Here is a 144,179-nt window from a genome sequence, read left to right as displayed (position 1 = left end):
ACGGTACAAATTTCAGAATAATAAAAAAGGTAAGCATCTGTAAGGTATTGCAAAAGTCGCTGCAGATAAAGTAGATAACTTTCGGAAGGTTATATGCACGAGATTTACACACACTTTTTTATCGTTTTCATAAACATGAAATTATATATTGGCTTGTATAAAATATAGGAAACAGTTACAACGACGATCTGAGTCAACTTAGCATATTCGTTTGTCTTTTGTAGGCAAAACAGTCAATTAATTTCTAAGTCATTTATATCAAAGAGGATAAATATGATAAGAGACGTCACTCGTTACTTTGTACCCATTTGCTTGATGTTTTCTATGAGGTAGTCGCTGTTGTTTTTTTTTGGGCGAGATGTGCATAAATGCCTTCTATACATTTTCGTGGGGTATTTGAGTTTACATTTCCGACTGTATTTAATTAATTAATTATTTATCTTTCCAAAAATCACATTTGCTTAAAGTGCCTACAACGCATGGATAAATGGGAGACAACTCAAAAAGTTCCCTCATAGAAAACATTCGGCCTCAATTTTTTTATTTCCAGCGAGTTACTCGCCACTCGTAGCAGACTGGTGGCTCTTATTATATTTAACCACTTTACTTGTATGCTAAGAATGGTATTGTGACGACTGTTAGCATTTTCGTTACGTCACTATGCCGCTGAAAGAAAAACCAACCACACATGGATAACGTTTAAAATTTTTACGAAAGAGTATCTTTCAAGACATGTATGCATTCTGCAACATTAACACGCATAAAGCTGATATGAAATGAAAATATATATGTACATACATACATTCATACATATCCATAAATGCAAGAAGTTAAACAACGCTACCAACTGCTGGCTCTTTCATTTCATCTAATTCAACATGTTTATATGAGACGCATAATGTGATGTGGTGAAAGTCCCACTGAAAGCAAGTATGCTCGTACAGTTCACAGCGAACAACCACAGGAACTGTTACATCTTAAAATTTCATCACGATCATAATTTTTTCATAACGCGGCTTAAGAAGTTTAAACTTCGGAAATTGCTTTAAGAATGTTTTTATGCGTTAAGTAACCATAACGAATTTAGAGTATCTTAAGTCCAAAAGTATTCACCAAACCTTGGTTTTGAAAATTTGAAAATATCTGACTCGGTATCTTCTGTATGGGCTTCATGTAACTAAAAGCTAATAGCGGTCGCCATGTGTCCGAGTCCGCTAACACTCTAAGTGGGAGCGGATTTCTTACACAGTAAAGGCAGATTAATATATGTACGAATGAGACACAATTTTTTGAAAGAAAGAAATAGCTTGAATACAGCATTCACTTTAAAGCTGGAGACATTGTTGCTTTATCGGTAACCGTATCGGTAACCGTATCGGTAACCTTTTAACAGCTGATTCGACCAACCTTATTAGAATCAATGCAATCGATTATTGGTGCCGCTAAGGTCGTAACCGTATCGTAGCCAACCAATTGGGTTTTGGTTTACCGTTGTAACGATAAACAGCTGATTACGTTAGGGATACGGATACAGCGATACGACATATGGCACCAATGACACCGGCTAAATTTATATACATCAACTTGAGCCGCACTTCCAAATTAAAATTTTTCTTAGTAAAATAAATGTCCGTAGCCGTATTACTAATAAGAAACAGCATAGACTAAATCTATTACGGACTTAAAAATTGTAAATAATTGTGATTTCGGGACTTGGATGTTAAATATTGAAATGCGCTGTGCCGCCCATCTCTATAACACGCATACAGATGTAATTGCAAATAAGTATAAGTATATGTGTACATATCTAAGCCGTTTTTTTGTTGTTGTTTGCTATATATAGTTGTGCATAAGTATATTAAAGCATTTGATTAGTGCGTGTAACCGCATTGTTAATATTTATGTGCATCGCGTTGTGCAAAACCGTGTCAACTTAGGTTGGGGACAGAAACTTCCTTCCGGTTGTCTATTAGTTATGTGCAAGCGTTAATTGGTAATGCAAGTTAATTGCCTTGCGTTAACGTAATTAAATATCTGCTAATGCAATTTTCGTTTGAGAAATTAGTTTAGCGATAGCGCAAAGTTGTGGCAGTTTTTTAAATTAATAATTTTCTTAATAACTTAAATAAAATAAAACAATACAAGCAAAAAATTTAAATAATAAATGTTGTTGTGTTTGGAAAACCGCAGCTGATGCATGAGGCTGGACCAAGCTTTGGAAACAATAGGTCAACTCCAAACAAAGTTATGTACAATTTAAAATTGGTAGCCGTATGTGTTGTCGTGGCTGCCAAGATGCAAGTTCTTCTTCCTTTTTCTTTCCTTTTGTACCATTAGCGTACGACGGTAACTACACGCTCTTATAAGATATTGTTCTTCTGTTCAAACAATCTTCTCCAACATTAAAAAAGATCATACTACAAGAGGTCGCCTCGTCTGGACTTCGAGTGGTTTGAAGATGTTCTTCCCAGTGCTTTAGCAGCTTGTGATATTGCTCAGCATAATTTGGTAAAGCTGTTTTAACTTTGCCGCGAACTTAAACTCAAGCACAGCAGCGCCGAGGAAACTGATTTTTGCGCTCGCGAAAGCTGCTTTACATTTGATAATGATATCTTTTATGTGGTAAGATTCGCAGACCGAACTGGTAAGGCCCTATAAGTTTGTCTACGTTGGGTGTGTGTTTTTCGCGAAAAACGTTTGATAAGTATATTAATTAGATTTTCCCCGATATTTTGGTTTTAACTCCTGTAAAGTTGACCAGAGTCTGACGTTTAGCATCATCCTCCATCTAATTTTCTTACAAAATTTTTGAAAAATATGTTTTAAAAGCTAGCATTCTATCATTGTTGCAACTTATTACAATTCCTCTTCTCTATCGATGGATCAGATATGCGACATTGTGGGAATATTGGCGGAACTCTTTTCTTAGAGAACAGATGCCCAAAATAATCGAAAAGTGCATACACCGAAAATTTTTCCTCAGCAACATTAGATTTATGGAGCAATATGCCAGATATGTTGTTATTCGAGATTGGTTGTAGAACTCGTTCCCCGTTAGTCTTATTAAAAAAGCTTTAGTTCCTCCATGGTGCGCGGATCATTGTTGTCAACCGAGTTTTGTCGCAGCTAATTTTAATATATTGTGGCGAATATTAGCATCACTTAGCTATTAGTAAATAATCACAATAAAAAAAAACAGCAAGCAGCCACACTTATATACATGTACACATTAAAGCAAGCAGCCACACTTATGTACAAGACAACGAAGTATATTCCATATGCATAACTAGCAGCTTGAAGCAGATAGTATAAAAGTAGCGCAAGTTGAGGATTCAGTGATCGGTTTGATTTAAACACGCTATTAGTGATGTATAATTGTGATTGTGAAGTACTACTCCCAAAGTAGACTAAATAAAGACGATTTTGCAATACTAAATATTAGAGTTATTTATTCGATTGTTTTTGTTTTTATCGGCCTATTGATAAATCATTCAAGGTTCGAATCGACCTCAAGGCCAGAACAATAATTTAATTCGATTTAATGGTGTCACCAAATGCAAGTTTTAATAACAACAGAAACGACAAAGTATAACACAACAAACAAATACTTGAAAACTGCAAAATTACAAAATAAATAAATTAACTAACTTTACTGTGAAAAGTGGGATCAAAATCGACGACTGTGCCAGTTTATTGCACCAGTAATGCAAATGTGGCAGCGCAAGTAATGGCTAAAGTAAAGCGGCGACAAGTGGCGAGCCAACGTTTGCCAAAAATGTTATAAATGCAGGGAATGGCGTAAGTGAGTAAGCACATAAAATTTATAAATAAATATTTGTATGCACACATACAGGTACTCGTATTTATTTATGAAAGCATGAGTGGCAACATAAAAGTAGGGAAAACAAAGTGACAAAAATAACCTTGCCGTATTTTATTGTGTATGTGTGTATAATATTGTGGATATGTGAGACAGTTGGCATATTTGCATTAATTTTAATATTTGCCGTTGCAATTCGCATGCAACATATTGTCATACTAACAGCAACAACAACAATTGTTAACACTGGTTTTTGTAAGTCATGGACAAGTGTAAACGAAAATGTATTTTGCCATCGCGTTCACCTACATTAAAAAATTTAATTTAAAGTTACGGTTATGCGTTGAGCACAAATACATACATATATATTTATGTAGAAATTTAAATTTTGTAATTATTGCACGAATACCAGTAGGGAAATCCATCTTGGATTATATCCTTTGTTCTTACTAGAAACACCATTTTTGAATAAATATCTATAAAACGCCACTGACACTTGCCTTATTTCGACCATTCCGTTTCCTTTGCCTGCCGATGTCCTCGCGAAAGCAAAACGTGACATCGTCGCCATTAAAGAAATGCCACGGACAAAGCACGGCAAAAATATGACCACAAAACAAAAAAAAAAAACGTTTTCCAAACTGTTAAAGATTTTTCGCCATGGGAATTTCTTGCTTAAACAAAGAAATTTTCTTAAAGCAAGGAAACCTGTCTTGTAAGCAGGGAGATTTCTTTCATTAATAAAGTTTTCCTACCCTAAATTGAAAAAAAAAAAATGAATATGCTGGAAAATCAGTCCCATTTTTCGTGTTCTGAGGAAGTTTTATTTTAAGTGCATGCAAATAAGCGCAGTTTCAGTGATAGCTTCATAGTGGGAGGGTTACATCGGCGCCAAGTACTGCCGTCCACGCATTTGAACGAATGGCTCGCCGCTTTTCGATTAAAGGTGAAATCCTCTATCACCCAATTCTTCTGTGCGTCTGCTTTAAGATGCACTGTACGCACACCTTTCAGGTCCTAGTTCTGGCTCCGTCATGATATAGAAGTCGTGTTTGGCGACTTCAACGCCAAGTTAAAGTTTGCCTTCACATCGAAACTTCACCAGGTAAATATATTGTTGCTGGACGACTTCATTGGTGCCCGAAACATAAAAAATAAATGTAAGGCGCGATAACCTCCGAAGAGATTTTAGGCCGAGCTTCTCTTCCAATTTGCGTCGTGCTCCTATTTAATTTTTCCTACAAATTGGCGGGACGGGACCTACTTGTTTAATGCCGACTCCGAACGGCATCAGCGAGGCAGATGAGTTTTCACTGAGCTTTTCATGACAGAAATACACTCGGAGTGCTTGCCAAACACTGCCGAGGGGCGACCCCGCTTAGTAAAATTGTCTTCGAATTAAAAAACCTTATTTCTAAAATTTTGATGTTGCTGTGTCCGGGGCGTGAACCCAGGGCATTCTGTGTGGTAGGCGGATCACGCTACCATCACACCACGCTGGCTGAAACATGGTCATACCAAATACCACGTTTAAACGTAAACACATCAATAAATATCAATCTTGTGGGCTGTCCTCCGGTCTGTCCGATCTACAGTCAGATCGACCACTTCGCAAAAGACGAGCGGTATTTTAAACGCGCGCACACTTCAATACAGCGCACAGCTTAAAGCAAGGATTGATTTCACAACTGCTTTCTGAGAGCACAAGTTATCCCGACGGAATGTACGAACGCTACCACTATTTGAAAAGAGAGCCGAGACACCTTAACACAAAGAAAAACGTAGATGCAAAAAGGCGTAAGTGCTAAGAACTTGAGCTGCTAGCCAGAGAAGGAATAACGACCTCAAAATATTCGGCGATAGAGAAAAGGTTTAAAGACCGGTTAAATCTGCTGTAAGAACTCAAACGTGTCGGTGACCTATCTGTAGAGGGCACTTAGAACTCTCCAAACCATTCGACGGTTTCAGGCACCAACATTTGAAATTGGTAACGGACTTCGTTCATGCTCTAAAAGGCGTTGTCGTACCTGTCCATCGGAAGAGGCCGTTCGACCCAAAAATTATTTGAAAGATTTACAGATCTCTGCGCGTAGGCGACGGCGAGTTCCGAAGAATATTTAAAAATGTTCAGGGAATTTAAACGTAGGCTAATCTAGCTTGCGTATGAAAGATGATGCTCTAGCATAGAAGGCATTCTTGTTGGAAGCTGCCCGGGGAAGCAGAGGAGGAGGGTGAGACCTACTCCGCTGGAAGAACCAGGAAGGTTGGAGGGCCAAGGGAGTAAATTTTGACGAAACAAAGTAGTGTTAGATGTAGTTTGAATGCAGTTTAAGACTAGTTAAAAAAAATATAACTTGAAACTGTGTCGAATTAACAAAACTTTGTAGAAGAAAATAGATTAATAAGCTGATAAACTCCATGAGGGTAGTTGAACCCTTAGCATAAGTAAGCGTATGCTGGTTTGGTATTACCATTACCGATTACCCTATTGGTAATTTTTTACTTTAGCTCCTAACTGCTAAAACGCGTCCAAAAGTATCAGGTGAGGCGTCAAAAGACGCGCTTTGGATCAGGACCACGAATCCGACAGCGGAAATTTACAATTTTTTTCTTTACAGAGATGCTTGTAAACCTCCTTTGAAGGTTTTCATACCCACAAAAAAAACTGTCGGTAAAGTGTTTTGCGCTGTTATAACTTTGGGCCCCAAACCGGTGTTGGACCCACCCAGGGTAATTTGTTATAAGCGCGGCCGAAGGCCACCAATGCCGAAAGGTGTTCTGCGCAAAAATACTATGGATCCCACCGCCGGTTTCGGAGTGCTTCGGGCCATTTTTCGGTTTTTTGGAAATATCTTTTACCAAGAAGCTACCTAATGTAACGAAACTGAAGAAGATGTTTTGGCTCTGGAAGTATTCCTCTCTATATCCGTATTGAAAATAAGCAGTAGGAGAGACCTCCATTTGGTTAAAACTGACAATTGGAGGAAGACTTGATCACCTTGGTCTTCTCAATTAGCCTCAGCTTCCGGAAAATTTGGAAATGTTATGCAATAGCCATAATCGCCTAAGCGGTTTAGCGTCAATTTATTGAATGAATTAGCTCAGATATTCCTCACTGGGCACGTATGCTTGTATATACGTTTCACTTTAATTTCAATATTCTTTATCATATTGTAAAATATCGCTGGAAAAGCATTGAAAGCAAGTAACATCATAAAAGGAGGACACATGCAGAGCTTTTAGTATATTCTTGCATACTAACATTTGCATATGTGCATTGTAAACATATTCAGTGCTGTATTTTGTTTAGTATAGATATTGTTTCATATGCAAGAATTCAGAGTTCGAAGCCTACTTTTTACCATTAACGTCAATTAGAGGTTTTTCAAACAGTGGTAGATCATTCTTCAAAATAAATCAAGGCTTGGCAAGCTTAGTGGAAGAAGGCAACCGTTGCCATCGTAAAAGACGTTTTGGAATAGCTAATATTGCTATAAAATTTAAGGAACAATTTGAAATAGCTTCCACATTAGAGAAGCTCGGCCTTATGCTCTTTGCAGTTGAATTGCAGCAAATAATTTATTTTTTTTGAACACTCAGGAAAATGTGCTCCATTACTTTACAACGTTGCCAATTTCGCTGTCAATTTTCGCAAATTAAAGTTGTGGTTTTCGCTGTGGTCACACGACGTACGTATGTATGCGTAACTACGTACCTAACTTGTTTTCATGAAATGTGGAAGAGATCACGCGGAGTGCGGTACATGAGCATTGTTAATTGGCACATGCACGCAGTGATATTGCACATATTGACGGTTCTACGCCTGAAGGTATGCAACTTAAATTTTATAATAATGGTGTGTTTTAAAACTCCCGTAGCAGATTTGCATAAAAATAACATTAAATGCGCACACATAAGTACATTCTCTTAGAGGTTTGGTGATGTAACCGTTTCTAGTTATGTACAATAGGGCGGACTGGGTAGTAGGAATGTTTAACTTTGTGAAAAATATTCGCACGACCTTGCAAATCTGGACTTAAGCATTCCTTATCAGACCTTTCAGATTTTGGCCAAACTAAAGCAAAACTACCTTTCGGCTGGTCTCTTTTTTAATAAGGTAGAAAAGACTATGTACGTTGTCCCATACAAGGTGAGATAAAATTTTATTTTCGAATTACATTTAAAAGAGTCAACTTATACAAAATTTATTTAATGACGTTTTATCTTCTGGAAAAAATGTTATCCTCTTAAACTCTAAATTTTGAAGTAGGTCACCTGGCGCTATGCAAAATGGCTCTAATTGTAGATGATAAGACCACTTTTCATATTCGGTGGATAATTTTTTGTGAAAGGAATAAACAAACACGCGAGAGAGAGGCAAAGAAATAGGAAGGCGGCATTATTTCAGAAAAAAACGAGTCGAGTAGAGTCCGCCGTGGTGAGTGGTCGTGCGGTTTTTATATCGCGACTATCACATATTTTTTTTTGTGACGACATAAGACCCTTCTTGTAGATCGTTCCATTTTCTATAAGAACATGTATTGCTAGTGATTTGGGTACTCTACGTTCAAGCTCGTGTATACTTCTAAAAAAAAATCATAAAATCTCTATAAAATTTCTGTGAGAAAATGAAAATCGCAATGAGGCCACCTCTTAAAATGAAAGTAAAAGTTGAAATTCTCAAAGGAATTTTTGTCTATGTTCCGAACAATACTTTCCCTATACCGAAAGATTTTTTTTTAATTCCTGCACCCTAATGTACTGACTTATGTAGCTATACGAATTATAGTGCATTTGGCGAATCTTTTCAAATCATTTGAGTATCACCCCACCAAATAAGTAGTCTGACCAGCCTAATTATGAGATATTATTTTATTGAGTATTAATTTGAGTAGTGGGGTTAGTGCAATCCACACAGAGTGTATGTGCACTTAAATCTACAATCCTTGTAAAATTAAGTCGTAAAATGGTTTGAAAACGATTTTTTTGCATTTCAAACCGTGGCTCTTTGAGATGGTTAATCTTGATATAAGGTAAATGAATTTAAAATAGTGACGTAGCAAATCACTAAAATGAGGTAAAAAGAAAATATTGTAGTTCACACAGCAACAGATCAACAACGAATAACTCGATTGAAATATTTCTTATTAGCAAAACTACTTTGAAAATATTCACTTTCGTTTTATTTAAAAAAAAAAAATCAAATTCAAATATCAGAAATATTGTTAAAAAAATTACATTAACAATAACAGTTTGTGTGTGTGTTCGCTGCCAACCATGCATTCAAACAAGCCTTCAGCGAGAGCATTCCACCATATCAGATGTTGAGTTAGATGAAATCTCGAACAAGACCAGCTGGCTAAAGCGTGTATATACATATGTAAGTAAAAATACATCTACATTTCTTATCGTTTGATTTCGGTGTCACGTACACATTTAAGCAACAAAACCCGATACAGCCGCATAAATCTTTTGAAAAATGCTCTTCTGTTAAAACTTTTGAACGATTGATAAAAATAAAAACACGAACACATCTAATTTCTGAAGCGATTTTATGTAATTCACCAGCTTTAGGAGGGAAGGAAGGAAAGATAAGATAAGAAAGAGATATTGTTAGACGAAGATATAAAGATATAGATAGAAGGAATGGAGAAGGGAAGAAGATAAGAAGGCAGAGATATGATGACAGAGGGAGAGCAGGGTTTGGGAAAAAATCGAATAAGGAGAAAGAGACGCAGAGAGATAGAAAGGGAGAGGGGAGAGCGAATAAAAGAAAGAGGAAAAGAGTACGCCACTGTCCCTGAGATTAAAATTTTCTAACAATCACTCAAATGAACCAAACATCCAAAAGTGGGCAGCACATCGTCTGTGGTTGTTAGTTTTAAATAAACTAATATGTAAATCAGCTTTGGTATTCTAAATTGTATTTAAAATACGAAGGAAATAAATCATACAAAGTATTCATTTGGAGATAAATCGAACATTATTTTATAAGGTTCCAGTTCACTCTGCAGAAAACAAAATTAAATTCTTATTATTTACCGAGCTTAGTTTACCTAATTTTACCAACTCTTTGGCATCGCCAGCCTTTCTCTGGTAGCATTGTAAAGTCCTCCCAATTTGGCTGGCATGACATTATTTATAATGCCATTTGGTAAAACATAATTCTTCTCTGAAGGACATTAGAAGCAACATAATGCGTCATAGTACAACAAAAAGACATCCCCGCCAGATCCGCTAGGGCTTTCTCATTTTGTAGGGTGGCGTTCCATACATCTATTATTTTAAGAGCTTTCTGTTGTTCGTACTTTCAGGTCCCTCTGTTTGAGTGTGGTTTCTAGGAACTTGTTGATTTGTTGCTACACTTAGATTATTTGTCATTCACAGATCAGTAGGTTTGCTGCAATATTATCGACGGTAACTTCCCCAAGTTTTCCCCCGAGCATTTGGAGTGGGCATGCTCTCCACCGCTCTCGTACGCATCGTGGAAGAAGCAATCGGGATTTTTGTTCTTTTTTTTCTATACAATATTTTTTGGAGAACCCACGTCCAGAGAGTATGTGGACTGCGCAATTATTTACCTCACCTAAGCTTCGGGTTCTGTTCATTTTCCTAGCGTTCTTCCTATAGTCTCACCCGCCCTCTTCTCTTTTCATGCTCTCTTGGTCTCTCTGTTTTTTTGGTTTCTGTCATCTTATTTTTTGAAGCGCTAAAACCTCGAATGGGATTGTTCCGGTGATCAGCAATGCGACTAGTCCTGATACAGTGCAGTAATTGTTTGCTGAGTTTGCTGTAAAGATTTTAAGAGATTACACGGGATATTTTTCTTTGCCTTGAGCACGGAGCCATACAGTCACGTGATTAGGGTAATAGCCGTCAGCAGCTCCGTTTTGCTTTCTGTCCATCCTCCAATATTTGCTGCACTTATAAAGATGCTTTCTCAGTTGCATGTTGAATTTGCGCTCGGCCGGGAATCTAACCTTATGCCTAAATAGTTGAATTGTTTGAGGTTATATTTCCAAAGAAGATTTCAAAGCCAAATCCCTGCAGCGAATCGTATTGGATTTCAGCAAGCACAGAACTATTGCATTAAAAGACGGTACTAGTTCTAATTCTTTTCCCTCGCAGTGCTTTTAATTTACACTTTAAACTTTGATGTGTCTTACCAAAAGCCAATTGCTTCCATTTGCAAGCCTTTTGAATGCGTTCTTAACGGGTTCATTCGTAGGTGGTTCTGTAATAGTCGGAGCCTTTGATTAATTAATGTAAATGTAGCTAGGACTTAAGCGCGGTTTGTACAAGTGAGATTACCTCCTTTGCATCCGATTACAATCAGTTTGGAGTTAGTCTAGTAACTTTTAGTCAGGCCCGACGAGAGGGGGGGGGGGGAATGGGGGATTCCCCCGGCCCGGGGTTTCTCAGGTGGCCCGTGATTTAGAGGTACAAAGACATTTTTTTTTTTGAATTCAGGAGAGTCTTTAGTAGTTCCATGTGCAAATTTTAAGCCGAATTTCAAAAGCAACGAATATTGATAATGATTTTTTGCCTGGGCCTGAGGAGACAACACATGAATTACATGGAACCGAAATCGTAAAGTTTTCGTGTGACACTGATGAAGGTTCATCTTCAAAAAGTCTTCCAACAATATCACCAACTCTGTGTCAAAGTCCAGATTATTTAAAAGACTTCGATATCGGTACCATGAATAATGAGTTTCTGCGATATGAAGAAGTCAACGAAATAATTCGTCGAGGTCGTCAAAAATGCCCTGTTATTTTTCCACGTGATTGTCATGACGAAGCATTTCCTACCTCGTTGTTAAACAGAATCTTTCCCAATAGAGAAAAAGTGGAGCGTGACTGGTTAGTGTGGAGTGCCAGTAGCAATGCTTTTTATTGCCTACCATGTCGTCTGTTAAGAACCAATACTTTAAATCGACCTAAAATGTGTTGTCCTGGCAGATATGCGAAATTCCAGGTATGGAAGAAGCTATACGATAAACTGACATCACACGAAAATACTCAAGATCAAATTAAATGTTATATTCAATGGCGATCTTTACAATTCAAAAGGAGGCTACAATTGATACACTTATCAATGAACAGCTAATCACCGAAACTCAAAAGTGGAAAGAAATTTTATATAGAATCTTGGACACTATTTTATTTTTGGGTGAAAGAGGCCTAGCTTTCAAAGGCGAAAGTATATATCTTGGTGAACGAATCAGTGGACATTTTTGGGCATCTAAGGTCTCATAAGCCATTATGATCCGATACTTAGAGATTATTTAGAGAAAGTTAGGATTTCAAAACAGCAGCACAAACGTTTACAAGTTCACTATCTTTCCCCAGACATTCAGAACGAGTTTATAGAAATTTGTGCAAAACACGTGAGGGAAACTATATTAGATCAAGGCAAGAAAGCCAAGTATTTTGCTATTATCGTTGATGTTACGCCTGATGCTAGTCACGTTGAACAGACTACGTTCATTTTGCCCTACCTCCATTTAAATTCGAAATCAGCAAATTTTATAATTCAAGAACGGTTTTTGTCTTTCGTGAATTGTAACCAAAAAACTGGTCAGAAAATCGCTGATCTAATTTGCCATACTATAGGTAAACATGAAATCCCATTAAAAGATTGTCGTGACAAGGGTACGATAAAGCGCCAATATGAAATGAGCTTACAACGAAGCACTATGTCACATTCTCGACAAAAACTTGATTACTCGCCTTGTGCAACCCACAGTATCAATTTATGTGGTGTTGATGCTGCAGAATGTTGTACGGCTGCAATTACTTTCTTCTTGTTTTACTATTTTCAGCAGCACTCCACAACAATGGGACATCCTAAAAAAAAAAATGTACCGAGCTCTCTTCATAGTCTTTCAGCCAAAAGCCAAATTTGACTGCGCAAGCATACGGCGATGTTATCGGCATTCTCAAGTACATCAACAAGTTCGAATGTATCTTGATGTCCTCAATTTGGTTCAAAATACTGACAATCATTAATGAAAGAAACGAGGTCCTCCAAGCTAGAGACGTCACTATAGATGTTGAGATCCGACATCTAGATGCCTTATTAGCTGATTTGAAGTTGATCGGGAACCAATGGGAAACAATTTTATACGAATGAAAAACAGTTGCTATTCCACTGAACATGTAGCCAAAGTTTCCGGACATTCGAAAGAGAAAGCCCAAAAGACGTTCTGAAGATAATTCAAATTAGATGATTACCGATGATTCAGAGTCTGATTTTAAAAACAATACATTCCTGGTGATCGTTGAGTCGGTAATCACCGCCTTTAGTGAACGATTTGTAGCTAGGAGAAATTTGAGCCAGACGCGTTCTTTTTTGTGGCAATTTGAAGACATGGATGAAACTGCGGTTCGGGCGAGTGCAGCAAAATTTGTCGAAAAATACAAGTCGGACATTTCTCAAAGCTTAGAATGCGAAATAATTCACTTGAAACACATTTACGAAGCAAATTTTGATAAAGGTCTGTCACCATTGGAATTACCAAATGCCATCTACATATGTTCAAAATCTGTATACGGTTTTCCCCAACATTTGTGTTGCTTTACGTATCTTTTGCACTATACCTGTCACTGTAGCTAGTGCAGAATGTTCCTTCAGCGTCCTTTCAAGAATCAAAAACTTTCATAGATCGTGCTCATCTCAAGAGCGAGTTTCAGAACTTGTCACGCTTTGTGTTGAATCCGTTTCGGCAAGATAGTTAAATTTTGATATTAAAAAGCAAGTAAAGCCACTCTTTGATATCCGAACTTTCTACAGTGAATAATTAAAATTTATAATCATCATTAAATTTATCAGAAATGTATTGAAATGTATTAAAATATTACCAATTAACTAGAACAGATTATTTGAAACAATATGTGGCTGTTAAAAGAGAAATTTGTTTCTACGTTACAATAAAATAGTATAAATAGCAAATATTCTGTATTAATTTTATTGTCAGCTCTTAGTCCAAAAATCATTTAGTTGATGTGGCAAACATTTTTTTTGATGTAATCCATCAATAATGATTCATAAATGAGACGTCATTATTTCAAGTTAATCAAATGTATAAGTGGATTTTTTATAGGGGCCCCTTAAAGTGTTTAGTCCCGGGCCCGGATTTTCTCTCTACGGCCCTGCTTTTAGTGCAAAACTTTACTGTCTCCTATACTCGCTGCAGGGCTTCCAGAGTAGAGTTATGTGATATTTTGTTTGTTGGTCCCTATACTTTGTGCGCTTTCTGTGTGCTTCGTTTGTGATTGGGGCTTAATTGATTGCGGCAATATCCGATCAGAATGAACCAGCTGAAAATTGAAGACTGAAAATTCCATCGTTGCTGATGTTGCACAGGTCAGGACTGTGAACTTATTTATCTTAAGTAGGATGGGCTTGAAATCACTGTTGAAGACGGTTTCTGACATCTAAGGTTGCAAGGAGGATAACTGGCTTTATCTTCCTGTGCTACATATTTCTATGCTAGTCAGGATGCTTTGGAATTCGCCTAAGGTTCATTTTTTAGGCCTGAGGCCATGTTGCCTGGGTCATAGTCATAGCGGCCCGTATGCGAAGGGCGAATTTGGGCCCACTGACTTTTGCAAATTAGCCTAGCTGCTACTTTTTCCATGTTTTGGCGCCAATTTTTCAAGTATATGCAGTACATTTTCGGGTAGGAAAGTTGTTCTGAGATTGCTAGTACTCATATATATGTGCAATTTCCATTGTAGGTGTATAAACATACATATTATGTCACAACCAATAATTAAAGTTAAATACAACAAAATTAAATTCTCCCCAGCGTAAGATTTTAGACGATTTGAAAAGTAAAAGAGGATGAATGACGTTGTTTGGTTTAATTACAGCACACAAAACACTCAAACACACGTAAGCACAAATAATAATATTTACTGAGTATATAGGTAATAATAATAATATTAGATGTAAACAGAGGAACAGAGAAAATCATTTAAGCGCAACATTGTCTGTAAAATGTGATGCAAAACTAATGACAGCAACAACAATTGCATAACTTTGAATTAGTCAATGATTTTGCGGGTAAGAGGACAGGTGTATGAATATAACGCCTAATTGTGCAACGGCACGCCCATTACCAAGCCCAACGGTCATATTACTTTTAATTTCCGTAGGTGTCACATGACAGACCCTAAGGTGTACAGCTTGAAATTGTAATTTTGCACAAAATATACATTTGTACATATGTTATTATCTATCGGCGTTTATATGTATGTTTATACATAAACAAAAGTAAATAAATTGGTTGATTTAATGTATACATTTGATGGTAGGAGAGGAATGCATTTAAGATAGTCATTTGACAACTGAATAACACTCATACGACATGCTGCTCTCTCCTGTGCTTTAACGTAAATGTACATTAGGGTGTTTATATCAATATATATTTCTGCTGTACGTGTGGTTATCACTGAACCCCTCCTAAGCAACTGGAACGATTTTGATGAAATTTTGTGTGTGTGTTCAAGGAGTCAAACCCACTGCTTTTGATTTGCAATTTGGTCCAGGAAATTTACCAGGGGTCGACCTATTCCAAATAATCATTTTTATTATGGCACGATTCGCTTGAAACTGGGTGTATGGGTATTTCGTGACCAGCTCACTATTTGGAAAACTTTTCTTCCCAGCAAGTGGACCACGGGCCGACCTGTTCTTAAAAATCTTATTTAAGATGAGATTCACTTTAATTCGGTACGAGGTGCCACGTTGACAAAGACACTTAATATTTGAGACACTTTTCATTCCATCAAATGGACCAGGGACCGACCTATTCTAAATAAAGCAGTTTATAGTGCGATTTGCTTCAAACTTGGTATAGGCATATTTCGTGGATAGCTCAATTTTTGAGAAACTTTCTTTCAGGGAAGTGGACTAGGGACTGACCTATTCCAAAAAATTTAACTTATGGTGAGATTCTTGAAATTTGGTACAAAAATTGACAAAAATAATAATAGACCAACCTTTTCTAAATAATTCCAAATAAAATGGTGTAAGGCGCGATTTGCTTGCAATTTGGTATAGAGGTACTTCCGTGATCAGCTTATTATTTTAGAAATTTTTCTTTCCGTAAAATGGACCAGGCTTGACCTATTGTAATAAATCATATTTATTGTGCGATTTGTTGGAAATTTAGTACACCCTTTTTTTACGGAAAGTGGACGAAGGATCTACCCATTGTAGGAATTTAGGGATACCTCTTTGTCTAGCTTAATATTTGAGAAATTCTTCCGGGAATTGAACCAGTGACCTACCTATTTATACTGTATATGGTGCGATTTGCTTGAAATTTAGTACAGGAGTTCCTTTTCGATTAACCTATACTTCCGGCATATGGACCAGGAGCCCACCTATTACAAAAAATCGTATTTTTGGTGTAATTAGTTTGAAATATATTGTTTAGGTAGCCTTTCGAGAAGGGAAAGTAAAAGATCGGTGAGCGAATTGAAGAGGGGAAGAAATGGAAGGGAGGACTAGGGAGAAGAAAAAATTGTGAGTAGAAAGAGGAGATAAAATTGAAGAAAGTGAGAGGGGAAGATGGGAAGGAGAGGAAGCATGTGCAAGAAAAAGGTGAAGGGGCGCAGAGAAAGGTTGAGGGAGAGGAAAAAAAGTGGGAGTAGAAGAGAAAAAAAATCGAGAATGTAAAAGGGAAAGGATACGGAGGGGAGACAGGGATCAAATTTCTAGAGAAGGAGGGAGAGTCAAGAAGTTTATAGCATCGCAGAGAGGAATATTGTCGGGCAGGGGAACGGGTCATTTATCAGTCAATATCCCATATATAAAAATTGCGTTTGTTTCATATAGTTTCGTAACGGTTTATACAAACTAAGATATTGGAGTCGGTCCGCCAGGTGAAGCAGGTTTTCGCTCTTTGGTATAGAGATTCCATATATGAGCAAGTTAGATGAGGGAAGAAGAGGTAAGGGGAGTGAGACTAGAACTGGAAGTGAGAATGGGAATGTGAAGTTTAGCGGATGTATGAGTGGGTGTGCCAGTAGGAATGGGACTGGAGTGGAGGTGAGAATGGGGAGAGAGAGTATTAGCGGGAGGGAGACAAATGGAATAAAGGCTGGGCAAGAGTTATAAGAAAAATTGAAGATAGAGTAGATGAGAATGGGATAGATAGTGGAGAGGGAAATTGAGGGCTCTGTTTTTAAATGCAGACAAAAACATTTTTGAGCAAAGCAAAGTCTGCGGGGTACTCCAGTTTTTGTATAAATATTTAATAAAAAATTCTTTAAAATCGCGACGTAGCATCTCTTAACACTAAAATTAAAATCTGAAACTTACAGATTAACTTTACCGATGTTCGGAACCTCATACCCTTCATGAATGAAGCTGAACAATAATCTGATGAATTCATCAAATTTGTGCAATCAGTTATGTGGGATATATTTTCTATAAGACCTACCTTATCCAGACAAACACCTATTCCATATATGTATGCAACCAATGTTAAGTTTATGCTTCTAGCTGTTAAAATGAAAAAAATAAAATAAAATAAATTAGGAAAAATCCCTTAACGGAAAAATCGGTTGTATGGTATATTTATATATGCCATACCTATCCTGACGATTTTTACGTGCAACAATACATGTCGGATATGCAAGCATCCTTTCAAACTTCTAGTGGCTAACATAGCAAAGAAATTACAGAAAAACTCTTTCCCAAAAATGGGTTGTATAGGATAAGTATAGCAACTGGTCTGATAGGGTCGGTTGCAACAACTTTCTAGCCCTAAATCCAAATATACTCGCTTACCAAATTTCATCAAGACATCTCAAAGACTTCAAGTAAGCGAAAGAAATGAGATGATACCCCATAATTTTTTAAGGCAGAAATCCATGCAACAGAAGTTTGTGGTAGAGAATGTCTACGAAGAAACTTATCCTCAAGAAGTTTTCTCATTGTGTCTTACGTGCCTTACAGTCTTATACATTTTTTGAGCTAGTGTATCAATACATTGAAGCTCTAAGTGGGATGGGAGCTAAACACAAGGCGCTATGTATCTGACTAAAATACAAACTTATACCTTGTTTGCAACCAGGCGATAATTTATCAATAAATCGGTAATACTTCCCCTGATAACAATCAAATTGACAATTTTTCGATCAATCATCGATCACAAATAATTTATTTTGTCAATAAATCGTCTTTACCTTGATTATTCGTCTGTTTATCGTCTATAATTTGTCGCAAATAAATTGCTAACACTCATGTTGATAACACTCAAATCGACAACTTTTCGACCAAAAATCGATATTTTTTCGATAAATATTCGATAACAAATCGATAAATCATCGATCGGTCGTCAATAAAAAATCGATTATTCATCTTCATCTTGTCGATAACAAAACGATAAAATATGGACAACAAACAAATAGCTCGTCAAAACAAATGTATAACACACCCTTAACGAGTCTGAGTGTACTATATACTATCTTGTCGATAGCGGTTGTTATGAATAACAATTTTTTGACATTTCGATGACAAACCAATAACCGATTTTAAATTCTCCTTATCTCTCACTTATTTTTTCTTTTCGTTTCTTTTCTTTTCTTTTTTTTCTTTTCTTTTCTTTTCTTTTCTTTTCTTTTCTTTTCTTTTCTTTTCTTTTCTTTTCTTTTCTTTTCTTTTCTTTTATTTTCTTTTATTTTCTTTTCTCTTCTTTCTTTCTTTTCTTTTCCTGTCCATTCCTTTCCTTTCCTTTCCTTTCCTTTCCTTTTCTTTTCTTTTCTTTTCTTTTCTTTTCTTTCCTTTCCTTTCCTATCCTTTCCTTTCCTTTCCTTTCCTTTCCTCTCCTTTCCTTTCTTTCCTTTCTCTTTATTTTCCTCTCCTTTCCTTTTATTGTCTTCCTTCTCATTTACTCTCGTTTATTTGGCTCACCCTAGTGTTCATACATTGTAATGTGTTGGTCACAATTTTCTATGTTAAACACACAACTCCTGTTCAAATATTTGCGATACATGATAATTTTCACAATTTTACGTCAATGCTCACACGCCCACTGCAACTAATAAGCGCGACCACAAATACGCACACACACCTTCTCATTTACTAGAATGTGTTAATTTCTTATGTTTTCCATAGGCCTATCGCCTTGTATTACAAATGAGCGACAAGAATAAATAGCATTGTTAGATTGTTTGAGGTTCATTGTGGACTCATCAGAGTGGAAGGTTATAATTATCATCATTGTCAATTTATGTAGATTATTAAGAATACATATAGGCTCTATTAAATATATCCCTATAATCGTGGATAGTAACGTAGTTTGTGTGGTGCTGGCGCACTAACACCAGTGCGCAAAGCCCAACACAATGTCTTTACCTGGCGGGGTTGACTGTTGCCATGTCATATAGCCTTTGATAACTCTTCAGCTAAGAACACACTGAAATGCACTACACTGCGCTGCAAAATATTATTTGCATGTATTCTTATGGATTAATTCACATCTAGCGACAGCGACACTGCGCGGCGATGGTGATCAAATAGGCAAAAAAGTGAAGCGTCGCTGCAGCTACATGTCGCGCCGCTTAGTGTGCACGCAGTTTTAGTGTCATCATTTGGGGTTGTGTATTTGGCGCACTTGCAGAACGGTAAATTATTTTTTTTAACTCAGTATTAACCTGATATGAGGGGTTAAAGTCATAATTTTGTGACACATTTTTTAAATTAACTCTGCGTTAAAAAGATAACTTGTCGTTCTATAAGTGGGATGCTAAATGTGAAGCTATGTGTGGCTTTCATTTTACATTGTGAACAATGAAATATTTTTCATCAAACTGCCCTGTTTCTCTAACACTATTGACACATTCAGTCTATGTGATGCCTTTACTGACTTTTGGGTACGGTGTTGACGCATTTTCTCAGCTCTGCGCATTGTTACTCTTGCTTATTATCTAATAGTTGCATGTAAGCATGCTTGTATGAGTTTCAACTTATCCGTTTTACATATATTCTATCGTATTCTTACATATTATATAAATTATTAATGATTGTATGAATGTATGCTGCAGTGCGGAAAATGCCCAGGTGAAATCCTTACTAAATGGGTGGCGAGTAATTTTTGCACACTATATTCGCATTGAAAATTAAACTTAATAGAATTTTGATCCATTTACATAAGTGCTCAACCCTGAGTTAGTTTAAAATGTGTCAATTTTATATTTTTTATATGAATTGAGTCATGAGTCATGAGAAGCAAACTCTGAGTTGAAAAGATAACATAAATAAAAAAAAAATAAATGTAAGGCGCGATAACCTCCGAAGAGATCTAAGGCCGAGCTTCTCTTCCAACTTGCGTCGTGCTCCTCTTGATTTTCCCTACAAATTGGCCGGACGGGACCTACATGTTTTATGCCGACTCCGAACGGCATCTGCAAGGCAGATGAGTTTTCACTGAGAGCTTTTCATGGCAGAAATACACCCGGAGCGCTTGCAAAGCACTGCCGAGGGGCGAATCCGCTTAGAAAAATTTTGTTCTAATTAAAAAGCCTTATTTCTAAAATTTTGATGTTGCTTGTGAAAGTGGGACTTACCGAAACATCAATAGAAAATCTCTTAGTTTAGATAATGTTTGTTCTTACTTAGGTACCAGAAAGCTCCATTCATCAAAACTGCTTTCCAATTTGTCGGTAAGGACTAACCATAAGAATACGACCTGAAAATCGGAACCACTCGGATTGACATCAAACAATTTCTTCAACACAAAAAGTCGGTGGGTATCTACAGGGCTACGTTTCAGACAAAACAAATGTAAAACAAGGCTGCAACTTTTGTAGGAGACGGGACAGCTTTCACCAAAATACTTAACACAATTTTCCAACACGGCGTCGGCCCTTGATGGTAGGTTAGCAAGACCTCCGAGTGCATGTGTGCCATGAAAAATTAGCAGTAAATTCATCTGCCTAACCAGAAGCGTTCGGAATCGGTATAAAACACGAAGGTCTACCAATTTGTAGGATAAATTAAAGACAGCACCTCAAAAACTGGAACAAAGTTGCGGCCTTAACTTCCTCAGCTTAATGAAGCAAATATTTTTCTGCATTATTCTGCTGCTTTTTCCGGGAAACGAGCTCAGGATCGCTATGGTGGGCGAACATGCCGTCACCAAAACATGTCGGATGCCCAATACTAGTGACTCCTATGTTCAAGAAAATGTCCCTGTAAGACATTTATAAGTTTTATGTAGCTAAGCCACTCATACATACACATAATCGGTTTAAGGCCTAGCCGGGGGAGATCTCATCGGCAGCGTCTGTACACCTCTAGGTGCGGCTGCAAGCGGGCGTCTGTCTTGGAGCAAGCGGCTCGCTATATAAACGTGCAAGTAATATTTTCACCACCGCTTAGCGGTTTGTGCGCTGGGCATGGGACCTGCCACGTAAAACCATACCCCAATGAAATATAACAACAAGTCTCGGATAAATACACTCTCCATTGATGACGACCACGGCAAACGTGTGAAGGACAATGAATTGAGGGCACGCACCTGGAACGTCCGCCCCCTGAATGGGACTGGTGCAGATGCCCGGCTGGTTGATGTCTCCGTCAAAGCAAAATTTGACATCACCGCCATCCAAAAAATGCGTTGGACGAAGAAAGGAAGAAAGAAGATCAAAAATTGTGACATCTATTGGAGTGGCCATACGAATAAGCGCAGTTTCGGCGTCGGATTCGTGGTGGGAGAGAGACTTTGTCGCCAAGTTCTGGCGTTCACGCCTGTGGACGAGCGTCTCGCCGCTATCCGAATAAAAGCAAAATTTTTTAATATATCATTCATCTGCGCCCATGCGCCGACAGAGGAGAAAGACGATGAGGTGAAAGACACATTTTATGAACAATTAGAACGCACATACGAGCGCTGCCCCCATCATGATATAAAAGTCGTGCTTGACGACTTTAACGCCAGGGTGGCAAAGAAGGTGTTTTTGGCCCTACAGTCGGAAAGTTCAGCTTGCTTGAAACATGGTCATATCCAGCACGAGGTTCATGCATAAAAAGATACATCAAGCTACATGGCTGTCTCCTGATAGAATTACTTGCAATAAGATAGATGGCGTTGTGATAGACGGACGGCACGCCTCCAGTGTTTTAGATGTGCACACGATCCGAGGACCTAACATCGACTCGGACCATTGTATCGTTGCAGCCAAAATACGCACCCGCCTCAGCGCGGCTAAAACCAAGGAACAAAAAACACAAGGAAAGCTAGACGTCGAAAAGCTTCAATCACAACAGACTGCCAATGGTTTCGCAACTCGAATCTCACATCGGCTCCCTGAGAGCGCAACTCATCCCGAAGGAATACACGAGCAGTGAGAGCATATCTCCAAAGCACTTCGTACTGCCGCCGAGGAAAAAATTGGTTACCGGCGGCCACGAAAAAACAACTGGTACTATGAAGAATGTCGCGTGCCAACCGAAAGAAAAGGCGCTGCCTACAGAGCTACGTTAAAAGCGAGCGCGACAAGAGGAGTGTGTAAACGCTATCGTGAGTTGAAAAGGGAAGCGAGACGCCTTTTCAGGAAGAAAAAAGCAGAAGCAGAAAGGCTTGAGTGCGAGGAGCTTGAACTGCTAGCCACCAGGAATAATGCCCGAAAATTTTACCAAAAAATACGCCGACAGACGGAAGGTTTTAAGGTCAGGGCAAACTCCTGTAGGAACGAAAACGGAGACCTTGTAACTGATGTCCAGAGAGTGCTTAGATTATGGAGGGAACACTTCTCTGCTCTCCTAAATGGAGGCAGCAATTCATCGCGCAGAGATGAAGAACCCGATCCCGCAATCGATTAGGATGGAATATATGTCCCCCCGCCCGATTATGACGAAGTTAGAATAGCAATAACCAGAATGAAAAACAACAAGGCCGTGGTCGCTGATGGATTGCCTGCGGAGCTATTCAAGTACGGCGGCGAGGAGTTGGTAAGGCGCATGCAGCAGCTTCTTAGCAAAATATGGGCGAACGAGTGCATGCCCGACGGTTGGAATCTAAGTGTTCTTTGCCCAGTCCACAAGAAGTGAGATACTGCAAAATGCACCAACTATCGTGGAATCAGCCTTCTTAATATCGCATATAAGGTCCCTTCAAGTGTATTGTGCGAAAGATTGAAGCCCACTGTGAACCGGCTGATTGGACCTTATCAGTGCGGCTTCAGACCTGGTAAATCTACCATCGACCAGATTTTCCCAATGCGCCAAATATTGGAAAAACCCGTGAAAATAGAATCGACACACATCACCTCTTCGTCGACTTTAAAGCCGCCTTCGACAGCACGAAAAGGAGCTGCCTATATGCGCTATGTCTGAATTTGGTTTCCCCGCAAAATTTATACGGCTGTGCAAAATGACGTTGAGCAACACCATCAGCTCAGTCAGAATTGGGAAGGGCCTCTCCGAGCCATTCGAAACTAAACAAGGTTTCAGACAGGGTGACCCCCTATCGTGCGATTTCTTTAATTTGATGCTGGGGAAAATTATACCAGCTGCAGAACTTAACCGCACTGGAACAATATACTGTAAAAGCGTGCAATTACTGACATATGCTGATGACATTGATATCATCGGCCTAAACACCCGCGCTGTTAGCTCTGCTTACTCCAAACTGGAAAAAGAAGCGGTAAAGATGGGTTTGATGGTGAATGAGGACAAAACGAAGTACCTGCTGTCATCGAGCAAAGAGTCAGCGCATATGCGCCTTGGCAACCACGCTACTGTTGGCAGCCATAATTTCGAAAGAGTAAAAGACTTCGTTTATTTGGGAACCAGCATCAACACTAGCAACAACATCAGTACTGAAATCCAGCGAAGAATCAATCTTGCCAATAAATGCTACTTTGGACTAGGTAGGCAATTGAAAAGTAAAGTCCTCTCTCGGCGAACGAAAATCATACTCTACAAGTCACTTATCGTACCCGTCCTGCTATATGGGGCAGAAGCATGGACCATGACATCAACAGATGAAGCGGCTTTGAGAGTGTTCGAGAGAAAAGTTCTTCGAAAGATTTATGAACCTCTACGCGTTGGCCATGGCGAGTACCGAAAAAGATTTAATGATGAGCTGTAGGAACTTTACGCAGACATCAACATAGTCGAGCGAATTAAAACGCAGCGGCTGCGCTGGCTAGGCCATGTTATGCGAATGAAAGATGATGCTACGGCCACGAAAGTGTTTCTATCGGAACACGCCTATAGAAGCAGAGGTAAAGGGCGGCCCCCACTACGTTGGAAGGACCAGGTGGAAAACGATTTAAACTCCCTTGGTGTGACCAATTGGAGCCGGTTGGCGGAGCGAAGGAGCGACTGGGGCGCCTTGTTGGACGGCCATAACCGTTTAGACGGTTAAGCGCCAGTTAAATAAGTAAGTAATGTAGCAAAGTATGTAAAAGTATTGGAAGGAGCAGGGTCTGCGCTATACCGCCCAGATTAGAAATAAACAAATCCTATAAGTTGCCAGATCACTGTGGCGTTTTTCAGGCGTTGGTAGTATCCGTATACAAAGAAGTATAAACACTGAAGGAAAATAACTTATACTGTAGCCGCGTAAATTTTTAAGTTAGCAGCGAAGCATAAATTAAGGCTATAATCTCTCATAGTACAACATCTAAAAGTGTGTTACAGTGTAAGTAATCCGTGGAAAAAGTCGAGACGAGGAGAAATATACATCTACATATATTGGGTGCCGGGACATATGGGGATGATGGAAATGTAAAAGCCGATGAGGTAGCTAAACAGCATCGCTCGATTAAAAGGCGAGATCTGCAAATGATCGACCAAGCAGAAACGGTGTGGAATTAAGTGCGGGATGGCATATGCAGATCTTACAACCTTGAACTAACAAAGTCATCCTTATCATTGCAAGAAGGGGCCTGTAGACTCATGATGAATGTTCTGACTGGACACTACCTTCTGGCGTCACATGCTTTTGAAGAAGTTTTTTGTCTGGTCTGTAATAGCAGATGTAGAAAGTCTGCTCGCAAGACTAAGATTCCAGCTATTAAAAGTGGCTCAGCTATCGGATCTAGAAGTAGCAAATAGTATAGTTACTAGGATGCTCGGGGTATTGCCAAAGGAACGGAGATATTTATAACATAGGTTCTGGTTTTTACCTTTTTTTAGTTGGCTGTACAGCAAACTTGTGGCCACTATGGACTCATTCAGTATGTGTCCTCACGGACTAGTCAGTTCAACCTTTCGAGTGTACCTCTTTGAACTACTAGGGAATATGTGTATCGCGGATGGGAGGTTGAGGGCGACATCCCTTTTAAAAACTGTTTTGATATACTGTCGTCAAATAAACTAAAACCTCAGAAAAACCCCTTGGTGACCCCTTCGTAGATCGCCGTATTCAAGAAGACTTGCTATGTCCTCTAAGGGGTAATGGCGCAGGTGCGGTCAATTGAATGTAATAAAAATTGTCTCATTCATTTAGTATACTTAAACTACATCCGTCAGTAAGATTAAATCGCTTGAATACACCTGACTACTGGTGGTTCGAAGAGAAAGTGCATCAAAATGGCGGCTAGAACGCAACTTGGCAGCACAGCAACCAACCAACCAACACCTGACTACTGAATGGATGATAAGTTGGTTTTGTAGTGACAAATAAAAATAAATAAATGCAAGGCGCGATAACCTCCGAAGAGATTTGAGGCCGAGCTTCTCTGCCAACGTAAGTCGTGCTCATTTAATTTTTCCTAAAAATTGGTGGGACGGGACCTACTTTTGTTATGCCGACTCCGAACGGCATCTGCAAGGCAGATGAGTTTTCACTAAGGAAGACTAAGTTCGGATGTAACCGAACATTGCATACTCAAGTTTCATCGCTTTATCCGTCTTTGGTGATGAATTATAGCACTTTTTTGGTTTTTCGAAATTTTCGATTTCGTTTATTTTAAATGGCCATCTGAGATGAGTGCCCAGGAACTTGCACACCAAATTTCATTAAGATACCTCAAGGTTTACTCAAGTTATCGCGTTTACGGACAGACGGACGGACGGACTGACGGGCATGGCTAAATGAATATCTTTTATCGACTATATCTATCTCGATTAGTTTATGCCGTTACGGGGTACTATTATGCGAACAAAATTAATATACTATGTGAGCTCTGCTCAGCTGAGTATAAAAACAGTTTGATTTTGTCTACTTTGGCGGGTTTAACTGCCAAGCTTAATGATGGTGATGGCTCCAGTTTTTATCCCAAGTATTAGCTGGATTTCCAGGATTTCCACTCACTCATTCTATGAAACCTATGTTCTTCTATCCATATACTTCTTAATTCGAATATTTAACTTTTTAGCAAACTATTACAAAAACTTTCCATTTTAAATTTGTTAAAACACTTTTACGGATCTCCCAATTTAAATTTTTTATGCTCTCATAAAGTACCTAACACATTGAATTGCTAATTTCCTGTTAACATGTAGTTATTATTGGTCATAAGGCGGCTGCTTCAGGCGTTTTTTTTCATGGATGTGTTACTGCATAAACGCAAACGGCCCACAGCGAACTGAAACTCAGTGAGTATTTAGTTGCAATGTGCAATAAGCAATGCCGTCGGAAAAAATATTTTAACAAAAACCGGCTTCTTGAAATGACCAAGTTTGTGTTATTAAAACAACAAAAACCAAAGGCGACGAAATCAACATTTGTGCCGGCAACGATTGACTCGTCGAGTCAATCAACTGTGCAACAATGACTTTTGAACAAATTGCAGCGTCAAACTGGTTTAGGTAACAATATAACAACAATAACGATTATAACAGAATTCGTAATTACACCTTGTAACAGGTATTTAAGTTTACAGTTATCTGACAGATAAATTGCCCGTATATTTATGTTAAGACAAAGAGAGAGGGAGAGAGATGAGACAAAAAAATTAAACGATAAATTAGTTGAATCATAATTAGACAGCAATTGTCATGATCAAGAAAATTTAGAACACGCATTACTAAAAATTTGTTTAACGGTACAATTAAATTTAACACGAGTAAATATTGTTCACTTATTGCCGTGAATGGGATGATTCATAATTGTTTATAGCGATCCATTAATAATACCGGTATTTCTATGTATCTGGATATTGTAACTATTCTCTTCAGGGAACAAGCCTCCTAGTGATAAAGCCTTTTGGCTGAAGCTAAACATTTCCAGCTCGATACTGTGACGAGTTAACCAGAGCTCCCTCAGGGGTTGTAGCTAACTCACATCATGAACATTTTCAGAAATAAATAATTTTGGGCTTTTTTTTAAACGAGATTTGTCGGCTTCTTATCTATAACAACCGATACCGACAAGTTATTGTTTTATTATCCACAGCGTATTATTATCGTATAGTTAACGCTTTTTTATCGCCTTGTCATCGCAGCTTCGTTGGCTTCTTATTGGTTTTTTATGGGTCTATTACAAATGTGATCTTGTTGTTGTTGCAGCACTGAAGTAACTCCCTGAAAGTTGTGTGGAGTGTTACCGATGTTGTTGGTCCTTGGCGGCGTATAGATGCGGTATGCTCTAGTAAAAAGCAGCATCGGTGCAAGTCTTACCATTTCAGGAACGATTTAAAACGACCACGATGAACTCTCTAGGCCATCCCGCTCCCCAACTCCAAATTCCATGAGGAGATCGCCAGAGCCTCGCCTGTTAAGGGAACAGGATTCGGCACGGGTAGGTGAGGTAGACAATTGGGTTGGAGATGCTATAAATTACTCTAGAAACCCCTTGAAAGGACTGCGCTGCACAACCCTTTGAGTTTTTTGGGTATTTTAGTAACCTCTTATTATAGACATATCTGCCGCAAGTATACATATTCTAAGCCTCCTAACACGCTGGAGGGGCGGGGGGTTGTTTGTCGATGTGTCATTGATTTTATAGTGACGTCTTTTCGATGAATTATTGTATAGATAAATTTTGAGAAGAAATCGATAATTTTTCGATAACACGGCGATGAAAAATCAATAACTTTTCGATAGTAAATTGATGACACGCCCGTCATAAATTAGTAACACTTGGATAAAAAATCGATAACTTTTTGCTAACATATCAGTACCTTTTTGACGAATTATTGGTAACTTTTCGATAACAAATCAAAAACTTGCCGATATTTTTTTGAAATTTTGTGCATAAATTTGTCTACTTTTTCATAGCGAATCGATAAGTTGCCGATAACATTTTTGTAACACATCAATACGTTTTCGTTGAATAATCGATAACTTTTCGATAACAAAATTTTCGATAAAAACCCAATAACTGGTCGATAAAAACTCACAACCGCATTTGTGACCTTTGTCGCCGATAGCACACCTATAAAAAAACGCTAACTCATCGATAACAAACCGTTACCACTTCGATATCAACTTTATCCGGCTCGGTTTTGGTTCCGACTTCAGTTTTGATTTCAAACAATTTTCTTTCTTTCCCTTCAAGTTTCAAGACTCTATCCCAACTTATTTCTGTACATGAAACTAACAATTGTACACCTAAAGAATTACCTATTGTAATGAAATAGACAAAAATAAAGATTTCTTTTGATATATGCTTCAACCTCCGGAAAAGGAGCTTTTAGCCCTTATTTCTACATTTTGAGAGTATAATCGAAATTCTAAGCTTACAGTTTTTGTATACTCGACCATACTTTCAACTTGAGGTATGTCTCGAAAGTAGTATATTTTCATTGACACCCAGTCTAATTATGCTTTCATGAACATGTAATGGTGTATTAAGTTTGTCGTGAGTCCCAAAATTGTAGGTTCCTAAAGAAGAAGAGCTTGGCCCACCAATAAAGATACCGAAATGATCTGATTTGATTTGGTCATGTTTGTCTATTCTCTCAATTTTTGAGATGTCTCGATGATATTTGGTGAGCGCTTATATTTCTGCGTCCGATAAGACATTTATCTGAACCGAACCGATCGAACTACTTTAACATATATCTCATACATACAACCGATTTTTCAGAAAAAAAAATATTTTTTGGACATATTTTCCTCAGTTTTTCAGTTAGAAGCTTCAATCACCAGATGCTTTCCTGAATGGCACAAATTGCTGCCTTAAAAATTTTTATGGATCTGTGTGAGGATCTGTTGTTAATTTGATATATATAGAAACTGTTGCTTATGTACATCTGTTTTCTGTATATATTACATATCTTATACAGCCGATTATTCGGGTATTACGAATGGAATACGATTATTGCTCAGCTCCATGGCTCCAGGCCCTTGCGTTTTTTAAAATAATTTGCTTGTTATACTCAGCTGAGCACAGCTCACAGAGTATATTAATTTTGTTCGCATAACGGTACCCTGTAAGGGCATAAACTAATCGAGATAGATATAGACTTCTACATATCAAAATGATATTTGCGAAAAAAGAAATTCATTTAGATATGTCCGTCCGTCCGTTCGTCTGCCCGTAAACACGATTACTTTAGTAAATTTTGAGGTATATTAATGAAATTTGGTACGTAAGTTCCAGAGCTCTCATCTCAGATCGCTATTTGAAATGAACGAAATAGGACTATAACCACGCCCACATTTTCGATATCGAAAATTTCGAAAAACCAAAAAAGTCCGATAATTCATTACCAAAGGCGGATAAAGCAAACTTGGTAGATGGGTTGACCTTATGACGCAGAATAGAAAATTAGTAAAATTTTGGATAATGGACGTGGCACCGCCCACTTTTAAAAGAATTAAATTTAAAAGTTTTTCAAGCTGTAATTTGGCAGCTGAGTATGTAATCTTAGGTTACACCCGAACTTAGACTTCCTTACTTGTTTTTAAATAATTTCATTACAAAAATATTTCATACGAATAATTTTCTAAATATAAATGTATGCGAATAATGCCCAACTCTGCTCCAGTTCAGCTTGCTGTTCAAGGTTAACCCTTACTACGCAGAATTCTTGAGCGTCAGTCCATTTACAGAACAAGAATTTGAAGTCCGAGAATTTGTGTAATGCCTAAATGAAATCTTCAACATATACTGAAATATTTTGGGTAATGAGACCCTTCACCAGCGTCCTTTCGTTTTTTTGGAATAATTTGCCAAAGCAACAATAATTTCATGATAATCAGAAAAATAATTATAACAAGTAAGGAAGTCTAAGTTCGGGTGAAACCGAACACTACATACCCTTGAAATGCTGTTGTTGTTTGTTTTGTGTACTTAATATTGTTACAAGGCTGCGCAAAAATACATATACATATGGTTCTATTATGAACTGAAAATTGCTAAGTCATAAAAGGGGTGGTGCCACGCCCACTTTTTAAAATTTGAAGTTTTTCCTATTCATTGTTATACATCCACTTGGGAAATGAAATACCATTGATATAAAACTTTTGCAAATATATAGCTTATTTTATTCGTCCACAACCCTTTTAAAATTCTTTTATATAAAAGTGGGCGTTGTCCTTAACCGATTTCGTAAATTTTTCTTCAAAGCATTCCTTATAGTAAAGGGAACCTCCCTGCCGAATTTTGTTACGATATGTTTAACGATTTCTGATTCATGATTAATAATATTTGTAAAATTGATTTTATCACAAGTGGGTGGTGCCACGCCCATTTTAAAAATATTTTTAAAATTTGCATCAAGAGTCTCAAATCACACATCAAATTTCAACGTTCTAGGTGTATTACACAGGCCGACAAAATGAGACCGATTTTTTTGACCAGACCATACTCTTTTAAAGGTTTTCGATGCGCTGAATACAAATCTGGATGCAGAATTGCTGTATCACGTCAGGATTTTGAGATATCCTAACTTAAATGTGCAAAAAACACCGTTTTTGCCTATTTTTGAGGTTATATATAAACGACATATTTTTATACTCAGTTGAGCAGAGCTCACAGAGTATATTAACTTTGATTGGATAACGGTTGGTTGTCAAGGTGTAAAGGAATCGAGATAGATGTAGACTTCCATATATCATCAGTATCGAAAAAAATTGATTGAGCCATGTCCGTCCGTCCGTCCGTCTGCCCGTTAACACGATAACTTGAGTAAATTTTGAGGTATCTTGATGAAATTTGGTATGTAGATTCCTGGGCGCTCATCTCAGATCGCTATTTAAAATGAACGAAATCGGACTACAACCACGCCCACTTTTTCGATATGGAAAATTTTGAAAAACCGAAAAAGTGCGATAATTCATTACCAAAGACGGATGAAGCGATGAAATTTAGTAGGTGCGTTGAACTTATGACACAAAATAGAAAATTAGTAAAATTTTGGACAATGGGCGTGGCACCGCCCACTTTTAAAAGAAGGTAATTTAAAAATGTTGCAAGCTGTAATTTGACAGTCGTTGAAGATATCATGATGAAATTTGGCAGGAACGTTACTCTTATTACTATATGTCAGCTTAATAAAAATTAGCAAAATCGGAGAACGACCACGCCCACTTTTTAAAAACAAATTTTTTTAAAAGTCAAATTTTAACAAAAAATTTTATATATTTACTGTATATAAGTAAATTATGTCAACATTCAACTCCAGTAATGATATGGTGCAAAAAAATACAAAAATAAAAGAAAATTTGAAAATGGGCCTGGCTCCGCCCATTTTCATTTAGTTTGTCTAGAATACTTTTAATGCCATAAGTCGAACAAAAATTTACTAATCCTTCTGAAATTTGGTAGGGGCATAGATTCTATGACGGTAACTGTTTTCTGTGAAAATGGGTGAAATCGGTTGAAGCCACGCCCAGTTTTTATACACAGTCGACCGTCTGTCCTTCCGCTCGGCCGTTAACACTTGAGCAAAAACCGATATATCTTTACTAAACTTAGTCCACGTACTTATCTGAACTCACCTTATCTTGGTATAAAAAATGGCCGAAATCCAACTATAACCACGCCCAATTTTTCGATATCGAAAATTACCAAAAATGAAAAAAATTTCATAATTCTATACCAAATACGAAAAAAGGGATGAAACATGGTAATTGGATTGATTTATTGACGCAAAATATAACTTTAGAAAAAACTATGTGAAATGGGTGTGACAACTACCATATTAAGTAGAAGAAAATGAAAAAGTTCTGCAGGGGGAAATCAACAGCCCTTGGAATCTTGGCAGGAATACTGTTCGTGGTATTGCATATATAAATAAATTAGCAGTGATTTTCTGGATCACCCTGGTCCACATTTTGGTCGATATCGCGAAAACGCCTTCACATATACATATGAGGGCCACTCGCTGTTAAAACCCTCATTAATACCTTTAATTTGATACCATATCGCACAAACACATTATAGAGTCACCCCTGGTCCACCTTTATGGCGATATCTGGAATAGGCGTCCACATATAGAACTAAGGCCCACTCCCTTCTAAAATACTAGTTAACACCTTACATTTGATACCCATATCGTACAAACACATTCTAGAGTCACCCCTGGCCCACCTTAATGGCGATATCTCGAAAAGGCGTACACCTATAGACCTAAGGCCCACTCCCTCTTAAAATGCTCAGTAACACCTTTCGTTTGATGCCCATATCGTACAAACACATTCTAGAGTCACCCCTGTTCCACCTTTATGGCGATATCTTGACAAGGCGTCCACCTATGGAACCATGGATCACTCCCTTTTAAAATACTCATTAACACCTTTCATTTGATGCCCATATCGTACAAACACATTCTAGAGTCACCCCTGGTCCACCTTTATGGCGATATCCCTAAGTGGCGTCCATCCATATAAATATACTCTTTAAAACCTTCCATTTGATACACCTGTCAGACAACCACATTCCAGGGTTACCCTAGGTTAATTTTCCTACATGGTGATGTTCCCTTATTTTGTCTCCATAGCTCTCAACTGAGTAATGTTTGGTTACACCCGAACTTAGCCTTCCTTACTTGTTTTTTTTTTTTTTTTTTAAAGCACACATAGCATCTTGCATTTGCTCAAATATCTTCTTTTTTTCGCTAAGACAGAGCAATTTAAAGTTTATAAATTACTACTACTGCATCATACCTACGTTAATTCAGTGGTTTTTCAGCTATAGGAAAATTAGCAAATTTATAAACTTTAAATTGCTCTATCTTAGCGAAAAAAAAGATATTTGAGCAAATTCAACGCCATTCGTAAGAGAAAAACTTCTTCTTTAAGATGCTATGTGTGCTTTAAAAAAAAAATCTGTCGTTTATATATAACTTCAAAAATAGGCAAAAACGGTGTTTTTTGCACATTTAGGTTAGGATATCTCAAAATCCTGACGTGATTGACCAATTCTGCAGGAATGTATGGTCTGGTTTATGGTCAAATTTCTTATCGGCCTGTGTTATTTACTAAATAATCAGGTTTTTTGTGCTTTCCAAAATGTTATATATATAAAAAGTGGGCGTGGTTATCATCCGATTTCGCTCATTTTCAATACCGATATATTCTGGGTCCAGATGAGCTCGTGTACGATATTTGTTGAAGATATCTCAATATTATCGTGTTAACGGACAGACGGACGGACGGACGGACGGACATAACTCAATCAAATTGTTTTCGATACTGGTGATTTTGATATATGGAAGTGTATATCTATCTCGACTCCTTTATACCTGCACAACCAACAGTTATCCAATTAAAGTTATAATATCCTTTGAACAAGTACAGCTGGGTATGAAAAACGCAACATAAAGAAAACAATTTCTTAAGTACAGAAGTAGAACAAACAGAATAAGAGAACCTACTCAAATTTTTTTGTGAAAGGAGTTTTTGCAGCAAATTGTTGAACCTTTTAATGTTCATACCGTTAAAACTGGCTCACAAACACGCATGCACTTTTTTGGTTTGTGGTGCGGTTAACCTTGTTGTCCATATGTTTGCAATGCCATTTGTATGCATATGATGAAGTGTTTGGTAAGCAAATTTAACTACATTTCTTAATGGAGACTTGTGAGTTGATTGAACTTACGGAATTTTTCCATTCTGATGTATTGGGTCGTCATGAACGCTCTATCGCATTTTGTCAGCTGATTGATGTATACAAAATGTAACACAAAATGATGGAAAATTGATGATATCAATTATAAGCAAATATTTTTCCTAAGATTAACAAATTTGACACCTACTAATGGGCCCAAGTGGGTTAGTAAGAACGTCAAGTCAACGTGTAAATCTAATGGAGACTCACTCTTGCCAACAAATGGCACCTTGGTATAAATGTGGCTGTAAAAAATAAATTCCTTTCCCAATGAGCTTTGTTGAGAGACGATTTTAATCTGCGTTCACGAAGTACATAACCCATAACATTTCATAACCTATTAAAGAATGAATTATGTTGTTGTTCGTTGTCGAGTGTTTTGGGAGTGCTATCGATGTTGATGATCCTTTGCCGGGTATAGATCCGGTACGCTCCGGTAACAAGCACCATTATGGTACCAGCCTGACCATATCGGGAGTGTTATCGATGTGGTGGTCCTTTGCCGGATACAAATCCGGTACGCTCCGGTACCATAGCACCATTAAGGTGCTAGCCCGACCATCTCGGGAACGATTTATGTGGCCACATTAAACCTTCGGCCTTCACATCGTACAGCTCTATATATTTGGCCCCAATATGGCGAGCCAACCCCGAAATTATTTGTATAAACCTCCTGTCAGCTCTTCACCGACTCGACATCTCCTCAAAATAATTGCGCTACTCACGAGCTAAAATCGAACAACCTTTTTTTACGCACAATACGACCTCTGACATTCCAATTAGCCAGCCGATAATAGATGTTGTTCAAAGCTGTGAGTTGAGACGCCACCACCAGAGACGTAAACAACTGCCAAAGTTTGCCAGGCATTGCTATTGAAGCCTAAGACCCTTACCCATTCCTCTTACGCATGTTCTACCAGCCAATTCCACGGCATATATGGAGCATGCATTTGCTACTCGTCCCATTCCCGCGACAAGGAAAACGTAAGCCGTAAATATATCGATTCGATTTTGGCTCGTTTCATATCATTTGGTACAGTAGAGTCCCTACGGGGGACTAACGCCTGAACGCGCAAATATGGGTGCTAAATTCGCGGATCAGCTATGGTCAGGCGTGAAGCGAAAGCGAGGGAACGCTTGTCTTTAACCTGTCCCTTTACTCTCATTTCCTTCATTTCATTTCTGAAAAATGGAAACGGCAAGGGTGGTACCGGTACTAACATCTGTCAACCAGCTCAACAAGAAGAGTCTTATCGGCCGATATATCTCTTTTTGTCAATAGAGAAGACACTTGAGACAATTGTTCCTCCTTACTATGCCTTTAACATTCCATTGACCAATCACCACCGTGACTTTTAAAATACGCAGACCATTACAATCGCACTGAATGTCATTAATACGCTAGGATTGTCGAAAGTCCTTGACATGATCAACCATGGTGCGCTACTGCAAGATATACTGAAATCGCTTCTTGTCTCATTAGTTAGGTAGCCAAGTATTTCAATCGCAAATAGGCATAGTTAAAACAAAAATTATAGTCAAGGAAATTGAAACAGGGCCTGTTACAGTGCATCCCCATTTCTGTTTAATTTTTACATACCCGAACTCCCTTCTACGGCAAAATTTTGCACGAAGTGAATGTTGAGGACCTCAAGAAGTTGTGCAACGCAACTCCCTCAAGAGGTTTCCAGCGCAATATATAGCATCCACAACAAAATTGTCAACCTTACCTTTCCGTGGCGAATCCTGTTTATTTAGCAGGAGAATCTCTAGCGACAGCAAATTCCACACATAAGGAGGGGCTAGGATGACCTAGAAGTTCACCGTGTTAACATCAAATCATTCCCGATATAGCCGGGCAAACCTTTTAATGATGCTATTTTCAGATAAATGTCCGGCAGAGGACTCCTCGCAACTTTCGGCAGTCTCCTTATTGCTACAAATGGTAGAAGAAAAAGGACGGCACGGATTTGTCAGGTGACTTAACAATTCGACACCAATGACGACTGTCAAACAACCAAAATGTGGGCTTCAACAGACAATCATCCGAAATTGTCTCCAAAGTACAGATAACAACGACTATAACACTGCTGTCAATATACTAATACATTTTCTGGCCGATCTTGTGATACGCATCACCAATATGGCCTTCCGATCTAAACACTTAAACAGGGTCTGTCGCAGTGTGGTGCCCATTCTTCATTTTTATTTAATTTCTACATTTCCAGACTCCCTTCTCCGTTCACATTTCTCACGACGTGGACGTGAAGGAATTCAAGGGGCTGCTAAGGCAGTTTATAGCAACCTTACTGTCAATCGAGTTCAACACAGAAGGAGGGGTTAAGATGACCTAAGTAGAAGAAGGACGCCAAGAACCTTACAGGTGACTTAGTAATTGGACATCTTTTGCTACGCGTCTATAATACGATCTTTTGCCCTACCGATCTTATCAATATTCACTGGGGAATGTGTCAGGCTGGCCGAAATAACGCACTAGAAATAGCCACAGGATGACTCCTTATGTCGTCTGAACAGCATCTATATTCCTAGCAAGGCGGCAGCGCTCTAAGTTAAAGAGCATAATAAGATGCTGATAAAGCTGTTCTTCTTCTTCTTTTTTTTTTAGCGATAAAGACCCTCTCAGAAGGTTTGAAGGAGTGTTATCGTTGTTGATGGCCCTTTGACGGATATAAATTAAGATTCTAGTTCGACCATCTCAGAAAAGATTTAATATTACCACATGGGATTTGGCTACTTATGATATGGCCGTTTGATTCAGGCGAAATGAGCCGGACGCCAAGGTTATGCACATAGATTCGGCCGCTTCTTCCGAAATGAATGTGACTTTTCATCTTACATTTTTAGAACCAAGTTTCGGTTCCTTTCGCCTTTTAAAAACTCCAAGGTCAGTTCATCGATTTTTTGCAGTACTAAAACAAATCTTCAACTAAGAGGGTATGTGGGTAAAGGGCCCATTACCCATACTTAGCATAGACTTGACTTGACTTGAGAACTGTCACTTACAGTTGTTAAATGAACATTGCATGTTACTGATTACTCAACACTTGGCAACACTTAAGCGCCCATTACTGATACTTAGCATAGACTTGACTTGACTTGGCGTAAACTTGGCAACTTAGCCACGATTATACTCCACTTGGCGCATACAATCTGGCATCATAATCAGCGTTGACATTTATTTTTAAATAAATGTCAATTTGTATGACAAAATGTCAAAATGAAATGGAAACAAAAAAATGGCATCTCAAAATGTAAACGTCACTTAGAACTTACATAGAAAATCAAAATTCAACAGACTTCTAAGTCAAGTTAAGTGTTTCCAAGTTTTGAGTAACCAGTAACATGCAATGTTCATTTAACAGAACTGTAAGTGACAGTTCTCAAATCAAGTCAAGTCTATGCTAAGTATCAGTAATGGAGCCTTTAACTTGACTTAGAAGTCTGTTGAATTTTGATTTTCTATGTAAGTTCTAAGTGACGTTTACATTTTGAGATGCCATTTGTTTGTTTCCATTTAATTTTGACATTTTGTTATAAAAATTGACATTTATTGATTATGATGCCAGATTTTATGCGCTAAGTGGAGTATAATCGTGGCCAAGTTGCCAAGTTTACGCCAAGTCAAGTCAAGTCTATGCTAAGTATCAGTAATGGGCCCTTAAGTGTCTACGATGGACAAGTAAAACAAGTACGGTTGTGATTTTTCATACTTGGCTGATTATCTATGAAAGCGTGATTTGTTATAAATATGTTGCGTTAACGGTAAGCCGGCTTACAGCTGTGCAGAGTATTAAAATACAAATTTGTATGAAAGTGAAAAAAGAAATAGAAGATAAAGCGATGATATAATAAACTGGCCATAAATGGCCAAACGAGAAGGCCGGTACAAATGCGTAGTAATGAGTATTACATTATAGTTCAAAGACAACAAGCTCAGAGGGAGATAGTAAGTATAAGTTAGAGAGTGAAACAATTAGAGAACTGCGAAGAGAAGATAACTGTACTAGAGCGTGCATGATCGCTGAGCGCTTGTAATGAAGCACCTGTTTGGTAGAGTGATCACCTGTATGTTACCTGGCAAACAAATATTGTGAGAGCCAACTGATGAGAGCCACGTCTAGTTTAACATTTGTTTATGCTTGTAGCTCACGTACATATACAGTTGTTTTTATACATTGTTTACAGCAAAAAAGCATGTTTCTAGGCACCGAAAAAACGGCAAGCAATGGCAATGGCTTTTAATGTGGTGTTTTGGATGATTTGAAGTTTAGTTTAAAATTTAGCGGCGCGGATGGTGGATGTTGAGGTATTGGCTGATATTTTTTTTGAATAAATAAATGACAGTTAGTAAACGAAAATTTAAACACATATTTTATCGTAATAAACAAAGCAATTAATAATATGAAAGCAAAAATTAAATAAAACATAAAATTTAATAAAATAGTGATATCTTTTATCAATAGTTTATAAAACAAAATATTCCAAAAAAATAAAAAATTGTTAAAAATTATTTTTTAAAAAAGTTAAAAAAAAAAAATTGTGCATATTCATCGCCTCTCACTACAATACATTTTTCATGTAATAAAAAAAACTTTCCTTTTTAGTGCCCAACGTGCACAAATATTTGCAAAAAACGACGCACGAATTTATTTTCCTTAGCAATTGCTTGTATTTGTCTGTCAGTCCATATATCTTAGTGGTTCATCGAATTCATTAACACACACGTGAGTGCTTTGCGTGTCCAATTCAAAATTAAATAGAGTGGTGTGAAAACGTTAAAAAATCATCATTAACCCACAATTGCAATAACAAGAAAATAAATAAAAGTTTATTACTTTCAACTTTAGTAGATAATTTGCAAACAATACGTTTGCGTGTGTCGTGTGTGAAAAGATCTCAATTGCAAAAACCGCTTATTGTTTCTGTTATTTTTCTTTTTTTCAATGCAAAAATTTCATTATTGTTGTTGTTATTATTCCTTTTTTCAATTAATGTCATAAAAAATTTGTGCATTCGTTCGTTCAATTTATTGCATATTCGTATATTTGTTACGCCTTATTGCACTGTGCGCCTCTCGAATTTCAAAGCCAACCAAAGTGAACAACCAATTAAGAAAAGGAAAAATTGCACATATCCATCAAATATGGATGTCGCTTGGCGTTTTCGCATCATGATCTTCACTGCAATAGCCTTGATGATATTTGGCGATTTTTATGGTTATGGCAGCGTTAGGGGCGTTAAATCGGATACAAATCAAGCTGCAGCAGCAGCGGCCGCCACCACCGGTCCGGGAAAATTCCAACAAAGCGATGCGGATATTGAAATTAGTGAAGGTGAGGGATTAGGTTGAATAATTTGTATACCTTTCATGAAAATGAAATGGTTTATTAAGTTTGTCCCGAATATCAAAATTATAAGTCTTAAAGCAGAAGGGATAGAGCCATCAATAAGTGTACTGAAATAATCAGAATGACGAGCTGATTGGATTGAGCAACGTCCGTCCGTCTGTCTGTCTGTCTCTCCGCGTGTTTGTTTGAACGCGAACTAGTCTCTTAATTTGTGAGATATACCAGCCGGATCGGACCGCTATAGCATATATCCCACATACAAGCGATTTGTCATATCTTCCTCAATTTATAAGATATAACCTTCAAATTTCACCAGATTATTTTGTATATAGCGCGTATTGTTTTATGAAAAAATCGCAGAGATCTGTCATATATATAGTATATACCCCTTACAAGCCATTTTTTAGATAAGACGGTTTTCGCAATTACTGTCCTATTTCAAGAGCTAGAGGCTTCAAATTTCACAAAATGAAGGCAAATGGTTTTCTAAAAATATCGTAGAGATCAGTCATACAAATATCAGGTAAGAATCTTTTCGGTATTCTGCCTCATTTTAACAGCTATAAGCTTAAAAAATTACCAAATGAGTCGGTATATGGCACTTACTGTTGTATGAAGATCGTATAGATCGGCCGATCTATTGTTTATTTGTTATATGTATGTATATACAAATGTCGCTTATGTACCTACATCTGTTCCCTATATATTACATAACTTATAAATCCGATTATTCGGATATTACGAATGGGATACGATTCTTGCTAAGTTCCATTCACGAAAAGTATAGAAAGGTATAAAGTCTTTGACACAGCCAAAGACAGTCCCGTTCTTACTTGTTTGTATTTTTTTTTAAATAAGTGCTGCAAATTCAAATGCCATTTAAAGTAATTACAAAAGTAGCGTTGTATGGTGCAATCAAAATTTGATTGAAAAAAGTGCAATATGCTGGCAAATACTGCTTTACTATTCTGCTTGAACGTGTTTTCCCTGACATAAGAATATCATAGAGTAAGTTATGTAAACAAATTTTATACAACATTTCAACCTTGAAAGCGCTTTGAACAATTTTACTCTAAAATACGATTTTAGATAGATACAATTTAATTACCGCGCCTCTCTGTTTAACTGAAAGTATATAATTTAAGTTAAATCAGTGGCACACATAGGCCAAACATATTTTCGGTGCGCATTATTCGAGCTCTTAATCTCGACTTGAACAGCTATTTTGTGCCAACAACAACTCACACGCAACCTGGCATTAAATTACTTACTTGAGGCCAGATTGTTGGCATTGTATTATCTCCTCTATTCGAAAATAATCGAATGTGATTCATCCTAGAATAGGCGATCGGTTCAGTTTCGATGAAAATTTTAATTAAATGTTTTTATGATTTTCAAGAAGATTCCATTTTTCGTTCCATGAACAAATGTTCCAATATAAGTTTTGTTTCTTGAGAAGCTCTAGGTGTTCTGTGTTGTTTTTTTTGCATTAGATCAATCAAGATAACAAATTTCAGCACGGGCCATTGTGGATAAGACAAGTGTGTTATCTTCTGCATAGACATTAAAATTTGAAAAAGAATGGATCACCTGATTTTTGAAGTGACTATCGTGATCTCATCATGTTACCCCTTTTATCAAACGCTGAAGATAGCCAACCGTGTGCATCGATATATTGAACATCCTGAAAAAATGTTGCCATAGCGCTAAAATGTAGCCATTACGAACATCCTTTCAGGCAACAACAATAACAACAGAACGTGCTCAACCGTGCCTTGCACTTCCTACACCTGTTACTGACGATGCCCAACTTATAAGCATGTGATGCCAAAAGGCAGTGTCCAGTCAGTATGCCCATCGTGAGCATTAAGCCTTTCCTCTTAAGAGATATGAGTAACTTTGTGAGTCTAATATCGTAGGCTTTGAACATGATTTTAGAATTTTTGCTCCTCTGCGCTTTTATTCACGCTTTTCCAGTTTGATGGATCATATGAAACTCGTGTCTTCTTTTTATTAAACTAGAATCAAGTGGATTGGGACATCTATCGTCAGTTCCGCGAGTTCGGTCTTTTCGTTATCTTCTATCCCTTTATGACCGGAAATCCAGTATATATGTATGACTGGGCCTGAGCGAAGTCTTTTCAACTCTTCTTTGCATTCTAGAACAATTCTAGGTGAAGTACTTTGTGAGATTATTACCTTAATCGCCGCCTGATTATCAATATATATATTGGCGTGACTGCAGCTTAAGCACGTTTCCTCCAGAATTTCTGTAGCTTTCTTAATGGCTTTAATTTCCGCCTGAAAGACATTGAAGCGATCTGCCGGCAGCCTGCAGGATCTACTTATTTCTTGATCGACAAAGTAAATAGCAAACAGAGCCCCTTTCGTTAAATTGGAGCCATCGTTATACACGTGCATAGTATGTTCTGTCATTTTTGCACACTGGCGCCAACCCTCCGGCTCAATTGTGGCTCCCAGAACTCTGGGTCCCAGGCATGGGACCATATAATCCGTTTGCTCAATATTAGATGGCGTTGTACTGCTATGGCCATTAGGTCTGCACTCAAGCTGTCCCGAGGCCTTAAGGTCTGCAGGCCGGATGTATAGGATGGCATGCAATGCTGCTGTCTGGTGGTTTTTAGGGCTCTCTTTATGCTAATCATTGAAAATCTGCAGTCCACCTCAAAATAATTTAGAAAAAAAATTTCTAAGCGGGGTGTTTGGAAAATTTTGTCTTTTGATGTAAAAAAAAATATTAGAATGAAACTTAGGCTCGTTTAGGTCTAAGCACATAATACGGTGGAAATAATTTGTAAAATACGGAATTTTGAATAGGTGGCTAAAAATTTAAAGTGATTTATGAGATCTAAGCCCAAATTTGTTGCTAATAATATAATGACAACGTTTTTGGTCAATATAATGGTTACGTTTACGATTATGATTACTGATATAGTTGTGGTTGTGGGCGCGGTTTCAGTTAGGGATGCGGTTAAGATCCCTGCTTCGCAAATAATGGGCACTCACAGTTAAATTTTTTTTAAGCCTATGATTATTTGTTTTATACTTAAATTTTTTTTTTAGTAGCTAATTATGCCCTTTTTATACTCAGCTTAGAAGAGCTCACAGAGTATATTAATTTTGTTCGCATAACGGTACCCCGTAACGACATAAACTAATCGAGATAGATATAGACTTCTATAAATCAAAATGATCTGGGCGAAAAAAGAAATTCATTTAGCCATTTCCGTCCGTCCGTCTGTCCGCAAACACGATAACTTGAGTAAATTTTGAGGTATCTTAATGAAATTTGGTATGTAAATTCCTGGGCACTCATCTCAGATCGCTATTTAAAATGAATGAAACTATAACCATGCCCACTTTTTCGATACCGAAAATTTCGAAAAACCGAAAAAGTAAGATAATTCATTACCAAATACTGATAAAGCGATGAAGCGTGGTAGGTGGGTTGACCTTATGACGCAGAATAGAAAATTAGTAAAATTTTGGACAATGGGCATGGCACCGCCCACTTTAAAAGAAGGCAATTTAAAAGTTTTGGAAGCTGTAGTTTGGCAGCTGAGTATGTAATTTTCTGTTACACCCGAATTTAACCTTCCGTACTTGTTGTGCTTAGTTTCTTTCAGAAGCTTTCATTGATACACTATCTTGTATATTTGTATATGTGCATATGGAAATAGTTTATATACACACGCAACTAAATACGTCGTAAGACTCAAAACCAAAACCATATTATTTCTCAATCAATGAATTTGAATTGGCTTCTTGATATGTACATAAGTAAGTACCTACTAGTACACATACATGTATACATATTTGAATAAAATTGCTAATGTTATTACGCAACCCATGATAAATATTTATAAATTTGTTCTTGTTAACCCGAGAGCCTTTCAAAAATAAGCACTGAGAATTTGTTAGGAAATAGTTTTATTAGTGTGAATTTAAACTTTGCGTGTATGAGCTAAGACAAAATTGTTAATTTCCTTCTTAAACCATGGCGGAGCCACGCAAGGTGGCGGCAGGGCGACATACCTACAAATATAAACAAATATTACCAGTACTTTGTTTTAAGATTCGATGGACTAATGTCAAAATAGTACTGCACCGGAAGATGTAGTATAAAATCATTTTGAAAAGTAACAATCAGCTGACTTCCAGCCATCACCTGTGTGGTTCCGCCATGTCTCAAGCTAAGAAAATTTCAGTGTGGCGCATATGTACAAAATAAATCTGAGTAGTTCATCCATCTTTCACTTCTATTAGCGAAGTCGAAGACGGTATAAAAAGGATTAAAATTTCTAGGAATTTGTTATCCTTTCCGTTCTTCCCTAAGATTATGTAGAAAATCATTCCCGGGCTTTCCGTTTCGCCTTTTAATCTGGCTGACTAGCTATCTTTGTAACAGGTCCCAAAAAGTTATGTTCAAATGTAATCTCGGAACGTTACTGCTCAACAAATTTAATAGTAGGAATGTAAGCATACGACTTTTCACCGTTTGAAACCAGTTTTTAATCCTTATACACTAGATGGCAACACTTTGGAGCGTATATCTATTGCAAATGATTTAGGTTTCCTTTTTGATCCGAAACTGAGTTTTAAAATTCATATTTCATCTATTGCCAACAAGGCTTTGGCTGTACTTGGATTTGGTTAAAAGGTGGGTTAAGGAGTTTGATGACCCGTACCTCACTAAGACTCTCTACACATCGCTGGTCCGTCCAATACTAGAGTATTGCTCATGCGTTTGGTGTCCTGTTTCTCAATATCGTATAAAGCGCATTGCATTTTTACAAAAGCAATTTTTGATATTTGCATTACGTGGTCTTAATTGGGACTCAAATCTTCACCTACCACCATACAAAAGTAGGCTTCTTCTTATTAACTTACCCACTCTAGAAAATTGCTTGGGGTGTTGTTTATCCGTAAGCTCATTATTGGATAAATCGACTCCGGAGACCTTCTAAGCCGATTAAATTTGGCTGTCCCTCCTAGAGTATCCAGACACTATGTACCTTTTAATTTACCGCTTTGTCGTCGAAACCAAAAGTAGGCAATAATTTGTGCAAGTATCACTCACATATACACGTGGATATGAGAAGCTCTAAACGTAGTTATAGCTGGTAATTTTATAGCTGGTACCTAACTAGTAAATTCTAGAAATAGGAGCGCTTAGAAGTATGGCACGAGGAAACCAAACAGTATAAAAGCAGCAACAGTTGAGGCACGAAAATCAGTTTGATTTAAGCAAGCTATCAGTTGCGAAGTATAATACTGTTTTCACACAGAAACGTAATGATCTCATTTCACCTTCTAATGAAATCGTAAATTTTTTGCTTTCACACAGAAGTAACTGCTCGATTAGTATGAAGGATGAAATGTCAAGCGAATAAAATGACAATGCTATATGACAGACAATCATGGCGGAACGATACAAGGTGGCAGCATGGTGACATACGTACAAACAAAAAAAATTCCATGTACTTGTAAATTCGATGGACAAATGTCAAATCAAATAAAAAAGGTTATAATCAGCTGTTGGATGCGGCAACCTTGTATCGTTCCGCCATGCAGACAATGACATTTGCTTTGACAAATGACATTTTTAAGTACTGAACACACCAAAAACTAAGAAGCGGAAACGGAAGCGGAACGCTGCCAACAGAGTTGCATTGTGCTTTTGACTTCATTAGGCATTCGATTAGCTACTAATGAAATAATAATAGATTCGAATTTTGTAGGGAAGATTGAGCTCATTAAGCGTCTTAATGTAGAAAACTGCCTTTATTATTCAATAAGCCGTCTGTGTGAAAACAGTATAAGTGTTATTTTCAAGTAGTCTAATAAAGACCATTTTTGCATTATTCAATATTGGATTTATTTATTCAACAGTTTAGTGATTCGAACGTTAGCAGAAGATTTGGAATAAGCGGAATTGCACTAAGGGCAAATGGGCTCTTCGCAGGGATTTTGAACTCGCATCGTCTCGCCTTATTGCCGTTGGAAGAATTTCGATAACCGGTTAGATTTGCCAACTGGGACCGCAACCGTGGGAAGAAAAAATTACCTTGTGAAACGTCAAGACACTGGCGACCCATAAAGAGGAGACATAAATTTGTACATAAGCCAGCTTGTGAATAAACACAAGCCAGTGAAAAGTCTGGAGTATCTAAAGAACTGTAACCTCTTTGCCGGCGCTGATAAGCTATGCTTCATTCGAATCCGACGAAGCGTAATGACAAAGTTGTTGTAGGGAGCGTCTTCCATTACTATTGCCGCCATGCTTAACCATTAAAAGCAGTAGGCCCGAAGGAGATTGTCTTGTCGATGCCAACAAAAACTTGAGAATAAGAGCTTCGTTACCGTTGGTGGTTGTATTAAACTTTCCTCTGTCCACTCTTGCTACTACTTAAGCCTGGGAAACCAGCTAACCAGGGACACTCATATCGGCCGTTATATCTCTTGTCGCCAGTATTCAAGACACTTGAAACCGTACCGCTTCCTTATTTCACTGCAAACCTGCGGCTTTGAAACCACTAGTATGGCTTTCGAAGATTACATATCCCCCGCCACCGCGCTAAATCTCGTTACTAGTCAAATGAATTTCGGATTGAACTAAGACACTGTCCAACACGGTGCGTTACTGTTATCGTGGCAAGTTACTCCCAAAAGGTGGACCGCAAACCATTGTGGTCTGCAGACATTGGGTAGGCTTCGGAACATAACATCCAAATTAATTTCTACATGTCAAAGCACCCTGCTCCAACAGAAAAAGTTTCCTATGCCGATGACTGCACTATAATGGCAGCTGATCCTGGCCCTTCCATAGATGATGTATGATTAAAAAAAGAAATAAGCATATCCGTTTATTCCCCCGCGTAACTTGGCATTATTACCAATAAAGTCCTTCTCCTTAAATAAAAAATTGGACTTCACAAATGTCGGCAATATTTGACATCCACGTCGACGGCATTATGCTAACGACTGTTCAGCACTCAAATATTTTGGATGTGACGTTCGACAATGATCTACATATGCATGAGCATACAGCAGCAATTACACATTAAGATCGGAGCTGTAACAAACTCCTAAGCTCGTTGGCAGCACCTGTCGCAAAGACAAAGAAACAATGATAGCAAGATAGGAAGCTATCTAGCGGTATGCTGTGCGTCCGCGAAAAGATCGCCGAGCTTATAAAAAACAAACTGGATGAAAATGTCAAAACAGCGGGCTCAAAACTGCCCCGGGAAATTCTTTTATTCCGCCAAAACTTCATCTATACAATGAGGTTCCTCATAACGAAGAGACACGAATGAGATAATTGATTGATGTAGCCTCGCCTATCAGGGATATAAGAAGACATCACTGCAGGTAATACGAAGAATATAAGAAGGCACTCAGTCTCATGCAGAAAATGTAGGAAAAGTTTTGTGTCAATAAATGACTAGCGAATCACGTTTTCAGAGTGCAAAACCCGAAACCCACGGTAGAGCAGGCTTCTCGGAGGGACGTGCGTCACTCTGGTACGACTTCGTTCTGGATACTGTAGTAGTTAAGGCTCTTACTTTTCCAGAATCAACCCCGATATACGAAAAAAAAATATCCTGGAGTAGTGCTACAAGAAGAAAACGATGTCGGTAGACTAACTTTTTTTATGCTACGTCACCTTAATTGAGTGAGACTGATTTAGTAACCTGACACAGTTGCTTTCGAAAGTGAACACGAAAAGCAACGCTTGACGACAACCGTGGCAAAGCTTGATTACTTTGAAGTCGGCAGCCATATATATAAACTAGCCGGACCCGTGCGCGCAAGTCTCATATAAAATATCAACAGAAATCAGCTTTTCGCTCAATCAGTCATCTATCAATAAAAACTTATATGTGCTTGCGCTGCCATCTGGCGAATGTTAGCAACTGCCGGTAATGCAGTGTTAGTTCTAATCAAATACTCACAATAGTGCCATGAAAAAAGTCAAATTTTCACATCCATTTTGCAACAGATGTCGCATCGCTCTGGATATCAAGAAACAGGATAGAAGTAGAAATAATGAAGACAAACAAAGAACCGCTGTGATAGCTGAATGGTTATACCTGCGGCACTTAAACGTTGAAGGAATCTAGCAGTTCCCGAAATGGATCTATACAACGAGCTTCAGCAGTTGCCAACAAATTTTTTCTTTCTTTTATTCTAATTTAAAAATTTTTCAATGATAAAATAATTATTGTTAGGCCTTGAGCTCGATTCAAACCCGCGATCTTAAAAATCAGTAGACCGATATAAAAACAAAAATTTTCAATTTGATAGATGTCGCTTTGTAGCTACCGTCATGAATGTAATCAGCCCCAATGTCAGCGATGTTATACATCCAACTAAAAGCCAACAACATACGACTTTTATTCGGGATGCATAAAATCGGATTTGGGCTAAGGTGATGAAAGATTTATTTAAATTTTTACCTAATTTTAAAGAAAACGTATTTAAATTTTTTTTTAAGAAATAGTTTTCTGACTTCGATTTATTACGATTAGATCATGGCTCAACTATATGGTTGGCACAACTATATTTTTTTCATTTCACTGGAGTAGGGATTGTCAAAAGGAGATGGCAAACTCAAGATTAAACCAACACGGAACACGTTTGAAATATTTTCTTACAACGTACAAAAACTGCTAAGTTTTACGTTTTCATTCCATTCCATTCGCACAGCACTAACACACAGACTTTGACAATCTGAACAAAGGTATGTTGTTGCTATAGAAATGGACCAACCATATAGTTGAGCCATGGATTAGATTTAAAATTTTTCTGTTAAAGCGGTTTCCATGAAAACTTTCCATTACTTGTCCATTAGTTAATATCTCACTTTCCGCAACTAACTAAAAGTAAGCTACTTTACGGAATCTCGTAAAATTGGCAATATTAGTCGAGTTTTTTGGCAATTAAAATTTTATTCCTCTTGGGTGTTGAACGAAATAAAAAGCGAATGCACGAAAAAGTCAACAAACAAAAATAATGTTTATTTAATATAACCTTAAATTACTCATGACTGCTGTGCTTTATTCCCCTTCTCAAAGTAACAAAGTAACCTCCAATAAACGCCGATGGTGATATCCGACACATTGGTAATTAAAAAGCCATTTTTTTAACAAAAAACTAAAAAAAAACTTGCGAAGTTAAAGTTACTCCCACGCTGAATGAATAAACAAAAAAAAAAACATGCAGCAATAGTTAAGTTTTACCGACAAAAAGGGAAATAAAATATAAGTAGATTAAACATTTAGATGCATTTATTGATTAAAACTTAAGCAGTCAAAAAAGAATGTATACTAAAAGTTTTGGCAAAACCTGACGATTTAGCACGTACAACAATAATGAAAAACATCTCTTGGTCATCTCGATATATCTAGCCTCTATTTGCCAAAAAAGTAAAATATTACTTTTCTCAAGTTGGCACGTTTGATAAATAAAACTATAAATTTGCATTGAAATCTGCTTATAGTTTGATGTATACGTGCTACCAAATATGTTGTATAAAATATGTGTGTGTTTTATAGGCGTCCAAAGTACCCAACACAAATTTTACTTGGTCAAAAAGCGGGCGATGCTACGCTCGTTTTCAAAAATTTGAATCTTTTGATTTTTCCTGTTATAATTTGGCTTCGGAAATGATGGATATAAAGCTCCTTTTTAAAGACGTAGCTTATTTTATTCTTTTAGATAAAAGTGGGCATGGTTCTTAATCTATTTCACAAATTTTTTTTCGAAGTATTCTTTATAATATAGGCAACCCCTTTGTCGAATTTTGTTATGATAGGTTTAATGGTTTTTGATTTATGATTAATAATACACTGGTTTACAGCCAAAAGGCACCAGAGACGCCTTATGAAATGCCTATGTAAAATCACCCCCTGATTTCGAAAATCAAGGGTATTTTTATTTCTATGGTAACGTTTTTGAGATATTTACGAATAACGGTTTTTTCCAAAAAAAAAAACAAAATTGGGTCCACTTAATCATATATATCTCTAGAACCAATTGAGCAATTCCAAAACGGTTTAAAACTTGTAAAAATATAAAAAAATTTGTATTTTCCGAGGAAGGTTCTCGAAAACTTTTTATTTTTTTGCAGATTTGTTTTTTTCTCTCTCGTGGAATCAGCCTTCCCAATATCGCATATAAGGTCCTTTCAATTGTATTGTGCGAAAGATTGAAGCCCACCGTGAACGGGCTGATTGGACCTTATCAGTGCGGCTTCAGCCCTGGTAAATCTACCATCGACCAGATTTTCACAATGCGCCAAATCTTGGAAAAACCCGTGAAAAAAGAATCGACACACATCTCCTCTTCGTCGACTTTAAAGCCGCCTTCGACAGTACGAAAAGGAGTTACCTATATGCCGCTATGTCTGAATTTGGCTTCCCCGCAAAACTTATACGACTGTGCAAAATGAGGTTGAGCAACACCATCAGCTCAGTCAGAATTGGGAAGGACCTCTCCGAGCCGTTCGAAACTAAACGATGTTTCAGACAGGGTGACCCCCTATCGTGCGATTTCTTTAATTTGGTGCTGGAGAAAATTATACTAGCTGAAGAACTTAACCGCACTGGAACAATATACTGTAAATGCGTGCAATTACTGACATATGCTGATGACATTGATATCATCGGCCTAAACACCCGCGCTGTTAGGTCTGCTTACACCAAACTGGAAAAAGAAGCGGTAAAGATGGGTTTGATGGCGAATGAGGACAAAACGAAGTACCTGCTGTCATCGAGCAAAGAGTCAGCGAATATGCGCCTTGGCAACCACGCTACTGTTGGTAGCCATAATGTGTTCGAGAGAAAAATTCTTCGAAAGATTTATGGACCTCTACGCGTTGGCGATGGCGAGTACCGAAGAAGATTTAATGATGAGCTGTACGAGCTATACGCAGACATCAACATAGTCCAGCGAATTAAAATGCAGCGGCTGCGCTGGCTAGGCCATGTATTGCGAATGAAAGATGATGCTCCGGCCAAGAAAGTGTTTCTATCGGAACACGCCTATAGAAGCAGAGGTAAAGGGCGGCCCCCACTCCGTTGGAAGGACCAGGTGGAAAACGATTTAAACTCCATTGGTGTCACCAATTGGCGCCGGTTGGCGGAGCGAAGGAGCGACTGGCGCGCCTTGTTGGACGACCATAACCGTTTAGACAGTTAAGCGCCAATTAAGTAAGTAAGTAAGTTTTTTCTCTCTAAGCTTTGTTTTATTACAAAAAAAAAATAAGCTTTCATTCAACAACATATATGGACTAATACAAAAGTTATATGCATTCATGTAAATATTCACAGTTAATACTTAAGTACCCTACTGGTACATATCGTTAGCTTAATGTCAAAATGTGCTTTCACTTTTACGAATTTAACAGGAGACGAAAAAAACTGAATAATTTTTGAAATAACCTTTTTTTTCAAAACTGTGAATGAGGATACCTTAGTTGCAATAGTTTTGAGTGTAGAAGCTTTGAAAAAGATAAATAACAAGTAAGGAAGGTTAAGTTCGGGTGTAACCGAACATTACATACTCAGTTGAGAGCTATGGTGACAACATAAGGAAAATAACCATGTAGGAAAATGAACCGAGGGAAACCCTGGAATGTGTTTGTATGACATGTGTATCAAATGAAAGGCATTAAAGAGTAATTTATGAGGGAGTGGGCCATACTTCTATAGGTGAACGCCATTTAGGGATATAGCCATAAAGGTGGATCAGGATTGACTCTAGAATGCGTTTGTACGATATGGGTATCAAATGAAAGGTGTTAATGAGTATTTTAAAAGAGAGTAATCCTTAGATCCATAGGTGGACGCCGTTTCGAGATATCGCCACAAAGGTGGACCAGAGGTGACTATAGAATCTGTTTGTACGATGTGGGCATCAAATGAATGGTGTTAATGAGTATTTTAAATGGGAGTGGGCCTTAGTTCTATAGGTGGATGCCGTTTCGAAATATCGCCATAAAGGTGGACCAGGGGTGACTCTACAATGTGTTTGTACGATATGGGTATCAAATGAAAGGTGTTAATGGGTATTTTAAAAGGGAGTAATCCTTAGTTCCATAGGTGGACGCCGTTTGGAGATATCGCCATAAAGGTGGAGCAGGGGTGACCCTAGAATTTGTTTGTACGATATGGGTATCAAAAGAAAGGTGTTAATGAGTATTTTAAAAGGGAGTAATCCTTAGTTCCATAGGTGGACGTCGTTTCGAGATATTGCCATAAAGGTGGGCCAGGGGTGACTCTAGAATTTGTTTGTGCAATATGGGTATCAAACGAAAGGAGTTAATGAGTATTTTAAAAGGGAGTGTGCCTTAGTTCTATAGGTGGACGCCTTTTCAAGGTATCGCAATAAAGGTGCACCAGGGGTGACTCTAGACTTTGTTTGTACGATATGGGTATCAAATGAAAGGTGTTAATGAGTATTTTTAAAAGGGAGTGGGCCTTCGTTCTATAGGTGTTCGCCTTTTCGAGATATCGTCATAAAGGTGGACCAGGGTTGACTTTAGAATATGTTTGTACGATATGGGTATCAAATGAAAGGTATTAATGAGAGTTTTATAAGGGAGTGGTGTTAGTTGTATATGTGAAGGCGTTTTCCAGATATCGACCAAAATGTGGAGCAGGGTGACCCAGAACATCATCTGTTGGATACCGCTAATTTATTTTTATATGTAATACCTGCCAAGATTTTAAGGGTTTTTTATTTCGCCCTGCAGAACATTTTCATTTTCTTCTACTTAATATGGTAGGTGTCACAACCATTTTATAAAATTTTTTCTAAAGTTATATTTCGCGTCAATAAAACAATCCAATTACCTTACCATGTTTCATCCCTTTTTGCGTATTTGGTATAGAATTATGGAATTTTTTTAATTTTTCGTAATTTTCGATATCGAAAAAGGGGGCGTGGTCATAGTCGGATTTCGTTCATTTTTCATACCAAGATAAAGTGAGTTCAAGTAAATACGTGAACTAAGTTCATTAAAGATATGTCGATTTTTGCTCAAGTTATCGTGTTAAAGGCCGAGCGGAGGGACAGACGGCCCACTGTGTATAAAAACTGGGCGTGGTTTCAACGGATATCGCCCATTTTCTCAGGAAACAGTTACCGTCATAGAAGCTATGCCCTTACCAAATTTCACAAGGATTGGTAAATTTTTGTTCGACTTGTGGCATTAAAAGTATTGTAGAGAAATTAAATGAAAAAGGGCTGAGCCACGGCCATTTTGAAATTTTCTTTTATATTTGTATTTTGTTGCACCATATCATTACTGGAGTTGAATGGTGACATAATTTACTTATATACTGTAAAGATATTAAATTTTTTATTAAAATTTTACTTAAACAATTTTTTTTTTTAAAGTGGGCGTGGTCCTTCTCCGATTTTGCTAATTTTTATTAAGCATACATATGGTAATAGGAGTAACGTTCCTGCCAAATTTCATCATGATATCTTCAACGACTGCCAAATTACAGCTTGCAAAACTTCTAAATTACCTTCATTTAAAAGTGGGCGGTGCCACGCCCATTGTCCAAAATTTTACTAGTTTTCTATTCTGCGTCATAAGCTCAACTCACCTACCAAGTTTCATCGCTTAATGCGTATTTGGTAATGAATTATCACACTTTTTCGATTTTTCGAAATTTTCGATATCGAAAAAGTGGGCGTGGTTATTGTCCGATATCGTTCATTTTAAATAGCGATCTGAGATTAGTGCCCAGGAACCTACATACCAAATTTCATCAAGATACCTCAAAATTTACTCAAGTTATCGTGTTAACGGACAGACGGACGGACGGACATGGCTTAATCGAATTTTTTTTCGATACTGATGATTTTGATATATGGAAGTCTATATCTATCTCGATTCCTTTATACCTGTACAACCAACCGTTATGCAATCAAAGTTAATATACTCTGTGAGCTCTGCTCAACTGAGCATAATCATGTATGTTAACCCAGCAGCTATTTTATGACTTAGCACAATTTCCTCACTCAAAACAAATTTTTTCTCCTGACTTAGCACTTTTTACTTAATATGTGTCCCCATCACTCCTCCGCTTTAATGATTGAAATATAACACTAAAACTATATATTTCACAAAAAATACTATTTATTTGTCAAACTATTTCTAACTATTGGCGACCACCGTGGTGTGATGGTAGCGTGCTCCGCCTACCACACCGTATGCCCTGGGTTCACACCCCGGGCAAAGCAACATCAAAATTTTAGAAATAAGGTTTTTCAATAAGAAGAAAATTTTTCTAAGCGGGGTCGCCCCTCGGCAGTGTTTGGCAAGCACTCCGAGTGTATTTCTGCCAAGAAAAGCTCTCAGTGAAAACTCGTCTGCTTCGCAGATGCCGTTCGGAGTCGGCATAAAACAAGTAAGTCCCGTCCCGCCAATTTGTAGGAAAAATTAAAAAAAGGAAAACGACGTAAATTGGAAGAGATGCTCGGCCTAAAATCTCTTCGTAGGTTATCGCGCCTTACATTTATTTATTTGTTTTATTTCTAACGGTTCGGATCTGGACTCTTTTGCTGGATGGTGCGCAGACAATAACTTATTTTTAAATTCAAACAAATGCTGTGTTGTGTCTTATTCCATAAAGACAACTGCCACATACTCTATCTACAAACTAAATGCTAAATCTCTTAATCGTTGTCAAGAGAGTAAAGAGTTGGTCGCAATTTTTGACTCCAAACTCTAGACACATTGATTTCGTTGTTTCAAAATTTGTTGCAATGGTTGGGTTCAGTAGATGTAACGCCAGTGACTTTAAGGACCCTATGACGTTGACGGCACTTTATATATCCTTGGTCAGAAGTCGTGTTGAATATTGCTCTATAATATGGAATGCTTTCTATAAATATAACTCTTATAAAATTGAGAAAGTTCCAAAATTTTTTACAAAATTGCTTTACGTATGCTTCACTGGCCAGACGGCATCCTATCATATACCAGCAGTCACAAATTGCTTGGTCTTCAGACTCTGCATGACAGAAGAACTTTTATCTCAGTCATGCTTGCCTATAATTTAATAAACTTGAGCATAAATTGCTCTGATTTATCTACTTTGTTTCATCCATATATTCCACTGCGTGATCTTCGGCATAACAGATTATTTATCGAAATAACTCTTAAAACGAATTATGCTATGAATGAGCCTGTAACTAGGACTATACATCTAGCAAATCGATTCAGTAGTGTTATTAATTTTAATAACAGCTTATATAAGTTTAAGCTTGAATTGTTTTCTATTTTTAACTAGTCTGTAAGAAAGCATGTAGTTATCGACATGTAAGAATTGAAGTAGATTATAATCAGCGCAAAGCATTTATCATACACCAAAGGCATATCTCAATTGGGTAAATCCAATTTCAAAGGGTTGTCAGCACAATATATAGCAACTCACCTAACCGTGGCGAATCCTGTTTCATTGACAGCCGAGGCTCTGGCGACCCCAAGTTCCTCATGGAACTAGTGGGTGGAGAGGGCGGGATAGCCTAGAAGGTTTAATGTGGTCACATAAATCGTTCCCGAGATGGTCGAGCTAGTAGTACCTTAATAGTGCTTTGTTACCGGAACGTACCGGATCTATATCCGCCAAAGGGCCATCAACATCGGTAACACTCCCCAAAGCCTTCGGGGAGTGTCTTTATCGGTAATACAACAACAACAACAAAGCATGTACTTTTAGACTGAATGAATTAAATAAATAAATAAAATGCGCGCACAAAGGAAGGACTAGTAATTCCGATTGATATCATTGACAGGTTGATTTAGCACATTTTTTTTTAACAGCTGACGACTTAGCACATTTACACATCATTGCCCACAGTACGTAAAAATGAAAAAATTTAATATTTTTTTTTTGTGATCGATGTATTTTGAATTCAGTTTTAAAACTGCATTAAAATACAATTTTTCAAAAAAAGTGACTTAGCACATTTTCACATAAAGCTAACGATGTGTGCTAGTATTCGTATATCAGTTGGTTAGCAAATATGGATATATTTACTTGAATGCTTATAACTTTTGTATTAGTCCATCGATTTTGTTGAATGGAAGCTTAGTTTTTATACTCCGTTGAGCAGAGCTCACAGAGTATATTAAGTTTGATTGGATAACGGTTGGTTGTACATATATAAAGGAATCGAGATAGATATAGACTTCCATATATCAAAATAATCAGGATCGAAAAAAAATTTGATTGAGCCATGTCCGTCCGTCCGTCCGTCCGTCCGTTAACACGATAACTTGAGTAAATTTTGAGGTATCTTGATGAAATTTGGTATGTAGATTCCTGAGCACTCATCTCAGATCGTTATTTAAAATGAACGATATCCACGCCCACTTTTTCGATATCGAAAATTTCGAAAAACATAAAAAGTGCGATAATTCATTACAAAAGACCGATAAAGCGATGAAACTTGGTAGATGAGTTGAACTTATGACGCAGAATAGAAAATTAGTAAAGTTTTGGACAATGGGCGTGGCACCGACCACTTTTAAAAGAAGGTAATTTAAAACTTTTGCCAAATGTAATTTGGCAGTCGTTGAAGATATCATGATGAAATTTGTCAGGAACGTTACTACTATTACTATATGTACGCTTAATAAAAATTAGCAAAATCGGGGAAGGACCACGCCCACTTTTAAACAAAATTTTTTTTTAAAGTAAAATTTTTACAAAAAATTTAATATCTTTACAGTATATAAGTAAATTATGTCAACATTCAACTCCAGTAATGATATGGTGCAACAAAATACAAAAATAAAAGAAAATTTCAAAATGGGCGTGGCTCCTCCCCTTTTCATTTAATTTGTCTAGGATACTTTTAACGCCATAAGTCGAACAAAAATTAACCAATCCTTTTGAAATTTGGTAGGGTAGTAGATTTTACGACGTTAACTGTTTTCTGTGAAAATGGGCGAAATCGGTTGATGCCACGCCCAGTTTTTATACACAGTCGTCCGTCCGTCCGTCCGTCTGTCCGTTAACACGATAACTTGAGTAAATTTTGAGGTATTTTCATGAAATTTTGCATATATGTTCCTGGGCACGCATCTCAGATCGCTATTTAAAATGAACGATATCGGACAACAACCACGCCCAATTTTTCGATATCGAAAATTTCGAAAAATCAAAAAAGTGCGATAATTCATTACCAAATACGCATTAAGCGATGAAAGTTGGTAGGTGGGTTGAGCTTATGACGCAGAATAGAAAACTAGTAAAATTTTGGCCATTGGGCGTGGCACCGCCCACTTTTAAATGAAGGTAATTTAGAAGTTTTGCAAGCTGTAATTTGGCAGTCGTTAAAGATATCATGATGAAATTTGGCAGGAACATTACCCTTATTACTTTATGTTTGTTTAATAAAAATTAGCAAAATCGGAGAACGACCACGCCCACTTTTTAAAAAAATTTTTTTTTAAATTCAAATTTTAAAAGAAGAGTTAATATCTTTACAGCATATAAGTAAATTATGCCAACATTCAACTCCAGTAATGATGTGCTGCAACAAATTACAAAAATAAAAGAAAATTTCAAAATGGGCGTGGCTCCGCCCTTTTTCATTTAATTTGTCTAGGATGCTTTTAATTCCATAAGTCGAACAAAAATTAACCAATCCTTGTGAAATTTGGTAGAGGCTTGGCTCCTAGGACGATAACTGTTTTCTGTGAAAAAGGGCGAAATCGGTTGAAGGCACGCCCAGTTTTTATACACAGTCCACCGTCTGTCCTTCCGCCCGGCCGTTAACACAATAACTTGAGCAAACATCGATATATCTTTATTAAAGTTAGCACACGTACTTATCTGAACTCACTTTATCTCGATATAAAAAATGGCCGAAATCCGACCATAACCACGCCCACTTTATCGATATCGAAAATTACGAAAAATAAAAAAATGCCATAATTCTATACCAAATACGAAAAAAGGGATGAAACATTGTAACTGGATTGGTTTATTGACGCAAAATATAACTTTGGAAAAAACTTTGTAAAATGGGTGTGACACCTACCATATTAAGTAGAAGAAAATGAAAAAGTTCTACAAGGTGAAATCAACAGCCCTTGGAATCTTGGCAGGAATACTGTTAGTGGTATTCCATATATAAATAAATTAGCAGTACCCGACAGATGATTTTCTGGATCACCTGGTCCACATTTTGGTCGATATCCCGAGAACGCCTTCACATATACATCTAAGGGCCACTCGCTTTTAAAACCCTCATTAATACCTTTAATTTGATATCCATATCGTACAAACACATTCTAGAGTCACCCCTGGCCCACCCTAATGGCGATATCTCGAAAAGGCGTCCACCTATGGACCTAATGCCCACTCCCTATTAAAATGCTCAGTAACACCTTTCGTTTGATACCCATATCGTACAAACATTCTAGAGTCACCCCTGGCCCACCCTAATAGCGATATCTCGAAAAGGCGTCCACCTATAGACCTAATGCCCACTCCCTATTAAAATGCTCAGTAACACCTTTCGTTTGATACCCATATCGTACAAACATTCTAGAGTCACCCCTGGCCCACCCTAATGGCGGTATCTCGAAAAGGCGTCCACCTATAGACCTAATGTCCACTCCCTCTTAAAATGCTCAGTAACACCTTTCGTTTGATACCCATATCGTACAAACATTCTAGAGTCACCCCTGGCCCACCCTAATGGCGATATCTCGAAAAGGCGTCCACCTATAGACCTAATGCCCACTCCCTCTTAAAATGCTCAGTAACACCTTTCGATTGATACCCATATCGTACAAACACATTCTAGAGTCACCCCTGCCCACCCTAATGACGATATTTTGAAAAGGCGTCCACCTATTGACCTATTGTGACTCTAGATCACCCTTGGTCCACCTTTATGGCGATATCTCGAAAAGGCGTCCACCTATTGAACTAAGGATTACTCCCTTTTAAAATACTCATTACCACCTTTCATTTGATACCCATATCGTACAAACACATTCTAGAGTCAACTCTGGCCCACCCTAATGGCGATATCTCGAAAAGGCGTCCACCTATAGACCTAATGCCCACTCCCTCTTAAAATGCTCAGTAACAACTTTCGTTTGATACCCATATCGTACAAACATTCTAGAGTCACCCCTGGCCCACCCTAATGGCGATTTCTCGAAAAGGCGTCCACCTATAGACCTAATGCCCACTCCCTCTTAAAATGCTCAGTAACACCTTTCGATTGATACCCATATCGTACAAACACATTCTAGATTCACCCCTGCCCACCCTAATGACGATATTTTGAAAAGGCGTCCACCTATAGACCTCATGCCCACTCCCTCTTAAAATGCTCAGTAACACCTTTCGTTTGATACCCATATCGTACACACATTCTAGAGTCACCCTTGGTCCACCTTTATGGCGATATCTCGAAAAGGCGTCCACCTATAGAACTAAGGATTACTCCCTTTTAAAATACTCATTACCATCTTTCATTTGATACCCATATCATACAAACACATTCTAGAGTCACCCCTGGCCCACCCTAATGGCGACATTTCGAAAAGGCGTTCTCCTATAGACCTAATGCCCACTCCCTCTTAAAATGCTCAGTAACACTTTTCGTTTGATACCCATATCGTACAAACATTCTAGAGTCACCCCTGGCCCACCCTAATGACGATATCTCTAAAAGGCGTCCACCTATAGACCTAATGCCCACTCCCTCTTAAAATGCTCAGTAACACCTTTCATTTGACTCCCATATCGTACAAACACATTCTAGAGACACCCCTGGTCCACCTTTATGGCGATATCTCGAAACGGCGTCGACCTATGGAACTAAGGATCACTCCTTTTCAAAATACTCATTAACAGCTTTCATTCGATACCCATATCGTACAAACATATTCTAGAGTCACCCCTGGTCCACCTTTATGGCGATTTCTCGAAAAGGCGTTCACCTATAGAACTAAAGCCCATTCCCTTTTAAAATACCCATTACCACCTTTCATTTGATACCCATATCGTACAAACACATTCTAGAGTCACCCCAAGTCCACCTTAATGGCGATATCTCGAAAAGGCGTCCACCGATAGACCTAAGGCCCACTCCCTCTTAAAATGCTCAGTAACACCTTTCATTTGATACCCATATCGTACAAACAAATTCTAGAGTCAGCCCTGGTCCACCTTTATGGCGATATCCCTAAATGGCGTCCATCAATAGAACTATGACCTACTCTCTCTTAAAATACTCTTTAATACCTTCCATTTGATACACATGTCATACAACCACATTCCAGGGTTACCCTAGGTCCATTTTCCTACATGGTGATTTCCCTTATTTTGTCTCCATAGCTCTCAACTGAGTATGTAATGTTCGGTTACACCCGAACTTAGCCTTCCTTACTTGTTTTGTAATAAAACAGAACTTACAGAGAACTTACTTAGAACAGTACCCGGGTCCACGTTTTGATCTGTATTATAGCACACATCAACAGCTTTCATTTGATTTCCATATTGTATAAACACATTCTAGGTGTACCCGGGTCCACGTTTTGGGCTATATCTCGAGACCCTAGCCTCACAGTTATATGAAAATGATCCTGTACTATATCACTCATCAACAGCTTTCATTTCATATCCATATTGTATAAACACATTCTAGGGGTAACCGGGTCAACGTTTTGGGCTATATATCGAGACCCTAGCCTACCATTTGTATGAAAATTACCCTGTACTATAGCACTCATCAACTGCTTTCATTTGACATCCATATTGTATAAACACATTCTAGGGATACCCGGGTCCACGTTTTGATCTCAAGTCCCTAGAAATGTAGCGAAAAAAGGTAGACGTTGGCCGATTCTCAGACCTACCCAATATGCTCACAAAATTTCATGAGAATCGGTTTAGCCGTTTCTAAGGAGTTCAGCCTCTAAAACCGTGACAGAAGAATTTTATATATTAGAAGTGGACCCAATTTTGTTTTTTTTTTTTGGAAAAAACCGTTATTCGTAAATATCTCAAAAACGTTACCATAGAAATAAAAATAACCTTGATTTTCGAAATCAGAGGTGATTTTACATAGGAATTTCATAATGGCGTGTCTGGTGGAGAAAAAAAAAATGGAATTTGTGATCCAGTGATATTTTTAAAATTGATTTTATCACTAGTGTGCGGTGCCACGCCTATTTCAAAAAGTATTTCAAATTTTTATCAACAGTCTCAATATCAGTCCATACATCAAATTTCAACATCCTAGGTGTATTATTTATTTATAATCAGGTTTTTTGGGTTCCTAAAGTGTGATATATGTAAAAAGTGGGCGTGGTTATCGCCCGATATCGATATCTAAATATTTGCTCAAGTAATCGTGTTTACCGATGGACGGGCAATGCGTAATCAATTTTTTTTTATATTGATGATTTTGATATATGTGGTATATATGATAATATCTATCTCGATTCCTTTATACCTTTACAACCAACCATTATCCAATCAAATTTAATATACTTTATGCGCAAAGCAATCTGAGTATAAAAAGTTAAATGGTATAGGTGGAGGGAGTAAAAATGAAATTCAAAGTAGGAGCAAGAGTGACAGTGGAGGTAGGAATGAATGGGTGTGTTATAAAATTTTAAACTCGCTATATTTGCGATGATATATATTTTGCGTATATAAAGTTATTCAGGTGGAAGATTTATAGGTTTGTGTGTATGAAAAAAAAATATGTTCTGAATACCTCTCTAATTTTTTGAAGGAGGTATCCAATATTTGATATATAAATTCCTTATATGAAGTAATTTCGATGGAAGAGATAGAGAGTGGAATAAGGAGTAAGAGTGGGAATGGGAACGAGAGAGGAAGTTAGGAAGAAAGAGGTCCCGAGGATGAGAGTGGTAGTTGTGAATTAGATTAAGAATGGAGAGTAGATAAAGGAAATGAAGAAAGAACAGGAATAAGAAGGGGTAAATAAAGAAAGAGTAAGAAAATTGTAGTCTGACAACAAAATCGCGACATTACGAAATCCCGACAATACACAGTCCAGGCAAATTTAATAAAACTTCGTTATTAGACAAAGTGGTGTTCAGCGCAGAAATACTGGGGATTGCGTAGCTGGTGTTGCATCGGCCAAGGTTTATTTTTTTGAAGCACGGTCAAGGGCCTCCTACGCAGAAAGGTGTTCTGGCACAATACTGTGCGTGGCAGGTGGTGGATCGGTTAGGTGCTGGTTTGCAGTGAAATCTAAAATAACAGAACAGTACCGAAGATGTTTATTTTTATGACATTATGCGTGATTTTCCAATTTACATAATTTCGGGATTTTATGACGGGATTTGGTCGTATCGGGATAATAAATGTTCGGGTTTTTATAGTGTCGACATTATGAGTTGTCAGGATTTCGTCGGGTTGAGATTATGAGCTGTCGTGATTTGTTGGTGTCGGGATTATAAGTTTCAGAATTTTGTATTTCGGGATTATGTTACACACCCGATTACGCATTCGTTAGTTTTATAGATGGTGCAAAATTTATGTCGAAGTCGATGTTTCTTTCTAAGATGATTTTATTTACGTTGTGTTCACCATTATCAGGGCCACGTGATATTTTATGAGACAAGTTCGTGATACAAAAGTTCACGAATACGCATTTAACGCCCAGCTGCTCCTAAGCTGTTGTTTGATGTTGTAACTGGCTGATATAATCCTTGTCGACATCGGTTTCTGGTGAATAAATATCTACGACTCGCTACATTAAGTAAGATCTACTTAGTAGTTTGGATGGCTTGAACATAGTTTCCACATTTTTAAAATGGTAATCAAGTTTGGCTGCAAATATCATTGTAGGATTCATGTTTCATAAGCTGAATCGACAATAACGCAAACCTCTGTTTTAGCTCCCTTGACATTCACTGGTTTTTATCACAGCTACATGGCTAATGTTTTCTTAAATGCTGCGAGAAAACATCGGTATTGTAGAAAGATCATCGTTACTCGGATAGTTTGTTTCACTTGATAAATACGGAACATACATATGTAATCATTTAATATGGACTTTCAACTCGTCGAAGCATGGCATATAAATTTAAACAAACGACAAACGAAAAGGAAATTTTTATATTATGATTTAACAAATTACCTGTCAGTAACTACGTTAAAGATATTGAAATGGAAACTTAACGGTTGAATGCTGTGACAATAATAGAAAAAAATACCTATTAACTATAATCAAGAAAACTGGAATGGCAATTGAGTAAAACATAAATGTAAACCGACGTATCGGGGAAGAGAGACAGTTCAGATTGATATTGAGCCGAGTTGCTAGGTGCTAGAGGCCAAGAGACACCTCAAAGATGAGTTCTAGTGCCCATATGGGTTTTTCAGCAAATGTGGGGATGAATAAGTGTTTGCATGTGGTAAGAGGAGGAGGCATGTGCCTAAACTGAACTAATTCGGTTTATTCAGTGGCTTTCTTCGCTAGTTCATCAGCAACACAATTCCCAGATAATTACTTTGATGCGATCAAAAGGCTTGTTCGTTTAACAACTGTCTGCATTCTATTGCAAACTTTAAGGAAGTGCTTCTGCCTTGAAGAGGTTTGATTGCTGCTTGACAGCCAGAGTAAATTGCAACGGAAGTAAGATTCTTAAATATTAGCAATCGGGCAACATCTTTTATAGCTGTAAGTTTTGCCTGAAATACGCTGCAATGGCTCGCTAAAGAAAAAGACCTTTTGATTTTTGCCTGGCCACGCATCAACATGGCTTCCGTAAAATGCACCGCACTCAATGCCATTAACACTCAGATTAATTAAGGATTAAATCAGCAAAAACCCCATCATAGGACGGTGATCGTGGCACTTGACTTGTCAGAAGCTTTTGACACAGTCAACCATGGCACGCCACTCCAAGACATAGAATGCTTACACCTTTCCGCTTGTCTAAATAGATGGACCGCTAATTATCTGAGTGGTTTTCAGGCGGCGGTTGAATTTAGGAACGAAATTTCTAAACCTAGAAAAATTAAACAGGGGATTCCACAGGATGGTGTCCTATCCCCGCTTCTGCTTCATTTTTACATATCAATTCCCCACCAGGAGCAGTCCCAATAATTTCCTACGCTGACTACTGCACGATTATGGCTACAGGACCTGACCCTTCAGTCGATAAATTAGTTTCTAAAATAAATAGCTACTCCCCGATCTTTCTTCACCTCGCGCAACTTGACACTATCACCGAAAAAATTAACGGCCAACCTGTTTACAACGTGGAAGGAACAGATGTCGCAAATATTTTACGTACGCGTCGATGGTGTCACACTACCGACTGTCAGTCACCCAAAGATCTTAGGGGTAACGTTCTATAATACTTTAACCTTCACGGCTCATGCCACCGAGATTGTTTCTAAAATACAAAGTCGCAACAAAATCCTTAAGCCGCTTGCGGGCGGCACATGGGGAAAAGATAAAGGAACGTTACTAACCACGTGCAAAGCAACTGGCCAACCGCTCATATGCTACGCGTCACCAGTCTGATCGCCTGGTCTTAAAAATACACACTGGAAAAGGCTACAGGCCTGTCAAAAGGCTGCAATCAGAACTGCCCACGTATGTCTCCTTATGACTCCCGAACACCATCTACATAGTGAGGCCAAAGAGCTCAACATTAAAGAGCACAACGAAATGCTGAACAAGCAATTCTTGCTTATTGTCACAACCGAGGGCATCCTAGCAAACAACTGCTTGATCTAGCACCGCCTCCGCGAGGATTCAGGGAACATCTCCATAACCACTATGAGGAGATCGGGCACCTACCAACACAGCCGTTTGATCCAGGCAAGCATAAGTAGGCCCTTAGCCAAATCCAGAATCGGTAAATGCCTTTGTCAGGACGCGCCCGGTGAACCCCGTTACTAATATGCAATATCCCACCCTTGCAGAAGAAGAAAACACACTACCAAGGGAAACACGAGTCACCCTGACCCAACTTCGTTCTGGACACTGTAACAAGTAAAACTCTTACTTGTCCAGAATCAACCCCGACATACGTAATGTATGTCATGCATGTTATGTGTCCCCACATGACACGAACCATCTTTTCAACTGTAATGTGGAACCTACGCCTCTAACACCTAGCTCCCTATGGTCCGTCCCTGTTGAAACAACCAATTTCCTTGGACTTCCGTTAGATGATTTTAATGACAATTTGTGAGTGATCGTGCCCATTGAATGGGGCGAAGCACTGTTAAAACAAAAACAACAACCTTTTGATTAAATACCACTGCCCTTACTGTGATTCATAAACGACAATTAAATATAAATAGGTACAAATAGTTGTAGGGTTAAACGAAGAGAGTCAGAAGTAGGTACCCTACAATTAAGAAATATTTCGCTGAAAATATTGTTCACTCTTTGCAAATCGTGATAGCCCTGCAAAAAAAGCGAGTACTCCATAAACAGTGTAAGGCATAGTCCTTAAGGAGTGTAAGACAGATCCACAAGGGATCTTAATTCATATAAAAAATATAAATAAGCGTTTTTTTACCCGCAAATATAGATGTGTACACATGTAAAAAAAAAAACACGGCTATAGCTAACACAAACCACACTGACCACTCAGCGTTTTATAAACACCAAATCGTCATTAAAAACTAAAAATATTTTGAAGTGAGCTAAAGTCTATTACAAGGATGACACCTGTAATGTCTCCAAGAGAAGTTACATGATAAAAACATAAAAATTTACCATGCATCTGCTTAAAACCTGAGAAAAACACCAAAGTATTAACCCCAATGCATAGGCTTAGGTTATCTCACGGAATTGTTTGCTGTATAACTATGTACATAGGTGTGTAAACCTGTTTGTAAGAGCTACTGTTTTGGTTATTTGTTTAAAATGCTTCCATGTAATAAATAATCGTGAAAGCTTAGGATTTTGTTGTAGTAGCACACATGTCCGCAGATGCGCTTAAAATAGTTGCTACTGCACTTCCCGCCCAGCAACTTTACTCAGGTCTCCATTGTAATTTTTATGGCTTCCATGAACATGAAATGGTATATTAACTTTGGTCCGATGTTTGTAACGTTGAGAAATATAGAAGATAGACTCACCATTAAGTAGACCGAATTGATTAGGGCGACGAACTGAGTTGATATAGCCATGTCCGTCTGTCCGTCTGTCCGTCCGTCCTTTTTTTTCTGTCCGTCCGTCTGTCAGTTTAAACGCAAACTAGTCCCTCAAATTTTGAGACATCTCAATGAAATTTGGCACAGGGATGTATTTTTGTATTATATTAGGCATTTGGCGGATCCGGTAGGATCGGACCACTATAACATATATCTCCCATACAACCGATCGTTTAGATAAGACGATTATGGTCCTTCCTGCCGCAATTTAGAAAGTATAAACGTGAAACTCGGTGATATATATTTCAATATATCATAGAAGATTTTCTGAAAAAATCACTTTGATCGGAGCTATATAGAGTATATATCCCATACAACCGATCGTTCAGATAGAAAGATTTTTGCCATTTTCTCCCCTAATTTCCAATATAAAAACGTTAAATTTGGCGATATTTATTGTAATATGTCATAGAAGATTTCCTGAAAAAATTACTTTGATCGGAGCTATATGTATATAGTATATACATATCCCGTACAACCGATCGTTCAAATAGAAAGATTTTTGGCCATTTCTCCCTTAGTTTCCAAAATAAAAACGTGAAACTTGGTGATATTTATTCTAATATATCATAGAATATTTCCTGTAAAAATAATTTCGATCGGAGCTATATATAATATATATCCCATACAACCGATCGTTCAGATAAGGGGGTTTTTTGCCATTTTTTATTTTATATTTATCTTAAAAATCGTTTAGGTATGTACATTGGTTCACTATATATTTCTTATCTTATACATCCGATTATTTGGAGATTACGAACGGGATAAGATTATTGTTCAGCCCATTTCATGAAAGGTATGAAGTCTTCGGCACAGCCGAAGACAGCCCCGTCCTTACTTGTTTTTTAAATTTGTTTTTTTATCACTTATCCATAAAATGTTTGTGGGCTCATGAAAAGTGAAAGTTTAGGGGTCATATAAATGTTGAACTAAAATAGGTACATATACGCGTACATTGTTTTCTTTACCATAAAAATTCAAAAGAGATATTCAGTCAAGCAGTTTATAGTAAAAGTAAACGTGATTGATAAAATGAGGTAATGAGGCGTAAAAATGTTTCAACCTGCCGGTCGTTCTTTTTATACTCAGTTGAGCAGAGCTCACAGAGTATATTAAGTTTGATTGGATAACGGTTGGTTGTACATATATAAAGGAATCGAGATAGATATAGACTTCCATTTATCAAAATAGTCAGGATCGAAAAAAAATTTGATTGAGGTACGTCCGTCCGTCCGTCCGTCCGTCCGTTAACACGATAACTTGAGTAAATTTTGAGGTATCTTGATGAAATTTGGTACGTAGGTTCCTGAGCACTCATCTCAGATCGCTATTTAAAATGGACGATATCGGACTGTAACCACGCCCACTTTATCGATATCGAAAATTTCGAAAAACCTAAAAAGTGCGATAATTCATTACAAAAGACAGATAAAGCGACGAAGCTTGGCAGAGGAGTTGAACTTGTGACGCAGAATAGAAAATTAGTAAAATTTTGGACAATGGGCGTGGCACCGCCCACTTTTAAAAGAAGGTAATTTAAAATTTTGCAAGCTGTAATTTGGCAGTCGTTGAAGATATCATGATGAAATTTGGCAGGAACATTACTCCTATTACTATATGTACGCTTAATAAAAATTAGCAAAATCGGAGAAGGACCACGCCCACTTTAAAAAAAAATTTTTTTTAAAGTAAAATTTTAACAAAAAATTTATTATCTTTACAGTATATGAGTAAATTATGTCAACATTCAACCCCAGTAATGATATGGTGCAACAAAATACAAAAATAAAAGAAAATTTCAAAATGGGCGTGGCTCCGCCCCTTTCATTTAATTTGTCTAGGATACTTTTAAGGCCATATGTCGAACAAAAATTAACCTCTTGAAATTTGGTAGGGGCATAGATTTTATGACATTAACTGTTTTCTGTGAAAATGGGCGAAATCGGTTGATGCCACGCCCAGTTTTTATACACAGTCGTCCGTCTGTCCTTCCGCATGGCCGTTAACACGATGACTTGAGCAAAAATCGACATATCTTTAATGAACTTAGTTCACGTGCTTACTTGAACACACTTTATCTTGGTATGAAAAATGAACGAAATCCGACTATGATCACGCCGACTTTTTCGATATCGAAAATTACGAAAAATGAAAAAAATGCCATAATTCTATACCAAATACGAAAAAAGGGATGAAACATGGAAATTGGATTGGTTTATTGACGCGAAATATAACTTTAGAAAAAACTTTATAAAATGGTTGTGACACCTACCATATTAAGTAGAAGAAAATGAAAAAGTTCTGCAAGGCGAAATAAAAAACCCTTAAAATCTTGGATGGTATTACATATATAAATAAATTAGCGGTATCCAACAGATGATGTTCTGGGTCACACTGGTCCACATTTTGGTCGATATCTGGAAAACGCCCTCACGTATACAACTACCACCACTCCCTTTTAAAACTCCCATTAATACCTTTAATTTGATACCCATATCGTACAAACTCATTCTAGAGTAACCCCTGGTCCACCTTTATGGCGATATCTCGAAAAGGCGTCCACCTATAGAACTAAGGCCCACTCCCTTTTAAAATGTTCATTAACCCCTTTCATTTGATACCCATATTGCACAAACGCATTCTAGAGTCACCCCTGGTCCACCTTTATGGCGATATCTCGAAAAGGCGTCCACCTATAGAACTAAGACCCACGCCCTTTTAAAATACTCATTAACACCTTTCGTTTGATACCCATATTGTACAACCGCATTCTAGAGTCACCCCTGGTCCACCTTTATGGCGATATCTCGAAAAGGCGTCCACCTATAGAACTAAGGCTCACGCCCTTTTAAAATACTCATTAACACCTTTCGTTTGATGCCCATATTGTACAAACGAATTCTAGAGTCACCCCTGGTCCACCTTTATGGCGATATCTCGAAAAGGCGTCCACCTTTAGAACTAAGACCCACGCCCTTTTAAAATACTCATTAACACCTTTCGTTTGATACCCATATTGTACAAACGCATTCTAGAGTCACCCCTGGTCCACCTTTATGGCGATATCTCGAAAAGGCGTCCACCTATAGAACTAAGACCCACGCCCTTTTAAAATACTCATTAACACCTTTCGTTTGATACCCATATTGTACAAACGAATTCTAGAGTCACCCCTGGTCCACCTTTATGGCGATACCTCGAAAAGGCGTCCACCTTTAGAACTAAGACCCACGCCCTTTTAAAATACTCATTAACACCTTTCGTTTGATACCCATATTGTACAAACGCATTCTAGAGTCACCCCTGGTCCACCTTTATGGCGATATCTCGAAAAGGCGTCCACCTATAGAACTAAGGCTCACGCCCTTTTAAAATACTCATTAACACCTTTCGTTTGATGCCCATATTGTACAAACGAATTCTAGAGTCACCCCTGGTCCACCTTTATGGCGATACCTCGAAAAGGCGTCCACCTTTAGAACTAAGACCCACGCCCTTTTAAAATACTCATTAACACCTTTCGTTTGATACCCATATTGTACAAACGCATTCTAGAGTCACCCCTGGTCCACCTTTATGGCGATATCTCGAAAAGGCGTCCACCTATAGAACTAAGGCTCACGCCCTTTTAAAATACTCATTAACACCTTTCGTTTGATGCCCATATTGTACAAACGAATTCTAGAGTCACCCCTGGTCCACCTTTATGGCGATACCTCGAAAAGGCGTCCACCTTTAGAACTAAGACCCACGCCCTTTTAAAATACTCATTAACACCTTTCGTTTGATACCCATATTGTACAAACGCATTCTAGAGTCACCCCTGGTCCACCTTTATGGCGATATCTCGAAAAGGCGTCCACCTATAGAACTAAGACCCACGCCCTTTTAAAATACTCATTAACACCTTTCGTTTGATACCCATATTGTACAACCGCATTCTAGAGTCACCCCTGGTCCACCTTTATGGCGATATCTCGAAAAGGCGTCCACCTATAGAACTAAGGCTCACGCCCTTTTAAAATACTCATTAACACCTTTCGTTTGATGCCCATATTGTACAAACGAATTCTAGAGTCACCCCTGGTCCACCTTTATGGCGATATCTCGAAAAGGCGTCCACCTATAGAACTAAGACCCACGCCCTTTTAAAATACTCATTAACACCTTTCGTTTGATACCCATATTGTACAACCGCATTCTAGAGTCACCCCTGGTTCACCTTTATGGCGATATTTCGAAAAGGCATCCACGTATAGAACTAAAACCCACGCCCTTTTAAAATACTCATTAACACCTTTCGTTTGATACCCATATTGTACAACCGCATTCTAGAGTCACCCCTGGTCCACCTTTATGGCGATATCTCGAAAAGGCAACCACCTACAGAACTAAGACCCACTCCCCTTTAAAATGTTAATTAACCCCTTTCATTTGATACCCATATCGTACAAACAAATTCTAGGGTCACCCCTGGTCCACCTTTATGGCGATATCTCGAAACGGCGTCCACCTATGCAACTAAGGATCACTCCCTTTTAAAATACTCATTAATACCTTTCATTTGATACCCATATTGTACAAACAAATTCTAGAGTCAACCCTGATCCACCTTTATGGCGATATCCCTAAATGGCGTCCACCTATAGAACTATGGCCCACTCCCTCATAAAATACTCTTTAATACCTATCATTTGATACACATGTCATACAAACACATTCCAGGATTACCCTCGGTTCATTTTCCTACATGGTTATTTTCCCTTATGTTGTCAATATAGCTCTCAACTGAGTATGTTATGTTCGGTTACACCCGAACTTAACCTTCCTTACTTGTTTGGCTTCTCTTTGCTTGCGGTCTACGTTGGCCATGTATGGATGTATATTAAATTGGTTATAAACACAACGTATTATTAGCTTTTTATTTATACAAGTATTTTTGTAAAATGTAGTTAATAAAAAATGTATGTCTTACAAATTTATTGATGTATGACAAAATTTTCTTAAATATTGCTTCAAAACTACTACAATACTAAAATAAGTGTACGCAAAGAAAAGTTTCACAATATACTATTGGGGTGTTTACATAGCTTTCGTCTGCTGATTTCTCCCCATCCTCTCTTTCTTTCTTCTTTTCTTTTTACCCTTTCCCCTGTTCACTCGCCACCTTCCTATATTCCTCTCTTTTTCGATTTTTCTTTCCCCTTACTCCTTTCATTTTTCTATATTTTCCTTTTCTCTATACTTAAACCCTTTCTTCTTATCTTTCCCTATACTTCCGCCCTCATTCTCATTATACTCAGCTGAGCAGAGCTCACAGAGTATACTAACTTTGTTCGCATAACGGTAATCCGTAAGGGCATAAACTAATCGAGATAGATATAGAATTTTATATATCAAAATGATCTGGGTGAAAAAAGAAATTCATTTAGCCATGTCCGTCCGTCCGTCTTTAAACACGATAACTTGAGTAAATTTTGAGGTATCTTAATGAAATTTGGTACGTAGGTTCCTGGGCGCTCATGTCAGATCGCTCTTTAAAATGAACGAAATCGGACTACAACCACGCCCCCTTTTTCGATATCGAAAATTTCGAAAAACCGAAAAAGTGCGATAAGTCATTACCAAAGACGGATAAAGCGATAAAACTTGGTATGTGCGTTGACCTTATGACGCAAAACAGAAAATTATAAAATTTTTAGACAACGGGCGTTTCACCGCCCACTTTTAAAAGAAGGTAATTTAAAAGTTTTGCAAGCTGTAATTTCGCAGTCGTTGAAGATATCATGGCAGGCACGTTGCTCCTATTACTGTATGTGCGCTAAATAAAAATTAGCAAAATCGGATGAAGAACACGCCCACTTTTAAAAAAAAATTTTTTTAAGTCAAATTTTAGCAAAAAATTTAAAATCTTTACAGTATATAAGTAAATTATGCCAACATTCAACTCCAGTAATGATATGGAGCAACCAAATACAAAAATAAAACAAAATTTCAAAATGGGCGTGGCTCCGCCCTTTTTCATTTAATTCGTCTAGAATACTTTTAAGGCCATAAGTCGAACTAAAATGTACCAATCCTTGTGAAATTTGGTGTGTGCATAGATTCTATGGCGATAACCGTTTTCTGTGAAAATGGGCGAAATTGGTTGAAACCACGCCCAGTTTTTATACACAGTCGACCATCTGTCCTTCCGCTCCACCGTTAACACGATAACTTGAGCAAAAATCGATATATCTTAACTAAGCTTAGTTCACGTACTTAACTAAGCTCACTTTATCTTGGTATAAAATATGGCCGAAATCCGACTATGACCACGCCCACTTTTGCGATATCGAAAATTACGAAAAGTGAAAAAAAATGCCATATATCTGTACCAAATACAAAAAAAGGGATGAAACATGGTAATTAGATTGGTTTATTGACGTAAAATGTAACTTTAGAAAAAACTTTGTAAAATGAGTGCGACACCTACCATATTAAGTAGAAGAAAATGAAAAAGTTCTGCAGGGCGAAATCAAAAGACCTTGGAATCTTGGCAGGAATACTGTTCATGGTATTATATATATATAAATAAATTAGCGATACCCGACAGATGATGTTCGGGGTCACCCCGATCCAATTTTCTGTCGATATCTCGAAAACGCCTTCACATATACATACTAAGGGCCACTCCCTTTTAAAACCCTCATTAATACCTTTAATTTGGTACCCATATCGTACAACACACATTCTAGAGTCACCCCTGGTCCACCTTTATGGCGATATCCGATAATTGCGTCCACCTATAGAACTATGGCGCACTCCCTTTTAACATACTCTTTAATACCTTCCATTTGAAACCAATATCATACAAACATATTCCAGGGTTACCCTACGTTCATTTTGTTAAATGGTTATTTTCCCTTATTTTGTCTCCAAAGATCTCAGCTGAGTATGTAATGTTCGGTTACACCCGAACTTAGTCTTCCTTACTTGTTTCATCTTATTCTTATCTGTCTTCCTTAATCCTCTCATTTTTCAGATTCCTGTTTCGCTCAATCCAGTTCCTTGCTCTTCAATTCCACTACCTTTCCCCTTATGCCACCTTCCCCTCTTAAACGTTGCTCTCAATCTTATTCCTTTTCTTATTCAATCGCCTTTTTTCTTCTTCGTATATGGTTGTCCGTCTTCCCTTCTACGCAGTGGCATAGTAAGGTTTTTTTGCGTCCGGGGAAAATATTTTCCTTGCCTTTGAGGATGCAAATATAGAAATGATATTGTGACGAATATTAGTGACACTAAGTGATACTCACATCACTAGTCTGATTCTAAGTAAATGAAGCCACACAACAATAAAGCAGGCAGCCACTGGTATCTACATAAATGAATTAATCATTATGTCTACACATATGTACGTACACGCAGCGGAGAGAAAACGCACAAACACATGCATATATCTTATCTGAGATGCTCCCAAAAGTAGGCAATTATAATTGTGCAAGTATCACTCACATATACACGCGCATATGAGAAGCTATAAACATAGTAATTTTATAGCTGATAACTAACTAGTAAATTCTAGAAATGGAAGCGCCTAGAAATATGCGAACGAGAAATTACAGAGTATAATAGGCAACAGTTGAGGCACGACCAATCAGTTTGGTTTAAGCAAGCTATTAGTTGCGAAGCATAAGTGTTATTGTGAAGTACTTTAATAATGGCCATTTTTGCATTATTCAATATTGGAGTTATTTATTCAACAGTTTAGCGATTCGAACGTTAGCAGAAGATTTGGAATAAGCGGAATTTCAATAAATTCGTTACAATATCATCATTCGTTATGTCACTTGGGCGAACTTGAAAGTTCGCAGCTAGCAGTTGATACTGTGATAGTCAAGAGTATTTGAAATATTACTCGCAAGTTGGAAAAATGTTTTCTCCATACGAGTTTAAAAAAATTCTAACGAAGTTTTAGGTTCAATTTATTCTCCACTGCGAAAAAATATTTTGCAGTCACATATTTCGATAAAAAGTTCTGTTCCATCAAAATATGTATTATAAAATTCATCCAAGTTCTTACAATTTCTTTCTAGGTCGTTATTATCCAAATTTCCAACGTCTAAGAGAAATTCAAATTTAAAATTAAGGCCATTTAGTCATGTAAATCTTGTACTTTTTTCTTGTTGGAGCCGATCGAGAACACTTTTCATAACCGCGGAAACACCAACATCTGTAGCCGATTCTCCGGACATTTTGCCTCGCCTTCTTACACGTTGTACTATACCAATATCCAATTTTTCACAAAGAGGCTTCTTCACAGAGTATGTCTTGAATTTCGAAAAGCTCAGTCATCCACGGTTCTTGTAATCTGAGCTGAACACGATCAATCCCCAATCAATGCAGAAATGAACTAATGTTTTGAAACTAAAATTTAGGTGTTAGTGTCCTCTGCTAATTCTAATAATCTAAGAGTTCTACTACATTCTCTAGTTCATCGATGATAACCCTAAATGCTTGTTTTCTGGCGCTCCATCGTGTTTCAGATTCACGCTTGACAGTTTTTGTTAAAGCCTTTTTACTAATTTTTAATAATAAAAAAGATATATGGTTTCAATTATTCAAAAATATGTCGCAACGATTGGATCTTGTTTAGCTGCAGTAACGCCTACTAAATTTATCCAGGAAGTTGTGCTTTGCGGACCGTTTAGCGCCCCCCTGTGAGTAGCGCCCGAGGCAAGATGACCCGACCCCCTCACTAAGCCATTGCCTATGCGTTTCCCTAACCTACTCCATTTGAATTTCTTCACCTTTTCGCTTTGTTTATAATTCTACACTTCTACTATTCTTTTCTAACACCCTTCGTTTCTAAGTGGGAGAGAACACTTGTTTTCCTTTTCCCTTGCACATTTATATTTTATCTGAAGTAGCCCTAGGGATTGTTCATCCTAGCCAAACGGTGTCTTTCCCGTTTCCTCTCTCCAATATTTCTTATTCTCTCTTTTCGTTCAGTCTACAATTACCTATTTATTTTCCATTTATAACCCTTGTATGAATTAAGGGTTGCTCTTCCAAATATTCGATATCTCCTATTCGCGGATGATTTGGTAATCCGGGTTCGTTTCTAGAAAGAATCGCAACACCACCCACTTTTCAGAACTGTATGTTCCTTTTTCTTTAAAAACACTGATCGACTTATTTTTCCAGAAGTTTTACCCTTTCTAAAATTTTTTTCAGAAGTGGACACTGCCCTTTGTTCTATAATTGTCCACTACTCAATTTAAAATCTACGAAGTATCAAAGTTATCTTGTGCCATGGAGCCTGGCACAGTCTACTTTCACTAATAGCTGAGATGAGGGGTTTCTTGTGGCTAAAGATCTGCCAAACTGCGGGAAATCGCCGCGGATGATAATTTTATTTACTTGCGCCGCTCACTACATTTCTCCTGGCTCCGCTCTCTTTTCAACACTGTACCAATCCACTTCCTCTCTCTGAATATACTCTGGCGGTGGTGTTGTTGAGGCGAAAATATAATATTCAGATATTTAGTAGTTCTGCTAGAGTCAGTCTTTGAGTTGACCCTCAAATCTCCTTAGTCTCAGTGTCGGTAGAGCAAAATGAGACCCATCAAGTTTTAGGCCGTCGTTGTGCTCTATTAGTGAGGAAACGGCGAAAGTATTTTTTAATTGGTTTTGGTTCGAGCCACTGCACGAAATCTACTTTTTTATTTTTATGGTTTTTGCTGTGTTAAATTATTGCGTTTAAATTAGCGAATTGGAAACTTTAATCTTCTTGACTTATTTCAAACAGGTCTACATTAAAATCTGATTAAAAATTCGTATGTTTGATTTAAAATATTTTAAGCGCATTAGTTCATAATGATTTATCGTCTGCCAATAAAACAAATTGGGGGTGAATGGCACTTTATTTAAATGATTTTGCTTTAATTATATAAAACGTGTATATCAGCGATGCTCATAAGATTGGTAGATTTCGTTAAAGTTACTTAACACTACCAGAAATCAGGCAGTGATTAAATTTTTTAACGTTTTTTTTTTATAAAAGTCAGATATAAATAAAAAATTTACTTAAAAAAAATATAATTTCTGCGCTGTTTAGCGATCACTCAAGAATCGCTTTAGGAATGTATCCAGGATCCGTTCATTTCATGTTCATTTCGGTCCTTTTTCGGGATCATGATCATTGCGATCCATGCAGGAACAGCTGGGATGGTTTTTGGAACTGATTTCTTCGACATCAATACGGGACTATTTCAAGAGCGTTTCAGGATTGTTTGGAACTGTCCCGAATTGATGCCGACAGCGATAATCAAAATTGTCCTGAAGTGATCCCCAAACAGTCCGGAAACTATCCTAAGATAGTTCGGTATGAACCCAAAATTAGTTCCAAAACAGTTTCGATATAGTAACAACGGACCCTGAAACCAATACTGAAACGGTCTTTAAAAACAAAATTAAACTTTAAAATCGAAAGCGTGAAAAAATCCCACCTAACGGTCTAACCTGTACGAAAAGTTTAAAGAGACATGAGTTTTAGGACAGTTTGTGGTTGTAGCGAATCCCTCCTATAACTTTTTTTTGTGAAATTTGCTTTAGAGGTAATTCTTTATCAACAAATAGTCTTAGTTACTATCCCAACAATTTTGTTCAGCTTGAGCATGCCTTACAAGCTTAGATTAACAAAGTTGCTCTTACCATGACGGGTACTCTGGCGGGACCCTGTCCTCTAGCGCCACATACTTTTAAAGGCCTTGTCTGTGACAGCAGATGTGGAAAGTGTGGGTTGGATAAGGAAACTATCACTTCAAACGATGTGATAGTACCCTGCGCTCACAAGGCTAAGACTCCAAGTAATAGCAGTAGCACAGCTACCAGATGTAGAAACAAAAAGTAGCATATGTCTAGAAAGCTTCTACTATTTGCCAAGAGGACGGATTCCTTTTATAACCTGATTTCTGATAGGCTGATAATGTTTTTCAGTTATCTCGTTAAGCAAACTTCTAGTAACACTTTGGACTCATTCAGTCTATGTGAGGTCTTCATGGGCCAGGCAGTTCCACCTAACCTATCCCATATAGGTATAAATAAGTATGTACGTACTGCTTTACTATGATTACCCCTATCGTAAAATATATATTAATAGGTATATTTTCATATGTATATTCAGTTCTGCCCATCTAACCAAATTTTTCAAAGCAAAGAGCTGCAAGGGGTAAATTATGTAACCGACTTTTGTCACGAATATGTTATCAAATGCAGTTGTGAGATGTAACAGAGATGAGCAAAAAAACAATCAAGACCTCGGAAAAAATTTTAATAAAAAAAAACTGTCTACGTGTCGGCAGGTGAACTATGCGAAAATATGCTGCAGCAAAAATGGTAAAATAAGTTGCACATAATAGTGGGTAATTTGTCTGCGCATTGGCGCATACGGTGCCAAAAACTAGTCGGCGCACAGAGTATGCGCAACCACAAAGCAATCGAAAATGCGGTAATCAATAGCTCCATAACGATGATTGCTTGAACTGATATAATCAAAGACATAGGCACACGCACACTATACTAAACAAATATGTAGATAACCATAACTGAAAACATGATCATTTGAAATCGATGGACATGGTTACAAAACTATTAATGACGGGACAAAAATAACGAGGAGTAACAAAGTCTAGGTTTGTGTGAAACAGAACATTATATACCCAGTTGTTGGTTTTAACAAGAGCTCGCACCCAGTAGACACAAAAAAATGTTAACACGTAATGTGTACAAAGTTCTGAGGGCACCGGTAAAGTCTTAAGTAGTTTTCTTGTAATAGGAGGTTTAATGAATATCTTCAAACTGGTGCTAATCGAAAGCATAGCGGGACAGTTGGTATCCACTCTTGAACCTACAGCGCTTAGATCTTAGCTTTTCTTATTTAACAGAATCAATCAAAGTCTGCGACTATCTCAGAAGCACCTGATATTGAACATGTTAAGAACGCGTGACAAAAGACTGCAAAGGGGATTAATTATCATTTCGTAGGACATCTCAATGTCAAAAGTGTCAGTTGACAGCACTGCGAGGGAAAATAATTAGAACAAGTACCTTCTCTTAGTGGAATAGTTCTGCTCTTCTTCGGAATTCGTGAGATTCGCAGAAGGGTTAGATACTTTGGGCCTGCCTAGAACCCAGTAAATCTTTCACAACAGAGACCATGCTTCATGAAATAAGCCAATATATGGAGGAATACTTTGCAATGCAAATAATTTTTTATAGCTGCATTCCTGGCTAGCGAGTTTTCATTAAAAGAGCTGCATATCCATCTAACTAAGAGTCCGTTTGAAACTTAAGTTCAAACAAAGCCTAAATATAATGCATGAAGTCAAACAGTATGTTTGCAAAAGAATGCTAGATGACTGATAGTGCGGTAGTAGACAACCGGTTGACCTATCATATACGGTTAGGTGGTTTCGAAAAAAAGGACAGTATGCAGGATGATCAGATTACAGCTCTCAGTCCCAATGCTTTTAACAGGCGCACTCCCCTGCCTACCAAGAAAGGCTCGGGAAGTTATGCTCAACCTTCTCCCGACAGACTTGCATGACTAACTCCAGCGAGTAAACTATATTACGTATATCACCCCCACTTCCAGATCTACATGTATGGGATGATATATCCACTTCGGACCCTGAGTTCACTGTCATATACACGGCTGGCTACAAACCTTTTGCAATGTTTGAAGTCAACTAGGTTCTCAGCTCTCCTTAAGTATGAAGCTGTTGAGCTATTGCAATGCCTTTTAGGTGAAACTAATATCCATGTAAAAGTGTGGCAGATGAATACTATCTAAGAATCCGACGCCCGGGGTATTTTAATTCGAAAATGCAGAAGCACTCCATCGAAGGACGGTCCATAAGCTAACTGGTAATGTTTTTCGAAGCAACACTGACCTGGGTAGCACTGGGTCACATTGGTGTACCTTAAAATTGAGCTGCTAATCAGATAACCATGTGAGACAACCAGAATGTGCCTCGCACAAATGAAAAGCGATTTAGTTTATCAATTAATATTAATCGTCTCTACTAAAGTCCATAATTTGGATATTAACAAAACACTGTTTAAAATTATATATAATTCTCATGTCACAGAGTTTGTGCTTGGGCTCCTTCGAAATAACTCGACGGTCAAAATGGTAAGGGTGGTACACCCCTTAATTTTTTTTTTTAGACACAATTTTTTATTGCAATTTTTTCTTGAAACAGCATTCAAAAATACATGCAACGCCCAAGGAATGGGACTTAGACTGCGACTGGGACTGGGACTGAGACTGCGACTGGGACTGGTACTTAAACTGGGGCTAGAAATTAGGGATGGAGGAAAATAAAAAGAACAAGAGAGAAAAAAACGTGGGAGGGAGAAAGAAATAAAGTTCCACGAAGATAGAGAGATAGGAATATATGCCCCGCTCCATCATCAGAAGGAAGCTTGAGAGAAAAGAAAGGATGGAATGAAGAGGGGTGAATTAAAGGATAAAGAATTATTGGAAAGAGAGGAGGAGGGAGAGAAGGAGGTAACAACTTATTCAAAGTTATGCAGATAGACGAAAGTTAAGGCAGAACAACATCCGCTGGGTCTATTAATATTAGTATACATCGAACGCATGGGAGTCGTAACGAATGATTTATATCTAATATGCAGGGTCGAAGGGAGAAAGTGATGAGCACTTTTTTTGTAGATACCATTCTCTGCTATGAAATATCTGTATCAGCACTTAATCAACTGCCCAGCTGAAAAAAAGGCTGCGAAGAGCAATCTAACTACTTTGATTGGGAGGAATGAGATCAAATCTTAGGGGAGGAGAGGAAACATGTATTTTCAAAAATTTGTTTTTTTTTTTTTTAATTTGTCTTTATTCATTGTGCCGTTACAACCTGGCGTTGTACGTTATGTGCACAAAGTAATAACATTTCGTTCTTCTAGTGCAGCTTGGTATAAAAAGGGTAGACTTTAAAGTGAATGATTTAATTTCAAATCAAAATATCGACTATTTCATTGTTTTGCTTTAATGTGTTAAGGTCTGTAATTCGACCCAACAATAAATGCACAGTTTCAGCAGTCGTATTTTTTATTCAATTTTCGCAAGTTTAAGCAAAAATATGTCATTCATCGAAAATTATCACCAAAATCAGCGAAGTACATAATAAAATAGGACCTGACATAAGCAATTTGTTTAGTAGATATCCATATCGTTAGCTTAATGTGAAAATATGCTAAGTCAACTTTTAAGAATTTTACAGGAGACGAAAAAAATGAATAATTTTTGAATTAAACTTCTTTTTTCAAAACTGTGAATGAGGATACCTTAATTGCAATGCTTTTAAGTGTAGAAGCTTTGAAAAAGATAAATAAATATCATGTATGCTAACCCAGCAGCTATTTTATGACTTAGCACAATTTCCGCACTCAAAACAAATTTTTTCTCCTGACTTAGCACTTTTTACTCAATATGTTTTCCCATCACTCCTCACTTTTAATGATTGAAATAAAACACTAAAACTATATATTTCACAAAAAATACTATTTATTTGTCAAACTATTTCTAACCGTTCTGATCTGTACTCTTTTGCCTGATGGTACGCAGACAATAATTTATATTTAAATTCAAACAAATGCTGTGTTGTGTTTTATTCCAAAGAGATTGAGAGAGTTAAAACATTTTTACAAATATTGCTATACGTAAAGCTTCACTGGCCAGACGTCCTCCCATCATATACCAGCAGGCGCAAATTGCCTGGTCTTCACGCTTTGCATGACAGAAGAACTTTTATCTCACTCATGCTTGCCTATAATGTAATAAACTTTAGCACGAATTGCTCGGATTTATCTAATTTGTTCATTCCATATATTCCACTGCGTGATCTTCGGCATAACAGATTATTTATCGAAATAACGCATAAAACGAATTATGCTTTGAATGAACCTATAACTAGGACTATACATATAGCAAATCGATTCAGTAGTGTTCTTAATTTTAATAACAGCTTATATACGTTTAAGCTTGAATTGTTTTCTATTTCTAACTAGTCTGGAACAAAGCATGTAGTTATCGACATGTAAGAATGGAAGCAGATTATGGTCAGCGCAAAGCATTTATCAAACACCAAAGGTATGTCTCAATTGGGTGAATCCAATTTCAAGGTGTTGTGTAGGCAACCCTCTCAAGGGGTTCCCAGCGCAATATATAGCTTATCCAACCCAATTGCCAACTTCACCTTCCCGTGGCAAATTCTGTTTCATTGACAGCCGAGGCTCTGGCGACCCCAAGTTCCTCATGGAACTAGGGGGTGGGGAGGACGGGACGGCCTAGCAGGTTTAATGTGGTCATATAAATCGTTCCCGAGATGGTCGGACTAGTACCTTAATAGTGCTTTGTTACCGGGACGTACCGGATCTATATCCGGCAAAGGACCATCAAAGTCTTCGGAGAGTGTCTTTATCGTTAATGCAACAACAACAACAAAAGTCTGAATGAATTAAACAAGTATATAAAATGTGAACACAAAGAAATTACTAGTAATTCAGATTGATATTATTGACTAGTTGACTTAGCTCATTTTTTTTTGAACAGCTGACGACTTAGCACATTTACACATCATTGCAAATAGCATGTAAAAATAAAAATAAATAATTTTTTTGTTGTGATCGATGTATTTTGAATTCAGTTTTAAAACTGCATTAAAATACAGTTTTTCAAAAAAAGTGACTTAGCACATTTTTACATTAAGCTAACGATATGTAAATGTGTAAGTCGAGCTTGAATGAAATTAAAATTTTAATTGACAATCCATCAAGTTTTGTTTGCTTAACAATTGTTATGTTAACAATGCTGCCATTAAGTCTAAAATGCAAATTGCGTTTATATTACCAATACAACAATTTAGAAATAAGCAAAAACGAAAAGTTATATTTCATTGAAGACGAACTACAGCAAAGGTCAGCGGTAATAAAAAACGATTGCAATAATATTTTAAGCTTATTAAACATTTTGTGTAAAAAAAAAATTACTTTAATCGAAAAATTCAGCTTTATATAGCCAGTAGCGAACTCACGTTACTAAGAAGTTTGTTAACTTGCTTTTTATTCATTAAAATTCATACATCCGCTCGATTCATCCGATTTTAATAAATTTTGAAAAATTCCTCAACAACCACAGGAATGGCCTTGATCACAACTATTTTAATGCAGCTTCCAATACTCTGCTAATATGGGTCTATTGCACACAATCTCACGTGGAATGCGGGAGGGTGACATAAGGTCAACGGCCACAACAGCGTCAAGGGCCATTAGGTCAAATTTTCAAATGGTTGCAAAATGGGCACAAAGTCAACTATTTACTCCTTAAGGAGCATATGGTAAAATATTTTGTTTTTACCTCCACGTAGTAAAATATTAATAGCTGTTAAATTACAGTTAGACGAAAAGAAGAGAAATTTTTATGCTGCATTTTCAGATACGCTGCTCCTTTTCCTATATTGTTTTTCCTTTCTAGTGAAAACCGCATAAGAAGCTATTTCTGATTTCATTAAAATGCAAAATGGGATCAAAATCTGGGTCAGTGGAGACTCCTTTGAAATAAGATGAACATATTTAACTAAGCATGTCTAACCAGTCCTACACAAGTAACTTGCTTTTGTGCTAATCTTAAATTAGAGTATTTTCCCCGAAATTGTCATAAGCTCATACGGAAATTTTCTTAAAAGTCCTAAATTAAAATTAAAAAATTACAAGGGCCAATTATTCGTATGCACATTTGAGTTGGTCATAACGTCAGTTGAACTTTTTGCCGTTGATCTAATGCCACCCCACAGTAGAATGTTATTGTTGTAATACTTTACTTGGATGGAATTCTAGTCATCTTTTTTTCGTTTTTAATGCCGTGGAAGAAACGCCTTCCCTTGTAGTCATCGGCATGATTTGGTAGGAATAACTTCTGAGAAAACACCTCCTAAATTGATCTATGTACCGGTGACCAAGGGCTCTAATTCCCCCAGAATCCTTGTTTGATCCGTAAACTCCAAGAGTTTTCACATGACACGAGACTTTGCAATGTGTTATCAGTCCAAATTTGAAAGAGGTAGAACGAGTGAATCTGAAATCCTACATAGGTTCAAATGCTTTTGGCCTCTTTTACCGCCGACAAATTTTGCTCTTACTTCCAATCTATATATAACTGAATTGATGTGCGTTACACTCGCTAAAACTCAAAAAAGATTGGCCGACTTCAATGGTTTTTTTGTTGCGCTCTTTATTTAAACTCGTTTATCCCCAAAATTATTTGAGGGTGTGGGGTTCCATAGGAGTGAGAGTTGGAGTTGCAGTGGGAGTGAAAGTGGGTGTGAAAGTAGTAAATGGAATTGGAGTAAGAGTTGGAGTGGGAGTGGAATTAAGATTGGGAGTGGGAGTGAGATCCTCTGCTCTGGGTGTGCCAGTTGGAGTGGGAATGGGAGTGATAGCGGGAGTAAGGGTGGGAACTAGAGTTGGAAGAGGAGTGGAAGTGAGATTTGGTGTGAGAGTGTGAGCGAAAGGGAGAGTTAGAAGGGCAGTGGAAGTCTGGGTTGGAGCTGGATTGGGACGAAAATAAATGGAACAAGGGCTGGACAAGAATAAGAAAAAAATGGAGGATAAAGTAGACGAGAATGGTATATAGAGCGGAGGGGAAGCGGGGCTCTTATTTTGAATGTAGGAAAACTAATTCGGCGTAACTTCAAAGACCAATAGTATCATAACATACTCCAAAATCTGAGCATGGGGCTACTTCGATTAAGATGCCATCTACGTCACAATCAAAAATATAGCTGAAAAATTCAATGTAATAATTGCAGTTTCGCTTGCCAATTTGCATAAAGCCAAAATAATGGTTTTACTGTTTCCATGCACATTTAGGTATGTATGTGTACGAGTATGTATTTATACGTAAGAACCCAGTAAAAAACTGTGTAAGCAATAGTAAATTTCAAATAATATGGCACTCGGATTTAAGATAATAACAAAATAAAAAAAATTGTTCAAAGTCGTCAGTCATCTCACCTCCATATTTCTTAATTGATAACAATGTTATACCCTGAAGAGCCAGCCATTCCGTTGCGTTGACTAAAATGGCCTTCGAAAAACGGAAATACAGACCGCACTGACGAAACTGGCGAGTTTTGAAGAAAATTTATTTCCCTGCTTATTCTAATAAGTTTCAGAAAACAAAACCTATTTCAAAATATTCGTAGAGCCAACGTTAAATGAAAATAAATGTAAGAAAAATATATATTTTATCTGATAAAAGAAGTAAAGGTGTCTAAGTTCGTGTATGACTGAACATTATATACTCAGCGTGAGCATCAATTGTACAGTTAATTTCAGATAAATTACTTTTCTACATAACACGTGGCACCGCACATTAAAAAAAAAAGTTCTCCCAATTTACTCTTACAATAAAACTTGGTATGTGAAATATCATTGATATAATACTATTTTTCGCTAAGATATAGCTTATTATTCCAGACTGCGACCCTTTTAAACTTCTTTTATATAAAAGTAGGCGTGGTTTTTAACCGAACTTGGCCACTTTATTTACATTTCTTAATACGAGGATAATATGTGCACCCAATCGTATCACGATCCGGTAATATTTCTTCGATTTATGGCTCCCGAAACATAGAAGATTGCTTATTCATAAAAGGGGCGGTGCCGCACCCATTTTCAAAAATTTGGATTTTTTCTCATATCTTGTTATAATTTCACTTGGGAAAAGAAATATATTTCGCATCAATCTCTTTTTTGCAAAGATATAGCTTGCTTTATTCGTCCACGGCCCTTTAAAAATCTTTCATATAAAAATGGCCGTAGTCCTTAACCGATTTCGTTAATTTTTCAACGAAGCATTCATTATAGTAAAGGCAAGCTCTCTGCTGTATTTTGTTACGATTGGTTTAACGGATTTTGATTTATCATTTATAATATTGGTAAAATTGATTTAATACCAAGTGGCCGGTGCCGGCTATTTCCAAAAATGTTTTCAAATTTTTATTAAGAGTCTCAATATCAGTACACCCATCAGGTTTAAATATTCGAGGTGTATTATTCACTAAATAATCAGGTTTTTTGTGTTTTCCAAAATGTTATATATAAAAAAAGTGGGCGTGGTTATAATCAGGTTTCACTTATTTTCAATACCAATCTATTCTGGGTCCAGAGAAGTTTGTATACCGAATTTGGTGAAGATATCTTAATATTTCCTGAAGTTATTAAACAGACAGATGGACATAGCTTAATCAAATTTTTTTCGATACTGATGATTTTGATATATGTAAGTCCAAATCTCTCGCGATTTCTTTATACCTGTAAAACCAACCGTTATATTACCCAAGTTAATATACTCTGTGTGCAAAGCACGCTGAGTATAAAAAGATAAAGTTTCAAAACTCAATACAAATTTATCATTTTATTTTTAAATTTTTCCTCCATGTTTCGATGAGAAGGTGTTTTCTGAAGAATTTAATTTTGCTTTTCCAGGAGTTTGAAACCAGGACCTCTGGTGTTGTAAGCGCTACCACCACACTTCGTTGGTCGCAGCGTCTATTAGCCGTATATAAAGCGTTGTCTTTCGAATAAACCTTATGACTTTAATATAACGGAAGAAGCCATAACTAAGGTGTACGTTTTTTTTCGACGCGCAAGTTTGCATATGATTATTGTTTTGCACAAGCCCATGTCTATAAACAGATTACATAGATCTTTTGAATGTTTATGCAATATTTTAAAAACTAACTGGTCTTTGAACTTGTGACCTTGGTTGTTGGCGAATGACAATTCAGTGTTTGGTCGACTGTTTGTTGTGGCAATAGCAATAGCATTGCATGAGTGCCAAGCTCATTGAAAACGAAACGAGTACCTATTTAGTAATAGATAATGTTTGTATGAACTTTTTGTTTGTGGAAAGCATTATTATTCTAGCAGACACGAATATTATTTAATTGATCCACGTAATTAGCAATATTATTATTTTTGTCATGCTCAAGACTGATTCGGATGCTGATATAACAGTACTTAACACAATATAGCGGTAACAGCCTGGGTCAATAATACAACGAATTGCAAAAAAAATGGTAACGATAAATTGTTACACATTCATACGATGACCTCCAGCCAAAATACAACAGCGCCAGCCAATCGACAGTTAGGCGACTAATGTCGTTAAAATGCAATCGAGGGTATAAATTTACCGTTACATTTTTGGCTACCATAAGCAAAACAACAAAAGAGTCCTTCGTCTACACTCGACTCCTTGGCTAAACATGGAAACTATCTCCATAAACGGTATACTGGGCATTAGTACTGTTGTGAAGCCATCCAATTGGGTTAGGGGGTTAGATGCGGTTAAAATGCCAAATATATTCAAAGAATTGTGTAGCACATCCCTTTCAAGGGGTTGCCAACCCAATTGTCAACCTCACCTATCCATGGCGAATTCTGTTTCATTAACAGCCGAGGCTCTGGCGGCCCCGAACTCCTCATGGATCTAGGAGGTAGGAGGGCGATATGGCCTGAAAGGTTGCATGTCGTCATAACAAAGCGTACCGTACCTGCATCCGACAAAGGACCATCAACATCGATGACACTCTCCAAGGCCTTCGAGGAGGGTCCTTATCGCTACTACAACACCGAAAACAGTTGTGAAGCCAACAAGCACCTTTCATTTCTTAGTTTGGTGGCCGTAGACCACCCAAAGAACAGCAATAGCAAAATTAAAAAACTGCATCGCCTAGTTTGTGTTGGCATAACAGGAGCAATGAAAACGTCCTCTGCTGATGCACTTAATGCCTTGATGGGAATACCTCCGTTCCCTATTAGAATAGAGGAAGTGACAACAATTGCTATACCAAGTCTACAAAATATTTATGAGCTAAGGATCGGAAACATGTAAGCGCAGATGAAAGTAATTTGAAAAACCAAAAAAAAATAATCCATATTGCAAATCTTGGCGCTCTTTGGGAAACATGGTATCCATAAGCTGACCCTGGCCCAGGGGCATGTTTCACAGATGAATCAAAATTCGATGACGGAAAACGAGCGCTGGTATTCATGAGCCAAGCTGCAAGAAACCGATCCGATGGGATGTCAATCGCTACCACAACACCGAAAACAGTTGTGAAGCCAACAAGCACCTTTCATTTCTTAGTTTGGTGGCCGTAGACCACCCAAAGAACAGCAATAGCAAAATTAAAAAACTGCATCGCCTAGTTTGTGTTGGCATAACGGGAGCAATGAAAACGTCCTCTGCTGATGCACTTAATGCCTTGATGGGAATACCTCCGTTCCCTATTAGAATAGAGGAAGTGACAACAATTGCTATACCAAGTCTACAAAATATTTATGAGCTAAGGATCGGAAACATGTAAGCGCAGATGAAAGTAATTTGAAAAACCAAAAAAAAATAATCCATATTGCAAATCTTGGCGCTCTTTGGGAAACATGGTATCCATAAGCTGACCCTGGCCCAGGGGCATGTTTCACAGATGAATCAAAGTTCGATGACGGAAAACGAGCGCTGGTATTCATGAGCCAAGCTGCAAGAAACCGATCCGATGGGATGTCAATTTAGTAAGTAAATAAGTTAAAATAGGTTCCCGGGCATCAGGAACATGAAGGTAATGCACAGGAGGAACAATTAGAAAAGCAGAGTGTTATAGCAACATTCTATTGTCCAGAGCTCTTCTGTGGACTCACTAAGGCACACACTACGAAAACCATACGTATCTTATAATTTAAAAACTGGTAACACTTTTTTATTAATCATCATCTGTCTAAGAGGGGGGTCTTCCTTCTATTAATAGTTTACAGTCGAAGTGGATAGTAGGTTTGGTTTGTGTTTTATGCGTATTTTTTCAAGATACTTTTTTAGTGGCTTAGTGAGTATATGTGACGTATTACAGGCAACGTGTTGTAACTCAATTTTTAGTGTGGTGAAATCTGGCGCAAAATCCAAATGGGTAATCACTGAAGATGACATCTCGATGTTTGAGTATGACTCAAAGATGCCAGAACAAAGTCAAAAGTGTGGGGAGTGGTGAATGAAAATGAGGATGTCAAAGCCAAATCTGAAAGCGATGTTGATTGCTTTTTTTTTGATATTCAAGGCGTCATTCATCATCAATATGTCAGCGTTTTGAAGAGGCTGCCGGCACGTGTTTTTCGGGTTCGCTCAGAACTCGCCAAGGATGGCTAAATCTTGTATCATGGCAATGCACCGGCGCATTCTTCGTTCGTTTTGTAGGAGTTTTCGGCAAAAAGAGCGATACCTTTTGTGTAAGGTTCGAGAGAGACTATTGAAGATCACTAACCAAATCTTTCGTAAAACTTAATTTTCTTACTTTTGTTCACAAATTCTTGTACCTTTATTGCCACGCCTCAAAACTGGGAAACAAAGCAGTTCAAACAACACTAGATTGAATGTCCAGTTCAAAGAAATTGTTCAAATTGTTTATACTTCCAGCAAGGAGAGTTATAGCCAAACTCACTAATCAAAGCAGAGAGGATCTACGAACTCTCGTTTGGTACTATACGGGACACTATTGTCTTACGATATCATCTTAGTACGATAAACCTATCCGATTCACAAATCTGTCGCTTTTGTGAGCTAGAGGATGAGGTTCACATTTTCTTTGAATAAATCGCTCTGGTAAGCCAGATACACTCTCTTCTAGGTGGCGTGACTCTTAAATCCCTCGTGATATGGAGTAAAAAGCTTGAGGTGGTACTTAAATACGTTAAACGCCTTCAAGTATGTACAGTAATATGCTGAAGAGTCAAGCACGATAGATGTAAATAAAGGTCGCAATGAATTGAGCCCTTTCGGCTAAGTGTTGACTCGGTGACAGCATAGTCCAAGATTCCTTCAGATGTTTTGTGCCTAAAAATATTCAAGTACAACAAAAAAATTCTAATGCGAAATTGTGTACTTTATTTACTTACAACCTGAGTCAGCATATTTTTTTGAATATTGAAACCAGAAATGTTATTATTATGCGAATTGCAAAAAAAGATTCTAGTTTTGGCAAACTGGTTTTTGTATTAGCATGTTCTGGAATAAAAAAACTGATACATAATTAACTTAATAAGTATTTTTTTATATGACTTACGTTATTAAATTTATTTGGTAGAAATTATGTTTAATATTTAATCAAGAATCAGTAGCAGATAGCAATAAAATTATCAAAATAAACAAATAAATAATAACAAAGCTTTGTTTACGTGATGATCGGCAAAATTTGTTGATTTCAATTGGTTGGAATATTTTCAAGAATTGTTAAAACCAGTTCAAATGAAAGTCAATGCTTTAAGTAGCTGAGTAACTAATTAACTAAATGCGTATTTGCAAAATTTTGAATGTTTCTTTATTTTCGGTACTTTCGATAATTTATTTGGGTAATTTCCGAGAAATTTATTTTGTATAGATACACTTTGGTTGTAAGCTTAATTAATTCAGTGACTCTACATTTTTATTTCTGATAAGGAACAATTAAATATATGCTTAATGTGAGTATCTGCCAACAAACTTAACCTTTAACATTCAATGGCACGATCGTTGATACGAATTTAGCTTGTCATCAAGTGTAAGATCACAAGGTCTTACCTTCTTAACATACAAGGCCTATCTTGTCCAACGTCAGTTCCCATGCCATTCTAATCGTACATAAATAAATAACTAAAATAGTAAAAAAAATCTGCATAGTTCAGAATAGGTCAAAAGCCCGTTAGCGACAAAGCCTCCAAAAACGACTTTTATTGCGAACTTTCTAACAAAGAGACCGCGTTATTCCAAAAAAAATGTATTGCCAACTTTCTAACGAAAAGACCGCATTACTCCAAGGATAATACATAATTGTCAACTTAGGCGGAGAAAATACTTCATACACTCAGAGAAAAAATCGTTCTAAAACGAACGAAGCAAGTTCAAAATTAAGATCATTCGTTGACAAAAGTCTGTTAAGTACGTTTTTTCGTAACTCGTGACCGATGGGCTTGTTTTAAGAACGGTTTTTCCAAGCACACCGTTCATATTTTATGACCAGTTTGGTATTGATGTGTGAACCTTCTGTGCTCATTTCAAGCACTACTTGGGCTTGATTTAAGATCTTTCGTTCTCACGTTTTGAGAACGATTTGTGGTTGATTTAACATTTTTCGGTCTCAATTCAAGAACGGTTTATGCTTTATCTTTGGGGGAGGCGAGGGGGGGGGGGGAGGGGGAATTTTTAAATTAGTACCCATTTATTTATTTTTTTATTAATAATAATTTTTGTGTCATTAATAAAAATATTAATAACAAAAAAATATTATTAAAGTCCAAAATTTTAAAAAAACCCATAATATGCATTTTTTATGGCTTTCTCTTATTGAGAAATTCTCGTTTTTATTGATATAATCTGAATATATACTTAAAACATTTCATAACAAGTTTGAGTATTATCTGTGCATATGTGAATGGAACTAAACGAAAAATATGAGTTAAAAAAATATAACATAAAAAAATCGTTTTAAAAAACTTCAGATTTTGACGGTGTTCGAACTCGCGCCACACAATCGCAATTGCAACATCATAGCCGCTGGGCCACTACGAATGTTTGGTGGCTTGTGCCAAATGTTTTATTTAACATTGTAGTGCGCACGAGTTGTACCATTTCTTTTTTCTTGGGCTTAATTTAAGAACATCGTTCTCATTAATAGAACATTTGTTCATATTTTAAGACCAGCCATTCTCTTTTCAAGAAAATGGTGTCAGTTCAAGACAAGGTTGTTGTTTTAAGAACAGGTCACTCGTTTTTCAAGAACAAAAAAGTAAGAACATGAAAAGTTTGAATTGAGTCCGGTGGTGCTGGATTTCAGAACGGCGTTTTTCTCTGAGTGTAGCTTGATTTAGTATGCTTTACTTTCAACTTCCCCAAAAGTGAACTCCCTCGCATGTAAGGTAAAATAATAGTCCACGCTGTACGCCCACTAAGGGGTCTACTCCGAGGCAGGAGACGATACACGTATACAAGTATCTATGATATATAAAGATCATAATAGTATTTCCTGATCCCCGCATGTAGAGTTCTCAATAAAGATCGTGATAGGGTCATGCAAGTGATACACGTGTTCACATTGCTTTCCTACGAGTTATTCATGTATTGGATGAGCCATAGACTTACAGTCGCCTTTAACGACAGTTATAGCCATCCATATCGCGCCTATATTCTAACCCGCAGGGGGAACGTGATAAGGGACAATTTGAACACTAAATCACTCCGGCTATCACCAAGGCGATCAAAAGCTAATCGAGCTACCTCTACCAACTGAGTGAAAGTCTCGTCTTTATCTGATTCCAAATACGTGCGTTGAAAGAAATACTATCTTCGCTTAAGCCTCTTAGTCTATTCGCATAAAATAACCTAGTCAGCGGAGTACTTGGGCTATTTTTAATTGCATCTTAATATCTGCGTTAAGCTTATACAATTCTGCAACTTGGAACGCTTTGACAAAGGATGACGGAAAATCGTTCCAATATATGTACATCAATTATAACCTGTCGGAAAATACACAAAACAAAGCGAATCCTGTACATCTCATTAATTTCATACGGACACTCCAAAGACGTTCTCATTTTCTCTCGACACCGTCCATGATATAATACCTCCAGCGATTTGTAAAGCGTGATTGTTGATCTTCAAGTGAAGACTTTTATATCGAGTTGCCTTGTCAGTCCGCTAGATTTCTAAGCTGAAATAAGACGAACTCCTTCACAGTCTCGATATTATATCCGTCAACAATGGACATCACTGCCAAGGCTCGAATTTGCGGTTTTTTGTTTGGATAAAACCAAGTACTTCGTCTTGCCCTCGATTACTGCAGGACCAAGTTTTGCCTTTTGCCAGTTAAAATTATCTTCTTTAGCACATTTTAAATATTCGATCCTTCCCAATTCCAACCTAGCTGTCGGTATTGCTCAGCGGCATCTCGCAGAGAACGTTTAATTTTGCAGGGAACTTGAGTTAAAATTATTCAAGGTGTTGTGAAACGCAACTTTTTCAAAGGGTTGCCAACGCAATTTATAGCTTCTCTTACGTAATTGCCAACGTAACGTAACTGTGGCGAATTATGTTTCTTTATCATAGCGCTAAGGGGTAGTAGAAGGTTCAATGTGGCCAGTTTCCGAGATATTCAGGCTTGGAGCAATATCCGGCAAAGCACTATCACCATTGGTAACACTCCTTTAAACCTTCGGGAGTGTCTTAACCTGAGTCTTACCCAGAATCTGACATATCATGAAGATCGATAGTAGATTTACTAGTCTCAGGCCCTAATGGTAAAGTCCAATTCCAATCAGATCGATGTCTTTAACATCCTTTCCCAGAATGCGCTCGTCCCACCAGATGTTCGCTTTCGTCTTTAAACAGCTTGGTATTCTTTAGCCGGAATATTGTCATACTTCCGTCGTCGTTTTTAGGCCCTGGAACGTATACTACATCATCATCGTTTGGGATATCGGGTTCGTCTTCCCCCTGGCAGTGAGGAGAAGTACTCCCTACACAACAAAAGCACATTCTGTACAGCAGCTGCCTGATCACCATTATTCTTGAAATTTTCCGCCATCCACTGGATTTTTCTAAATAGGCGTCTCTCATCCTTTTTCCCGTTACAATAACGCTTCAATAGTATTGAATAAATTCACCACGCATTGCCCCGACCGTATGCAGTCAGTTGCCTTCATTTGCTGTTTGATTTCGCTCTTACTAAATGTACCACGTATCTTGCTCCCACATCGGCACTACGCCTACTCTTATAAATTCTCTTGTACCCCATACAGTATAAACGCCAGTATTATATATTTTTCATTTGTATACATTCAAATGGCCATAAGAATTTTTGCTGTTGATAAACTGATAAACGCATTACCTTAAGATAGGCCTCATTATTTTATAAATATTACATTAATATGTAACACAACTAGTACCCAGAGCGTAGATTCCAAAAGGACTAGACATCTTATTTAACATTTTCAAGACGTGTGCTAGGTTGTTATGCCACCAGTTCCATTTTTAAATTTGTTTTATAAATAAAGTTTACTTGGCTTTTTAGCATATGTAAATTTACTTTAGTCCAAGTCATTGCATATTCAATTCCTTATGTGATATAAGAGAATAATGCTACCGGAGGTGACTTAGTCAGTTGCTGGTCGCAAACTTAATTGTTTACGTTTTTATTTTGCTACGGAAACTTTGTTTTGTTTATTTGTTGTACTCTGATGCTTAGAGTATGCAACATATACATAAATATGTAAAAATTTCAGTGAGTGCTAATAATTATAGTAGGGGAACTCATGAGAGCATATAAACTTATAAGGTGTAAAATTATATCCATTTACACACGCTGTTATATGAACGCACCTAGAAATACTCTTGATAAACTTCATTGTTTATCAGCTGTATTATTGTCAAACAAACATTTTTTGATCGTTATACAAATTTAAAAATGCCAAGATTAAGTGAAAAATCAAAACTAAAGCGTCTTTACTAAGATATTCTTGTAAATTACTTGCTGATGTTGGAGATTTCTGATGAAAATGCCTGCTGTAATGTCTGCAAGGTTGCATTCCTTTGAGTTTATCGCGTTTACAAAGTGAAATGTGCGCGTAAATTTATACAAATTGTGTAAATGATTTTTCATACAAAATTTGACAGTTCGTTTACGCACTAGATAAATTTATACGTTTACACACTTTATAAGGCATTTATACGGTTACATGAGTCCCCCTAGTATCTATAATATTCAATAAGTAAACAGAAATGATATATTTAGAATAGTACGGTGACAGTATCCCGAAATCTTCTGCTAACTAAGTAAATAAAAATGCACTAATGTAAATTCTAATAATAAATAAAATAAAATAAAATAAAATTTATTTAATAATTTGGGAAAAAGTTAAACAACGTGACATCAGGGCGGACAAGGTGACAGCTGTTTCGATTAAACCTTGTATATCTCTTCAAAGCCTTTTCTCCCGGGAGTGGGATTTGAACCCGAATTCCTACGATGGTTGAAGTGTTACAAACGAATTCAGCCACGTCAAGGCGTCGTACTCCTTTTAATTTTCGCTACAAATTGTCGGGACGGGACCTACATGTTTTATGTCGACTTCAGACGGTATCTGCAAGGCAGATGAATTTGCGCTGAGAAGTTTTCATGGCAGAAATACACTCTGAGTGTTTGTATCAGTATCATGTGAGGCTTGTAATACGAAAACCCGGGATTGACAGTATACAGTCCCTACATTTATCTAATATAACGAAGCGCTGAGGTCGGCTCATTGACCAGAAAGAGGGGGCTGGTGTAAAAATAAAAATATAAAGCGGCAGAGGTTTTACAGCAACGATGCCCAACAAATCAGAGCTTATAGATATACCTGATGACAAAAAAAACTTTGCCTTATCAGAACTTTATTCTAAATAGTTCTGGCTAACCCTGGTAACGTTTACACATTTAAAAACTCTCAGTCATATGATCAAACCCGTCAGACATTTTTCTGGCTTTCTATATCCTTCCACCTGCTTCTTCTCTGTCTAACATTCTTCCTCTCTTATCTCCTCATCCCCTGCATTTTCTAGTTTACCTTATTCGGCTCATTTAGTTTTCCTAGCCCTTTCAAACTTCCGTAAATATTTCCAATTTTCCTCTTACTTTTTCCGCTATTGCTCCTGTCCAAGTCTAATTCCCACTCATGGTTCTTAGTTTTACTTTCTCTCTCCATCTTCCTCTTGTGTTCTTTACTTTTCCGACAGCCCTCCAATATCTTCTTATTTTCTCTTATTTCTTAGCGGCCACCGTGGTGTGATGGTAGCGTGCTCCGCCTACCACACCGTATGCCCTGGGTTCACACCCCGGGCAAAGAAACATCAAAATTTTAGAAATAAGATTTTTCAATTAGAATAAAATTTTTCTAAGCGGGGTCGCCCCTCAGCAGTGTTTGGCAAGCACTCCGGATGTATTTCTACCATGAAAAGCTCTCAGTGGAAACTCATCTGCCTTGCAGATGCCGTTCGGAGTCGGCATAAAACATGTAGGTCCGGTCCGGCCAATTTGTAGGGAAAATCAAGAGGAGCGCGACGCAAATTGGAAGAGAAGCTCGGCCTTAGATCTCTTCGGAGGTTATCGCGCCTTACATTTATTTATTTTTCTTAGTTTTACTTTCTCCATCTTCCTCTTGTTCTCTTTACTTTTTCGACGGCCCTCCAATTTCCTCTCATTTTCTCCTATTTCCTCAGTCTTCCTTTCTTCTCTTTTCTTTTCTATTCTTTTCTTTTCTTTTCTTTTCTTTTCTTCTATGTCCTCGTTTCGAATGTGAGATATATCGTATTTCTCCTTTCCGCACATTACATTACTAAGGTAGTGAGAAAGTAGCAAAATAGTACTAACAATTTTCACTCCTTACAACTTTAAAATTCAGGACCGGTTGTTTTTTCTAACGACTTCACCTGTCTGGTTTTATTGCGCCATGCGATATACAATATTAAACTAAATACATTTGAATGAATTATATTTTAATAAAATACACCATATTTTTCTTTTCAGAAACAGAAATCAATGACTTTTCAACTGTTACGCTGCAACGAAAGCAAAATGCGCTTAAAACACAATTATCAGATGCCATCAAAGAATCTTGCCTGCCCAAAATGCTGTGCGAAATGGCAGCAAAGCCAGATTATATGTTAACTGAAAAGGAAAGGGACCTGCTCTATTTAATAAGGTGAGTGTAATTATAAAGATGTTTGTTACTAAAACCTTAAGCAAGCCGTAGATCTCGAAACGAGAAAGGCCAGTCCTTTTTTATGGGTACCTGTAGGGATATGGAAGGCAACTCAATAGCTGATGAGCTGGCCAGATGGGGTGCGGCCGCTGACATCCTTCCCGAAAATGACTTGGTCGGCATACCTATGGCCTCTTAAGTTCCGTACGAGTACGAACGCTTAAAGCAGGAAAAATATGCTCCTTTGAGTGCTTCTTACAGCGGGTCGTCAAGGTTGTTTTGGTCTTCCTATCATTGAGAACGGACTAGCACTATTTTGCAGTATGGCATATTCTGTGCCACTTTGCGGCATTAACTAGAAGAAAGTTGGCTCCTCTCAGCACCCGTTTTTATATAATCTGGCGGAGGTTCCCAAGCTCACAATTAGGGCGAAAGTAAAATTTTTCAAACTAATAAAAAACTAAAAGCTTCGAACAGTCAGACTCTGGGTTAAGCCAAATTGCGCATTTTATAATTAATTCAAAATAATTTTCAAGGTCAAAAGTACTTTGGTATTGTTTTTTGGGCGAGGTTATTGCCACAGTGTACGACTTGCCAAATGTGACTTAATATCGATATTTATATGAATATATAAGTTTGGTAAAAATGTATATATTAACATTAGGGTGATTGAATAAATTTTTCTTACACTTTGGCCGATTTCAACCGAGTCTTGTATCTTTGATCAAATATGTTTTTACAAAGTAAATAAAAATATTCAAAATCCAACTGAAAACTTTTGAAGCTATAGATATCTAATACGGGGTTACTTAACTGCATTCCGTTAAATCGGTCAGTGTCAATTTCGCTTATGATCCATATATAATAATAATAATTTATTTATTTACGGTCTTTAAGACCTAGTTCAAGGTAAAAAAAAAAAAAATATATATATATATGTATATATATAAATAAATTGTATACATTACATGCTTAATTACTTACAGTATAAAAATAATTTTGCTTTAAACTTATTAATATTTTCACAGTCTTTTATCGCATTTGGTAATTCATTGTACATTTTATAACCTATATATTCTAAAGTCTTCTTAGCGAACTCCGTTCTTACTCTAGGCAGTCTTATATTTCCGCTGCTTCTAGTTCCATAGTTATGTATTTCATGATTAAAATGTATTCTCCCGTTCAGATAATTCGGTGTTATTCCTAATTTCATATGATGTATAAATTTCAATGTGAAATAATATATCGACTGTTTTACACTGAGCCAGTTTAACATATTTAGCGTTGTAGTTTTTGGTGTTCTAAGCGAACATTTTAAAATTAATCGCATTGCCTTGTTTTGTTGTATCTGCAGTTTTTTTATTTGTGTGTCATTTGCTAATAGCAGGATTGTTGGACAATAGATAAAGTGCGGTTCAATAATTGATCGATACACTAATAATTTGTGTCGTTGACTAATATATTTACAAGTTCTGTACATAAAACCAATTTTTTTTGCAATTTTGTTTTCTAAATAACTTATGTGTTCTCCAAATCTAAGGTTTTTGTCGATCCAGACTCCTAGGCATTTGATCTTGTCTACTTGCTGAATTTCAACATTTCTTATCTTCAGAGTAATATTGCTAAGGTTATTGGCACCCATAATGCTTTGATTTTTGCAAAATATCATACTTTTGGTTTTATCCACGTTCACTTTCAACTTTCTATGGCATAGCCATTTGTAAAGGGAGTCTAAGTCTTCTTGCATTTTCGATACCGCAAAGCCCGCACTTCTTTCACTAATGGTTATCAATGCATCATCCGCAAATAGTCGAATATTGCAATATTTCAAGCATTCTTTAATATCGTTAATATATATTGTAAACAATAGCGGTGCCAATACTGAACCTTGCGGTAGCCCATTATGTATATCAGCAACCGGTGAAACTGCACTTCCAATTATCGTCTTCTGTTTTCTATTACTCAAATAGCTTCTGAACCATTCCAAGGATTTTCCTCTTATCCCATTATTAAACATAACATTCAGCAGTTCCTCTCTATCCACAGTTTCAAAAGCACGTTTTAAGTCTAAAAAGACTGAGATCACAACTTTCTTATCAGTTATATCCTCTTTCCATTCCGCAATAACCATATTCAGTGCGGTTTCGCAAGAATGGCTTTTCCTAAACCCAGATTGTTCAGGTATAATAATTTGGTATTTATCTAGATATGCCACTAATTGATTTTTAACCACCGTTTCCATAATTTTTTCATCTGCGGGTAGCGTATTAATTGGGCGCAGTTCCTCTGGCCTTACTGTATTTTTGACTTTTTCCGCAGGTACTATAGTTGATACTTTCCAGCAATTTGGAACAATGCTACTGTTTATTGATTCATTTATTATATCTTTGTAGAAGTGAGCAATGTAAATCATGGCATCTTTAAATACCCCCTCCGACAAAAGCTTTTTTCCACCATATTTTTTTCTAAAAGATTTAGTAATGTTCATTATATCATCTAACTCTACGTCGGTGAATTGAAAAGTTTCAATTGCATTATTTACACTTGTTTCTGCCGCAATTGGAATTATTTCAATGCTATCATTAATTTCAGCTATGCTCTGTACAAAAAATGTATTTAGGGCATTGGCTATATCGTATTCCTTCTCGAGGCATTCACCGTTAATTACTATTTTGCTAACGACCTTTCTGTCATCGGTGAGCTCAGCAAGATGTTTTAAAGACTTCCACATCCGCTTCATGTCTCCTGCACAATCGAGCACTTTGTCTTCCATATATTTCTTCTTTTTATACATAACAGTTTTTTTATATACTTTTTTTATCAATTTTTGTTGTTATATCGGCCTACTGATTTTAAGATCGCGGGTTCGAATCGAGCTCAAGGCCTAACAATAATTTTTTATCATTATTATTGTTATGATAAATTTTTTCTTAATTGAAAAAAATTTTTAAATTAGAATAGAAGAAAGAAAAAATTTTAGACAACTGCCAAAAAAGCTCGTTGTATAGATCCATTTCGGGAACTGCTAAATTCCTTCATCGGCAACGTTTAGGCGCCGCTGCTATAACCATTCAGCCACCACAGCGGTTTTTTGTTTGTCTTCATTAATCCTACTTCCATTCTGGTTCGTGCCAATTGATATTCACAACACTGCGACATCTGTTGCAGAATAGCTGTGAAAATTGGACTTGTTTGTTGGCAATGCTGCCATAGTGTCATATTTTATTGACACTTTTTTCCCCGTGCTCTGGGATGTATTAACAATTTTTGTTGTTATATCGGCCTACTGATTTTAAGATCGCGGGTTCGAATCGAGCTCAAGGCCTAACAATAATTTTTTATCATTATTATTGTTATGATAAATTTTTTCTTAATTGAAAAAAATTTTTAAATTAGAATAGAAGAAAGAAAAAATTTTAGACAACTGCCAAAGCTCGTTGTATAGATCCATTTCGGGAACTGCTAAATTCCTTCATCGGCAACGTTTAGGCGCCGCTGCTATAACCATTCAGCCACCACAGCGGTTTTTTGTTTGTCTTCATTAATCCTACTTCCATTCTGGTTCGTGCCAATTGATATTCACAACACTGCGACATCTGTTGCAGAATAGCTGTGAAAATTGGACTTGTTTGTTGGCAATGCTGCCATAGTGTCATATTTTATTGACACTTTTTTCCCCGTGCTCTGGGATGTATTAACAATTTTTGTTGTTATATCGGCCTACTGATTTTAAGATCGCGGGTTCGAATCGAGCTCAAGGCCTAACAATAATTTTTTATCATTATTATTGTTATGATAAATTTTTTCTTAATTAAAAAAAATTTTTAAATTAGAATAGAAGAAAGAAAAAATTTTAGACAACTGCCAAAGCTCGTTGTATAGATCCATTTCGGGAACTGCTAAATTCCTTCATCGGCAACGTTTCTAAAATTTTTTCTTTCTTCTATTCTAATTAAAAAATTTTTTTCAATTAAGAAAAAATTTATCATAACAATAATAATGATAAAAAATTATTGTTAAGCCTTGAGCTCGATTCGAACCCGCGATCTTAAAATCAGTAGGCCGATATAACAACAAAAATTGTTAATACATCCCAGAGCACGGGGAAAAAAGTGTCAATAAAATATGACACTATGGCAGCATTGCCAACAAACAAGTCCAATTTTCACAGCTATTCTGCAACAGATGTCGCAGTGTTGTGAATATCAATTGGCACGAACCAGAATGGAAGTAGGATTAATGAAGACAAACAAAAAACCGCTGTGGTGGCTGAATGGTTATAGCAGCGGCGCCTAAACGTTGCCGATGAAGGAATTTAGCAGTTCCCGAAATGGATCTATACAACGAGCTTTGGCAGTTGTCTAAAATTTTTTCTTTCTTCTATTCTAATTTAAAAATTTTGTTCAATTAAGAAAAAATTTATCATAACAATAATAATGATAAAAAATTATTGTTAGGCCTTGAGCTCGATTCGAACCCGCGATCTTAAAATCAGTAGGCCGATATAACAACAAAAATTGTTAATACATCCCAGAGCACGGGGAAAAAAGTGTCAATAAAATATGACACTATGGCAGCATTGCCAACAAACAAGTCCAATTTTCACAGCTATTCTGCAACAGATGTCGCAGTGTTGTGAATATCAATTGGCACGAACCAGAATGGAAGTAGGGTTAATGAAGACAAACAAAAAACCGCTGTGGTGGCTGAATGGTTATAGCAGCGGCGCCTAAACGTTGCCGATGAAGGAATTTAGCAGTTCCCGAAATGGATCTATACAACGAGCTTTGGCAGTTGTCTAAAATTTTTTCTTTCTTCTATTCTAATTTAAAAATTTTTTTCAATTAAGAAAAAATTTATCATAACAATAATAATGATAAAAAATTATTGTTAGGCCTTGAGCTCGATTCGAACCCGCGATCTTAAAATCAGTAGGCCGATATAACAACAAAAATTGTTAATACATCCCAGAGCACGGGGAAAAAAGTGTCAATAAAATATGACACTATGGCAGCATTGCCAACAAACAAGTCCAATTTTCACAGCTATTCTGCGACAGATGTCGCAGTGTTGTGAATATCAATTGGCACGAACCAGAATGGAAGTAGGATTAATGAAGACAAACAAAAAACCGCTGTGGTGGCTGAATGGTTATAGCAGCGGCGCCTAAACGTTGCCGATGAAGGAATTTAGCAGTTCCCGAAATGGATCTATACAACGAGCTTTGGCAGTTGTCTAAAATTTTTTCTTTCTTCTATTCTAATTTAAAAATTTTTTTCAATTAAGAAAAAATTTATCATAACAATAATAATGATAAAAAATTATTGTTAGGCCTTGAGCTCGATTCGAACCCGCGATACTTTTTTTATGCCATTATAATCCACCCAGTTGCCAGTATTTCTAGCAGTATTATAGAATTCAAATTTTCTTTTGTGCAGTTCCCTTAGCTCACGGTCATACCACTTATTCCTCAGTTGTATTTGGATCCTCTTCTCATACGTCAATGCTTGCATAGCTTCAGTTAAAATATTGTTCAGGATCTCAGTTCTACGTTCTATTCCTACATGAGACACAGAGCTAAAGTCGCACGTTCGCAGCAGATTTAAAAGATGTTCTGCGCTATAGTTCTTCCAGTTGGTGACAGTAGCAACTTTTCTCATTTTGCAATATTTAGCTGTTGGTACTTTGAAATGAATTGTTTCATGATCGGAAATTTTATATCCACTTACATGTTCAGTTTTAACTTGCTCATTATTGCTGAAGAGTAAGTCTATTTTCGTAGAGGAGTGCTCAGTTATTCTTGTGTTGAAATTTATTCTTTGTACCATAGCCATTTGTGCAAATAAACTTATAAGCTGGTTTGAGTATGTTGATGATATATTCATATTAATGTTAAAATCTCCAACTATTATAATGTTGTCAGATTCCCTGAGGTGTTCATTGATGACATTGTTTAAGTATGTCATGAAGTCAGCATCACTGCTATTTGGTGAGTGATAGAGTACACCAATTTGCCATTTTAACGCATATTTTTTAAGTTTTATGACAATGCACCACACATTCCTGTCAATAACTTTATTACACACTATGCTATATTGTAAATTTTCATGTACATACATTAGAACACCACCTGTATGTCTACTGTGGGAATCGCAGCGGATGAATTTATATGTGGAAATGCATAGCTCAGAATCCATGATTTTATCTGTTGTACATGTTTCCGCGCATAAAACAATGCTGGGTTTTTTTATTTCTATAAGATGTTCCAGCTCTAGCTTATTTGCTGTAATACTATTAATATTAAGATATATACAGTCCAAGTTGAGCACTTTGTTACGCAGGTCTGTTTTAGTTTTTGACTTGTGCTTTGTGGTTACAGATTCCCTCGTTGGTTGCTAATAGCCAATCTTCCTCTTCCTTGCTATGAGCTTTTGTTAATACACAGGACACATTCTGTCCTTGATTGGAAGCCTTTTGCATTTTGAAACAAACATAGTACTTGCACTGTATCATATACTCTGCAACCGCTCCCAGGCCTACATTGAGCCTTTCTCCGGCTATTCCATACGAGAAAATTACATACCAAAAACATTATAATTACGTAAGAAACAATAATAAAAGTATGTCTTATTGCAAATACTAAAAGGAAATTTGAGGAAACTATCATGTCGATATTAAAAAAGAATATGTGACCACATCAAAGCCTGAAAAAAATTGCAAGTACACCTACGGCGTTTTTGATATGAAAACTCCTCGTGAAGTATGAAGAAATGTATACAAGCTTTTTTCAACTCGTTATAGAGTCGATTAATTTATTTTTTCCATATAGGTACATTAGGGCGGGGTCGAATTGTGGGGAGGCAAAAAAAAATCGCCCATTGCTCTGTGAAAAATCATATTCTAGGGATCAAAATAAGAAAACTTTTGCCGAAGGAACCATACCTCTAAAAACCAATTCTGATGTCCCGCCTCCAGGTAGGGGTAAATTTTGAAAAAATCCCACTTTGACCCATTTAGAGGGCTCCAATCGAGTCCAATTGTATGGACCGACCCCCACTAACTTTGTAGGCCCCGACCCAACGATGCCAGTGGGCACACCCCCTGGAAACCCCCCTGGGGGTTCACAATACAACAATTTCAAAAAAATCGCCGGTTTTTGCACTTTACATGCACTTTTACCCCCAGGGGGTTCCAGGGGGTGTGCCACTGGCATCGGCGGGTCGGGGGGGGGGGGGACATCAGAATTTGTTTTTAGAGGTATGGTTCCTCCGGCAAAGTTTCTTATTTTTGATCCCTAGAATACGATTTTTCACAGAGCAATGAGCGATTTTTTAAATCGGACCCCGCCCTAAGTTACATAACATATGTACAATATACATAAGTGTAATGGCTGTGCCCCAGGTCACCAAGTAGCTAATGAAAAATCCGTTTTTTATGCCATACAAACTCCTTGCAACCTACTGAGTGCTTCATCAGATATGTAATACAACCAGCCCAAGTTTTTTCATAAAATCAAGAACATTCGGTATCCCTATTTCCGATAATCTACCAAGATTTTTCTAAAAAGAGGCTTCCAAAGGAAGTTTTAACGTGTTTCTAGCTAGAAATACCTGGGTATTTGCACAAAATGTATTATGTCCCGGAAACCGACATAACGGATATTTCCAGAAGTGTCAATTAACGCAGCTATAAGTAGCTATGAGCTAGTTAATGATGCAGATAGCGCCTTTGCTGCTGAGTGGCTGTCAGCAAAGATATACACTTTGCCAATAAGTAGATCCTGCCAGATTACATCAGCGTCGTTTCAGGATAAAATTATAGCCGTGAAGAAAGTAGCAGAAATTCTGGAAAAAAGCATTTTTTAAGTTGCAGGTCGCGTCAATATACATATTGATAGCCAGGCGGCGATTTAGGCAATAACCTCGCACTGTACTTCATCAAGAAGTCTCCTGGAATGCAAGAAGGCATTGAAAAAAACTTCGTTTCAGGCCGGGACCATACTGAGTTTTCCGAAAAATAAAGGGAACGAAGGTAACGAAAAAGCCCAAAGATTTTGCAAAGGGAGGTTGCAGCACGCACTGAATCGACAGTAGATCTCCTAATCCCCACTGTAAAAACCTTAGATGTAAGATAAGTTTCTACAACATTTTTTTATTAATTATTGTTTCATACTGGGTTTTACGTTGTAATAAATAAAAAAAAACAGTCTGTTAGAAATCAAAAGCAGACAGATGTTGCATACAATTCATCAAGCAGGAAAAGCGTGGGACAGAAGCGCGGGGACTCTGGATCATAACTGACGATATAGTTGGAGTCTTGACCTGGCGAGCGTAGGACACGAACGCAGCACGTTTTCTCCGTGCACCTCGCACTTCCTACATCTGCTGTTACTGGACGAGGGCCTAACTTATAAGCATGCGACGCCAGAAAGAAGTGCCCAGTTAGTATGCCCATCGGGGAGCATTGAGCCTTCTCTTTTCAGAGACATTTGGTACTTTTTTGAGCTTAATATCGTTGAATTTGCACATGATCTTAGAAAATTTTGCAGCGCCGTGGGCTTGTCCACGCCGTAGCTGCATGATGCTTCATATGCAACTCTTGTCTGCCAAAACGGATTGGGACGTTTTAGCGTCGATTCAGTGAGTGCTGGTAGATCGTAGTTAGCATCTTTTCTCGGTTAATAAATAAAATCTTATAATTTTGGCAAAAACTCCATGTCCGTCCGTCCGTCCGTCCGTATGTCCGTAAAACACGATAACTTGAGTAAATTTTGAGGTATCTTAATGAAATTTGGTATATAAGTTTCCTGGACACTCATCTCAGATCGCTATTTAAAATGAACGAAAATCGGACCATATCCACGCCCACTTTTTCGATATCGAAAATTTTCGGAAAACCGAAAAAAGTACGATAATTCATTACCAAAGATGGATAAAGCGATGAAAACTTGGTAGGTGGTTCTACCTTATGACGCAAAATAGAAAAATTAGTAAAATTTTGGACAATGGGCGTGGCACCGCCCACTTTTAAAAAAGGTAATTTAAAAGCTTTGCAAGCTATAATTTGGCAGTCGTTGAAGATATCATGATGAAATTTGGCAGGAACGTTACTTCTGTTACTATGTGTGTGATAAAACAAAAAATTTGCAAAATCGGTTGACGAACACACCCACTTAAAAAAAAAAAACTTTTAAAAGTCAAATTTTTAACAAAAAATTTAATATCTTTACAGTATATAAATAAATTATGTCAACATTCAACTCCAGTAATGATATGGGGCAAACAAAATACAAAAAATAAAAGAAAATGTCAAAAATGGGCGTGGGTCCGCCCCTTTTTCATTTAATTTGTCTAGAATACTTTTTAATGCCATAAGTCGCACAAAAAATTTACAATCCTTGTGAAATTTGGTAAGGGCATAGCTTCCATGACGATAACTGTTTTTCTGTGAAAAATGGGCGAAATTGGTTGAAGCCACGCCCCAGTTTTTTATACACAGTCGACCCCCCTATCTTTACTAAACTTAGTTCAAGTACTTATCTGGGCTCACTTTATCTTAGTATTAAAAAATGGGGGAAATCCGACCATGACCACTTTTTTCGATATCGAAAAATTTCGAAAAATGAAAAAAAAATGCCATAATTATATACCAAATACGAAAAAGGGATGAAACATGGTGATTGGATTGGTTTTTTTCGGCGCAAAATATAACTTTAGAAAAAAACTTTGTAAAATGGGTGTGGACACCTACCATATTAATTAGAAGAAAATGGAAAAAGTTTCTGCAGAGCGAAATCAAAATCCCTTGGAATCATGGCAGGAATACTGTTTCGTGGTATTACATATATAAATAAATTAGCGGTACCCGACAACAGATTATGATCTGGGTCACACTGGTCCACATTTTTGGTCGATATCTCGAAAAACGCCTTCACATAAACAACTAAGGGGCCACTCCCTTTTAAAAACCCTCATTAATACCTTTAATTTGATACCCATATCGTACAAACACATTATAGAGGTCACCCCTGGTCCCACCTTTATAGCTATATCTCGAAAAGGCGTCCCTCCACCTATAGAACTATCGCCACTCCTTTTTTAAAAACACTCCTTTAATACCTTCCATTGATACCCATGTGATACAAACATATTCCCAGGGTTACCCTAGGTTCATTTTTCCTACATAATCCAATTTCCCTTATTTTTGCCTCTGAAGCGCTCAGTATGTAATGTTCGGTTACACCCGAACTTAGCCTTTCTTACTTGTTAGTTCTAGCGAAGTTTGAATATTTTTTGTACCATGTTAAACTCTACTGGCATTAAAAGTATCAAAAATCAAAACACCCTAGTTTACATACATACATACGTAAGTACATACATCAATATGTATTTTATAAACAACTTATTATTATTTTACACACCTGCTAGCCTTTTTTTTAAGAAACAAAATATTCTTTCCCTAGCGAAAAAAAAACTAAGGAGGTTTTGTGAAAAGTTCAACTTGTTTCAAAACATATTAAATGCTCACAAATTAATTGAAAGGTGGGTTCCATGACTGTGCAAAAATATAGAATTTTACAGATTTATTGTTTATGCTAGCTGGAAAGAAAATGAATAACTTTAAACTTCCTTAGATAAAGACTTCTATATATCAAAATGATCTGGGCGAAACAAGAAAATGCATTTAGCCATGTCCGTCCGTCTGTCCGTCCGTCCGTCTGTCCGTCCGTCCCGTCGGTAAGCACGATAAACTTAAGTAAAATTTTTGAGGTATGTAGGTTCCTGGGTGCTCGTCTCAGATCGCTGTTTTAAAATGAAACGAAATCCGACTACAACCACGCCCACTTTTTCGATATCGAAAATCCGAAAAAGTGCGATAATTAATTACCGGAAAACGGATATACCGATGAAACTTGGTAGGTGCGTTGAACTTATGACGAAAAATAGAAAAATTAGTAAAATTTTGGACAAAGGGCGTGACACCGCCCACTTTTAAAAGAAGGTAATTTTAAAAGTTTTTGCAAGCTGTAATTTGGCAGTCGTTGGAAGATATCATGATGAAATTTGGCAGGAATGTTATTCCTATTACTGTATGTGCGCTAAATAAAATTTGCAAAATCGGTTGGCGAACACACCCACTTAAAAAAAGACTTTTTAAAAGTCAAATTTTAACAAAAAAATTTAATATCTTTACAGTATATAAGTAAATTATGTCAACATTCAACTCCAGTAATGACATGGTGCAACAAAATACAAAAATAAAAGAAAAATTTCAAAATGGGCGTGGCTACGCCCCTTTTTCATTTAAATTCGTCTAGAATACTTTTAAGGCCATAACTCGAAAAAAAATTTACAAATCCTTGTGAAATTTGGTAGGGGCATAGACTCTATGACGATAATTGTTTTCTGTGAAAATGTGCAAACTCGGTTGAAGCCACGCACAGTTTTTAAACACAGTCGACCGTCTGTCCTTCCGCTCGGCCGTTAACATGATAACTTGAACAAAAATCAATATATCTTTACTAAACTTAGTCCACGTACTTATCTGAACTCACTTTATCTTGGTATAAAAAATGGCCGAAATCCGGCTATGACCACGCCCACTTTTCCGATATCGAAAATTACGAAAAATTAAAAAAATGCCATAATTCTATACCAAATACAAAAAAAAGGGAAGAAACATGGTAATTGGGTTGGTTTATTGATGCAAAATATAATCTTAGAAAAAACTTTGTAAAATGGGTGTGACACCTACCATATTAAGTAGAAGAAAATGAAAAAGTTCTGGAGATCGAAATCAAAAGCCCTTGGAATCTTGGCAGGAATACTATTCGTGGTAAGACATATATAAATAAATTAGCGGTATCCGACTGATGGGTCATCCTGGTCCACATTTTGGTCAATATCTCGCAAACACTGTCACATATACAACTAAGGGCCACTCCCTTTTAAAACCGTCATTAGTACCTTTAGTTTGATACCCATATCGTAAAAGCACATTCTAGAGTCACTCCTGGTCCACCCTTATTGCGACATATCGAAAAGGCGTCCACTTAAAGAACTAAGGCCCACTACGTTTTAAATAATCATTAGCACCTTTCATTTGATACCCATATCATACACGCGCATTGTAGGGTCACCCCTGGTCCACCTTTATGGCGATATCTCGAAAAGTCGTCCACCTATAGAACTAAGGCCCACTCCTTTTTAAAATACTCATTTGATACCCATATCGTACAAACACATCCTAGAGTCACCCCTGGTCCACCTTTATGGCGATATCTCGAAAAGGCGTCCACCTATACAACTAAGGCCCACTCCATTTTAAAATACTCTTTAATACTTTCCATTTGAAACCCATGTCACACAAACAAATTCCAGGTTTAGCCTAGGTTCATATTCCTACATTGCGATTTTCCCTTACTTTGTCTCCAAAGCTCTCAGCTGAGTATGTAATGTTCGGTCACACCCGAACTTAGCCTTCCTTACTTGTTTTTTTTATATTTGCAAAACAAGCCAGCACATATTTACTAATTTATGTAAAAATCAAGACTTCGAATTTTGACAAAACTATTAGCAAAGCCCACAATAGGCAATCACGTGTATTTTAGTTGGTCGAATATTTAAATTTAATTTTTTATTTGGCAAAAAATGCTTCAACCCTTCCTCATTCCTTAAATTTCATAACTGGTTCATTTAGATTCGAAATTATAATTTCTTTGCATCCTTTTTTCCACTGCTGTCTAAATCTAAAATTGAATAAATTTTACTAATTTCTTCTATAATTGAAAATTCGATGTTCAAATCCATTTCTAATGACTCATGTGAATGTATTTAAAATAACTCATTTATAACCAAGAACACTGATTTACAAATAAATATAGATTACTGAAGTGAATTGCTTGTGTTAATTACAGTGACGTGCAATCGCTGCTGATCATATGGAGGACTCCTAGCTAGAAAATGAAGCGAGAGCTAAATCTTTTGGCTTCTCCAAGTGTTTAAATCAACGATATCTGTCACAGTAAGGAATAGTTGTCGGAGAGGGAATCACATTGGGCACATTTGATGTCGAAGTATAGAGATGAAAATTATTCTAAAACATCTAAATTTCATTTTTAATAGGTTCAGGCATAGGTTATTCTGAGAAAGTCGCAGCCTTTGATTGAATAATTTAAAAACTTAAAGCTCAGATTTGAGCGCTTTTGATGTAAGTGTGGCTCTCAACTGACCGGATGTGCATTCGATTAGCCACATTTGGAGGTATTCATTAAACCAATAGGGCGAAACTGTGGTTTTGCGTGACTGTCTCCCATATTTTCTGCAGGAACTATTGCCAATAACGTATATTCTCAATGTAATAAAATTCCAGTACAACCGGTTCAGGAGGAAAATTCATCATTAATAGTTTACTATAAAAAGTAATTATACAAATATGGTGTTAAATTATGCAGCGTTGCCATAGCAAGTGTGACTGACAGCTACGAATCTCATAAAAGGGACTATTGTGTCAAAAGTTGTAAGCAGAAATTACAAACAAAAAGTGTAACAGAATTAACCCATTGTAGTGCAACTCATACTCATGCATTAAATATAGTTTAATGAAATTAAGTTTGTCAGGAATCTCAAAATTGTAATTCCTTAAAGGAGAAGAGATAGAGACGCCAATAAGTATACGGAATTGATCAGGTTGACAATCTGGTTTGATTACGTCATGTCCGACTGTCTGTTTCAACGCAAACTAGTAAATTTTTGTGATATCTTGATAAAATTTGGTGAGCGGGTATATATTAAGGTGTCCGACTAGACATTTGAAGGAACCAGTTGCATTGGACCACTATAGCATATATCCCCCATACAACCGATTCTTCAGAAAATAAGTTTTTTTTTGTCATTTGGAAGATCCTCAATTCACGAGATATGAGCTTCAAATTTCATCAGATGCTTTCGTATATAACATGTATTGCTGTCTGAAAAAATTCTAGAGGTCGTTAGTATATATATGGGATACTCCATCCCATTTCGACCAATTTTGAACCTAACCCCTTTAGAATTGACTGAAAGTTTTTTTCTTTTTCTAGCTTACGAAGGACGTTTTTCAAATTTTTTCATCCAACTCAAAAAAAGTTATGATTTAAAAAAAAACACCGTTTTTGTTTTCAAAATGCTATAACATTTTCAAAAATTGACCGTTTGGGATCTTTTTTTTTTTAATTTGTTTTTAAATGTACTTTTCGGAAAAATTACAAAAAAATTTTTAAAGTTTTTTTTTTTTGTAATTTTTCAGTTTTTCGAAATTTTTCGAATTTCGACATTTTTTGTTTTTTTTTTCTCATCAAAAACTTCAATCAATTCTGCAATCATCCTCACTAATCCCGGAGTGGGCCGATATTTTATTTTTTTTTATTTTTTTTGTATTTTTTCCGAAAAGTACATTTGAAAACAAATTACAAAAAAAAAAGATCCCAAACGGTCAATTTTTGAAAAATTTATAGCATATTGAAAAAAACACGTTTTTTTTTTTTAATTTATAACTTATTTTGAGTTGGACACCGTTTTAGTTTTCAAAATGCTATAACTTTTTCAAAAATTGACCGTTTGGGATCTTCATTTTTTTTAATTTGTTTTTAAATGTACTTTTCGGAAAAAAAACAAACAAATTTTTAAAGTTTTCTTTTTTCAATTAAATAAAAAAAAAAAAATATTGGCTCACTCCGGGATTAGTGGGGATGATTGCAGAATTGATTGAAGTTTTTTATGAGAAAACAAAAAAAAAATAAAAATGGCGAAATTCGAAAAATCTCGGAAAACTGAAAAATTACAAAAAAAAAAAAAACACTTTAAAAATTTTTTTGTATTTTTTCCGAAAAGTACATTTAAAAACAAATTTAAAAAAAAAAGATCCGAAACGGTCAATTTTTGAAAAAGTTATAGCATTTTGAAAACAAAAACGGTGTTTTTTTTAAAAATTCATAACTTTTTTTGAGTTGGATGAAAAAATTTGAAAAAATTCTGAAAAACGTCTTTCGTAAGCTAGAAAAAGAAGAAAAACTTTCAGCCAATTCTAAAGGGGTCGGGTTCAAAATTGATCTAAATGGGATGGAATACCCCATATGTAGTACATACCCTATACAATAGATTGTTCAGATCAGAAGCTTATCGTAATTTCTGTCTCCTATTAGAAGAGAATATTTGGCTCTGATAAGTGCGTTCTCCGGATTTCAGTTGAAAAAAAGTTTACCAATTCTGTACGGATGAGGATGCAGGTCTGCCTTTGATGCAGATCCGTTCTTGTGATCATTCGGCTAAGTGTTGCTGCCACATATCATCATAGTGCTTCAAAAGATATCTTCTTACGAGCATTTGTTTTAGTGGTGTTTCTGTATAAAACAATTGACTGCTATCCGTGGTATCAATATAATGCTCATCACATCATATGTGTCATTTAAAGCTTATCAATAAAATCTCGCAAATCGTAGAGAAATGGTAGGCGTATTTTTCATCGCTAAACTACTGAATGGACTGATTTCTAGCCCCACTTATCAACCACTTGAATTCTCTTACAATTCCATTTAGATTTTAGGAGGTAGAAGTATGAAAAGAAGCTTAGGGTATAAAGATTGTGGTGGGTGTAACAACAGCGAGGACTGCAAAGTAGACCGTTTTTTCAAAATTCCAGGTTGCGAACACAGACAGATGGGAAGAAGGCTATGGGGTTGTATTAACAAATTCATCTCGCCTTGCCGAAAATAATTTTGAGGAAACTGATTTCATAAGCTGTTCATAAGATCTGAGTAGTTGGGCACAATTAATTTGAATACCACATACATATGTTTCCGATTTGGAAACTCAAACAGAAAGCCCTTTCGAAAATGGTTTTTGAAAGGAGAAGAGATGAAACATGGAAGTAAGGCTCGAGCGGTTCTGGATATGGGAAGATAATTAAATAAAAAAACAGGAGTGATAAAATGCTATATACACCACATAGGATTAATTAGTTTGTTCACATTTGTTTGACATAATAGTCCCTTACAAGAGAAATATATTCAACTGTTTATCACTCTTTGCTAAATTCACTTCCAGCAAGCTTCTTTTTCTGCCATGAGTACAGGGAATATATGATCCAGTGTAAGCAATTCAAATAGAAAAAGTATAGTAAACACCACTTTTATGGTAAACTATAACTACTAACTAACTATATAACTAAACTATACTATAGGCTTGAGGACAATATGTAACTGTGACATAAGGACAATACATCAAAGAATTTAAAGTGAGGAGGGCTGCAAGTAATGTGTGATACCTTTCTATTGCAGCACATTATATAAGCTTAATTTTTGACCAATTCGGTCCATGCACATTTCATTAGATCTACAAAAGGATTGCATAACAGAAAGCTAGAAAAGTTAATTAAAAAGAACAATGTACTAAACTTCCCAATATTGCGCTCTATTGAACAATAATGCGTAACATGACAAAGTAAACTTAAGATGTCCATAACACCAAAAAACTAGAAAAAAAAAAGATTGTAAAAGCAAAGTTTACTTCTCTGATAAAAACAAAATCGTCCGAAAATGAAGAGATTACATTTCTTCTTCGTCCCTTTCCCCCTACCAACCAGTTAAAATATGTTTTTTCCATTAGAAGCAGTTTCATACAAAGAAGTTCAAGCAGGTCATATTACAAGCAAACTAAAGTATGCACTTTGTTTTTCGGTTTAGTATCGGTTGATGGTCAGAATCATCACTATCGAAAGAAAATAATTAAATATTGGCAGTGTTTTTTTACTTGTATATACATGTGTACTTAAACTTTATATGGACTGCTAAGTGTGTAGATTTATCTACACTTATGAAATCGTTGCACACAAAAACATTACTGCTAAATTTCAGTATGAATTATACTCAGTTGCAACTGAAATGTGTCTCTTAATAATATTTCTTTACTGTTCTCCACTTCTATGATCGAAAAGTGCGTGAGTCCACTATTGCTCGCAACCGATTAAGCTAAAAGTTATACGAGTACACTATGACCAACAGAGATGCGTGCCTGCGCACTGCCGCGAATTTTCAATAATTGCCGCAAGATGGATCTCTTAAAAATTATTATTATTATTCTTATTATTATATATTTAGGTTTAAAATAAATTTTAAGACCAACAAAGCAGAGCACTAGCTGATATGGCTATCAGCTCATTCTTTTAAAAATTATCCGAGTCATGATACGCGTTTTTTTAACCCGCGAAGGCTGTTGTACATATATGTAAAAAAACACGGATATTGTCACTAAATGTGCACGTTTACTGACTGTCAGCTAATCATGAAGTCGACTCAACCGATAGCCGCCTTCATGGACTTCACCACTAGTATATATACTATTTATACAAACTTACAATCTTGGCATTTGTTTAGTTAAATAGCATAACTTACTTATTTACTTGTGCAAATATTTATCGACGTTTACACAAAGTACGAACATGTGCTGCAAATTATCATGCCGTTATTTGCCATATTAAAAATTTTCTCACTTTAGAAACACTTCAAGTGAGATTTGTTAAACTTGCTGTTGGTAACGTCTCAACCAATATTTACTTTTATAATACAAATACAAATCATTTAAAGTAAAATATTTCCTATCTTATGGAAATTATCACAAATCTGAATAAATTAAATTTTCCATAAGAAGTGTGTGGAGACTAGAGCAAAAATGTGAAAAAAGGTTGAGTAGGGGAAAATGTCTTATTGCGACTAAATGTTTTAAATGAAGTCGACTCACTTCGAAGTGAAAAATAATATTGGTTGATTGATTGGTCTTTTTAATGTTTTTGTAAGCTAAACTGAACTGCAGATCTTCACTGTAGACTGGATTATATAGCCAAAAAATAGAAATATTGTTCCGTTAAAGCGTTTCCTGAACATGCACTTCCAAGGAAATCCAAGAAATATTAAATAGTGAAGATTGATACCATTGTTGTCGTTGTTGTTGTTGTAGCAGTGCTTCGGCCTATTCGATAGATGCTACAACTCACAAATTGTCATCAATATACTCTAACAGGTGTTCGAGGAAACTTGCAGTTTGAACAGTTCTGAACCAGAGTAAGAGGGGTGTTAGAGGTGTTGCTTCCACATTGCAATTAAAAAGATGATTGGTGTCAAGTGGGGACAAATTGCAAGTGGGACATACATTATGTATGTCGGGGTTGATTCTGGTTAGGTAAGAATCTAACCTGTAACAGTATCCAGATCTAAGTTAAGCTAGAGTGACGCACGTCTCCCTAGAGAGAATGCTTTCCCCTTTGCGAGTTCGAGACATTTTTTGAAAGAACAGTGCTCACCGGGTCATTCCTGGAATAGAGGTCTGTCGCTTTTTTGTGTATATCACTGAGGACCTGTTTGTATTTGTCTTCTACATACGACTATGTTCTCAGGTGCCGTATTTGCGGAGATGACTTCTTAAGCCCTTGTAAGGTGGATGCTTACGTTTCTGGATATTCAACAGAAACTGTTTGCTCAGCATTTGAATTATCTCCTTGATGGGGAATACTCTCGCCTCACTGTGTAGGTGGTGTTCTGGGAACATAAGAAGATAGCCCGCAGCAATTCTGAGAGCAGTATTTTGGCAGGCCTGAATTTCCTTCCAGTAAGTAACCTTTAGGCTTGGCGACCGTATCGGCGACGTGAGATTGAGACCACTTCTTCTTTCGCCTACCTGCCTGCCATCCCTTTCTTCACAATTAATTTGAATACCACATACATATGTTTCCGATTTGGAAACTCAAACAGAAAGCCCTCTCGAAACTGGTTTTTGAAAGGAGAAGAGATGAAACATGGAAGTAAGGCTCGAGCGGTTCTGGATATGGGAAGATAATTAAATAACAAGTAAGGAAGGTTAAGTTCGGGTGTAACCGAACATTACATACTCAGTTGAGAGCTATGGTGACAACATAAGGGAAAATAACCATGTAGGAAAATGAACCGAGGGAAACCCTGGAATGTGTATCAAATGAAATGCATTAAAGAGTATTTTATGAGGGAGTGGGATATATATCTATAGGTGGACGCCATTTAGGGATATAGCCATAAAGGTGGATCAGGGTTGACTCTAGAATGCGTTTGTACTATATGGGTATCAAATGAAAGGTATTAATGAGTATTTTAAAATGGAGTAATCCTTAGTTCCATAGGTGGATGGCGTTTCAAGATATCGCCACAAAGGTGTACCAGGGGTGACCCTAGAATTTGTTTGTACAATATGGGCATCAAACGAATGGTGTTAATGAGTATTTTAAAAGGGAGTGGGCCTTAGTTCTATAGGTGGATGCCGTTTCGAAATATCGCCATAAAGGTGGACCAGGGGTGACTCTAGATTGTGTTTGTACGATATGGGTATCAAATTAAAGGTATTAATGAGGGTTTTAAAAGGGAGTGGTGGTTGTTGTATAGGTGGTCGCCTATTCGAGATATCGCCATAAAGGTGGACCAGGGGTGACTCTAGAATGCGTTTGTACAATAAGGGTATCAAATGAAAGGTGTTAATGAGTATTTTAAAATGGAGTAATCCTTAGTTCCATAGGTGGACGCCGTTTCGAGATAGCGCCATAAAGGTGGACCAGGGGTGACCCTAGAATTTGTTTGTACAATATGGGTATCAAAAGAAAGCTGCTAATGAGTATTTTAAAATGGAATAATCCTTAGTTCCATAGGTGGACGCTGTTTCGAGATATCGCCATAAAGGTGGAGCAGGGGTGACCCTAGAATTTGTTTGCACGATATGGGTATCAAATGAAAGGAGTTAATGAGCATTTTAAAAGGGAGTGGGGCTTAGTTCTGTAGGTGGACTTTCGAGATATCGCCATAAAGGTGGACCAGGGGTGACTCTAGAATGAGTTTGTACGATATGGGTATCAAATTAAAGGTATTAATGAGAGTTTTAAAAGGGAGTGGTGTGAAGGCTAAAGAATCAGCGAAATAAGTGGCACAAAAAATTCCTGAAATCCAAGAATCAAATCCATTTTGGACTTTATACCCAAATATCTAAGAAATTTAACTGCCTTAAAAAATATCTTTATAATAAATATATACTTGGGGTTGAATCAAATTTTAAGTCTAATCCCAAAAATATCTGGCATTTTATCAAATCCAAAAAGAATGGTGTTGGGGTGCCTGCTGCTGTTTGCTTGGGTGATAAACTTGCTACCTCCCCCGTAGACATTGCAAACTTATTTGCCAAATTTTTTCAATCCAACTTCACAGTTGATGGAGGTTGTTTTACCAAACTATGTTTGTCATTCTGACCATGATTCAGCCTCGAATTTCAATGACCCAAAAAATTTGTTACTACCAAACCAACATGGCTTTGTTGTAGGAGGGGCTACCGTCAAAAACTTAGCCTTGTTTAGTGTATATTGCATTGATGCGTTTTCTTCAAGCCATCAAATATGTTGCATTTATACCGACTTCTCTAAAGCTTTTCACAAGGTATCTCACAATATACTACTACGTAAACTCGCTTCCCTCGGTTTTCACTCTGTATTTCTCAAGTGGTTGTATTTCTACCTAAGTAATAGACGCTGCATGGTCTCTATTGAGGGTGTATCTTCTAACTCTTTTACTGTCACCTCTGGGGTGCCCCAATGGAGCATCTTAGGCCCTCTTCTTTTCATTTTATTCATCAATGATATAGGAAATAATTTTGTGTCATCGGAGTTCTTATTTTACGCTGATGACCTAAAAGTTTTCTCCAGTATTCAAAATAGTGACAACGCCCAGCGTCTCCAAGAAGACTTAGATAGAGTTGCAATCTGGTGCCGTAATTCGCGTCTATCTTTCAATCTCAACAAGTGCTTTCTTGTCAGATTTTCCAAAATTCGCAATATTTTACCAACGACATATACTATCTCGGGTACTCCCCTGTACTTCCTTGATGAGATTAAAGACTTAGGGGTTATGTTTGACGCCTCGTTCTCTTTAAATAACCACATTACTATGTAATTTCAAGCGCGTATGCTTCCTTAGGTTTCGTGAGGCGTGATAGCACCAACTTCTCAGATCCCTATACCTTGAAACTGCTATACTCATCGTTTGTTCGATCCAAACTGGAATTTGCTGCATTTATTTGGAGAAATTATTACAAGTTTGCAATCGACAGGATTGAACGAGTACAAAAGATCTTCCTAAAATTGTGCCTAAGGTCCTTACATTTATCGGACGCAGTCTCTTCTTATCATTCCCGCTTGCTGCTAATTAATTTGAAACCATTAGAGCTCAGAAGGTCAACCCTTTCCTTGTCTTTCATTTTCGGAGTGTTAATGGAGATATTGATTGCTCCTCTTTACTGCACGCGATTCATTTTCTTATTCCAACGAGGTCTCTTCGTTCTCATAACCCCTTTTATATTAAACATAAGTCTACTAACTATGCGATAAATACTCCATTGTCGCGCTCTCTACGTAAATTTAATGAGATCTCTAATTCTATTATGCTTGATTTTTCTTATCCAAAGTCTATTTTTCTTAATTTACCTAACTCTGTTTTGTAGCTAGGCTTAGTTATTCGTTTTAATCAGTAAGAACAATTGTTGTTTTTGACTTTTCGAAAAACAAACTAAATAAATAAATTGCCAACCCAACTACCCCAGGCGAATCTGTTTATTTAGCCGCGAGGCTCTGGCGGCACCAAGCTCTTCGCAGAAGGAGGGGAAGGATCTAGAGAGTTCAACTTGACCACATAAAAACGTTCCCGATAGTGCCCTAATGGTGCTATTTTCAAGAATTTACCGCTTCAATATTTTGTTTGTGATGCTACCCAGCAGAAATATGGTTAACTTTAAACCAAGTATTAGTTGGCTTCCAATAAACCAACGTGCAAAAAAAAAATGTTGTATGGCAATGGTCGCAAAATATTCCGAAGTGGCTTTTCCTGTGTTGATTATAAGCTAAATATTAGCATAATTTCAGTGAAAAAAGTTAGCCTATTACTAACTGCAATATGAGCGGTTGGCAGTATAAACGGGATTTAAGAGAATGCATAAAAGCGACACTTATAAGCATATCCGTATAAAATCAGTAAAAGAAAAAAGTTAGTTGAATCATGTTATCAGGTTAAAGGGGGGATGTGCATGCACATCAACTAATATAGACCGAAGTGGCACCTCAATGCTACCTGTGTTTATTTTTGTCCCTTTCAAATATATTAGAATATTTTCGGAATCATTTCTAGAATGTATCGGGAACGATTTGGAACGATTTCAGAATCACGTTGGAGTTCGCTTAAAATTATGTCGAAACCATTTAGAACTGTACATCAATCCGACATTCCGAAAACTCACAAGACTATACGGTACTAATTTGGAAAATTTCAGGATCACTTCAGGAATATTGTCGATATAATTTCGAGACACCTTTTTTGTCATTTCAAAACGATTTCGAAAGTATTTAAGAAATGTTACAGGGTCACTTCGGGATTATTTAAGGTACTATTTTGGAACTGTTTCTAGATTAACACTTCGAACCAATTTTATAGTACTTCGAAATAGTCCCGAAATGATCCTATAACAGACCTAAAATGGTTTCGAATTGATCCAGATGTTGTTTCAAAACATTATCTAGAATATTCCCGAAGTGATCCTGTAAAAATCGTAAAAAGGTTTTGAAATAGTCTTCAAATGATCCAGAAGTTGTACGTAAATGATTCCAAAAACAGTGCCGAAATGCTCCTTAAATTTTTATCCGGACATTTTCCCAAAATTTCCCATAAATAATTTTGAAATAGTTTAGAAATGATCATTAAAATATTCCCGAAATTTTCCTAAGTCATCACGAAATTGTCACGAAATAGTGCCGAAGTAGTCACAATATGGGCAAGAATGTATAATACAATTTCACTCCCTTCAAAATGTAATCGAAGTACATCAATCCGTTACGCATGGACAAAGGTGGCATCTAGCGCCTTATTAGTTGACATGCCTGTGCATGTCATACCTATTTCGTCTGAATTATTTAAAAACACATTTTTGGCCACTAAATCAAGCCCCCTAGCCCATAGTACAGCATGTTACTACATAAATAATTGTTATAATTTTTCCAGCAACTAGTACTTGTAGTTAAGCAAACAGCCTCATACATTTACACATAACATGTCTTTTTTTAATTTTTTACGTTTCTACTTTAAAAACAATTTTATTTTAATGTATTTAACTTTTTTATTGCCACTGCGCTATTTGCTAACAAGTCAAGTGCGAGGTTATTGCTATTACTCAGTAGACCGGTTAGTCGCTTAATTTGTTAACAGTTTCGCTTGTTATGCTCTTAGCCGCTGTTATGCTTTAACTAAGTATTGTGAAACCTCAATTTCAGTTATGTATATATACATACATACATAGATACAAGTAAATATTACATTTTAAATGTCATTGCCACAGCTGTTAAGCGATATTTGTTTAGAACTTCATTGACAAATGCTTTTGCCAAGCTTCTAAGTTTACTTATTTTTGTAACAACTGTAATATTAGTCATAGCCAACAAACAAAAAATAATTACCCTTCCCTTCAAACTTACCAATTTCATATCTTAATGCCTGGTTTTTCAGTGCAAGTTTAAACTTCAGTTAAAGTTAACTATTAGAGTTTAACCTTGCTACTTTGTTCGATAACATGAAATATTGCTGCTCATCTTAGCTTAAGTGGCCAAAGTGGCGGGGCTCTAGTCAACTTTAATTGTAGTTGAAGTGTCGGAACTATTTTGACTCAGGGTCCACTACTTCGAAAGGTTCCAGAAAGTGGTTGTTGTTGTTGTTGCAGCGATAAGGTTACTCCCCGAAGGCTTTGGGGAGTGTTGTCGATGTAATGGTCCTTTGCCGGATACAGATCCGGTACGCTCCGGTAACACAGCACTATTAAGGTGCTAGCCCGACCATCTCGGGAACGACTTATATGGCCACATTAAACCGTCAGGCCATCCCTCCCCCCCCCCCCCCCCCCCCCACCCCCAAGTTCCATGAGGAGCTTGGGGTCGCCAGAGCCTCGTCTGTTAGTGAAACGGGATTCGCCGCTCAAAGGTAAGGTTGACAATTGGGTTGGAGAAGCTATATATTGCGCTACACAACCCCTTGAATCCCTTCAAGAAAGTATAGTTCTGTTTCTTAGAAACTATCAACAAAATTCCTGTCACCGGGTTTAAAACTTGTTTTGCTCTTAAAATGGTATATAAACTTTAAATTATTATCCGATGTGGCACGATTGACAAGTATGACTTCTTTTTAATTTTTGTAGATATGGGCATTTGCGATGACTACAAAAATTGAAACAAACGAAGATATTTAACCTTTTTTGACGAACTTTCGATATTAGTAAGGTACTCGAATTATTGCTAAGTTGCGATTATTCAAATAATCTAAACATGTCAACCATTCGAATTTCGATTAATGAACATAAAAGAAAATATAAAGTCGAGTATTCGATAAATCGATTAATTTGAAACGTTTAAAGGGCTCTTCAGTATTTCACAGTCCGACTTTGACTCAAAAAAACTGAAGACGAAATACGGCAAAACTAATCCCTAATAGATCTCGAAATGAAATTTAAAAATCCATAACTATTTAAGAATGACTTCGAATTAAATTTTTTTTTATAATGCCTATTGAAAACACCAAGTTACTTTAATTGTTTTCCACGTGGTTCTGTACAAATAACCCCGGAGAGTATTTTCAGTGAAGTGAGGCTTCCCTCTTCCTTTTCTTCCATAGGCGGTTTTTGATATGAGTGCCTCCTGAGCAGGACCAACTTCTTGTATTCGCATAACATGGCCTAGCCAGCGATGCCTGTGTAATCTGCTCGACTATGTTGGTATCTGCATAAAGCCCATTCAGCGCATTATTCAGGTCACATGCAAGTCTAGCACGTTTCAAATGCCGATGGAAAACTAAAACGATTAATGTTCGAGTGGAAACTAACACGTTTCATTATTTGCGTGGAAGACAAACACTTTTAATTTTTTCACTTCTTATAGTTTGACCATTTTCTCGCCGCCATTTTCGAAAAGCTATCAAGTCATCAATGGACGCCCGCAGCTGTGTTGTTTTTTAATCGGGATATTACTATTCGTTAACTTTTTATACTGAAGTGGGGGAAACCGACTACTCACCTTATACCTTTCTATATTAAAATAGTCTTAAATGAGCTAATGAATAATAAAAATCAGGTTTATTACTATTTTAAAATCTATAAGGAATATTATGCAAATTTATTTTGCGTCAGACGCTAACCAATTTTGTGTCCTACCCAAGTGATTATATGAATCTAATTTAATGCAACTTCAGCGTTCTCCCTCTATTTAATAAATTAATTCTTCTCTGATTTTCATTGCAGATCCTCAACAATGTCGATGGCAATGAATACTACGCCAAGTAAATGGCATTTTGCTGCACATATGGGTGAATTGCTCCGATATACGGGTGATAATCACAGCGGTCCAATGGGTTGTGCTAATCTATGGCCCAGTTGTCCAATAAGCTCGAAAAAATTAATGAAATTATCATATAAAGTAAAGCTTTAAGGATAGGAGTAAATATTAAGAGATTACCAAAGCAGGATTAGAAATTGATATAAAATTAAAAATTGAAGTAATTTTTTAAGCTCAAGGAAGTACTAAGTATAAAATAAGCTTTAAGTTATATATATATATATATATATATATATTTGTTTGTACTTATGTATACATATGTTTGTACATATGTATATATAAAACTATACGTTAAATTTAATGAGAGACATACTGAGGGTGAATAACTTTAGCTTATAGGAAGTGAAAGAAATAATACAACACAAACGACGTTTCAAAAAAGCCCCAGCGAGTTAGGGGGCTTAGAATATATCCGCGGTAAGTATGCCTGTCGTGAGAGGCGACTAAAAAACCAGGTTGTAGTGCACTATAAATTTCATGGCTGACATACATTTATATTGCTGCGTGTATTTTGTTGTTGTGCTTTACAATACGGACAATCCATAAATTCCATGCGCCGTTTGAAAGACATAGCAAATCCCCTTTATGTCTGAATATGCTATTTGAAAAAAGTGTGTCTGTGGATTTTGTTATTGTTGTAGACAGCCTTGTGAAAAGCTCTATATCGGATCTGGTACAGGAAAATTTGGCGCTAGTGAAATGCTTAGCACTTCGACTCCTCTCGTACTGGTTGTGGGGTTTCTAAAATTTGATTGGACTTGATAGCGTCACTTAAACCGAAGGAACTTGAACTAACTCGGTGTATTATTATTTTGTTAGTGCACCAAGACCCGAAATTTTTCTCTAAGGTCCTCTAAAATAAGATAAGTTTGGTTACTTTTTTCATTACCTGCCTGATTACACCAACGATATATATGAATAAGTTAACGATAAACATATTACATGCGGGGGGAATTTTAATAACATTATGCTTCTCGCCCTGCATTTAGATATCAATACTGACATTGGTTTTCGACGATAGGTTGCCATGTGCTCCTGTTTTTGATGGCGATTCAAACGCTTTTCACAGGTTTTATGGACTGCCAGATATATATACAGTGCGCTCTTGAGATAGCACTCTAAGGTACTAGCCCATCTCTCAAACGAACGATTTGAAATGACCCACTCTTTCCATCTGGGTCTTCCTACAACTTCTTCTGTAAGGAACTTCAACATTTATATAACGCCTGAATAGCCTCGATTACGTTGTGTATTTTACTGTTTGAGAACAACACGAAAGTGAATTATACGCTATTCAGGGCAGAGTGTATCATATATCATATGGTTTTATCTTTGCTGTGGTAGGGCCGCAATATACATATCACAATATAGTTTTAACGTGACATACTATTCTTTCTTGTATCCCCTTCTTTGTGGAGTTTATGTAGTTTGTTTGCTTTAAAGTAAAATAAAAAGTATCGATTTTAAATATGCATGTGTGTTAACTGAAAGCTTTGTGTGTAAGTACTCGTTTGTATTTTTGAATGTGAAATAAAATTAGTTCTGAAAAAAAACCTTTAGAAGCCAATTCTGGTGAGTAATATTTATTATTCGCCACTAAGCTTTAATATTTTTTTCCATAACGAAGCTAATATTACTTTCAGAAAGAAGCCACTTAAACATAACTAAGTATGTAAACATATGTGTACAGAAATATTGTAAATATTTTATATATTTTATGAAACTATGTAAAGGCCCGAACACACAAGAATATCCTATTTGACAATCCGCAGTCAACTCATCTGTCAGCGCACGATAGTGCATACAACCACATGTGGATCGTCAAAAAGGTTATTCGTATGTGTTCGGGCCTTAAGTACGGGTTCTGAAAATCTATATATATTAAGATACGTATAGCTATGTTAATTATGTATGCATTTTGTGTATTATTTTGAAATTCTGCTTTAAATAAATAATAATTAAATTCGTTAGTTAATACCTATGTCAGGATACGATAGTTATATTCATAACGAAGAAATGAGAAAATATTAATAAAAATGTAAAACAAATCTTAAATGTATGACGTATATCTTCTAGCTCACATTATAAGCTAAGCAGGTAAGTTGGTGGATTATAAAAATAAATAAATAACTGATATCAATGTCATCAGCAACGCCAGTAGTAGCACGCTTTTATAGAATATTGTTCCCGAGCTGTTAAATTTTGTAGCTAGTATAATTTACTCCAGCATCAAATCGCATGATAGGGGTTCACCCTGTGTAAAACCTCGTTTAGTTTCGAGCGCCTTCAGAGTTTCTTCTCAATTATAACTGAGCTGATGTTGTTGTTGTTGTAGCGATAAGGACACTCCCCGAAGGCCTTGGGTAGTGTTATCGATGTTGATGGTCTTTTTGTCGGATGCAGTTCCGATATGTTCTGGTAAGAAGCACCATTAAGGCACTAGCCCGACCATCCTGGGAACAATTTGGTATGACCACATGAAACCTTCTAGACCATAGCGCCCTCCCACCCCCTAGATCCATGCGGCAATTGAGGTCGCCAGTGCCTCGGCTGTTAAATTTACAGGATTCGCCGCGGGTAGGTGAGGCTGACGATTGGTTTGGATAAGCTATATAATGCGCTGGAAACCCCTTCAAAGGGTTGCGCTACACAATCCCTTCAATCAATGTGGGATTCTAGTCGCCTCTTACGATAGGCATACCTACCACCGGTATATTCTAAGTCCCCTAACCCGCTGGGGTGTGACTGAGCTGATAGTGTTGCTCAACGTGATTTTGCACAGCCTTATAAGTTTTTCGAGGAAGCCAAATTCAGAAAATGCGGCATATGGACATCTCCTTCGCTGGGGGATATGGGGAGAGGACACCACCCTGTGGCACCCCTAGTTTAATTCTTCTTAGTTTTGATGTCTAAATTGCACGGATGCCTGCCGTTCACCCAGATAATTTGCGGTCCACCTTTTAAGACATGGGGGAAGGGTAGATCCTTCAAGGTCTTGCAGTAACGTGCCATGGTTTATCATATCAAAAGCTTTTGATAGGTCTAGCGCAACGAATACTGTTCTATGGTGGGTGTTTTGCAATTTATATGAGTGCTAATGGCATTTAGCGCAGTGGTGGTGCTGTGGAGTTTTCTGAAACCAAGCTGATGGGAGAAAAATGGCTTCAAGCGTCTTGGCTACTGGCGATCGGGCGATATGACTCTCCTATGCTAGCTGGTTTCCCAGGCTTTAGTAGCGGGACCACCTTGGCCATTTTCCATTTTTCGGGAATGACGATGGTGGAAAGAGACAAGTAGACGAAATGCGCTAAATATTTGAAACCCTCTTTCCCAAAGCTATTAAGCATCAACATGGCTATGCCGTCTGGGCCCCATTGCTTTTGGATGGTATAGCATGGCCAATGGCATCTTCAACCTCTTTGGCGGTGATGGTAATTGGAGACACGCTGAATTTATGCTTATGAGTCTCTAGAATGTTTGTACGATATGGGTATCAAATGAAATGTGTTAATGAATATTTTAAAAAGAAGTGGGCCTTAGTTCTATAGGTGGACGGATTTTCGAGATATCGGCATAAAGGTGGACCAGGAGTGACTCCAGAATGCGTTTGTATGATATGGGTATTAAATGAAAGGGGTGTTTAAAAGGCAGTGGGACTTAGTTCTATAGGTGGACGCATTTTCGAGATAACGCCATAAAGGTGGACCAGGGGTGACTTTATAATGCGTTTGTACGATATGGGTATCAGATTAAAGGTATTTATTTGTTTATTTATTTATTAATTAGGGTTCTAAAAGGGAGTGGCCCTTAGTTGTATATGTGAAGGCGTTTTCGAGATATCGACCAAAATATGGACCAGGGCGACCCCGCTTCCCAAGGCAGTCGGTTCTATGTACCGGAGCGACTTGGGATTTTTCCCGACCAAGGACTGTCATTTCAGTGTGACCCCATTTAATTTGTTGTTTGGGAAGGTATCGAACCCAATCCGGGTCCGTCTCCTGACCCCGGTCCTGAGAAATGGTTTTGCAGCATTTGCCAGAAAAGAATCTTTTTAGGACGGTCATACTCTGTTCAGTGTGTCTCGTGCAAGGGATGGTTGCATCGGACAGGTTGTTCTGGGCTTGATCCCAAAACCCGACGTCCACGTAACTTTTATAAATCTTTTGTGGCTCCTTGCTGCTCACGCCCAAGGGCGTCCCGTAGTCTACGCCTAAGCGTATCCCCACTACCTTCCAGCAGCTTCGCTGCTCAGCAAGCCACAACAAGTACCCGCTGCTGCTCGCGCCCCACGGCGCCAACAACTCAAACAGCTGATACCACTCATAACTACTACCTTCGTAGTAGAGCTGGTAGCAATGCTGAGCATCAGCCCCTGCCCCCGTCTTCTTCTCCCCCCTTCTTTTCTGGCAGCAATCGTGCAGGTCAAGGAAACAGACTCTTAGTCCCTGCCTCCGTTTGCACCGTCTGCCAGCACAGAATATATAGGTTTGCGACATCCGCTCAATGCAGCTCCTGCCTTGGGTGGTGCCACTTTCCTAGATGTTCTGGTCTCCGCGACGGCAACCCCTCGACGGGTTTCATCGCGCCATGTTGCCAAGTCGCAAACCCAAATCATCCGGGTACCCCAATGCTTGCCCAAGGGCGCCCAGTCCCAAGGCCACAACAGCAATTGCGTCCTGGCCTTCCACAACCTAGGCGTAGTCACCCCTCACTTACCCCTAGAGTGGCGGCGTCACCCCTCATGTACTTCAGAATTCTGCAGTTCAACTGTAATGGACTAACTGGGAAGATTACGGAGATAGTCGGTTTCATGAAGCGGCACAACATCCGCATTGCTGCGATTCAAGAGACTAAACTCACAGCAAGATCTGCATTGCAGACCTACTCTGGTTATAATGTCCACAGGAAAGACCGCGAGAGCGGAAATGGAGGCGGCCTCGCGTTTATTATACACCACTCTGTGCAATATCATATATTTGATCCTGGCATCGACCGCAGTGACAATGTCTTAGAACGTCAAGGCCTATCTGTCCGGTCAGGCGATGCAAATCTAGAAATCATCAACATCTACATCCCTCCTGTCACCTGTTGCCCCAGTGGATACCGCCCTAATATCGAGGCCTTACTCACTGGCAACAATCGCATTATCTTAGGCGATTTCAATGCCCATCACGACCTATGGCATTCAAACTTGCGGGCGGACAGTAGGGGTGAGATGTTGGCGGATCAAATAGACGAAACGACGTTCTGCACAATAAACGGAGACGCCCCCACACGTATGGTAGGAAGCTGTCATAGCTCGCCAGATATCTCAATCGTGAGCGCAGAACTCGTAAACTGCGTCAACTGGCAGTCGATGGTAACATTGGCATCCGACCTTATTTCGTTCGAGCGTGCCGCCGACTTCATCGTCACCGAAAAACGCACTTTCATAAACTTCAAAAAAGGAAAGTGGGAAGAATATAAATCTGCAACAGACAGCAGCTTTGCTGCCCTCCCTATCCCGACTGATGCCCGCCAAGGGGAGCGTGCCTTCCGTAAGGTCATTGAATTCGCCTCGGCACATTTCATTCCCGCCGGGAGAATTCCCGAAATCCGGCCCCACTTCCCGGCGGAGGCCGCGAGCTTAGCGAGGGAACGCGACCTTATAAGACAGCTTGATCCAGGCGACCTCCAAATAAGGGATATAAACCAACGCATCATATTGCTTGTGGACGAACACAAGCGGGCGAAATGGGAAGAGCACCTAAGAGGTTGTAACCTCTCTACCGGTGTAGGTAAACTTTGGTCCACCGTAAAGTCCCTATCGAATCCGACTAAGCACAAAGACAAAGTTTCCGTCGCCTTTGGCGATAAGGTGCTGTCGGATGCGAAAAAATGCGCGAGCGCTTTCTGCCGACAATATATAATGCATCCTACGGTCGACAAAGATAGACGGAGAGCCAATAGACACGCACATAAACACAAACTCAGCGCGTCACCAATTGCCATCACCGCTAGAGAGGTTGAGGACGCCATTGGTCGCGCTAAACCATCCAAAGCAGTGGGCCCAGACGGCATAGCCATGCCGATGCTTAAAAACCTAGGGAAAGAGGGTTTCAAATATTTAGCGCATGTCTTCAACCTGTCTCTTTCCACCTTTGTCATACCCGAGAAATGGAAAATGGTCAAGGTGGTCCCGCTACTAAAGCCTGGGAAACCAGCTAACGTAGGTGAGTCATATCGTCCGATATCTCTCCTATCGCCAGTGGCAAAGACGCTTGAAGCCATTTTGCTCCCTTATTTCCAAGCACATTTGCAGCTAGCCCCTCATCAGCATGGCTTCAGAAAACTCCATAGCACTACCTCCGCGCTAAATGTCATTAGCACCCAGATAAATTGCGGTTTGAATCAATATCCCCACCATAGAACAGTACTCGTAGCGTTAGACCTATCAAAAGCTTTTGATACGGTCAACCATGGCTCGTTACTGCAAGACCTGGAAGGGTCTACCCTTCCCCCATGTCCTAAAAGGTGGACGGCAAATTATCTGGGTGGTCGGCAGGCATCGGTGCAATTCAGAAACGAAACATCAAAACAAAGGAGAATTAAACAAGGGGTGCCACAGGGTGGTGTCCTATCCCCGCTTTTGTTTAATTTCTACATATCTAAGCTACCTTCACCACCGGAAGGATTCACAATCGTTTCCTACGCCGATAACTGCACAATAATGGCCACAGGTCCAGGCCCAACGATCGATGAGCTATGCAATAAAATAAACGGCTATCTCCCTGATCTCTCCAGTTTTTTCGCCTCGCGAAACCTGGCATTGTCACCGACTAAATCTTCCGCGACCTTATTTACAACATGGACGCCCCAAATGTCGACCATATTGAACATCCACGTCGATGGCACTACGCTACCGACTGTCCTACACCCCAAAATCTTGGGTGTGACGTTTGATCAGGATCTACATTTTGGTGCGCACGCAACCGCAATTGTTCCAAGAATTCAGAGCCGTAATGAAATCCTCAAATCCCTTGCTGGCAGTACCTGGGGAAAAGATAAAGAAACGCTCTTGACCACATACAAAGCAATTAGCCAGCCGATTACGTGCTACGCGTCACCCATATGGTCGCCAAGCCTAAAAACCACCCACTGGAAGAAACTACAGGCCTGCCAAAATACTGCTCTCAGAATCGCCACGGGCTGTCTTCTTATGTCCCCAGAACACCATCTGCATAATGAGGCGAGAATACTCCCCATCAGGGAGAGAAATGAGATGCTGACCAAACAGTTTCTGTTGAATACCCAGAAACCTGGGCATCCCAACAGACATCTGATTGACGAACCAGCACCGCCTAGGGGCCTAAGGAGTCATCTCCGTAAGCATTTTGAGGAAATACGGCACCTGAGAACCCAGCCGTATGAAGCGGAAAAACACAAGCAGGTCCTTGGTGAACTCCATAGACAGGCGTCGGACCTTTATGTCGGGAATTGCCCGGTGAATCCAGTACTTGAAGAAAAATATCCAGAACTCGCAGAAGAGGAACGCATACTCCCCAGGGAAACGCGTGTCACTCTTGCTCAACTTCGTTCTGGATACTGTAACAGGTTAAACTCTTACCTATCCAGAATCAACCCCGACATACAAAATGTATGCCCTGCTTGCAATGTGTCCCTACATGACACCAACCATCTCTTTAATTGTAATGTGGAACCAACGCCTCTAACACCCCTTTCCTTATGGTCCACCCCTGTTGAAACGGCAAGTTTCCTTGGACTCCCGTTAGAGGATATTGATGACAATTTGTGATCGGTCGCGGCTATTAGGTGGGGCGAGCATTGCTACAACAACAACAACAACAACCCAGAACATCATCTGTCGGGTACCGCTAATATATTTATATATTGTGACGAATATTAGTAACACTAAGGGGTACTATCATCTCTAAGCCGATACTAAGCAGTGATTCGTATGCACATTAACAAATCAATCATTATGCCTACCCATATGTCCATACGAACAGCGGAGAGTAACGCACAATTACATGCATATATCAGAGATATTCCCAAAAGTATGCAATCATTTGTGTAAGTATCACTCACATATACACGCGCATGTGCTATGAGAGAAGCTATAAAATCGTGCATCTGTAGCTATAGCTGAGAAATTTATAGCTGATAACTAACTAGTTAATTCTAGAAATGAATCGCCTAGAAATATGTTAACGAGGAAACCAAACAGTATAAAAAGCAGCAACAGTTGAGGCACGACAGTCAGTTTGATTTAAGCAAGCTATCAGTTGCGAAGTATAAGTGTTATTGTGAAGTACTTTAATAAAGGCCATTTTGCATTATTGAATAGTGGAGTTATTTATTCAAGAGTTTAGTGATCCGAACGTTAGGAGAAGGTTGCAAATAAGAGGAATTGCACTAAATTCGTTACAATATGTAATACCACGAACAGTATTCCTGCCAATATTCCAAAGGTTTTTGATTTCGCCCTGCAGAAATTTTTACTTTCCTTCTACTTAAAATGGTAGGTGTCACACCCATTTTACAAAGTTTTTTCTAAGGTTATATTTTGCGTCAATAAATCAATCCAATTACCATGTTGCATCTCTGTTTTCGTACTTGGTATAGAATTACGGAATTTTTTTCATTTTTCGTAATTTTCGATATCGAAAAAGTGCGACGTTCATAATCGGAATTCGGTAATTTTTTATACCAAGATTAAGTGAGTTCAGATAAGTACGTGAACTAAGTTTAGTAAAGATACCTATATCGATTTTTGCTCAAGTTATCGTGTTAACGGCCGAGCGGAAGGACAGACGGTCGACTGTGTATAACAACTGCGCTTGGCTTCAAACCAATGTCGCCCATTATCAAAGAAAACAGTTATCGTCATAGAATCTATGCCTCTACCAAATTGCACAAGGATTGGTAAATTTTTGTTCGACTTATAGCATTAAAAGTATTCTAGACAAATTAAATGAAAAAGGGCGGAGTCACGCCCATTTTGAAATTTTCTTTTATTGTTGTATTTTTTTTTTACCATGTCATTACTGGAGTTGAATGTTGACATAATTTACTTATATTGTAAAGATATGGTAAATTTTATTTAGCACATATATAGTAATAGTGGTAACGTTCCTGCCAAATTTCATCACGATATCTTCAACTACTCCCAAATTACAGCCTGCAAAACTTTTAAATTACCTTCTTTTAAAAGTGGGTGGTGCCGCGCCCATTGTCCAAAATTTTACTAACTTTCTATTTTGCGTCATAAGGTAACCCACCTACAAAGTTTCATCGCTTTATCCGTATTTGGTAATGAATTATCGCATTTTTTCGGTTTTTCGAAATATTCGATATCGAAAAAGTGGGCGTGGTTATAATCCTATATCCTTCATTTTAAATAGCGATTTGAGATGAGTGCTCAGGAACCTACATACCAAATTTCATCAAGATACCTTAAAATTTACTCAAGTTATCGTGCTAACGGACAGACGGACAGACGGACGGACCTGGCTCAATCAAATTTTTTTTCGATACTGATGATTTTGATATATGAAAGTCTATATCTATCTCGATTTCTTTATACCTGTACAACCAACCGTTATCCAATCAAAGTTAATATACTCTGTGTGCAAAGCACGCTGAGTAAAAAAATAGGCTTTATTTGACCAAATTGTGCTTTAATGCAAGTCAAAAGACTCCACTAGTACAACCCAACATTTCGCTAATCATCTTAGCATCCTCAGGGGTGAACTACATGTATTTCAATTATTTTTCCCATATCAATCAACAACAACAACATTATAACATGTAAGAGAAAAAAACAATAATTAAGAATTAAATATATAAACCTTACTGATTAATGTCACAATTGTATATGAAGCACTTACAATTTTTGTATACGTTAATATTGTTACGAATATTAGCAACATTAAGGGGTACTACCATCTCTAAGCCGATGCTAAGCAGTGATTGTATGCACATGAATAAATCAATCATTATGTATCTATATAAACGAATCAATCATCATTTCTACACATATGTATGTACACGCAGCTGAAAAGCAACGCACAACCACATGCATATATCTGAGATACTCCCGAAAGTATGCAATGAGAGCAGCTATAAAATCGTGCAATTGTGGTTACAGCTGAGAAATTTGATAGCTGATGGCCAACTAGTAGATTATGGAAATGGAAGCGCCTAGAAGATGCGAACGAGGAAATCAGAGAGTATAAAAGGCAGCAAATGTAGAGGCGCTGGAAGCAGTTTCGATTAAGCACGCTATCTATCGGGCAATAGTAGAGTTATTTATTGTGAAGTACTTGAATAAAGGCCATTTTGCATCATTAAATATTGGAGTTATTTATTCAACAGTTTAATGATTCGAACTTAGCAGAAGGTTACAAATAAGAGGATTTGCAGTGAATTCGTTACAATATGTTATTCTTACATATTGCACTTAACTTTATCACCAATATACATATTTTAATTTAAATTAGTTTAGTCAAAAAATTTATGTTGATACCCGTTTGTTTGGGTACACTTGTCAAATGTGGTTAATTGTTTAGTTGGACTTTGATTCATGTATGTTTGTTTGTATGTATGTAGCTTGTTTCATATGCATAAGAGATAAGCCGATGAAGTGTGATCTGTGTCTTCTTTTCTGTTTACTGTTCTGTTTCTGTTTTATAATATCCTTAAAATCTATATTTTCCTGTTTCGCTTTGTCTTAGATTTTCGCGTTATGGAGGCCAGCTGTATGACCGGTTGCCAGTGGCTGATCCAGCACGATTTGGGAGGGGGAAGGCGATTTAAGTCAACTTTTTAAGTAAGATAACTTATGGTGAATGAAATCTGAACAAACGTATTATAGTCGAAACAATGTATGAAATGGTATTTGTTTTATTTAAAGTAAATTTATTTTAATATCTAGATATATAAGATAAATTTATCAATAAATATTTACCCCATTACGGCTTGCTTTTTGTATTTTTTCCGGCAATTTCTTCATTGATTCTTGATTTCCTTTTATATCGATATTTTTAAGCTCCTATTTTATTTTTATACTCAGTTGAGCAGAGCTCACAGAGTATATTAACTTTGATTGGATAACGGTTGGTTGTACAGATGTAAAGGAATCGAGATAGATATAGACTTCCATATATCAAAATTATCAGTATCGAAAAAAAATTCGATTGAGCCATGTCCGTCCGTCCGTTAACACGATAACTTGAGTAAATTTTGAGCTATCTTGATGAAATTTGGTATGTAGGTTCCTGGGCACTCATCTCAGATCGCTATTTAAAATGAACGATATCGGACAATAACCACGCCCACTTTTCGATATCGAAAATTTCGAAAAATCGAAAAAGTGCGATAATTCATTACCGAATACGGATTAAGCAACAAAACTTGGTAGGTGAGTTGAACTTATGACGCAGAATAGAAAACTAGTAAAATTTTGGACAATGGGCGTGGCACCGCCTACTTTTAAAAGAAGGTAATTTAGAAGTTTTGCAAGCTGTAATTTCGCAGTCGTTGAAGTTATCATGATGAAATTTGGCAGGAACGTTACTCTTATTACTATATGTATGCTTAATAAAAATTAGCAAAATCGGAGAACGACCACGCCCACTTTTTAAAAAAAATTTTTTTTTAAAATCAATTTTTAAAAGAAAAGTTAATATCTTTACAGTATATAAGTAAATTATGTCATCATTCAACTCCAGTAATGATATGTTGCAACAAAATACAAAAATAAAAGAAAATTTCAAAATGGGCGTGGCTCCGCCCTTTTTCATTTAATTTGTCTAGGATACTTTTAATGCCATAAGTCGAACAAAAATTTACCAATCCTTGCCTTTGGTAAAGGCTTAGATTCTAGGACGATAGCTGTTTTCTGTGAAAAAGGGCGAAATCGGTTGAAGCCACTCCCAGTTTTTATACACAGTCGACCGTCTGTCCTTCCGCTCGGCCGTTAACACGATAACTTGAGCAAAAATTGATATATCTTTACTAAACTCAGTTCACGTACTTATCTGACCTCACTTTGTATTGGTGTAAAAAATGGCCGATATCCGACTATGACCACGCCCAATTTTTCGATATCGAAAATTACGAAAAATGAAAAAAAATGCCATAATTATATACCAAATACGAAAAAAGGGATGAAACATGGTAATTGTATTTGTCTATTGACGCAAACTATAACTTTAGAAAAAAACTTGGTAAAATGGGTGTGATACCTACCATATTAAGTAAAAGAAAATGAAAAGTTTTGCAGGGCGAAATCAAAAGCCCTTGGAATCTTGGAAGGAATACTGTTCGTGGTATTACATATATAAATAAATTAGCGGTACCCGACAGATGATGTTCTGGATCACCCTGGTCCACATTTTGGTCGATATCTCGAAAACACCTTCACATATACAACTAAGGGCCACTCCCTTTTAAAATACTCATTAACACCTTTCATTTGATACCCATATCGTACAAACAAATTCTAGAGTCACCCCTGGTCCACCTTTATGGCGATATCTTGAAAAGGCGTCCACCTTTAAAGCTAAGGCCCACGCCCTTTTAAAATACTCATTAACACCTTTCATTTGATACCCATATTTTACAAACAAATTCTAGAGTCACCCCTGGTCCACCTCTATGGCGATATCTCGAAAAGGCGTCCACATAAAGAACTAAGGCCCACGCCATTTTAAAATACTCATTAACACCTTTTGTTTGATACCCATGTTGTACAAACGCATTCTAGAGTCACCCCTGGCCCACGTTTATGGCGATATCCCGAAAAGGCGTCCACCCATAGAACTAAGGCCCACTCCCTTTTAAAACACTTATTAAAACCTTTCGTTTGATACCCATATTGTACAAACGCATTCTAGAGTCAAACCTGGTCCACTTTTATAACGATATACCGAAAAGGCGTCCACCTATAGAACTAAGGCCTACTCCCTTTTAAAATACTCATTAACACCTTTCATTTGATATCCATATCGTACAAACAAATTCTAGAGTCACCCCTAGTCCACCTTTATGGCGATATCTTGAAAAGGCGTCCACCTATAGAACTAAGGCCCACGCCCTTTTAAAATACTCATTAACACCTTTCATTTGATACCCATATTGTACAAACGCATTCTAGAGTCACCCCTGGTCCACATTTATGGCGATATCCCGAAAAGGCGTCCACCCATAGAACTAAGGCCCACTCCCTTTTAAAACACTTATTAACACCTTTCGTTTGATACCCATATTGTACAAACGCATTCTAGAGTCAAACCTGGTCCACTTTTATAACGATATACCGAAAAGGCGTCCACCTATAGAACTAAGGCCCACGCCCTTTTAAAATACTCATTAACACCTTTCATTTGATACCCATATTGTACAAACAAATTCTAGAGTCACCCCTGGTCCACCTTTATGGCGATATCTCGAAAAGGCGTCCACCTATAGAACTAAGGCCCACGCCTTTTTAAAATACTCATTAACACCTTTCATTTGATACCCATGTTGTACAAACGCATTCTAGAGTCACCCCTGGTCCACATTTATGGCGATATCCCGAAAAGGCGTCCACCCATAGAACCAAGGCCCACTCCCTTTTAAAACACTTATTAACACCTTTCGTTTGATACCCATATTGTACAAACGCATTCTAGAGTCAAACCTGGTCCACTGTTATAACGATATACCGAAAAGGCGTCCGCCTATAGAACTAAGGCCTACTCCCTTTGAAAATACTCATTAATACCTGTAATTTGATACCCATATCGTACAAATACATTCTAGAGTGACCCCTGGTCCACATTTATGGCGATATCCCGAAAAGGCGTCCACCTTTAGAACTAAGGCCTACTCCCTCTTAAACTACTCATTAACACCTTTAATTTGATACCCATATCGTACAAACACATTCTAGAGTCACCCGTGGTCCACGTTTATGGCGATATCCCGAAAAGGCGTCCACCCATAGAACTAAGGCCTACTCCCTTTTAAACTACTCATTAACACCTTTAATTTGATACCCATATCGTACAAACACATTCTAGAGTCACCCGTGGTCCACGTTTATGGCGATATCCCGAAAAGGCGTCCACCCATAGAACTAAGGCCTACTCCCTTTTAAAATACTCATTAACACCTTTCATTTGATACTCATATTGTACAAACGCATTCTAGAGTCACCCGTGGTCCACGTTTATGGCGATATCCCGAAAAGGCGTCCACCCATAGAACTAAGGCCCACTCCCTTTTAAAACACTTATTAACACCTTTCGTTTGATACCCATATCGTACAAACACATTCTAGAGTCACCCGTGGTCCACGTTTATGGCGATATCCCGAAAAGGCGTCCACCCATAGAACTAAGGCCTACTCCCTTTTAAACTACTCATTAACACCTTTAATTTGATACCCATATCGTACAAACACATTCTAGAGTCACCCGTGGTCCACGTTTATGGCGATATCCCGAAAAGGCGTCCACCCATAGAACTAAGGCCTACTCCCTTTTAAACTACTCATTAACACCTTTAATTTGATACCCATATCGTACAAACACATTCTAGAGTCACCCGTGGTCCACGTTTATGGCGATATATCGAAAAGGCGTCCACATATAGAACTAAGGCCCACGCCCTTTTAAAATACTCATTAACACCTTTAATTTGATACCCATATCGTAAAACACATTCTAGAGTCACCCCTGGTACACATTTATGGCGATATCCCGAAAAGGCGTCCACCTATAGAACTAAGGCCCACTCCCTTTTAAAACACTTATTAACACCTTTCGTTTGATACCCATATTGTACAAACGCATTCTAGAGTCAACCCTGGTCCACTTTTATAACGATATACCGAAAAGGTGTCCACCTATAGAACTAAGGCCTACTCCCTTTTAAAATACTCATTAATGCCTTTAATTTGATACCCATATCGTAAAACACATTCTAGAGTCACCCCTGGTCCACATTTATGGCGATATCCCGAAAAGGCGTCCACCCATAGAACTAAGGCCCACTCCCTTTTAAAACACTTATTAACACCTTTCGTTTGATACCCATATTGTACAAACGCATTCTAGAGTCAAACCTGGTCCACTTTTATAACGATATACCGAAAAGGCGTCCACCTTTAGAACTAAGGCCTACTCCCTTTTAAACTACTCATTAACACCTTTAATTTGATACCCATATCGTACAAACACATTCTAGAGTCACCCGTGGTCCACGTTTATGGCGATATATCGAAAAGGCGTCCACATATAGAACTAAGGCCCACGCCCTTTTAAAATACTCATTAACACCTTTAATTTGATACCCATATCGTAAAACACATCCTAGAGTCACCCCTGGTCCACATTTATGGCGATATCCCGAAAAGGCGTCCACCTATAGAACTAAGGCCCACTCCCTTTTAAAACACTTATTAACACCTTTCGTTTGATACCCATATTGTACAAACGCATTCTAGAGTCAAACCTGGTCCACTTTTATAACGATATACCGAAAAGGCGTCCACCTATAGAACTAAGGCCTACTCCCTTTTAAAATACTCATTAATACCTTTAATTTGATACCCATATCGTACAAACACATTCTAGAGTCACCCCTGACCCACGTTTATGGCGATATCCCGAAAAGGCGTCCACCCATAGAACTAAGGCCCACTCCCTTTTAAAACACTTATTAACACCTTTCATTTGATAACCATATTGTACAAACGCATTCTAGAGTCAAACCTGGTCCACATTTATAACGATATACCGAAAAGGCGTCCACCTGTAGAACTAAGGTCAACTCCCTTTTATATTACTCATTAACATCTTTCATTTGATACCCATATAGTACGAACAAATTCTAGAGTCACCCCTGGTCCACCTTTATGGCGATATCTCGAAAAGGCGGCCACATATAGAACTAAGGCCAACGCCCTCTTAAAATACTCATTAACACCTTTCATTTGATACCCATATCGTACAAAATAAATTCTAGAGTTACCCCTGGTCCACCTTTATGGCGATGTCTCGAAAAGGCGTCCACCTATAGAACTTAGGCCCACTCCCTTTTAAAATTATCATTAACACCTTTCTTTTGATACCAATATCGTACAAACAAATTCTAGAGTCAGGCCTGCTCCACCTTTATGGCGATATCCCAAAATGGCGTCCATCTATAGAACTATGGCTAACTTCCTCTTAAAATACTCTTTAATACCTTCCATTTGATACACATGTCATACAAACACATTCCAGGGTTTCCCTCGGTTCATTTTCCTACATGGTTATTTTCCCTTATGTTGTCACCATAGCTCTCAACTGAGTATGTAATGTTCGCTTACACCCGAACTTAACCTTCCTTACTTGTTTTTAACTAAATAAGTCGTGTTTTTTGCACAGTGTCGTTCCTCATAAACAAGCCTATTAAAATTTGCCCAAAAAGTTTCAATTGGTCGCACCTGGTGAGACTTTTGGGGGTTGTACTTTTTAGGTACAAATTCAATTTTCCGGCTATGTATGTCCTTTAGCTTGCTTTTTGCATAATTTGAAGATGCAAATCCAGCCACCGTGGTGTGATGGTAGCGTGCTCCGCCTACCGCACCGTATGCCCAAGGTTCACACCCCGGACAAAGCAACATCACAATTTTAGAAATAAGGTTTTTCAATTAGAAGAAACTTTTTCTAAACGGGGTCGCCCCTCGGCAGTGTTTGGCAAGCGCTCCGGGTGTATTTCTGCCATGAAAAGCTCTCAGTGAAAACTCATCTGCCTTGCAGATGCCGTTCGGAGTCGGCATAAAACATGTAGGTCCCGTCCGGCCAATTTGTAGGGAAAATCAAGAGGAGCACGACGCAAATTGGAAGAGAAGCTCGGCCTTAGATCTCTTCGGAGGTTATCGCGCCTTACATTTTTTTTTTAAATCCAGCCAGAACACTAGCTTTCTCCTTTTTAATAAATTTTTGAAATTCTGGAATGCATTTGTCTCTCTCTATAAGTGTGAGCAGAAACGGCTAAACTGTCCTTGAAAAATATGGGCTCACTTATCCCACGCTCGCTGATTGTTAGCCACAACAAAACTTTACCGGAAAATTTATTATTTTGAATATATGGGGAAATCCGCCAAACTTTGGTTTTTTTGGAGAAAAAAATTTTTTTGAAACATGGTAACACGCCAATATCTTTTTGTTAGGAACATAGAGGGGTAAATTGGAGCTATAGTGCATCGCCGTTACTCGTCTTACATAATGCCTCAAAAAGATATAGTCAAAAGATCGAGCAAAAAATATATAAATTGAGGTCGCAATTTTAAATATACATTTATTTCAACACTTCTGTACCGATTATATCGAAATTTTAACAAAATATGGAGATATGTGCAACTGTTAGCTATGTAAAATTTTTTTGATATACGAGACCCGGTTTTGTAGATATCGGTAAAAATATAAAACCGAATCACCGCCAAATATTTTTTACTGCAAAATTTGCAACACATTTATTTTAACACCTGTCTACCGATTCATTTGAAACTTTAAAAACATATAGATATGTGACCGAAGTATGTTTAGGTAAAAAAGTTTTAATAACCGAGATCCGGTTTTGGAGATATTGGTAAAAATATAAACCCGGAAAACCTTAAATTTTTTCACTTATTTACTTCTTAACCGATTGTGTTGAAATTTTATCAGGATGTACATATCTATGTGGGGTATATTTAGGTAAAATATTGTTGATACCCGAAACCCGGTTTTAGAGATATCGGAAAAAATATGAAACCGGTTAACCGTCAAATATTTCAAACCGGTTTGTTAATTATTCATCCACACCACAGTAGTATATCATCAATTGGCTCATCTGGGAATATTCACGCAAGATATATGTACATGGGGCAAATATACGAAATTTTCGCCAAAAATTGGCAATCATCAAAAAGTGTAGAAAAAAAATTTTTTTGTTTTTAATTGTTGTTCTTTTCATTTACTTTTAAATAAAACCTGGTTAAAAAAAAAAATGTCTACACTTTTTGACGATTGCCAATTTTTGTCGGAAATTTCGTATATTTGCCCCATCAAACATCAATAACTTTCCTTGCGTGAATATTCTAAGATGAGGCAATTGATGGTATACTACTGTGGTGTGGAGGAAAAATTAACAAACCGGTATGAAGTGATAAAAGTAAAATTGTAGCTGTACCCGCAAAAAAAAACATGCTCCTGAAAAAAATTTACGCAACCAAGCGCTTCCACTTTTCTGCATCTACCATAAAACTGAAAGGAGCACATCGAATTTCAAGCCCTAGGTATTTTTAGTCCCTGATAGGATATTATCGTGCATTGTCCATATTTCAATACTCAGTTGCCTCAAAAAGCTATAAGCAAAAAACTGTCAATATTGAAAGTGAAGTATTGCTAATTTGATTGATGATAGTTTTGAGTATTGGACGGGCACATTATTTTTGCTCACGCTTTTAGAATCTTCGTGTCAAAAACAATTTTCAGTTTAAATTCCATAGCGTTTCAACGGTGCCTCAAAATTTTATCGAAAAATCCAAAAAAAAAAAAAAAAAATCAAGGATATCGCTTGAAAAATTGTAAAAATTGACGATTTTTACGTTTCGAAGTCTTGCAAAAACTTACTATCAACTTTCTTGATTTTTAAGATCATCACATCGGATAGTCAAAAGGTCAAATTTCATGTCCTAGTACTTGTTTCTGCCCTTAAGTTTTTTGCCCGTGTGTAAAACCCGAGTATCCAAAAAAGTAAAAGTTTTTGGGATTTGCCCATATATCACTTTGACGGATGATTTTCGTTTTTTGGACTCGATGTAATATTTTGGCTGTCATTCGTTGCCTTCCACTGTGAAGTAGCTCTCATCGTCCATAACGCATTTGTAAGTTGAAGATGTTGCAAAATATTTTTGCGAAAGTAGTCGCAACATGGGTTTAATTGTTTGTGCCTACTTTCTGTAGGAGATGGTTTCGATTTTCTTTTTTTAATTTGTATATTCATATTTTTCAAATAATGTTTCATAGTATTCTTATCAACTTGGTATTTTCGTCCAAGCTGACGAAACGATTTTGCTTTGTGCCCCACTGTATCTGCTTTCAACTTTTCACGTACTTTACTGTCTTGAAAATCACATTTTTTGCCGGAACCTTTTTTTCGAAATATGCTTTTATTATCTCTGAAAAGCCTAATTGTCTTGTATATGGATATTTTCTTACATCCCTTGCCCCTAAAATTATGAAATATTACATTTGTGCTTTTGTCAGGATTATTTTCACAAAATTTCCCAATTAATTCGCGCCTCTGAAACCCGTTCAAAGACATTTTGACTATTAATGGTGTGCTCGTATAAATAATTTTTACGCGAAAATGTCACGAAGATGTCCCGTTAATTTTATGCATTCAAATTGTTTTTAAAATATTAGGGCTACTTAATTTTTGTGTTCACAAGTTGTGTTCGGATTTCAAACACGCATACATATCTACACTCATCTACAAAAGTCATCATCACTCAGATTTTCGGGAAATTTCGGGAAAGTTCCCCGAATTTTGATGCAAATTTTTAGCTTTCAGTAAGAATTTTTAGAATTTATCTCTCAGATGGGGTTTTGCAATCAAAGAGAAATTTTTTTAAATACATATGTACCTACATACATATAGTGTTGCCCTTGTGTCGCTTTGGAGATTTTTCATCCTTTTTAGAACATTTTGCTCCTTTGAAATCTATTGCAAATATTTTTATATCCGCTGTACTTGTACACAGGGTATTATAATTTTGATTGGATAACGGTTGGTTGTACAGGTATAAAGGAATCGAGATAGATATAGACTTCCATATAACAAAATGATCAGTATCAAAAAAAAATTTGATTGAGCCATGTCCGTCCGTCGGTCCGTCGGCCCGTTAACACGATAACTTGAGTAAATATTGAGATATGTTCACCAAATTGGGTACAGAGCTTATCTGGACCCAGAATAGATTTGTATCGAAAAGGAGCGAAATCGGATCATAACCACGCCCACTTTTTATATAAAAGATTTATAAAAGGGGCGTGGACGAATAAAATAAGCTACATCTTTGCAAAAAGAATCTTTATATCAATGGTATTTCATTTTCCAAGTGGATTTATAACCATAAATAGGAAAAATTTCAAATAAAAAAAATGGGCGTGGCACCGCCCCTTTTATGATTAAGGAATTTTCTATGTTTCGGGAGCCATAACTCGAAGAAAAATTAACGGATCGTAATAAAATTGGGTACGCAAATTTTCCCAATAGCAGGAAATATTTCTAGAAAAAATGGACGAGATCGGTTGAAGACCACGCCCACTTTTATATAAAAGATTTTTAAAAGGGTTGTAGATGATAATAATAAGCTATATCTTAGCGAAAAAGAGCTTTGTATCAATAGAATTTTACTTTCTAAATTGAATCATAACATTAAATTGGAAAACACTAAAATTTTTGAAAATGGGTGTGGCTCCGCCCCTTTTTTGTCTACGCAATTTTCAATATATATCTAGTAAAAATGGATAAATTGGTCCTTACGCCGACTTTCATATAAAAGACTTTAAAGAGGGTGGTAGGCAAAAATAATAAGTTAAATCTTAGCGAAAAATAGTTTTGTACCAGTCGTATTTTTATTGTTCTGTTATATCTTTATTTTAAAATAAACAGTAGGGAAATCCCCATATCTGAAGGAAAACTGCATTATTACCCGCCCAAGGTCATCGGTGTTAGCTTCTGTATCCGTTTTGCTTATTTTAGACGAAAATTATTTCAGAATAGATATATGTATTATTGCGCAGCCTTGTAACACTCATAAGCACACAAAACAAACAACAACAGAATTTAAAGTGTACAGCGGGGTATGTAATGTTTGGTTTCACCCGAACTTAGACTTCCTTACTTGTTAGAACTATTTTTGGGGCTCATATTTTACCCTGTCATAAACATCAAAATTAAAAATGCACTTGATTATTTTAAGAAGTATCTATAGAAATATGATTCAGAAATTATATCCTTTGGAATTTATAAGAAATCCATAACTTAAAAATAAAGGTGCGTATTCAAAGTCGTAATATAGTTACCTATACTTCAAATTTGGTCCCAGCTTTTTTGACATATTGTCCATACCAAATTATTTTAAAAAGCCTACCTACATAACATTGATTGTGAATAAGACCATAGCTTTTTGGGTATTTTAATGTAGAGAAGGATTTTTATTAGTCCTTTTGAATTGACTTACAGCTTATAGCTGTTAAAATTTTCAATGAAAGGTGCATTGCTAAGAGCTTGACTTTAGCCGATCAGTCCAGTGTATAATTTTGGTGCGGTCTTGCTACATAAAGTTTGTGGAACGCTTCTGTGTGGAAGTGTAGCATAAAAGTAAAATCCCTATTGACCGCTTTCTGAAAATTCTCAACGACAACACTGTTAACAGCAGATTCAAAGAACGGTACTTTTGACATAGCGGCTACGGTTACCACTTCGATCCATTTATACAAAACTGGTGCTTTTTGTTTAGGTTTGGTCTGATGGCCACTTTTCCTCCAGTCTGGTTCCTTGTACGGCAGCGAGATCAAAAGCGATAAAAAAATAGATTTGTTTGCACTACTAAAATATATACTTAAATCAAGACCGATTAACAGAATTATAGATTTTTCTCCAAGATATCACATTGCAATGCATATCCAGGCGGCTTTTTGGCCGAAGTGTCAGCCAATATCAAAGCTATGATATAAAAGATTTATTTTTATGTGTATATACTTTTTTCATAGTAGGGCAATAGGATCACTTAACACACGTTCTCAGATTTTTTAGCACAAAGAAATAATTATCACATCATTTTAAGACGGAGCCAGATATTGCTAAATTGACAAATAAACGATTGAATAAGCAGGTCTGAACCGTGTTAAAAAATAAATAAAAACAAATATATACTTGGCGCGATTTATCTCAGAAAATATTTAAGCTGAGCTTGTCTTCAAGTTTTCATCTTGCCCCATTTTAGTTTTTCCTACAAATATACGGGACGGGGGCTTTAATTTTTTACGCTGCCTCCGAACGACACTTGGAAGGCAGATAATTTTCACTGAGAAGGTTTTTAATGGCAGTAACTTTCCGAGTGTTTGCCAAACCACTGTCGAGGGCGAATCCACTTAGAAATGCTTTTTTGTAATTTAATGAACTTTTTTCTTAAATTTTGATGTTGCTTTTGGGCGGGTCTTGAACCCAGCACCCTTGGTGTGGTAGGCGGAGTACGCTACCACTACACCACGGCGTCGCCAAAGTCTTGAACCAGTAAAAGCAATAAGCTAAGTTTAAATTCCGGTTAAATAATTATAAGATGAAAATAACAAGTGTTCACTTGTTTTTGATGAGAAAGTTTATGTTTCATTAAAAATTTACGCTTATTGTGAATCCTAAACAACCTGTTCGAAAGGATTATTCCGTTTTTTCGGGTCGTGTATTGAAAGCTCTTATACAGGTTTCGAAACATTATAAATGTGTCAATTAGGCTAATTGACGACTATTTTGATTAGTTATCTATCCTGAAAAATACTAAAAGGTTATCCCTATTTAAGCAACTCTCCACATTGTTCATAAAGTACGAGCATTAACCGAATTTCGGAGCGGAGGAAGACAGGTTCCATCAACTACTAAGAGCTGCCCAAAGAACAATAGGTTGACTTAATTTTACATAGTTTTTTATCTTTATGTAGCATTATGTATAGTATAAGTCAGAGCGTGCCACAATTCCCAAAATAATGGATATTTCCTGGCGTGAATGTATTACTGCTGCCATATAGCACCACACTAACGCGAGGTAGGGACTGAAATTCGCGAAGGCCTATATAAATAATTTTTTTCTGACATTTTAAAAATATTGGTCCTTCTTTTGTTATTCAAACGGAATTTTCGTCCAGAAAAAAGATGTGGCGTGGCAACCGTGACCAAGGCTGCCAAATTTCAGCGAAAAGTACGCAATTCTTTCTTCACGTACCAGAATGGTAAATTTTTATACTCAGTTGAGCAGAGCTCACAGATTGATTGGATAACGGTTGGTTGTACAGGTATAAAGGAATAGAGATAGATATAGAATTCCATATATCAAAATCATCATGATCGAAAAGAAATTTGAGCCATGTCCGTCCGTCCATCCGTCTGTCCGTTAACACGATAACTTGAGTAAATTTTGAGGTATCTTGATGAAATTTGGCATGTATGTTCCTGGGCACTCATCTCAGATCGCTATTTAAAATGAACTATATCGGACTATAACCACGTCCACTTTTTCGATATCGAATATTTCGAAAAACCGAAAAAGTGTGATAATTCATTACCAAAGACGGATAAAGCGATGAAACTTGGTAGGTGAGTTGAACTTATGACGCAGAATAGAAAATTAGTAAAATTTTGGACAATGGGCCTGGCACCGCCCACTTTTAAAAGAAGGTGATTTAAAATTTCTGCAAGCTGTAATT

General features: G+C 37.4%; 1 protein-coding gene across 2 annotated transcripts; it reads left to right on the top strand.

The window, feature by feature from the left end:
- The first annotated feature begins 38,053 nt into the window (after positions 1–38,053).
- Positions 38,054–131,645, top strand: geko. Of its 2 annotated transcripts, XM_067791216.1 has the most exons (4): positions 38,054–38,118; positions 38,900–39,145; positions 95,040–95,214; positions 120,576–122,724. In XM_067791216.1, exons 2-4 carry the CDS (start codon positions 38,956–38,958, stop codon positions 120,760–120,762), a joined length of 552 nt encoding a protein of 183 aa, XP_067647317.1. In that variant the 5' UTR covers positions 38,054–38,118; positions 38,900–38,955; the 3' UTR covers positions 120,763–122,724. The 2 variants fall into 2 exon arrangements, with proteins under 2 accessions (XP_067647317.1, XP_067647318.1); XM_067791217.1 differs by lacking the exon at positions 120,576–122,724 and adding an exon at positions 131,406–131,645 and having other exon boundaries at positions 38,087–39,145.
- The last annotated feature ends 12,534 nt before the right edge of the window (positions 131,646–144,179 follow it).

The sequence above is a fragment of the Eurosta solidaginis genome, chromosome 5, assembly GCF_040869045.1.
Source record: "Eurosta solidaginis isolate ZX-2024a chromosome 5, ASM4086904v1, whole genome shotgun sequence".
Taxonomy (NCBI): Eukaryota; Metazoa; Arthropoda; class Insecta; order Diptera; family Tephritidae; genus Eurosta; species Eurosta solidaginis.
This window is presented reverse-complemented; position numbering and strand designations above follow the sequence as displayed.

What these genes read in the sequence shown, in the direction of transcription:
- geko (XM_067791216.1), top strand. Translation starts at nt 38,956, where the DNA reads ATGGATGTCGCTTGGCGTTTTCGCATCATGATCTTCACTGCAATAGCC. An exon ending in GGATATTGAAATTAGTGAAG is followed by an intron (nt 39,146 to 95,039) that starts GTGAGGGATTAG and finishes TTTTCTTTTCAG; the next exon opens with AAACAGAAATCAATGACTTT. An exon ending in GACCTGCTCTATTTAATAAG is followed by an intron (nt 95,215 to 120,575) that starts GTGAGTGTAATT and finishes TTTTCATTGCAG; the next exon opens with ATCCTCAACAATGTCGATGG.